Raw genomic sequence first — 122,169 nt, 5'->3', positions numbered from 1 at the left:
ACACAGAGTGACCCTAGGAAACCCCAGGACAGAAGTGGCAGCCCTGTCTCCCTTCTCCTCCCCAAGTGAGACCAGCCAAACCAAGTCCAAAGGCGGTTTGGCAAACTTATCCACACCAGGCCTTTCAAGGCATTTCAATCCAAGGGGCAGGGCAGACACAGCTGTGCAATTTGGGTTGCAGTAGTTTTCAGAGTCTGGTGGCCATCTGGGTGGTGCCCTGGAAGGGCTCTACCAGGAAAGAAAGACCTTGGAAACTCATCCTAGAACTAGTAGGAATGAGGAAGGTGTAGACTTCCAGTCTAATGCTGGGGCCCAATGGCTGCTGGGCCCCAAGAACAAGGGAGCCAGGCAAGCAGATCTCCATGTCATTACTTGCTGTCCCTGCCCTCCATCCTCCCTGATGTGCCCAAGTCCCACATCAATGCCAGCACCTCAGATTCTGTTACTCTCCATCAGTTCTGTATCTCTCAGTTCAGCATCAGCTCTGCTCATACACGGTAAATGCTTGCGGATTAAACATGGAGAATTAAACATTCTCTCTGTGACCATCACTTGTATGATATTTATGCACTACAGAATAAACATTAAACACATAATATGTACATTGTATTGTAGCAGAGTAATTTCAAATATATCATAAAATGATGGGGATGGAAGTGATCTTAAACTCATTGAAATTCAACATCCTCTCTTTACGGAGAAGGAAACTGATACCCAAAGTAGAGGAGTGTCTTACCCAGAGTCGACAGCTAGTGAGTGGCAGAGCTGGGATGCAGAGATGAAAGAAAAGTCAGATGGGGAGTGGAGTTTGGGCCCGGCAAGCAGGGAGAAGGCTCGCTAGTGGTTGAAGTCCCAGGCCTTGCCTTTGCTCCTGACCTGTGTGGCTAAAGCAGAAAGGGAAATTCTGAGTGTGAAATAATAGAAGAAAAAGTGTAGATTGGTCTCTGCTCCCAGTTCCTGGCACAGAGCTCTTAAAACCCTTATAATTTCCTGAGTTACAGGAGCATCTGACACAGAGCTCCTAAATCCCTTGAAATTCCCTAGATGATGGGAGCTCTTTTGTTCTAATGAGGCCACCCTGGGTGGGCTCCTGGATGGGGGCTGATCACTAGAAAGACCAAGTCATGATTAGAAGTGTGGAACTACCAGTCCCCCCCCACCCCCATTCTCTGGAAAGGGGAGGGGGACTGGAAGTTGCGTCAATAATTGATATTCCTAAGTGATGAAGCCTCCATAAAAACCCCAAAAGTACAGGGTTCGCAGGGCTTCAGTGTTCATGGACACATTCGTGTGATGATACCTCAACTCCACGGGGACAGAAACTCCTGTCTTGGAGACCCTTCAAGGCCTCACCCTATGTATCTCTTCATATGGCTGTTCACCTGTATCCTGTATCCTTTGAGATAAATCGGCAATAGTAAGTAAACTATCTTCCTGGGTTCTATGAGCCACTCTAGCAAATTATCAAATCCAAGGAAGGGATCATGGGAAGTTTGTAGCCAACTCGGACAGAGGCTGTGGATAACCTGGGGACCCACTACTTGTGACTGACATCTGAAGCGGGGAAGGGAGGACAGTCTTGCGGGACTGAGCCCTTAACCTGTGGGGTCTGTGCTAACGTGAGGCAGTCAGTGTCAGAACTGCCTGGTATGGAAAACCCACGCATCTGGTGTCAGAAGTATTGTGGGTTTGGGTAGAGGAAGAACAGAAGAGCTTTTCCCTATTCACTGAGCATGCTCAGTACTGAACAGAAAATCTCTGGCCTCCATGATGCGAATCTCAACAGGGAAGGGGGAAGTTGCTCCCTGATAAGCTGGTGGCATTCGTGGGAGGCTTTTCCCCTGAAAATGAAGAAGTCCCCCAGAATCTGGGCACAGATGTTCTACATTTTAAAATATTTCTTGAAGTTCCTATTTCTCTTGAAGTGCACCTGGCCCATCTTCTCGGCTTGTCCCACCTCTGTGGCTCCTGGCTCACCACAGAGTTGATCCTGCCAAGCAATTCCTGCCCTCATTATAGACTCCAGGGACATCAAACTTGGAAGAGAGTTAAGAAACCATCTAATCATATTTTCCAGTGATCACACTCCTGGGCATGAAACCGGAGAAAACTATAATTCGAAAAGATACACGCACCCCAGTGTTCATAGCAGCACTATTTATCATAGCCAAGACATGGAAACAGCCTAAATGTCCATTGACGGATGAATGGATAAAGAAGATGTGGTACATATATATATACAACGGAATATTGCTCAGCCATAAAAAAGAATAAAATAATGCCATTTGCAGCAACATGGATGGACCTAGAGATTATCATACTAAGCAAAGTAAGTCAAACAAAGATCATATGATATCATTTATATGGAGAATCTTAAAAAATGATACAAATTAACTTATTTACAAAACAGAAATAGACTCATAAGGACTTCCCTGGTGGCGCAGTGGTTAAGAATCCACCTGCCAATGCAGGGGACACGGGTTCGAGCCCTGGTCCAGGAAGATCCCACATGCCGTGGAGCAACTAAGCCCGTGCACCACAACTACTGAGCCTGCGCTCTAGAGCCTGTGAGCCACAACTACTGAAGCCCGCATGCCACAACTACTGAAGCCCGTGTGCCCTAGAGCCCACACATCGCAACTACTGAGCCCACACGCTGCAACTACTGAAGCCTGTGCCCTCTAAGGCCCGCGTGCCACAACTACTGAGCCCACATGTTGCAACTACTGAAACCTGTGTGACTAGAGCCCGTGCTCCACAACAAAGAGTAGCCCCTGCTTGCTGCAACTAGAGAAAGCCTGCGAGCAGCAACAAAGACCCAGTGCAGCCAAAAATAAATAAAATTTAAAAAAATAAAGAGAGAAATAGACTTACAGACATAGAAAACAAACTTATGGTTACCAAAGGTGGAAGAGGAAGAGGGATAAATTAGGAGTTTGAGATTAAAGTATATACACTACTATACATATAATTGATAACCAACAAGGACCTACTGTAGAGCACAGGGAACTATACTCAATATCTTGTAATAACCTATAATGGAAAAGAATCTAAAAAAGAATATATGTGTATATGTGTGTGTGTATAACTGAGTCACTTTGCTATACACCTGAAACTAACACGAAATTGTAAATCAACTATATTTCAATAAAAAATTTTTTAAAAAACCATCTAAACATGACCTCTCATGTATACTGACGAAGAAACTGAAGCCCAGAGACAGAAACTGAAGCTACTAAACGGCAGAGTCAGGCCAGAATCCTGGCTCCTGACTTCCCCTTTCCCAGAGCCATGTGACCACCATGAGACTGGGGGTCCATTACAAAGTTTTCCAAACTGCCCATCCTGTTAGTGAGATCAGCCTCCCCCCTCCAGTGTAACGTGCTCATTTGTGTCAGCCCCTCCTAGACCGGAAGTCCCGTGAGTTTGTTCACCGCTGTGTCCCAAGCCCTAGGGGAAATGCCTGGTTCGGAGTAAATGCACCGTCATTATTTGTTGAATCAATAAGGAAGACACAGTGGTTGAGAGTCCGCCTGCCGATGCAGGGGACGCGGGTTCGTGCCCCGGTCCGGGAAGATCCCACATGCCGCAGAGCGGCTGGGCCCGTGAGCCATGGCCGCTGAGCCTGCGCGTCCGGAGCCTGTGCTCCGCAACGGGAGAGGCCACAACGGTGAGAGGCCCGCGTACCGCAAAAAAAAAAAATAAATAAATAAATAAAGGAAGTCAGTGTAGATATGGCCAAACCAAATTACTCAGCCCTCAAAGTGCTCATTTGGGCCTAGAAGTTGGATGAGCTGAACCAGTGTGGTCATAACAATGAACAATGATGTGGTTTTGCGCAACAATGTGCTTTGGACTCAGAAGGATTTGGGTTTGAATCCTAGCTCTGCCCTCTACGGGCTGTACATCACTTAACTTCCTTAACCTCAGTTTCCACACCTGTAATAAAGGAATAACAATGCTTACCTCAAAGAATTGTTGTGAGAGTTAAGTGAATCATGCATTGAAAGTACTTGGCTCAGTGTTTGACACATCCTGAGTCTTTACAGTGGCTTTTTATACTAGAGATGCTACATGAGCAATGATGCTGATCCTACCCATAACTCCTTCTAGGAGCGACCCCTATTCACAGCCTCTGCTGCCCATGTGACCTTGACCTTGCACACGGCTGACTGGACCAGGGTAGGGAATTAGTAGGGGTCAACCTCTTCAGTCCGCCTCTTTGTGGGACCTGGGCTTTCCAGGCAGTTGCCGTCTCGTAATGAATGCTCTCTCCCTTTGGCCACTGGAGGAACCAAGGCAATTTAGCTTTGGGAAGCCATTGGCGGAGGGTGACTCAGCACTGCGAGGAAAGGCTCCTCAGCCCTGGATCAGAGTGAGCAGCTCGGCGCTGCTGCCTCGAGGTCCCCAGTGAGCCAATGCCATCAGCACACGAGGGTGCTGGCCCAGTGCAGACTGGATCAGCACAGCGTGTCCACAGAAGTGACGGAGGTGGCAGTGGCAGCAGGGTCTCGCTCAGCAGTGGGCGTGGAGCTTGGATATGAGGTTGTCACCGAGGTCACCGTTTTCATGAGCAGATGTGAGTCGGTTCTGGGGGTTCTGAGAGGGCCTGGAGGTCCTATAATAGCAGCCTTTTGTGTCCTTATGGAACCCCAAATTTTAACCTAGACCCACATAATCCAGGACCCACATAACCCAAAAACCCTGCTCCAGAGCGGTGGGGATTCGAAGTGCTGAGGCCCTGCTCGGCCTCAATAGCAGACAACTACATCCCACTCTCTCTCTTCCCTGCACCGTTTGCTCCTCCACTCGACTCAGACATCTGTTCCCCACCCACTCCTTCATCACCACGCTCCCATCTCTCATCCTCCTCCCGGGCGATGCTGTCTGTCTGCGGCACCCTCCCTATCCCTGTCACGGAGGCATGGGCCCGCCCGTCCATCCTCCCACACCTGCAGGTTCCTGGCCGGCGTCCACCTTGCACCCCTGCAAGCTGGGCACGCCCTGGCTCCTGAGGCAGCGGATTCCTTTCTCGGTTAGCCCTAAGTTCCAAACCTTGAGCCCAAATCGGCCTTCCTAGAAGAGAAGCTGGTTCCAGTTACGTCCTCTGGAGCTCTGTCAAACGAGTTCACTCTTTATGCCTTTTGCTCAGACGTGTGGCATTGGAGTGATGTCCACTCCGCCTGTGTGTCCCCCACATCCGGCTGCTTTTTTCCTTCAATTCTTCTCCCTCATCTGCCCTTCCTCTCCATCACCACTGGCCCCTCTGCTCCAGAGCCCACCACCTCATGCTGGTCCACCCACATTACTTCCCCTCTTCCAAGCCTTCTTCCTCACTGCCACAAGATGAATTTTTCCAAAACGTCAACGAGCATACGTCTCCCTTGAGATAGTGGCTTGGAACCTATAGGAAGGTCCTCCTTAACCTGGCGTTCGAGGTCTTCTTTCCTCTGCCTCCAAGTTCATGTACAATTGCTTTCTGACACAAAACCCTTAAGTGCAGGCAAACCAGTCAAATTCACTGTCATCAAAATATTCCATGAGCATTCTTGCCTCTGGGACCTGACTATATACGGTCTTCTTTCCCTCCTCTCCTTCCTTTTCTCCTGTATCATCTCTGGAGGCCTCCCTGACTACCTGGGCTCTAAAAGGATGCCCTCCTACATCCCACAGAACACACAGTCCTCACCGCTGTGCTCTGTAGGTCCTCTGAGAACTTTTATTCCCCCACCCCCTTCATTGGTAGGCACTCAACACGTGAGTTTTGAGGACAAAGATGAGATCAACCCAGTTGCCAGGACTTCCTGAGTCTCTCCTCCATTTTCTTCAAGTGTTCCGCCTCCTCTGTTTTTCCAGCAGCCTCTGAAGAAGACACAGGAGTCCCTGTGGGGTCTGACCACCGTCAGTACCATGAAACCACAGTTCCCCAGAGCCAAGGTAAGGGGAGGGATGCAGTGGATTATGATGCAACAATTTGGCCACCAACAATGATTTATCTGGGTTCCCCAAACATTGATCCGCCGTTGAGTTCTTCACATTTAACTATGTATCCTAAAGTTCCTCTTCTTGAGAAAATGTTCCCAGTATTGCTCAGAAGTGACCATTTCCCTTGGCCATTCAGAGGACAAAAAAAAAGGAAGGAAGGAAAGAAGGAGGGAGGGAGGGAAGGAAGGAAGAGAAAATCATTGGATACCTGCCATATCATAGGCACTCTTTCTGGAATTTGTGTTTGTTTTCTCAACTTTGCCTGCTGTTTAAAAGTCATGTAACTGGTATGTTCTCTCATTGCACATTTCTATAATAATTTTCTCAGTCTGCCCTTGTCCTTTTCTGTATATATCAGGGCATGTGTTTTAGACGCAGACCCCATAGTTGGAAACCTCGTGAAGCCTGTAGAGAGTGGCAGCTGAGGGCACAGATTCCACACACACGAACATGGGTTCACTCAAGTCTCTGCTATACCAGCTGTGTGGACTTCAATACTGTAATCTCTGTGAGCTTCCCTTTTCCTCAGCTGTAGGAGGAACGGTACCCATTCCATGTATTGTGAGGGTCAGATCATGTACGCGTGATGCATTTAGCCAGGCATGGCACACACACAACAGATGTTGGCCACTCTTGCCAGTGATCCTCTGGTGAGGGCTTCAGCCCTGCATGCTAGGTTATGAGGTGCCCAAGGAAGGCTTTTGAGGGTGATGATAGAACTGTGAAAAGAGGACACGGAGGCCCTTCTGACTCAAAATTAGAGCTAGAATCACATAGCCCAAAGTTACTAGAAAACTTACCACTACTTTGAGCAGTCAAGGTCTGGGCATCTTCTCTTTACCCACTGTGCCTATTAGGGAAATCAGGTGATAGTTTATTTCGTAATTTCTGAGAGTGCCGAGGGGCTCTGGGGACTCTGGTAAGAGTAGAGAAATGGCCATTACCCTTTAGGGCTTGGGAAGCCCCTGGTCAACCCGTCTCTCCCCTCTGCACCTAGTGAGTATACCCCAAAGGTCACTGGCTGAATGAGGAACAGATGATCTTACACTGGGCTGGCGCCCTACAGCCCCAGATGGAAGCTGAGCTGGGGAGCACGGCTGAGACCAGGCAGCCTCCTTCCTGAGTTAATACCTATAAACCACACAGACACCGCGACCCCTTTCCCCTAGACTCCAGGGCGTCCACTCCACCACACAGCTGCGAGACCGAGGACTGGGAAGGCAGGAGAGGGGTGGACCTGCTTCTAAAGGAGGCACAGAGGGCGCGCAGGGAGGGGCCGGCCTTACGTGCTTAATTAATTTAGTCTTTGCCATACACCTGTAAAGTAGGCGGTATTATTACTCCCGTTTTGCAGGGAAGAAACTGAGGCACAAGTGAAGCGCGTTGCCCCAGGTCACACAGCTGTGAGGGCAGAGCGGGACTGGAAGGCAGGCAGGCTTGTTCCTGGCTTCTTGTCATTTACCTGCCACTTGCTGGGAGCCTCAATCACACCCCCTTAGCCTCGTGACAGGGAAGCTCTGCACTTCCCTCCACTTGTGAGCGCTGACATCCACCAGACAGGTGAGATTGTGCGGGGGGGGGGGGGGGCGGTGTTCTGCTAGCGACCTTTGGGGGCAATGGTTGAAGGAAGGAGCAGTGGAATACTTGCTCATTTTTCTTGCAAGAATGTACCTGTGAGCCCCAGTAATTAAACACAACCAAGAGGTAAAAGAGGTGAACTTGTGACCAGGTCTGTAACCCAGGGATCAGCCTTGGACATCACTAAGATAACTAGGCACGTCAATTACTCTGTCTCCCTGGCCCTTGTCTCCTTCTAAGAGAAATTGACAAGCCACAGCCCTTGCTGAAGGAACATCCCTCAACTGCCATATTTTTTACTGCTTGACCCTAATTCTCCCCCAGTTGACCCAGGGGTGGTCCCAGACCCAAAGGCCCCTGATTCATAGGCTGGTCAGGGACCTATAATGTGGCTAAGAAATGATGATCAGAGACCAATCACAGTCTCAATCTTGGGAATCTGATTCTGGAAATACAGAGATGGTGAAAGCTGTGAGCCATAGGGATTGAAGCTCAAAGAATCTGGAGATGGTTAAGGCTGTGACAGGTTAGGCAGAGAGACACTGACGTTGCAGAAGGGTTGTAAGGTAGAAGAACATATACAGTGGCGGGTGAGAATAAGCTGGTTTGAAGTGAAGCAGATACAGGCGAGCTGTCAGGCCAAGTTGAAGGTGAAGCGTAATAGCAGTTGACGTTCAACCCTGCCTGCACGTAAGGATCATCTGCAGAGAAGTTTTTTTTTTTTTTTTTTTTGCGGTACGCGGTCCTCTCACTGCTGTGGCCTCTCCCGTTGCGGAGCACAGGCTCCGGACGCGCAGGCTCAGTGGCCATGGCTCACGGGCCCAGCCGCTCCGCGGCACGCGGGATCCTCCCGGACCGGGGCACGAACCTGCGTCCCCTGCATCGGCAGGCGGACCCTCAACCACTGCGCCACCAGGGAAGCCCTGGAGAGAATTTAACAAACGCCAGTGCCCGCACTTATCCCCAGAGAGTCTATGTAATTGGTGTGGAGTGGGGGCCGGGCATTAGTAGGTTAAAAATCTCCTCAGGTGACTCTCAGGTAGAGGCAGGTGGAGAACCACTGACCTGCGGGGAGGCTCCCTGGCCTCCTGAGGCTCCTTGTTGCTGCTGCGGCCTGGCTCCAGCTCTGCAGGAGGCCCCGTGGTTCAGATTCTCCTGGATCCTTTAGCAGAGCCTTTTGGATATTGAATCGCTTATAGCTCCTGCCTTATTCCTTGCTGACAGAATCCTAATTTTGTACAAGTATTGGAGCAGCAATATGGTCAAGGAAGATGGGCCCAACCCCAGAGGACGAAGACAATTGGTCCTAGCCAAACAGGACAATCCCATCCCCTTCTCCCATCTTAGAGATGAGTATGTGACCCAGTTCTGACCAATGACATGTTGCGGGGGGAGCCCCTCTGGGAAAGGTTTTCCCCTTTAAAAAGAGAGGGAGAAGCTAGAGAAATGCCCCTTTAGCCTCTCTTGTATTGGGGAGTTATGCTGCCTGATGTGATGCCTGGAGCTCCTGGAGCCATCTTGTGACTATGAGGGGAAACCCAAGACACCTGCAGAGAACCTGACCAGAGCCTGATGTGACTGCTGCTATTAACCACCCAGGAACCACCCACCCCCAGACTTCTTGTTACTTACTCTATGCTCACTGTGTGCCAGGTGCCGTCCTAAGTGCTTTTCATGTCTGAATGCCGGAGTCCCCAACCCCTGGGCCGCAGACCGGCAACAGTCCGTGGCCTGTTGGGAAGCGGGCCACACAGCAGGAGGTGAACGGCGGGCGAGCGAGCGAAGCTTCCTCTGCCGCTGCCCGTGGCTCGCACTGCCGCCTGAGCCACACCCCGCCGACCGCCTGTCCGTGGAAAAACTGTCGTCCGTGAAACCGGTTCCTGGTGCCAAAAAGGTTGGGGGCCGCTGTCTCAGTGGATGAAAGCTGGCTCCATTCCCTCACCTTCCCATACACCACCCACTACCCAATGCAATATGAGCATGTCTCTGTGAGACGGAGTGACCTAACATGTATATAGCCAAAGAGAACGAAAGGCCTCAAAGCTGGCTCATCCGCTGTCCACAGCCCACTTGCCCTGGCTCTCCTTACTGCAAGGTCCACACTGGGCTGGTGTTCAGGATGCTCCCAGCGGACGCCCTCCTAGCCACATTCCACAAAGCTGGCTGATTGGCTCTCCCCCCACCCTTGCCTTTCACCCCCTCACTCACCTCTCTACTCTTACGGCATTGCTTCCCTCATTTCCTTTTCTCCATCCCTCCAGTGACTGGATTTGAGAGGAAGAGAAATGGAGCACCCCTGCCCCACCCCCCGCCCCAAACCAAAACTATGTGGAATGACAGTAGATTTTTAAAATCTGGATTTCTGTGCAGTGGTTGAGTCCTTAAACATTAGCAATTGGTCTCATCAGCCTGGTTGTATCTCCAAAGTGGGCGTTCTTTTCATGCTGTCCTGTCCCCTCACCCAAACATAAATCGAAGTGGTCCCCAAAGAAAGGGCCCTCTAGCCTCTTCCATGACTCTGCCTAGGGACTGCTCAGGGTCTGCACCCAGAGGTGTACAGGCCCCTCTTCAGGCCCGCTCAGCAGACCCCACGCATTCCCCCACCGTCATAACTCTCCTTCCCAAGTTTGGAAGGTGGTCACCTCGCCTCAGCCCCGCGGTTCGAGCTCAAAGAACACCACAGGTGTGAACAGTTACACAGACTTTATTTTTCACCCATTGAGCACAGGAAGGTCTGGGCAGGCAGAGGCGTCACCATCACCTCCCCTGGTTCACAGACACAGGCCGTGAGACTCGGTGGTGAGGGACAGGGGTCCCACCCCTCCCGCAGATCGCTATGGAATTATCACGGCAAGGCGTTTGTTCTCAGTCCTATTTACACCAGGGAGTGTGGAGAGGGTACATTTCTTACACCAAAAATATATACTTTGGAATCTCTAAAACAAAAATATCTCTATCTCTACAGGAGACCTACTAGAAAGAACACAGAAAACGAGGGAAATGTACCAGCACCTCAAGCCGTCCCCTTCCGTGGGAAGGTCGCTCTGCTCTCCACCTGACACCATGTGCTTGGGAGGGCAGCCGTATCTAACCAATCAGACAGACAGACACAGATCAACGAGGGGGAGGCTTATCGTCTTGGAGGAGTGAATATGGGAGAGAGGCATGGGGAGGAGGATTTTGGCCTCTTTTGCAAAAGGAGTTAATTGCATATTCAGTTTGGTACTTCTGTTTCCAACATTATTGCACATGTGAAAAACCTGCATGTTGGAGTCAACTGCAAACCTGCTAAGAGAACCCAAGCTCTGCTGATTTCTGCTGGGCTCGGAAAAGGGCTGTGAGTGGGCTCGCTCTCTCTCAGAAATATTAATGCCATCAGCTAGAAGAAAACTTCTGTATTCTCCAATGCTGAAAGTGGGTTAAAGAAAATGCTATTCTTTTTCCTTCCAGAAGGATCAGAAACCATTCCATTCCCTTTGAGCACAGAATCTTCTAAAAGAATTATGCTTAATGGATGAATCATGCCACTTTCTGAATTTTCCTCTTGAAAAGATTCACGTGACACTCCTTTCCTCTTTCCAAGCTTCAGGCAATCATATAGTTACTTCACACCTCTTTCGGTGGTGAAAATCAGCCTCCTTTCCGATAAAGAAATGTGAGCTGAGTCAACTACCCATTCTCTGTAATTAATGCAAGACCCCAAGGGCACCAAGAATTATAAAGAGTAGATTCGGGCTTCCCTGGTGGCGCAGTGGTTGAGTCCGCCTGCCGATACAGGGGACACGGGTTCGTGCCCCAGTCCGGGAGGATCCCGCACGCTGCGGAGCAGCTGGACCCGTGAGCCATGGCCGCTGAGCCTACGCGTCCGGAGCCTGTGCTCCGCAACGGGAGAGGCCACAACAGTGAGAGGCCCGCGTACCGCAGCAAAAAAAAAAAAAGAGTAGATTTGGCAGAAAAATCCCTTCTATTTGGTTTTGGAATGTCTTTTTCTATTTACACCGAAATATGGATGGCCCTGAGGGCTTGAGAATCCTTAGTCCCTCACCCTAAATAAGGCAAATAACCGTAAGTCTCACCTTTTTGAGAAGCCCCAGAACCGTCCAGCCTCCTCCCCCTCTCACCAGCCCTAACTGGCCGTGGTGGTTAGGACCTCTGACCAAGAACTTCCTCCCTCCAAGGAAAACTTGACAGACTGAGGAAAAGGCAGAAAGGACGGGAAGGAGTATGTGAAAAAGCTGAGTCAGTACAAGGGGGAAGAGCTTAGACGCTGTCTCATTTGGCCAGTCAGGGCCGACAGGAAGGATTTCTACCTTAGGAGTCCTGGCAGCTACAACTAAAAGAAAGTCAAGAAGCCTGAGAACATCCGATGCATGTTGAATGTCCTGCCAGGATATGGCTTGGGAACCTGAGAAGTCTGAGGAAGGTGTAAGAAGGTGGCACTAACTCTCCAGCAAAAGAAGACACTTAGAGAAGCTGATTAAGTAGCAGAGAGAACATACTTAATAGCATGTCTGACGCTGGTTAAAATGAAAGCCACGGGCCCTGGGCTCAAGCCTTCTCCTATGCATCAGGAAAATGTGGAGACTCCAAACGTGGACACTGAAGTTGACAGAGAAGCTGCAGGGAGAATTACTGATTCCTCTATTAAGAGAGAAGACTAGAGCACTGAGTAGGTAGAAAATAAAGTCGAACTGGGAATTGTGTTTTTTTGAATGACCGGAAACCAGATTCCCCAAACCAGAGACCTCTGAAGGTCTGACCTCTTGTCAGCCTGATATGTCAACAAAACCTAAGACTTAGCATATGCCAGATTTTTATCAAACATTTATGACTAATTTAAAAGCCAGACACATCTCAGACAAATAGAAATAGCAACTATTTATAACATCTTTTGAAAATATATGGTTCTCTACCCCAAAGGCAAATTTACACCAACAAGGAGAGGGGGATAGGAGCTGTGTGCAGTAAAGACCAGCTCTCTTGACAATCCCATTATCAGAAGTTTGAAATCATATACAGCTACAAAGAACTAGCCTGCATTTCCTGCAACCAGACGTGTTGAGCAATTTCACAGCATATTTCTGCTGGCCTTCACCTCCTATCTAAACCAACCCCCTCTGTAAGTCATGGGCTAGGACGTAACCCACCCACTTAGTGATGCCAGTTCTTCTGTTTAGAAGCAAGAGTCCACTCACCATCATTTTCTTAAATCTCCGGCCTCCCTCCCTTCCTCCTGTACACTGCTAGCCTATCAGGCATTGCCCTGCCAACACTCAAACGACTCCTGAATTTACCCTTGTCAGAAAAGAGGTGGACTACTTCTCTGGCCCAAGCAAGCCTGGGCATGGGAATTACCTAACTACCTGCTTTCTACCCCTAAATCAGTTTCTCATTAATGTTGAGCTTAAACACCTTTTTCTAAGACTAATCTACCTGTATTTGCCCTCAGGCAATTCTGTCAGAATAGAGAGGGGAAGCGCTAGAAGGGAGAATGACCATATTCTTTTGATGTCCCCACAGCTCAGGTGCACGAGGTTGTTTAGCAGCAGCAATGAAATCTCATGGATACACTCTCACTTGTTGGTAGACACACGTGCATACACACACAGGTACATACACGTGGCTGATGCTCCACCACCAGTCCCAGTCTCCTACCCTAAACACCCCCCCCCCCCACTTGACTCTGCAACCCATAGTCACCAGCCACTGAGCAGGGAAGCAGCCAGGACTGGGGCTGAGGGATGGGTGGGACTCGGGAAAGATAAGAGAGGAAGAGTAGGGAATGGTTCCTACCACTGAGATGTAGCACAAACGAGGCTGGCTGTTGTTTGAAGAAAATCTAATAGCCTAAAAAGACTGGCACAGCCTTCCAAAGTAGCTAACGTTCCGAAGGCGCGGTAAGCTGGGAGGGTCTGGCTCAGGAAGCGTACTACACAGAGTTAACAAAGACCGGCTCCCCACTCTCGGGAAGCCTGCCAGCACAGGGCATCACAAGACGTCAGTGTGAGTAGAGAGGTTTTTCTGAGTGACTCTGCCACGTAGTTCTGTTGCATGATGGACTCTTCCCTGCCGTATTCCTCATCGCCACGCCAAGGCCAGGGGAACAGGTGAAGCGGTCACCACCCTCCCTATAGACAAGTGGCAGGAAAAGATGGGCGGGGCAAGATGGGGGAAGAAAAGCGGCGGGGGGCGGAGTGTGTGTGTGTGGATGTCCTCAGGGAACAGAGAAGATGAAAAAGGAGGCATAAAGCTCACGGAAGCAGAGAGGGACAGGGAAAGTCAGCAAGAAAGCTTTTCCCAATGACAGGTTGCCTTATGATTTTTCTAAATTAGGTAGGTAGATGGGTACAATATTACATTTGTCCTAACGTGACAAAATGTGAAGCTTTGGCTCTCAAAGATTTTAATGCCCATATAGTTCAAAGAAGCATGCCTGTTCCTGTCTGCAGCATATGAAAGGATGCCGAGGCTGCCCCTGAAACAGCCTTGTGAGTAGAAATCAGACAAGCCAGGAACAATACCCACAATTCAAAGGAATGTCATTTTAAGAGTTGAAAGCCCGGTGACGTTCAGCCAATAGGCACTGGCATGGCCATACATACTGCTTGTTTACAGCAGGCATCCGTTCTGAGTGGTTGGTGCCCATTCTGTACCAGTTGTTAAGTATTTTGAAAATCATCTGTGTATTAAAAGGACTGACTCTAAGAGATAGGGAAATAGGAAAAAGGCAGGATTCCTTCAGTATCAAAGGTCCTTAGAGTAAGACTACCTGAATATATTTATGAGTCTACGGAATGCAAAATTCAATAAAGTTACGTAGCCAACTCTTCACCTATGAAAGGAGAGCACACCGACGGACGGTCCCACCGTACAAATATTTTCCAGGAGGGAAACTGAACTGATCAGATCCCCTGGGTACCGACATGCTTGCTAGTCACATTCTGTGCACAAAGGAAGGGAAAGTCTATACACAATGGAGCCCAAACCCTCGATATTCATTGCAAAAGAGAAGAGGAGACAGAAACCATAAATATAGTTTTAAACTAAATACCAAAATTAATTTCACCACTTACAGTTCATTTCCCAATGTGGCTTTTTACATCTGAAAGTCAGAACATCTGTCAACAAAAAAAATCCAGGATGATGAAGGTGGTCTGGTCCATTGAGTTGGTGATGGTTTGCTACTAAGGCAGCTAAGGAGACATTACGTAAGCACTTGGATCTCTCCAGGAATGGAATCAGAGTGTGTCCTCAAGAGACAGCAGCAGGACATGGATGTTTCCACAACATGGCCAATTAAGAACACCTTATCTCCTTTTCTACTCACAAACGACTACAGTCAAACCTTTCCCAGATATCTAGAAAGCAGACACTATGACAAATCTTCAGGCTAGGAAGTCCTTCCTGGTGTCTAAACTAATTCCTTCTGTAGCCACTGAAGCTTGTTCTCTTACCCTATCAGTGGAGTTAGGAGAAGCTGTTCATCCTCACTCGCCATCACTGATTTTCCCCCAGGCCTTTTCCTGTCTGAGCTAAGCAACTTCAATGTCCCCCTTGGCCCTTTCATCATCCAAGGTTCTTGCTGAGTTATGCAGACTGCTGCTAGGGAGCGATGAAGACGCACCAGGCCAGAGGCATCTTCTGGCTGTGGTGGTGAGCACTGCCAAGGCCCAGGGCTGACCCTCCTACGAGCAGACCCTCCTGGTGGCCTCTGGGTCTCGCCAGCATCCCCCAGAGCAGGCAACCAGACCAAGGCCCGGGGCTGCCCAGGAGCCCGCGGCCACTATGGGACTGGAGGGGCTTCCTTTTCCTCTCTGCTCTCCTCCTACATCCTCACCCTGTCCTTGAGCAAGAGGGACCTCACCGAGGAAATCCTCAGTGGCAGAATGGATCCGTACGGCTCAGCAGGCCAGCAGAGGGTTTCGGAGGAGATGTCTGGCAAATGGGAAGCTGGGTCTTCGGCGGTGGCAGTTCTGAAGAGAAAGAGAAGGAAGAGGAGAAGTACCAACGGGAGGTGGTCTTCTGCTTCCACACTCATACCAGGCGGTGCCCTCCGACGCACACCACCAATAACTGAATGCTCGCGTGGCTTCGACAGGACCAAGGACAGGGCCAGACTTGGGCTCGCTTCTTCTCTGAGACACTCGTCATCTTCTCTGTAACCAGAACTTCCCTGTGGCACCTCACGGCCCACATCCTCCATCCCAGCAAAGACTTTTAGTTGAAGAGACTGAATAAAAGTGTTACAATTAGACGAAAAGGGAACACATGATTCATTCCTGATTTTAACACAATACTTTGAAGATGTCAACACAATTTCGATCTGGCTGTATTTTAAGTTCATTTACAAGGAGACTAGTTCTCAACTAAAAATAACCGTGTGCGTTATACATTTCGACAGCTGCCTGGATTTTCCTCTGAAGGAAACAAGATTCTATATTTCACTCACATTCAGTACAGATTTCTTTTAACCCATTTGATGAAATAGCCCATCACTACCACCCACTGGTGGCTGTGGCTTTCCAAAGCACATCAGTTTCTCCTCAGAGCAGCCTTATGAGTGAGACAGTTATTATTACCCCCATTTCACAACTGAATAAACCGAGTACCAGAAACAGTGGTCTGCCAGGTTACACATGGAACTAACAGCTACGCCAAGTCTCCTAACCTACCCTACTGCTTTTTTTTTTTTTTTTTTTTTAACTAGAAAAGTTGCCTTTAATAAGACCTAAGATTTTACTTTCGGTTATCTGATGACTTAGTGTTTGGACCAAATTATTCATGTAATTTGAGTACACAGCCTACTTCAATGTAAGCAAAAATGCCTCAAGTCTTTCCATTTTTTTCATTAACCAGATTAAAAATTGATCTATGCTACTGACAAACAATACTCAGAATTTAGTTTCCAAAATAAGAAAACGGTTACAATTTAATATTTCAAAATCTTTCCTTGACAATTATTCTCATTACGGAATAAGTTAAATAGGTTAAAGTCTGTATCAATACTATCAACACTACCCAAATATTTTAAGGATTTTCCAGTTTGTGTGGCCGCAAGAACCAAAGAGATGCTCTACAGATTTTGAAATGGGAACTAGAAGGAGGATTAAGGGAACAAAACAGATAAAGCAAATTTACATTCCAAAATAATTCCATCCTGACTTTGGGCCTGGGTAAATGGGCAGCTCAAACCAGCATATCTGCTCAAATAGTTAGAAAACATTTTTCCTTTTCTTAGGTTTATAGCTATTCTGTGGGGTTAGCAACAATGTTAGATGTGCTATTCATGGATAAATTCAACTTTACAACTAAAACATATTTTACTTTCAACATGATTGCTAGTTTTAAAAGTCAGAAATAAAAATCGGCAATTATACCTCTTTTCCTTTGTGTTTCCAGAGTTCATACTGAGAGCTTTCCAGACTGTGGTTTTAGGCATTTCATCAGATATATTAATCTCAGAGGGGTCACATCTGAAATCAATGCTTAGGACAGTCAATGTCAGACATACAAATAAGGTCTACATCTCAGTCTATGATACCCACTACCCACCAGAAGGGAAAAGATGAGGCGTGAGGGAGCTTGTCTCACAGCTCTCGGGAGCACTGGGAACCAGATGGTCGGAATGTCGAGAAGCAAGGTGGCCCGTGAGTCAGAGCTGAGGCCTGGGCCGGGGTGCCGGCTAGCGGCCAGCCCTGCCCCCCCAGTTCTGCTCTCCTTTGAAGGGCCCCTCTGGGGATGCTGGTGACAGCGCTATGAGGCCAGAAGTGGCAGCATGAGGAGCTACCACTTAGTGAGCGCTTGCTGTGTGCCAGGCATGGAGCTAAGCACTCTGTTTATTTTCTCATTTACGTGGCCAGATCTTTTCCATTTGTAGTTTACAAAGGACTGTTACAATATATTATCTTAACTCTCACAGTATCAGAGATTATTAACATCCTCATTTTTAATGTGTAGAAACCAAAGCTCATAGGGTTAAGAGACTGTCCAAGGTCAGACGTCAGTAAGTGGAGAATCAAGACCTTGAATCCAGTCCTTGGTCTCCTAGACCCACCCCCCCCACCGCCCCCGCCAGTACTCTAAACTTTTCCACATGCCAGACTCTCCTTCTAAAAGGCCAAGAGGGGAGGCAGCATCTGCTAGAGAAGGAACATGATTCCTGTTTTGCCGTAGAGAATGCAAAGCCTATGGCTCCTTCCCTGACAACTTATAGAAAGTTTCTTAAAGATCAAAGATTCCATTTCTTTGGGGTAAGTTAAAAAAAAATTGAACTCATAGCAACGGAGAGGAGAATGGTGGCTACCAGAGGCTGGGGGGTGGGAGAAAAGGGGAGCTATTGATCAAAGGGTACAAACTTTCAGTTATGAGTAAGTTCTGCAGACAATGTAAGGCATGGTGACTATAGTTAATAATAATGTATTGTACACTTGAAATTTGCTAAGAAAGTAGATCTCAAGTGTTCTCACTACACACAAAAAAGAATGGTAAGTATAGTAAGTGATGGGTATGTTGTTAGTTTAATTGTAGTAATCATTTTACATATATATATATATATATATAATGTTGCACACCTTAAATATATACTATTTTTAGTTGTCATAAATAACTAAATAACCAAAGAAAAGACTTTCCTCATCTCCCCCTCAGTATAAACCACAATCAATTCAGTAACTCAGCAGTAAGTCATCTAGCATCTAGATAACCCAGATCCCCTCTCTCTTCCTCTTCTGTACCCTCTCCACCTCTGAGCTTCTTTCAGCTTCTGTGTTCCTCTTCCAAAGCGGAAACAAAACACCAGGAATGAAACCGCAAATGGACCAGTTTAGCTTCCTGTGATTTGTGGTGAGCAACAGATTTAATACATGAAAGGGCTAAGATCGCTGGCAGAAGTAAGGAATTTGGGGAATCCCAGTTCGGTTCCCCCTTGGCTCCCAGGACTGCAGCCGCCATGAGCCAAGCTGGAAGGGGCTGTCTCTGCCCAGCCCCCAACGGCTTGCCTAAGCATGGGAATTTCATGCCCACCAGGCTGAGAAGCAAAGACTACATCCTGTTCACCTTTGGAAGGTGGCAGAGAGAGACAGAAGGACCACTGGTTTGGGGAACGCATGGGCTCCCGTAGCTCTGTCCTCCTGTGATTCCCAGCACCTGGCATAGTGCCCAATGCATGGCAGGCCCTCAGAAAACCGGGAAAGGAAAGGTGTTTTCACAGGCTGGAACCGGGAGGCTAAATGTTTAGCTGTTTATACCAGCAGCTGCATTTGTGACACAGCCCCCATCACAGAGCCAGAACATTTATGCAACCACCAAAACAGTCAACTCCTTGGGGCTGGGGGAGTTTTACCTGAAACTGTTGTTCTTTCCAGGACTACTTAGTAACTTCCTGCTCTCTAAGGGGAACTTGTCTCCCCCCATTTCTAACATTTTCTCAGCCTCCTGCAAGAAAAGGAGACATTACTTTATCTTGGATCAAATGAAACCAATAGTCTACACCAGCCCATTTTTCAATCACCATAATTTCTACCTGATTTTCTCTCCATTTATTATAAGTAAGTATAATTATGTTCTTTCATAGATCTGACTCACCACAAAAAGAGAGACAACCCAATATCTGTACCTATGGAATAGTATTTTAAAAAAAAAAAGAACCTGAATCTGAGTAAACCTTTAGATACAACCACCAATTTACTGGAAACATAGGAGACAGAGAACATGTTAAATGATACCAAAAGTTATATTTAGTAAAATCTAAATGGCAGGAAATCTTGTATGTCAAAGACAAAAAAGGCAGGAGGGGGGGCTTCCCTGGTGGCGCAGTGGTTGAGAGTCCGCCTGCCGATGCAGAGGACACGGGTTCGTGCCCCGGTCCGGGACGATCCCACACGCCGCAGAGTGGCTGGACCTGTGAGCCATGGCCACTGAGCCTGCGCGTCTGGAGCCTGTGCTCCGCAGCGGGAGAGGCCACAACAGTGAGAGGCCCGCGCACCGCAAAAAAAAAAAAAAAAAGACAGGAGGGGAACCCCAAAAGAAATTTTTTAAATATATCAACCAATTGCAATATATGAACCTTACTGGATCCTGATTCAAACGGATGCTTAAAAATAATAATAAGGCAATTAGGGAACGATGAATACTGACTGTTCTTTCTACCTTTGTGTATATTTAAAATGTTCCACAATAGAATACACATACACACACACACACACACACACACACACACAATGGAATACTATTCAGCCATTAAAAAAGAAGAAAATCCTGCCATTTACAACAACATGAATGAAATCTGAGGGCACTATGCTAAGTGAAATAAGTCAGAGAGAGAAGGACAAATACTGTATAATCTCACTTTCATGTGGAAACTAAAACAACTGAGGTCATAGAAACAGAGAGCAGGAACGCCTGGTGGTTGCCAGGCATAGGGGGCAGGGATGGGTGAAGGTGGTCAACGAGCTGAATAAGTTCTGGGGATATAATATCCAGATTGCTATCTATAGTTAACAATACTCTATTATATATTTGAAAATTGCTGAGATTAGATTTTATAATTTCTCACCACACACACACACACACACACACACAAATACAAGTATGTGAGGTGATACATGTGTTAAGTAACCCTATTGTGGTAATCACTTCACAGTATATACATATATGGAATCATTGCATTGTACACCTTAAACTTACACTATATTATATATCAGTCATATCTCAATAATGCTTGAAAAAAAATACAAGATTTTTAAAATTCAAGATTTTAGGAAAAAAATTCCTTTAAAATGAAGTCCAGGCTTCCCTGGTGGCGCAGTGGTTGAGAGTCCGCCTGCCGATGCAGGGGACACGGGTTCGTGCGCTGGTCTGGGAAGATCCCACATGCCGCGGAGCGGCTGGGCCCGTGAGCCGTGGCTGCTGAGCCTGCGCATCCGGAGCCTGTGCTCCGCAACGGGAGAGGCCGCAACAGTGAGAGGCCCGCGTACCACAAAAGAAAAAAAAAAAAAGAATTTCAAAGGACACTATTTCAGGCACTAACTGTATTTGGAAATACTTTCAGGCTCATTCTTGGCCTGGTATTTTCATTTTGCTACACATCCATTCTTTGCACGTATAGGCCATTGATTGAAGGTCCATTGTGTGGATGGCAGATGCCAAGTGCTGAGGGAAATGAGGAAGGACAGAAAGTCCTATGCAAGTTATCTTTGCGAACCACAACAACATCTGCAGTTAGGTACGTGACAAATACTCTTGGAAAACAGTAGGTTTTTTATACTTGTCAAATTAGACCTTTGGGAGAACATGAACCATTTGATCTGATAATAAGAGCGGATTCCATGTTCATACTCTAAGTGTGAACCTGATGAGTAGACTGTAGACAAACAGAGGGAAAACAACCGGTTATCAAATCTGACGATGAAGGACAGACATCGGCTAAGAATATCTTTGGAGTAATCTTCCCCACTCCTAAATATAACCCTTGGGATTCGAGACATGCTGACTTTTCATGTGGCCCTTCCTATGTTCTGTAATTTGAAGCTGCCCCAAAGTCTGCAGTTGGTGCAAGAACTATGACCTCTTCCTCCTTGGCCTTCTTTTTGGCATCATCCAACTTCTTCTTTTTGCTTTCCGGCATGAGATCATCTAACCAGCTCAGCTCCCGCTTAGAGAAACAGAGATCCATGACTTTCCTGACAAAGACCAGGGCCAAAACCTGAAGAAAAATAAAGAAAGTGAATTAGGGGGGCTTATTTCCTCCCTGGAGTTTAAAAGCAGTCTTATTTTCACAGCAGACTAGAACATGCCAAGCAGAATCAAACTCATAATAATCATAATATTTGCCTTTATTGAGGCTCTCTGAACCAGATACTAAGTTAAGTGTTTTCTATACAATAGTTTATTTAACTCTCATCATAACAACCCTACAACTTACTGATGCCCTAACTGAACTAATTTAATTCCTTTATTGAAAAGAGGAACCCTTCATCAGCAGATGGCCCTAAGAGCTGCCTTCCCCTGGCTTGAGGCCAGCAGGAAGGGCTACCAGGCAGCCTGGGGGTGGCGAACCTCTCCAGGAGATGGCTTCGGTGGGGCCAGCCAAGCTCAAACCAAACATGGGTCACCAGGGGGTGAGAGGGCCTTGAAGGACCGTCTGGACTTCCTCGGATCCTCTGCCTACACATTTACTCACAAAATCCTTGCTTTATGCCTGCGGCATGGATCTCGAGCGATTTTTGTCTCTGCCCTCTGGCCTGGCTTGACACTCATTTTATAAATGAGGAAACTGAGGCCCAAGGAGAGAAAGTGACTCACCTAAAATCTGACAGCTAATTTCCTCCATGGAAACGACCAGGGATCTCAACTGCTGCTCCACTTTCTCCCCATGAGGGCCATTTCAGCCAAAGGAGAACCAATAATAACCCAGAATGACCTGCCTGGACTGACTGGTATTCACCAGCTAAATTTGGTGACTGGACCAGGCATGGGGCAAATCAGGCTAATTAAATTCATTTCTCCCTAATTTCAATGACTATTTTCCCAATAAAGCCAAAATTCATAGTATCCCTTCCAGGAGTTGCCAGGAATTTGCTATTTCTTTAACCAAACACTCAAGCCCTGAACATAACACCCAAATGCAGAACCCTACATGTATTCTGACAAAATTGAGACACCCATCAGGAGGGTATATATCTAGGAGATTAGGGGAAAAGGACCCCGAAGATTCCTCACCCTTGAATATTCTCCCAGTAAGACAGAGTTCAAAAGTAACTAAATGAGTACCAGACATTACCCTCATTGGCTTTTCCCTTCTGAGGCCCACCCTTTGGGTAACTTTCAAAGAGTCCACTGAAATCTCAGCATCCTCATGACACAGAGTGAGCCAGAGACAGGAAGCCCTCAAGAGGACAAGATGGAACAGTGAGGTGGTCAGGTGGCAAGAATTTCATCATCACCCTAGTTTTAGAAAACAGGTTGTCACCTGTTGCTGAACCACACAGTTCAGCTTTCCTGGTCTCCTTTCCAAAGCACTTGCTTCAGTCAGAAAAGAGGCAAGGATGTCCCAGTCACTTATCAGTGCTAGACCAACCTCTTCCTCTTTCCCAGTGGCTTGAAATGGTGCATTTCCACCACTATAGACACTTCTGATTGCAGTAAATTCTAAATAGGAACCATATTGCTTTGAGGTAATATGCAAGTTACTGCAAACATGAAGAGTCCTCTCCATGTCAGATATATGAGAGAAAGAGAGAGAGAGAGAGAGAAAGAAATTCAGACAGACAGACAGGCAGACTAGTAGCCTTAAAAGTAAACATAGTAAACTACTACACACATGCTTCCACACCTCAAGGTCCTCAAAATAATGCTGCTCCTGCAAAGACCAACCAAAAAACAAAAACTCACCATCAGTAAAGGATTAATATCCAGAATATATAGAGAACTCCTAAAACTCAACAACAAAAAAACATACCACTTTATTTTAAAATGGGCAAAGGACTTGAATAGACATTTCTCCAAAGATGATATACAAATAGCCAATAAGCACATGAAAAGATGCTCAACATCACTAATTATTAGGGAAATCAAAACCACAATGAGATACCAACTCACACCCATTAGGATGGCTGTTATCCAAAAAACCCTGCCATGCCACAACATGGATGAACCTTGAAGACGTTATGCTAAGCGAAACAAGACAGTCACAAAAGGAAAAATACTGCAATTCCACTCACATGAGGTAACCAGAGGAGTCAAATTCACAGAGACAGAAACGAGAATGGTGGTTTCCAGGGACTGAGGGGAGGGAGAAATGGGGAGTTATTGTTTCATCGGTACAGAGTGTCAGCTCTGCAAGATGAAAGACCTTCTGGAGGTGGATGGTGGTGATGGCTACACAAACACTGTGAGTGTACTTAATGCCACTGAACTGTACACTTAAATATAGTGAAGATGGGAAGTTTTACGTTATGTATATTTTATCACTATTTTTTAAAATAAAGAATAATACCTTTTAAACTCACCATCATTGGAAAGACAATGGCAGCTGGAGATGCCTTGATGACCCAAAGCAGGATGAGGCAGGTCAGCTGGATGAGGGTGAAGAGGTGCACTTTGCGCAGCGGCACGTGCCGAAGGTAGATGAAGTCTGGCTGGTGCTTTGCAGGCATCCCGAAGAGCTTCAGACGATCAAAGAACTGAAAGGAGGGAACTGGCATTTATTTTCAGGTGGTTTCTCTGGGCCTCGTTAATCCCATTCATCTCTCTTAATATCACCTGCTCCGAAAGGTGGGTAATACCGTTTCTACCTGACAGAAGGGGAAACTGAGTCTCAAAGAGAACAGGTAATTTGACCAAGGTTGGTAAGTGACAGAGTCAAAATTTGAACCTATCTCTTCTAATTCTGGGTTCAGCTTTCTCTCTCCTCTCCCACACTCTAGCTCCTGAGACAGATCTTTCTCAGGGCGTGTTGAAAACAAAATAAGCAGTGGTATCTTTCTGCTTAAAAGACCAAATCTCTTATTTGTTCTTTGAGGAGTTTGGAGCTTTTTACTGATTAGTTAAAGTAAAAAGATAGGGACTTCCCTGGTGGCACAGTGGTTAAGACTCTGCACTCCCAATGCAGGGGACCCAGGTTTGATCCCTGGCCAGGGAACTATATCTCACATGCATGCCGCAACTAAAAAGTTTGTGTGCCACAACTGAGGAGCCCACGTGCCTCAACTAAGGAGCCGGTAAGCTACAACTAAGGAGCCCACCTGCCACAACTAAGACTTGGTGCAACCAAATAAATAAATAAATAAAATGTTCAAAATATATATATTTTTTTTAAAAAGTAAAAAGATGAAATCTCATGGGGCTTCCCTGGTGGCGCAGTGGTTAAGAATCCACTGCCAATGCAGGGGACACAGGGTCAAGTCCTGGTCCAGGAAGATCCCACATGCTGCGGAGCAACTAACCCCATGCGCCATAACTACTAAGCCTGCGCTCTAGAGCCCACAAGCCGCAACTACTGAAGCCCACCCGCCTAGAACCTGTGCTCCGCAACAAGAGAAGCCACCACAATGAGAAGCCTGCACACAGCAACAAAGATACAACTCAGCCAAGAACAAATAAATAAATAAATTTATTTATTTTTTAAAAAATGAAATCTCATAACATTCTGCATATAGAAAAAATGACCATCTTATATTATAAAAAGGAAAACAGAGACCCAGAGAGATTAAATAACCTGCCCAGGAGTTGGAGGAATCAGGCTCCCTGACTTCAGACTATACTACAAAGCTACAATGAACAAAACAGTACTGTACTGGCACAAAAAATAGAAATATAGATCAGACAGAACAGGATAGAAAGTCCAGAGACAAACCCACGCACCTGTGGCCACCTAATCCATGACAAAGGAGGCAAGAGTATATAATAGAGAAAAGACAGTCTCTTCATAAGTGGTGCTGGGAAAACTGGACAGCTACATATAAAAGAATGAAATTAGAAGACTCCCTGACACCACACACAAAAATAAACTCAAAATGGATTAAAGACCTAAATGTAAGGCCACATACTATAAAGCTCTTAGAGGAAATTATAGGCAGAACACTCTTTGACATAAATCACAGCAAGATCTTTTTCAATCCACCACCTAGAGTAACGAAAATAAAAACAAAAATAAATAAATGGGACCTAATTAAAAGCTTTTGCACAGCAAAGGAAACTATAAACAAAACGAAAAGATAACCCTCAAAATGAGAGAAAATATTTGCAAATGAAGCGACTGACAAGGGATTAACCTCCAAAATATACAAATAGTTCATGCAGCTCAATATCAAAAAAACAAACAACACAATCAAAAAATGGGCGGAAGACCTAAATAGAGATTTCACCAAAGAAGACATACAGATGGCCAAGAGGCACATGAAAAAATGCTCAACATCACAAATTATTAGAGAAATGCAAATCAAACCTACAATGAGGTATCACCTCACACCGGTCAGAATGGCCGTCATCAAAAAATCTACAAACAATAGGGCTTCCCTGGTGGCGCAGTGGTTGAGTCCGCCTGCTGATGCAGACGACACGGGTTCGTGCCCTGGTCCAGGAGGATCCCACATGCCGCGGTGCGGCTGGGCCCGGGAGCCATGGCCGCTGGGCCTGCGCGTCCGAAGCCTGTGCTCCGCAACAGGAGAGGCCACAACAGTGAGAGGCCCGCGTACCGCAAAAAAAAAAAAAAAAAAAAAAAAAAATCTACAAACAATAAATGCTGGAGAGGGTGTGGAGAAAAGGGAACCCTGCTGCACTGTTGGTGGGAATGTAAATTGGTACAGCCAGTATGGAGGTTCCTTAAAAAACTAAAAACAGGGCTTCCCTGGTGGCGCCGTGGTTGAGAGTCCGCCTGCCAATGCGGGGGACACGGGTTCGTGCCCCAGTCCGGGAAGATCCCACATGCCACTGAGTGGCTAGGCCCGTGAGCCACAGCCGCTGCACCTGCGTGTCCGGAGCCTGCATGTCCGGAGTCTATGCTCTGCAACGGGAGAGGCCACAACAGTGAGAGGCCCGCATACCACAAAAAAAAAACAACTAAAAATAGAGCTACCATGTGACCGAGCAATCCCACTCCTAGGCATATATCTGGAGAAAACTATAATTCAAAAGGATGCATGCACCCCGATGTTCACTGCAGCACTATTTACAACAGCCAGGACACGGAAGCAACCTAAATGTCCATTGACAGAGGAATGGATAAAGAAGATGTGGTATATATATATACAATGGAATATTACTCAGCCATTAAAAGGAACAAAATAGTGCCATTGGCAGAGATGTGGATGGACCTAGAGACTGTCACACAGAGTGAAGTAAGTCAGAAAGAGAAAAACAAATATCGTATAATATCGCTTATATATGGAATCTACAAAAATGGTATAGATGAACTTATTTCCAAAGCAGAAATAGAATCACAGATGTAGAGAACAAACTTATGGTTACCAGGGGTGGCGGGGTAGGATGAAATGGGAGATTGGGATCGACATATATGCACTACTACGTATAAAATAGATAACTAATGAGAACCTACTGTAGAGCACAGGGAACTCTACTCAGTGATCTGGGATGACCTAAATGGGAAGGAAATCTAAAAAAGAGTGGATATATGCATACATATAGCTGATTCACTTTGCTGTACAGCAGAAACTGACACAACATTGTAAAGCAACTCTACTCCAATAAAAATTAATTTTAAATAAATAAATAACCTGCCCAAAGTCACATTAGAACTCCGTGCATAACAGTGACCACTAGACATTGTAAAATAACAAAGAGGAACGAGCCACCAGTATAAGAAGTGGCTAAATTATCAAATTATCTGGGTACCCAAGTTACCTCCTGATTCTCTCTGTTCAAAGGACTCAGAGGAATGAGTTGATGGATGGGAAAAGGCAGACTGTGACAGGAAGTAATACCTGCTTTCTTGGAGCAGCTCCCACGACTCCCCAATCTCTTCACCAATGTACCCCCAGTTAAACCCGCCCCCCCCCCCGCCTCACACTTTAGCCTGGCACTAAACCTAGTGTTGTCCATGTGTGGAAGCCAGTTTAATTCTTGATCAACCTTTCAGATCTAAGTTTACCAGCATCTGACAAAATGTGTTTAATACATGCCTGATGATTGTCTGCTGAATAACTGACGAACGACTGGAACCATGACATTGAATCAGGCCACCCTGAAAGTCTCTGTGCACTCATGCCAACATGACCCTATTTTGCCCAATGCCCAAAGAAATGTCTAAAATAGCTGAAGCAGCAAGACTAGGAAATGGTTTCTCAAGAACTGGTTTGTGCTCCCCTAGGGAGGCTGTCTTTCCCTGGTCAGGACAGGTGAGCTCACCAAGAGAAGACACTGCCTGGCTGAACCATGCAATACCTGAATTCCCTGTAGTGAAGACACTCCCATGTAGAGGAAAACTCCGTAGAGTACCGGCATCGGGATAAACTGAAGACGAAAGGGCAGAAAGGCCAGAAATTAAATTTGGTGTCATAGCACACTCAAGATTATATAAACTTCCAAATCTCCAAGAAGGAAGCCAAGTCACAAAATCACTGCATAGATGCTGCATTCGTTTCTGCTGCCTTTACGTGACTTAGAAGTAGAAGCAAAAACAGACGCTGACAATGATAAAAAATCATTTTGTTCGGAAATGAAATGATTACACTAAGTGTAATTTGGTCCTGGTTAAATCATAGGTCTCACATCTTCTTCTCCCCATCTGGCTCTTCCTCCTCCAGGGAAATGGGCGCACACACACACACACGCACACGCACACACACACACACACATCTCTTTTACGGAACTGAAACGTTTTAAATCTTTTCTAATCGCAGAATCATCTCCTCAGGGATTTGGTGTATTTTAATATAGACTAATAACATTTGCTTTTTTACTAACCAGAGACTTGAGGGCAGGAGTGGGGAGGTTATCTTAACAGAGAAGGAATAATTTGGGGAGAAATATCAACATTACTCTACTGCATTTGACTATACATACTTACCACATTATATCAATCTAGGTAATTTTCAGAGCAACTCTATGAGGTAGAGTAATGAGGCCTATGGAATCAAGGCAAGGAAAGTCTTTTTGCAAAGACTAAACTCGACTTGCTTTTATTCTGAGGCTAAAGAACATTCCCAAACATAATTCTTCTTTGAACCAGAAAATCCCCATTGGATTTTACGTTGTTCCAGCTCTAGAGCGAGTAGACATCTCAATTTGGTGCTAACCTGGTTGGAAGAACTACTGAATGGTTTCCTAAAAGAATCCCCCTGAGACAGTTACAGGAAGGCCAGGCAGTGCCCACCACCAGGCCTTCATGGTTACATTCCCAGACGAGCAGCGACCTTTGGGCTCCTCCAGATGGCACCTAGACCAGAGGCACCTAGGGCTGGGGACAGAGAGTAGAAGGGGGCAGGGCCATGAGGAGAGGTGGCAAGATTAAGTGGAAGGTAAGGGGACAGGAAGATGGTTGAGAATCCTTTCCCTCCTCTCCCACTTCTCACCCTTAAATAGCATTTGCAGTGCAGGCTGAGGTGGTTGACAATTCATCAAAAAGAGGGAGAAGGAGGCAAAGGAGATAAGTAAGTGCTCCGGAATGGTTGGGGCTTGCAGACAGAGCTTTCCTTTTGATTCTATTTTTCCCAGATGCAGGTCTTACACCCACAAAAAAAATTTTTTTCTCATTTTCAAGGTGGCTCCATCTGTCCCAAAATCCTCTTTTCACCCCACATGTCACACCAGCCACTGCCCATTTTTCTGTTCCACTTCACAGAAAAAAACCTCTTGAAAGAGTTGTCTGCCCACATGCCCTTTACTTCCTCACCACCTGTTTACTCTCCGGCCCCTGTCATTCGGCTTCTGCTCTATTGTTCCAATGAATCTGCTCTTGTCAAGTCCCGTTAGGCCTCCATGTTGCCAAACCCAATGGCCTTGATTTAGTCTTCATCTTTCCAGACAGTCTCTGACCAATCACTCCCCTTGCTTGGCTTCCCTGACATCACAGCCTGCTGGTGTCCCCCCTCCGCCGCCAGCAGCTCCTCTGAGCCTCTGTTGCTATCTCCTCCTCTACCCAACTTCGAAATATCGGCTCTCCTTAGACTCTGCTCTTCTCTCTAGTCCTCCTCTTTTATATCTACCTTTCTCCCTCAATCCACTCTTTTGGCTTTCAATACCACCGACGTGCTGTTGACTCCCACATTTATATTTTTAGCCCAGAAGCCTCCTCTAGCCTCTTCACTCAGATGCCTCCCAGACATCTCACTCAAATCTGACCACGCCCACCCCTTATAAAATCACTTCCTCCTTCATAACAGTCTTCTCCCTCTTAAATGCCATCACTCTCCACACAGATGGTCAAGTCAGAAACCTAGCAGGCATTTTGATGCTTCCATTTTCCTCACCCCATTCCATATCCAGTCGACCAGCAAGACCTTTGGATCTCCTCTGAGATATCTATGCATCCCTACTACCAACTTCCTCATCCAAGCCACCATCCTCTCTCACCTGTAACAGACTCACCAGTCTCTCTGCCTCTATTTTTCCTCAACCCTAAAAACTTACTCTCTAGATATCAGCCAGAGAGATCTTTTTAAAATACTAAATGGATCATGTCCCTCTCCTGTTAAAACCCTTCAAAGGTTACCTTTACCAGTGTCAGCAAGGCCCTGCGTGATCTGCCCCTGCCCACTCTTCAATCTCATCTCAATGCTCTTGCCTTAACTCAACACCCTTGAGCCCTGGTATCTCCTAGAACACATATCATCACTTCCCACCTCAGGGCCTGTCTAGACTGCTTTTCTCCCTTCCCCCACGCCCTCTCCCACCATCCATGGCATGGCTGGCTCCATCTCATCTTAAATACCATCTCCTGAGAGAGGCCTTCTCTGACCATAGTAACTAAAACATCTCCCCTTAATTCTCTATAGTACTACAGAGAGTACCATATATTTCCTTTTATCCCACATCATATTCTGTAATTACCGTGTTTGCTTTCTTAACTAACCTTCTTAACTACATCTTATCTGTCTTATACCACTAGAATAAATTCCTTCAGGGCAGGTATCTGTACGTGTATCTGTTTGCCATAGTGCTGTATTCCCAGCACCTAACAGAATTCCTGGCACAAATCAGGCACTCAGTATTTACCTAATGAATGAATGAACGGTTACCTTTAATATAGCTGTCATGAAGACTGAGCAGCCCATCAGCACAAAGATCATAAGGCCTGTTACTCTCTGTTCTCGGATACCCAAGAATTTGGGCTGTTCTCCAGGGGCAGAGCACTCAGATTCCAGTTTGAGGCTGTTCACATGTGTGATGGACAGGACAGTTGCAGCCACAAACCAGGGCAGGCCCATGACGGAGCAGACACCCAGCATGACGGCCACCATCAGCAGGTCCAGGTGGTAGCCACATCCTTTCTGTGGGGAAACAGAGTCTCCGTCACCATCAGTGGGCTGGCTGTAGTGGGACATAGGACAGTGAGCTAAGAGTCTCAGGCCCAAAGCAGGAAGGAGTGTATGGATAAGAAGGAAGGGGTCCAGAGATTCCAGCAGAGTCTTCCAGCCCCTCCTGGTGTGGAGGGAACAGAGAAGAAAGAGAAACCTTAGCTGGTCTTACACATGCCAATATCCGACTTTTATTCAAGTGCCCCCAGATCTCACCCTGAGTCTCACATATTCAAAGATTCATCCTTTCTTGACAGAATAAGCAGAGACCAAGCCACATCTTGACCATTCTAGAGGGTAGACCCTACAGGAGTCGGAGATAAACAGGTTCCCACAAACCCTCCCCATTCCTTGCCAAATACGGATGCTGCCTACTCTAGGGAAGAAAGGAATAGAGATGAGGTGTGAAGCCTCTCACTAATAAATGTACTGGCACCAACCCTGCCTCCTAGAATCCTTGGGCTCAAGGTTCAGTCTGGAAACCTCGATAATGCACATCAATGAGAGAATACCTGTTTCTAGGAAACAGTGGCCCAAGCCCTGACCTGAACATCAGGAACCTAAGCCCGACCCAGACCATGTGGCTACGTGGGGACCACCAGGAATTCTGCCCACCAACCTCCCTCACAGGTTTGAGAGAAGAGTAATGGACTCCAAGCTTCCTTCACATCATACAATCATGCTCTACCCTAGTTTCATCTCCAAACCAATCTTTGTCATTAATGGAGGGATTGGAAACCCCTGGAAACCCCGTATGAGCTCCTCCCATGACTGATTTTATCCAGGTTCTACAGTTCCTGACCTAAACAGGCTTACCCTAAATTTTTAAAAAATATAATAGGCTGCCGTTATGAGTCCTAGGTCAGAACTTCTTGTTACCTTGAGCTTGTGTTCCTTCCTGTTAATGATGACAGCTGTGATCTGCTGGTCCATGAATATCAAGATAGTGCAGAGAAGAGCTGGGATAATTGCAGCTATCACAGTCCACCAGGGATTGGGGCCAATGGGACTAATAATCCACCCTCGATCATCCCGTGTTGGCTAAAGGGAAAAAACAAGATTTTTGTATTTCAAGTTAACTATAGTCATTAGGGCAAAACAGATCAAACGGAATCACAACAAGCACAATTCTTTTTATTCCTGAATGAGAATCCTTATAAAAATAAAAATAAAAAAAAGCATGAAACACAGGAAATCTATGGCCTTGTTCCAAATCCCCTTTTGAAAGACTCGGTCCCCAACTGTCAACTTCTTATGGAATATTCATTACTACTTCACTTCCTTCCCCTACTCTCCAAACCCCTGTGTACAGAAAAAGTGACTTTATCTCAACATTAGCCCAAGTAAAATATAATTAACAACAAAATCTGTTGTCAAAAAAGAACTTAGTGACTTCCAAAGACAAATATAAATAACTTTGATTATCCTCCTCACTGCTCCCCTCCAGAAGCCGTATAATGTATGTCTACAGAACAAATAAAGGCAACATAGAGCCAGTTACATGGAATTTCAGGGGACTGGTCCAAGGACCTCCTCCCATCAGCAGTGAAACAGGGGTCCAGGCACTAGAGACCTCAGAAAGGAGCCCAAGACTGCTGAACTTGGGGACTTGTGTGATCTAGGACTCTCTCTGATGTCCCTGTAAGACTACTGTTCATAAACCTTATTTGGGTGTTTGTAAAATTCCTAAACTCTCCTAGATCTCAAAAAAATGCTAAGGTACTCTGAGGAAGAAAAGTGCACTTTGTTTGGCGAGTAGTGATGGAGGATAAAAGGCCAGGGGTACAAATTGGCCCAGAATTCACCAAAACTCAATGAACAAAGCAAAGACTATCACATCCAAAGTATTTGGTTCCATATTGGTTATGACTCTAGGATTCAAACACTCTTCAATAATGTCACCAAGTCCCAAATTATGAATAGCTTAGGTTCCGCAAGTTTACAGAATCTGTGTTTCCTTAGTAACAATGTTCTAAGTGGTAGGTAAATTGTTAGGTCAACACAAAAACTTATTAAACCCTGACTGACATTACCCCATCAGTACTAGTACTAGCCTTCAGATTGGGTCTTGGTCACTGGCGGCCATGTGGTGTAATAGGGAAGAGAAGAAGGAAGAAAATTTCTTCTCTGCTTCCTGAAAGTGAGGCCTGCCAATGAGGAACACTTTCTTTGACATTCTCCCATCTCCCCTCTCGTCTCTCCTACCTCGCAGAGGCCTTCTTCCCAGATGTCCCAGAAATTCAGTGTCTTCTGACTGTCTTAAGCCTACCCATCAGGGAACATTTCCAGGGACTTCTTAATGCTCCCAGATTAGTTATTTTTACACAAAATCCATTCCTCCCGCAGGGTCAACCTCAGCCAGGTATTAGAGAAAAAGCTGACTGCACTCATTCACACAAAGGTGAGAATGCCATATTCTAGGACGTATATATTTTCAAAGAGGGTGTTTTTTAATCCATCAATTTCTAACTGGTGGCATTTCAGTGAATTCAACAAAATAAAATTTAAAATTTTCAAGCAATATGGAAAAAGGTATTTTTAACCAGGCCTACTTCAGAGAGAGCGAGAGAGAGAAAGGGAAGACAAGGCCAACTGTGCCGGGTGTTTACAAGATAAAGGCCTACGTTCCAGTTCCCTCCTCCTCCCCAGCCTCCCCCATTCTCTCCTCTCCTGGTTCCTCTCTGGTCCCTGAGGACGCCCAGGTTTTCTCTCCTCTCCACCCTGCGGGGACCTACGGAACTGAGCTCAGCTCTTCCATCTTCTCAGTTTACTCAGTTAGTGCCCCCAAATTGAAATAGATTTGGAGTCCCCATGTTTTGATCATTTGTTTTACTTTTTTGTATTGGTTTTTGGATAAACAGTATAGATTATAGAGAGATATACAAACAATGGATGAGGGTTGAAGAGATGTCACGATTAGTCTGGTGGGGGCCCTAGACTGAGAATGAAGCTCCTGGGCCAGCTCACCTCCTCGTAGGGCAAGATTCCTGAGGGGCGGGACCGAGGCCGGCAAAGAGCCTTTTCATCCTTCCTGATACCCTTATACAGCTGATGCTCAGTGAAGTGCTGTTAACCGGACGTGTTCCAGAGACCCATATTTCCACAGTCTCTGGCATATATTTATGTAAATACACATATTCCATTGTTTTAAATCTTCACATATTAAAAACAATAAGTAGCATTAATGAAAATAAATAATAATTTTCACTCATTAAACAACGTTAGATGTTCTGACTTTTCTGACTTGAACTCGGCCAAGCCTGAGGAGTTTGCTTTTCTGAATGGTGAGGCAGGAGAGCAACGTTCAGGTTTAGAGGACTACACAATTCATGATCAGGATGGGGAAAGGCCTCTGAAATAACTTGGGACCAGATTCTATGAAACTCCGTAAGGGCATCAAGTACCCTGAGATCTGTTTACCTTGAACACACTGGGAACTTGAAGCTTTGGTGATGGGATTCCAATCAAAAAATCAACAATCACCATTGTGAAGATAGTGAGGAAAACAGCAAAGTCACTCACCGTGGAGCGGACCTGGCACAAGAAAGGATTGGAGACGTGTTTCAGTAGGTTAAATATGATAGAAAAGACTCAGGTGTTGTAAAAGGCTTAAACATCCTCAGAAGAATGCTTTAATTTTATGGTTCAATTAATACAAGCATTTTTAAACAACAGGACACTGTTAACATGCCCAAATTCATCCCCGAAGTGTGGATAGGACGGGGGAGAATGAATCCTCTGACAAACTCTACTGGAACCCACTCCAAACTCTGAGGAGTTCTGTTTAGAGCATCTAGGCCAAGCATTTAGAGAATAGTTCTGAGAACTTGGGATTAGATTTCCTGGGACCAGCAAGGTCCAGCTGTGCCAGCTGAGAACCTCACAGCAGCACCACTCCTCTTCTCTCTCAGACCCAACATCGAGTCCATCTGCAAGTCCTGTTGGCTCTGCCTTCAGCTCATGCCCAGAATCTGAGCCCTTCTCACTGCCCCCACGGCTTCCACCCAGATCAAAGGCACCAGCGACTCTTGTCTCTATAGCTGCAGCAGACTCCTAACCCTGCCCCTGTCCTTATTTAAAGCTGCTGGAGGGACTTCCCTGGTGGCGCAGTGGTTAAGAATCTGCCTGCCAATGCAGGGGACACGGGTTCGAGCCCTGGTCCAGGAAGATCCCACATGCCGCGGGGCAAGTAAGCCCGTGCACCACAACTACTGAGCCTGCGCTCTGGAGCCTGTGAGCCACAACTACTGAAGCCTGCACGCCTAGAGCCTGCTCTCCGCAACTCGAGAAAGCCCACGTGCAGCAACGAAGACCCCATGCAGCCAAAAATAAATAAATAAATAAATTTTTTAAAATTAATGAAAAAAAATAAAGCCGCTGGAGTGATCATTCAAAACACAAGTCAGATCACATCACTCCTCTACCCAAACCCTGAAATGGCTCCTCATTTCACTGAATTAAAAAATCCAGAGCCCTTCTTGGCCTGTGAGGCCCGCATGCACTGGCATCTTTACTGCTCTGACCCAGCTCCCCACGCTCCCTGGCTCACTCACTCTGCTCCAGCCACACAGACCTCCTTGCTGTTTCTTACTCACGCCAGACTCACTCCCACCTCAGGGCCTTTATACTTGCTCATCCCTCTGCCTCAACTGCTTTCCCTCCAGGTAACCCTGTGGGTAGCTCCCTCTTTCACGTTCACTCAAATATCACCTTCCCCATCGGATCTTCCCTGATGCTCCTCCTTAAAAGTGGTCACCACCCTCCATCCCAGCACTTCCTGTACTCCTTTCCTACTTTATTTTTCTCCATAGCACTTATCACCATTTTGTCCCTTAGGGGACTGACTCTCCCACTCTACAGTTTAGTGTAGCTTTAATAAAATACAATGCCCCTCAAATGCCCAGTGCCCACCTTAATCCGAACTTCCAATGAGACAGAACCAAATATATCTTAGCCCCATGTAACATCACTGACACCTTCATCTGACTTTGCTTTCCTTTGAAACCTGAGGTTTCCAGCTCCCTTTCCCTGGTTTTGTTAGTTCTCCTCTGAATGTTACATAAATTCTCTGAAAATGTAGCTGCCCCACCGTGAAGCCCATCCTGACCAGCCTGGGGCCCAGGGCCCGTCTCTCCTCTGAACTCCTATGGCCCTTATGGCATCTAACTATTTACTACTGTCTCCTATGGGCATGGTTGCTTCATGGGTTTCCCTTTCCTATCTGATGGCAGGGACCATATATTTTTTAAAATCATATAATAGCTTTATTGAGATACAATTCACATGTTTTACAGTTTGTTTTATTATTTATTATTTTTTTATTGAAGGAGAGTTGATTCACAATGTTTCAGGTGTACAGCAAAGTGATTCAGTTCCATATATATATTCTTTTCCAGATCCTTTTCCGTTATAGATTATTACAAGATACGGAGTAGAGTTCCCTGAGCTCTACAGTAGGTCTTTGTTGTTTAATCTATTTTGTATATAGTAGCGTGTATGTTACAGAGGTCATATTTTAAACTTCTTCTGCATCCCCCGTAGCACTCGACCCGGGCCTGAGCAAGTAGTCAGTACACAGCTGCCACTTGTTCACAGTTCGTCCAGACCGGAAACACGCCCCAGAACTTACTCCATACGTGCCTCCCTTAACCACTGTGCAGGCTGACTGACGTCTGAGACTGTGTTTTCATCGTGAACGTGTGCACAGTAAATGCCTCAGCCACTGAGCCCTCACCCATTCACACATCCTGCTCTGCAAAGGCGCCCAACTGAAGACTCGCACACGCAGAAAAACCGCCACTTCCTCCTGATTGATCTCCTCCTCAAAGCAAAGACCCCTTTAGCCACTCTACGCTTGGCCTCTAATTCCACCCTGCCCAAACGAGTCACGACACAAATAATGCCATCTGCGTCAGGGAGAGACGGCTGAGGCTTCAAACCGTCATGCAGACCAAGTCAGCGATTTCATAAGCTATTGCCAGAGCCATCCCAGGGAGGAGACTCTGGGGTCCCCTACACACACCTCAAGCAATCATCCCAATTTACTATCTTCAGGAGCCAGCTCCAGCTGCTGCTCGCTACCTGCCCCAGCAGGCTGGAAATGAGACTTATCACTCTTAGAGAACACGATGACCACCTTAAACTCACCTGACACTTTTCAATCAAAACCTCTTAAGTATTAACCCCTCATCCCACACCACACATCTATGAAAGAGGCTGCTGGACACAGGAAGAAGAGAAGGCCACGCCCTCCAAAATCAGGTCATTTGGAGCTCGGCGCCTGCCAATCCACTCACAAGCACCACGGAGGCCTAGAACAGGCTCTGTTATATTAGAAGTCTAACACGAAAGAAATGCAAGAGCGTGCTACCTACTCTGGTTGGGAAATAGCGGCTTGTCTTAAATGTCTTCAAGGTGCTGGAGAGGATGAAGGTGGTGAAGAATAGAATGCAGGACCAAAAGAGCACATCCGGAGTATAGGGTCCATGGTGGCCACACACAGAGCCCGTGAACTCCCCATGCATCTCCTGGCACTCCTGAAGGAACAGGCATTCCGGGTGATGAAAGGCAGGCAGGAGGGAGGACACAGCTGCTGAGTCCACCAGCACCGTCATCCCACGGCTGCTGGGAAGCTCAGGCTGCCTGCAGCATCTACTTGCCCTCCATGTAGTTGTGGGGCTCTTGCTTGCAGGTAAGGGTGACTACTTAGAGTCCTAACTAAAACACTTTTGTAAAGGAAACCAAACTGTCTCAAGAAAACACGAGGTTCTAGGAGGGCCCTAGTAATCTGTATTATTTCTATTACAGAGGACTTCCAAACTTGAATGTTCTTCGAGCCCCACAAAACCTGGATGTGGCCCCCTACCCTCTCTGATTTCATCCGCCCACATCCTGAGTGCAGGGTCACTGGGTGGGATCGTGTGGGAGAGAAGAGAGAGGTAGTCCTCCTTTCCCTTTATGCAGAGAGAATTTTGAAGGGGAAAGGAAAGTCAGTAAGAATAGTTTAAAAAAAGCTTTATTTCTGTAAATGCCAGAGCTTGCTGAAGGGCTACCCCACTCCTACCTAGAAGGTCCCCTTAAACCTGGTGGTCACAAGACCGAGCCGCCTGGCAGCACCCAGACTTACACTAACAGTCAGGTTGGCCCAGTGGACTTCTGTTGTCACGATGTTGTGGTCCTTCCAGTACTGTAAGGTGTGATTGTTTGGGTTCTCTGGGAGAGTACACCTGCAGCTGAGGGGAGAAGAAAAAAGATTCCTAAGGGAAGTAGCCAAGTATTCAATTAAATATTTCTAGTCATGACAGGGCTACAGGCACTGCCAAAGCCCACATTATTTCTCCTTTGCCCACTTCAGATCCCTGAGGTTGGTCCTATTCATTGAGACCCAACCATACCCTGATTTTTCAGTCAATCGTTACTAAAACTGGGCTCAAGTTGGCATGCGGGTCTTGGGTTAAATTGTGCTGACAACCAAGTTTGGCATCTGACGTGGTAGTTTCCTTGCTTAGTTTGTATCTCTTAGGCTCTTCCTATGAAATTCACTCTACATGGCAAGGAGGACCGGATACGCCGTTCAGCTCTCAACAGCGTCCCCAAGCCTAAGTATCTTGCTCCTTAAACCTGCATCACATTCTTGCTCTAAAAATCAGAGCCTCTTGGAATTATATAAGACAGAAGCTACATTAGCCCTGGTAATATCCCACTATCTTGACCATTCCCTGGCCTCCCCCGGCCTCGTCTTGCATCCAAACCAGAGCAGACCAGACCTGTCCCACTGGCCACCATGTTGCTTCCTAGTCCCAGCATGCTTCACTCCTGAACTGCCTCCCAGTATGCTCAACTGATACAGCCATTCCCACCAACTTTGTTTCATCTCTGATTTTAATGAGCATGCCTTCTAAGGATATAGCATCACAGAATTAAAATTCAAAAAGATCTCAATAGGTAATAACCATAGGAGGAAATCAACAAAATGAAACTAGGGAAAGCCATAAAGTCCTACATTTAGGTATAAAAAAATCAATTCCAGACTTGGAACCAACAAAGATGTCCTTCAGTAGGTGAATGGATGTACTGTAGTACATCTAGACAATGGACTATTACTCAGTGCAATAAAGAAATGAGCTATCAAGCCATGGAAAGATACAGAAGACCTTTAAGTGCGTATTACGAAGAGAATGAAGCCAATCTGAAAAGCCTACGTACTGTTTCATCACAACTATATGACATTGTGGAAAAGGCAAAACTATGGAGTAAAAAGATCAGTGGTTGCCAGGGGCTGGGGTGATGGGGAGGGATAAATATGAAGAGCACAGAGGATTTTTAGGGCAGGGAAGCTATTCTGTAGGACACTATAGTGGCAGATATGTCATTACACATTTGTCAAAACCCACAGAATGTACAATGCCAAGAGTGAACCCTAATGTACACTCTGGACTTTGGGTAATTATGATGTGTCACTGACTGCAACAAACATGGCACTCTGGTGAGGGATGTTGATAGTGGGGGAGGCTGTGCGTGTGTGCACAGTGGGTGTGTGGGAACTCTCTGTACTTTCGGCTCAATTCTGCTGTGATTCTAAAACTTGCTCTTAAAAGATTAAGTCTATTTAGGGACTTGCCCGGTGGCTCAGTGGTTAAGAATCCGCCTGCCAATGCAGGGGACACGGGTTCGAGCCCTGGTCCGGGAAGATCCCACATGCTGCGGAGCAACTAAACCCGTGCGTCACAACTACTGAGCCTGTGCTCTAGAGCCCACGGGCCACAGCTACTGAAGCCCGTGCACCTAGAGCCCGTGCTCTGCAACAAGAGAAGCCACCCCAATGAGAAACCTGCGCACCGCAAAGAAGAGTGGCCCCTGCTCGCCACAACTAGAGAAAGCCCGCACCCAGCAATTAAGACCCAACGCAGCGAGGAGGAGCTTCAAAATGGCGGAAGAGTAAAACGCGGAGATCACCTTCCTCCCCACAGATACATGAGAAATCCATCTACACGTGGAACTGCTGCTATAGAACACCCACTGAACGCTGGCAGAAGACCTCAGACCTCCCAAAAGGCAAGAAACCCCCCACGTACCTGGGTAGGGCAAAAGAAAAAAGAAAAAACAGAGACAAAAGAGGGAGCTGTGAAGGAGGAAAGGTCTCCACACACTAGAAGCCCCTTCACGGGCGGAGACTGCGGGTGGCGAAGGAGGGAAGCTTCGAAGCCGCGGAGGAGAGCGCAGCCACAGGGGTGCAGAGGGCAAAGTAGAGAGATTCCCTCACAGAGGATCGGTGCGACCAGCACTCACCAGCCCGAGAGGCTTGAATGCTCACCCGCCAGGGCGGGCGGGGGCTGGGAGCTGAGGCTCGGGCTTCGATCGGAGCGCAGGGAGAGGACTGGGGTTGGCTGCGTGAACACAGCCTGAGGGGGGCTAGAGTGCCACGGCTAGCCGGGAGGGAGTCCGGGGAAAAGTCTGGAGCTGCCGAAGAGGCAAGAGACTTTTTCTTCCCTCTTTGTTTCCCGGTGCGCGAGGGGAGGGCATTCAGAGCGCCGCTTAAAGGAGCTCCAGAGACGGCGCAAGCCGCGGCTAAAAGCGCAGACCCCAGAGACGGGCATGAGACGCTAAGGCTGCTGCTGCCGCCACCAAGAAGCCTGTGTGCGAGCACAGGTCACTCTCCACACCTCCCTTCCGGGGAGCCTGTGCAGCCCGCCACTGCCAGGGTCCCGAGATCCAGGAACAACTCCCCCGGGAGAACGCACGGCGCGCCTCACGCTGCTGCAACGTCACGCCGGCCTCTGCCGCCGCAGGCTCAATCCGCATGCGCACCCCTCCCTCCCTCCGGCTTGAGTGAGCCAGAGCCCCCAGTCAGCTGCTCCTTTAACCCCGTCCTGTCTGAGCGAAGAACAGACGCCCTCCTGCGACCTACATGCAGAGGCGGGGCCAAATCCAAAGCTGAGCCCCTGGGAGCTGTGCGAACAAACGAGAGAAAGCGAAATCCCTCCCAGCAGCCTCAGGAGCAGCGGATTAAATCTCCACAGTCAATTTGATGTACCCTGCATCTGTGGAATACCTGAATAGACAAAAAAATCATCCCAAATTGAGGAGGTGGACTTTGGGAGCAACGATATATATATATATTTTTTTCCCTTTTTCTCTTTTTGTGAGTGTGTATGCGTATGCTTCTGTGTGTGATTTTGTCTGTATAGCTTTGCTTTTACCATTTGTCCTAGGGTTCTGTCTGGCCATTTTTTTGTTTTTGTTTTTTGTTTTTAGTATAGTTTTCAATGCTTGTTATCATTGGTGAATTTGGTTTGGTTGTTCTTTTTCTTTCTTTTTTTTTAATTACTTAAAAAAAATTTTTAATAATTATTTTTTGGTTTTTATTTTAGTAACTCTTTATTTTATTTTATCTTTTTCTTTCTTTCTTTTCTCCCTTTTATTCTGAGCCGTGTGTATGAAAGGCTCTTGGTGCTCTGGCCAGGCGTCAGGGCTGTGCCTCTGAGGCGGGAGAGCCAAGTTCAGGACATTGGTCCACCAGAGACCTCCCAGCTCCACGTAATATCAAATGGCACAAATCTCCCAGAGATCTCCATCTCAATGCCAAGACCCAGCTCCACTCAACGGCCAGCAAGCTACAGTGCCAGACACCCTATGCCAAACAACTAGCAAGACAGGAACACAAGCCCACCCATTAGCAGAGAGGCTGCCTAAAATCATAATAAGGTCACAGACACCCCAAAACACACCATCAGACGTGGACCTGCCCAGCAGAAAGACAAGATCCAGCCTCATCGACCAGAACACATGCACTAGTCCCCTCCACCAGGAAGCCTACACAACCCACTGAACTAACCTTAGCCACTGGGGGCAGACACCAAAAACAAGGGGAACTATGAACCTGCAGCCTGCGAAAAGGAGACCCCAAACATAGTAAGTTAAGCAAATTGAGAAGACAGAGAAACACACAGCAGATGAAGGAGCAAGGTAAAAACCCACCAGACGAACAAATGAAGAGGAAATAGGCAGTCTCCCTGAAAAAGAATTCAGAAAAATGATGGTAAAGGTGATCCAAAATCTTGGAAATAGAATGGAGAAAATACAAGAAACGTTTAACAAGGACCTAGAAGAACTAAAGAGCAAACAAACAGTGATGAACAACACAATAAATGAAATTAAAAATTCTCTAGAAGGGATCAATAGCAGAATAACTGAGGCAGAAGAACGGATAAGTGACCTGGAAGATAAAATAGTGGAAATAACTACTGCAGAGCAGAATAAAGAAAAAAGAATGAAAAGAATTGAGGACAGTCTCAGAGGCCGCTGGGACAATATTAAACACACCAACATTCAAATTATAGGGGTCCCAGAAGAAGAAGAGAAAAAGAAAGGAACTGAGAAAATATTTGAAGAGATTATAGTTGAAAACTTCCCTAATATGGGAAAGGAAATAGTTAATCAAGTCCAGGAAGCAGAGAGTCCCATACAGGATAAATCCAAGGAGAAACATGCCAAGACACATATTAATCAAACTATCGAAAATTAAATACAAAGAAAACATATTAAAAGCAGCAAGGGAAAAACAACAAATAACACATAAGGGAATCCCCATAAGGTTAACAGCTGAACTTTCAGCAGAAACTCTGCAAGCCAGAAGGGAGTGGCAGGATATATTTAAAGTGATGAAAGGGAAAAACTTACAACCAAGATTACTCTATCCAGCAAGGATTTCATTCAGATTTGACGGAGAAATTAAAACCTTTACAGACAAGCAAAAGCTAAGAGAATTCAGCACCACCAAACCAGCTTTACAACAAATGCTAAAGGAACTTCTCTAGGCAGGAAACACAACAGAAGGAAAAGACCTACAATAACAAACCCAAAACAATTAAGAAAATGGTAATAGGAACATACTTATCGATAATTACCTTAAATGTAAATGGATTAAATGCTCCAACCAAAAGACACAGACTGGCTGAATGGATACAAAAACAAGACCCGTATATATGCTGTCTACAAGAGACCCACTTCAGACCTAGAGACACATACAGACTGAAAGTGAGGGGATGGAACAAGATATTCCATGCAAACGGAAATCAAAAGAAAGCTGGGGTAGCAATTCTCATATCAGACAAAATAGACTTTAAAACAAAGACTATTACAAGAGACAAAGAAGGACACTACATAATGATCAAGGGAGGATCAATCCAAGAAGACGATATAACAATTGTAAATATTTATGCACCCAACATAGGAGCACCTCAGTACATAAGGCAAATACTAACAGCCATAAAAGGGGAAATTGACAGTAACACAATCATAACAGGGGACTTTAACAACCCACTTTCACCAATGGACAGATCATCCAAAATGAAAATAAATAAGGAAACATAAGCTTTAAATGATACATTAAACAAGATGGACTTAATTGATATTTAAAGGACATTCCATCCAAAAATAACAGAATACACTTTCTTCTCAAGTGCTCATGGAACATTCTCCAGGATAGATCATATCTTGGGTCACAAATCAAGCCTTGGTAAATTTAAGAAAATTGAAATCGTATCAAGTATCTTTTCCGACCACAACGCTATGACCCTAGATATCGATTACAGGAAAAAAATCTGTAAAAAATACAAACATGGAGGCTAAACAATACACTACTTAATAACGAAGACATCACTGAAGAAATCAAAGAGGAAATCAAAAAATACCTAGAAACAAATGACGATGAAAACACGATGACCCAAAACCTATGGGATGCAGCAAAAGCAGTTCTAAGAGGGAAGTTTATAGCAATACAATCCTACCTCAAGAAACAAGAAACATCTCAAATAAAAAACCTAACCTTACACCTAAAGCAATTAGAGAAAGAAAAACAAAAAAACCCCAAAGTTAGCAGAAGGAAAGAAATCATAAAGATCAGATCAGAAATAAATGAAAAAGAAATGAAGGAAATGATAGCAAAGATCAATAAAATTAAAAGCTGGTTCTTTGAGATGATAAACAAAATTGATAAACCATTAGCCAGATTCATCAAGAAAAAAAGGGAGAAGACTCAAATCAATAGAATTAGAAATGAGAAAGGGGAAGTAACAACTAACACTGCAGAAATACAAAGGATCATGAGAGATTACTGCAAGCAACTATATGCCAATAACATGGACAACCTGGAAGAAATGGACAAATTCTTAGAAAAGCACAACCTTCCACGACAGAACCAGGAAGAAATAGAAAATATAAACAGACCAATCACAAGCACTGAAATTGAAACTGTGATTTAAAATCTTCCAACAAACAAAAGCCCAGGACCAGATGGCTTCACAGGAGAATTCTATCAAACATTTAGAGGAAAGCTAATACCTATCCTTCTCAAACTCTTCCAAAACACAGCAGAGGGAGGAACACTCCCAAACTCATTCTACAAGCCCACCATCACCCTGATACCAAAACCAGACAAAGATGTCACAAAAAAAGAAAACTACGGGGCAATGTCACTGATGAACATAGATGCAAAAATCCTCAATAAAATACTATCAAACAGAATCCAACAGCACATTAAAAGGATCATACACCATGATCAAGTGGGGTTTATCCCAGGAATGCAAGGATTCTTCAATATATGCAAATCAATCGATGTGATACACCATATTAACAAATTGAAGGAGAAAAACCATATGATCATCTCAATAGATGCAGAGAAAGCTTTCGACAAAATTCAACACCCATTTACGATAAAAACTCTCCAGAAAGTAGGCATAGAGGGAACTTACCTCAACATAATAAAGGCCATATATGACAGGCCCACAGCCAACATCATCCTCAATGGTGAAAAACTGAAACCATTTCCACTAAGATCAGGAACAAGACAAGGTTGCCCACTCTCACCACCATTATTCAACATAGTTTTGGAATTTTTTGCCACAGCAATCAGAGAAGAAAAAGAAATAAAAGGAATCCAAATCGGAAAAGGAGAAGTAACGCTGTCACTGTTTGCAGATGACATGATACTATACATAGAGAATCCTAAAGATGCTACCAGAAAACTACTAGAGCTAATCAATGAATTTGGTAAAGTAGCAGGATACAAAATTAACACACAGAAATCTCTTGCATTCCTATACACTAATGATGAAAAATCTGAAAGTGAAATTAAGAAAACACTCCCAGGGGCTTCCCTGGTGGCGCAGTGGTTGGGAGTCCGCCTGCCGATGCAGGGGACATGGGTTCATGCCGTGGTCCGGGAGGATCCCATGTGCCGCGGAGCGGCTGGGCCCGTGAGCCATGGCCGCTGGGCCTGCACGCCCGGAGCCTGTGCTCCGCAATCGGAGAGGCCACAGCAGTGAGAGGCCCGTGTACCGCAAAAAAAAAAAAAAAAAAAAGAAAAGAAAACACTCCCATTTACCATTGCAGCAAAAAGAATAAAATACCTAGGAATAAACCTAAGGAGACAAATGACCTGTATGCGGAAAATTATGACACTGATGAAAGAAATTAAAGATGATACAAATAGATGGAGAGCTATACCATGTTCTTGGATTGGAAGAATCAACATTGTGAAAATGACTATAGTACCCAAAGCAATCTACAGATTCAGTGCAATCCCTATCAAACTACCACTGGCATTTTTCACAGAACTAGAACAAAAAATTTCACAATTTCTATGGAAACACAAAAGACCTCGAACAGCCAAAGCAATCTTGAGAAAGAAAAACAGAGCTGGGGGAATCAGGCTCCCAGACTTCAGACTATACTACAAAGCTACAGTAATCAAGACAGTATGGTACTGGCACAAAAACAGAAATATAGATCAATGGAACAGGATAGAAAGCCCAGAGGTAAACGCACGCACATATGGTCACCTTATCTTTGATAAAGGAGGCAAGAATATACAGTGGAGAAAAGACAGCCTCTTCAATAACTGGTGCTTGGAAAACTGGACAGGTACATGTAAAAGTATGAAATTAGAACACTCTCTAACACCCTGCACAAAAATAAACTTAAAATGGATTGAAGAGGGCTTCCCTGGTGGCGCAGTGGTCGAGAGTCTGCCTGCTGATGCAGAGGACACGGGTTCGTGCCCCGGTCCGGGAAGATCCCACATGCCGCGGAGCGGCTGGGCCTGTGAGCCATGGCCGCTGAGCCTGTGCGTCTGGAGCCTGTGCTCCGCAACAGGAGAGGCCACAGCAGTGAGAGGCCCGCGTACCACAAAAAAAAAAAAAAAAAAAAAAAAAAAAAAAGGATTAAAGACCTAAATGTAAGGCCAGACACTATCAAACTCTTAGAGGAAAACAGGCAGAACACTCTATGACATAAATCACAGCAAGATCCTTTTTGACCCACCTCCTAGAGAAATGGAAATAAAAACAAAAATAAACAAATGGGACCTAATGAAACTTAAAAGCTTTAGCACAGCCAAGGAAACCATAAACAAGACGAAAAGACAACCCTCAGAATGGGAGAAAATTTTTGCAAATGAAGCGACAGACAAAGGATTAATCTCCAAAATTTACAAGCAGCTCATGCAGCTCAATATCAAAAAAACAAACAACCCAATCCAAAAATGGGCAGAAGACCTAAATAGACATTTCTCCAAAGAAGATATACAAATTGCCAACAAACACATGAAAGGATGCTCAACATCACTAATCATTAGAGAAATGCAAATCAAAACTACAGTGAGGTATCACCTCACACCGGTCAGGATGGCCATCATCAAAAATCTACAAACAATAAATGCTGGAGAGAGTGTGGAGAGAAGGGAACCCCTCATACACTGTTGGTGGGAATGTAAATTGATACAGCCACTATGGAGAACAGTATGGAGGTTCCTTAAAACCTAAAAATAGAACTACCATACGACCCAGCAATCCCACTACTGGGCATATACCCTGAGAAAACCATAATTCAAGAAGAGTCATGTACCACAATGTTCATTGCAGCTCTACTTACAACAGCCAGGACTGGAAGCAACCTAAGTGTCCATCAGCAGATGACTGGATAAAGAAGATGTGGCACATATATACAATGGAATATTACTCAGCCATAAAAAGAAACGAAATTGAGTTATTTGTAGTGAGGTGGATGGACCTAGAGTCTGTCATACAGAGTGAAGTAAGTCAGAAAGAGAAAAACAAATACCATACGCTAACACATATATATGGAATCTTAAAAAAAAAAATGGTCATGAAGAACCTAGGGGCAAGATGGGAATAAAGACGCAGACCTACTAGAGAATGGACTTGAGGACACCGGGAGAGGGGAGGGTAAGCTGGGACAAAGTGAGAGAGCGGTAGTGTATATATACACTACCAAATGTAAAATAGATAGCTAGTGGGAAGCAGTCGCATAGCACAGGGAGGGCAGCTCAGTGCTTTGTGACCAGCTAGAAGGGTGGGATAGGGAGTGAGACTCAAGAGCAAGGAGATATGGGGATATATGTATATGTATAACTGATTCACTTTGTTATAAAGCAGAAACTAACACACTGCTGTAAAGCAATTATACTCCAATAAAAATGTTAAAAAAAAACCCAATGCAGCCTAAATAAATAAATTTATTATTTTTTTTAAATTAAGTCTATTTAAAAAATCAGTTCCACACATACTAACATAAAATCACTTGAAGAGTTGGGGAGTTCTAGCTTCATATCAGCTCTATATGAATCGACAGTGGAATGCAATGGAAATATAAGAAAAATACCATCTTGAGCTTTATTAACAAAGAACTACAGTATCCAGATTCAAAGTCTACTCAGTCCAGAGCTGGTCACTTTTGTCTGTCTTCTCCCACTAGAATATAGCCTCATGAGGGTAGATCCTTTGTCTGTCATGTTCACCATTATGTTTCCAGAGCCTAAACAGTGCCTGGCACATAGTAGGTGCTCAACAAATATTTGTTAAATGAATGAATAAATGAATGATTAAAAAAGGTCAAAGAATGAACCTTACTCCAATGCCAATGGGCAATCCACTAGCTTCAAAGATTATACTCCCTAATGGTGATTATTCTGTAATAAAATCATTTTTAAATTCTAATGCATGTTTTATGAGTCCTGATTTTTAAAGGGTGAATGAAAGGATAGCTAGAATCTAGAAAAGTGTATCTGTGGCTGGCTGGCAGGCACTTCCATGCAGTGTGCCTTCTGCTCAGGTAGTTTCACATTGACATTGTTCACTTCACAACCAGACCTTCCACATCAGAATGGTACAGCGAGAAGGAGGGAACTTGATGTTCAAAGCTAAAGGATGAGGAGAATTCTATTTAATCATAATTTGGAGAAGACTATTCCAGAGAAGAAATGTTTATAGGACCAGACTCTCCTAGAGGGTTGAAAACACAGCCAAATACTCTGTCCCTTTTCCAAATGCTCCAAACCATACTGAATAACCGAACAAAATACAATCTCTTGAGTTGAAATCTAGGTAAATAAGTAGATTTCTAGATCTTTAGCATACAGAGTAAGAGACCTGTGGATCTGTAAGGAATTATTAATATTCTCTACCTGATAATGCGTAAGAGTAGCCTATATATACTTAGAGAGATCTTGATGTGGTCCAAGGCCTCACAAGTCCTTGCAAAAGAAGTTCTTCCCAACAACTAACTTGAATTCTCCCTGCTACATTTGCAGCCTACTTTTGTCTTAATGCCTGGACCCAAAAGACATGCCCTGGAAAGCATTTCTCAAGTCCCCTCTGAGGTTCACTCTTAATCCATCTTCCCCTTCATCACTTTTGACTGTTCTCCTCTGGCAGGCCCCCAGGTCTCCACGTCATGTCTGAGCTCTGTTTCCCAGAGGGCCAAGACACTTCCTTAACAGAAGGTACAAGTACTGCCTGGCACACTACCTCAGCCATTATACTCAGGTCCTTCACTTTATTTTTTAAAAAAAGAAGAAGCAGAAAGCATACTTACTAATACAGGCTAAGGTGGTCCAGCTGACTGTGCATGTGGATGGGGTAGGTCTCTGCCAGGTGAATCAGCTTTTCTATTGCTTCATAGATGAAAATAATGCAAATCAGGGAGGCAAACGCTTCTTCAGTGAAGCGGGTAATGTAGCAGACAAGGGAACTGGCGTCAGTTGCCACAAGGACAATACACAGGAAGGCAGTCCACAGTCCAATACAAGCTCGCAGGGAGAGGTATGAAAGAGCATAGTCTCTGAAACAAAACCAAAGTTCATCAAAAATCAGGGGTGGATGGCATTACATTCTGACCCATTGCATTGGAGGCAAAGGGTCAGAAACGTGGCTAGTTCATCTCTTATTATCACTTCCAGTACTGCAACCCAGTTTGTCCCTAATTCTGACTGCACTTCACTCCTGAAGGCTGCCCTGGGATGGCGTGACAAAGATTTGCTTTATGGGTGGTATTTGCCACAGCAAGGACAGAGACAGTGGAGGAGGTGGAAGCTGTCCGCCACACACTTCCGCCATCACTGCCCGACGTGATTAAGATCCTATTCTTGCAGTTAAGAAAAAAGAGCTGGCCCTTGTGGACATACTGTATAGCACAGGGAACTCTACCTAATGCACTGTGGTAACCTAAATGGGAGGGAAGTCCAAAAGGGAGCGGGTATCTGTATGCGCATGGCTGATTCATTTTGTTGTGCAGTGAAGGCTAACACAACAGTGTAAAGCAACCCTACTCCAATAAAAAGTAATAAAATAAAAAAAAATGGACTGGAAATGGAAATGGAGGAGTTTGGATTAGCTAGGGAAAGTGTTTTTAAAGATAAAAAGTCAAGACTTCAATAGTGGTTGAAGGACATTAATAAAGCTCTTTAAGGCCAAGAGATCTGCTATTTTAGGCATGGTCCTACCTGGGGGCAGGGCAACAGACCAAACAATGCTCTTTGCCTACTTACACTCACCTAGGACCCTGACATTCAATCCTAACAGCACACTAACACATCCAGATAGAGTTTTCAGAAAACCAAATGTCTTACTTGCAGAATTTGAACAAAATCTTTTCAAACACAAGCACTGGCCCAGTACTTCCAAGGATGGTGAGAGCCTGTCCGGCAAACAAGGAATAGGCAATCCCAGTCATGGAGGCTCCAAACAAGGATTCAATTGCACTCTGAGAGGGGAAGAAAAGATTATCCCTGAGTCCACAGCCCGTCTGCAGTGAGTGATGCAGGCTTATGTGCAGCCCCAACTCAGCTCTCCGGTGTGCCTGACAAGCCATTTGCTTGCATTTCGTCTTAGCAAGAGTGATGTGTACACAGTCTAATCCTCCTGTAAATGGATACCACTTTGATAATTCAGGTGCCCAAATCCATCCACATGTGATTCCTTAACTAAGTCCTGTTCTGCATGACTCAATTCAGTATTTATAAATATACATAGAAAAGCACAATGATACCATTCACACTACGGGCTGTCATACAGAGTCACCTTAAATCTTATTTGCATATGACATTGATATATCATTTTCCATCCTTGGGGCAATGGGCAATGCAACTGGGCAATCAGTTACTGAAATTGATATTCAAGCAGAAGAGGGTCTGTTCTAAAGGGAGAGCTGTGCTGCTGGCTGGCATGAGGTCAGAAGACCACAGTAATTCAGTAGGAAGAATCCAATCTCCTCAGTCCTCGCCCAGGGAACTTTCCCCCCCCAGTGGACTTGGCTGCCATCATAAAATTTTTACTCTTGTTTGGGACCATGAGAAGTGGTTAAAAGTTCTTACTATGCGCCCCTCAGTGGCTTCTCCGAGCAATCCCCCAAAGGTGATGACAGGTGACATGCAGGCACAGTACAGGAACAGAAAGGAGGCCAAACACTGTAAGCTGAGTGCATCCCGGTAGTCGCTCCAGTACCAGGGGGCCTTCCGCTTGATGTCCAGCACCAAGCCCCCAAACAGCCTGCGGAAACATGGCAGACAGGCCTCTAACGCAGTCCCTCTCCCAGGAAAGCGTGTCAACAGCACACATCTGAAAGCACTTCAGATGTGCTCTGAATTAGAGGTAATATTTTGGCTTCGATGTGACCCCAAGTTCAAGAGATCTCTCTGGGGCCAGCACGGATTCTATCTGCAACCAATCGCATGAGTTCGAATGATTATCCCAAGCATAAAAGGAATTAATTTGGGTGTGCATATTACCCATTCAGTAAACAGTTCCCAAAATTCAACAGGAAATTAAGTATTAGCTTCAAACTTCAAGTTCTGAGATGTTAGGAAGAAAGGTACAAAAGCATCAGGGTATTAAAATTGTTAGTTTTATTATACATTTTCTAGATAAAAAGCCCCTATCACATGCACTTTCTTACTCTGAAAAACTACCCACCTTACTCTTGAGAAATTAGCATAATAATTCATTCATGCAGTTGACAAGTAGTAGCAGATACTTCATGCCAGGCACTGTGCCAAGTATTGGAGATGCAGCAGTAGCAAGGCAAACACAGCCCTTCTCTCTAGGACCAACAATCTAGTGCAGGGGACAGGCAGTGTTGTGAGGGAGCAAATGGCAGCAAAGAACAGGGACGGGCATTGCAGTGGGGACTGGAGAATGAACCAGGAGTTAGCCAGATGAGGCAGCGGGGCTGGCATGGATGACACCTAGGGATGAGAGCGCATGGCGGGCTCAAGGTGCTGAGTTATGGCTGGATAAGACAGTGTGAGGGGCAAAAACCAATAGACAAAGCTGGAGATGCTGGAAAAGCTGGGTCACAAAGGCCTTGTAAAAAAGGAATTAGAACTTGATCCCAATTATGTGTCAAGTACTGAAGGACTGTAAACAGGGAAGCAGCGTAAGTAAGCAGGCATTCTGGAAGGATCCCTCTGATGGGGGTGTAATGAGTGGAACGTAGGGCAAGACAGGAGGCTGTGGATTGGAAAGAGGAGAAGTGTGTGTATTCAAGGGCTAATCAGGAGGCAGAATTAACAGGACTTGGTGGCAGGACCTCAGGACCCCTCTCCACTTCCCAAGCATGAGACAGATCGAGAGCAAGGTGTCCTACACCAAGGAGGAGGAGTATTCCCAGACTGGGGCACTTTTGCTAAGAGTGGAATCGCTGCACCAGGGTAAAAGCTGTTAGGTGAGTAACAGAGCCATTCAGCGTTCTACAGGACAAATTACCTAGTTTCTTCTACCCATGAATGACAGGAAGAAAAAGGAGGAGAGCTGTTACAGAATGGGAACATAAAAACCAAATGCAAACCTCCATTGGATCCTATGCCAAACAAATGAACTCTAAAAAGATGTCGCTGAGACAACCACAAAAAGGTGAATATGGACTGAGCAGGAGACAATTTAAAGAATTATTGTTAATTTTGTTAGATTTCATAATGGCATAATAGCCGTTTTTCAAAATGTCCTTATCGGACAGGGATACCTGCTCAAGTAGTTACAGGGGAAATGACAGGCTACTGGTGATGTGGTTTAAAATAATCTAGAAAACAAAAACAAAACAATTAAGTGGGGGAGAAATAGATGAAACAAGATTGGCAAAATGTTGATAACTATTGATGGTCACGTGGGGGGTTCATTACACTGTCCTCTCTTCTTGTTTATGTTTGAAATTTTCTATAATAAAAAACTAAAAAAACAAAAACAAAAAACCGAGCTACTCTCTCATGAAAGGAGGCTTGGCTAGCTCCTTCTTTCTCTTTGCCCTGTGTCACACAAGGCCTGGGACCTGTATGCCCGGGGAGAAGGCCCAGGCAGCTCTCTTTCTCCATTCAAAAGCACATGCTGTTCTGTTAGACCCACTTGCTCTTTTCCTCTGGTTTGAGGGGCACAGTTGGGATTCATCCTTCTTCACCTTACAGCAGTAACATCACAATCTGGGTCTGGGTTTAGGGGAGAAAGGCAAAGCCAGCCTTGTGACCTGCTTTGGTTTTAGCCTGTCTAGCAAACCTGAGGTAAGGAGCCATCCATAGGGTCTAACCTAGAGCATAAGCGTTCCGCCTCAGGGTTTGGGACCAAGGTTACAGTCTGTAATAAAATGTCACTTGGTCCTGCTTTCTCCTCTGAGTGGATAGCCCCTCAAGGACCTTACGGGCAACCATGATTAGTCTGGGGCAAGATTCAAGTGTTTCTAGGTCCTTAGCCAACATAGCATCTTTAGTACCGTGTGAATATCACCTCCCAATCACCAGTGACCTTCCTCTGAAGGGTGTTATTCTGGGAGAATTACCTTCTACAGTAATGAGCCTCACCCTATGATGCTGCCATGATTGGTCCTCCTGGATGTGGGAGGCTCATTATTCAGGGAGGAGTGTCTGTGAGTAACGGGCAAAAGATTTATGTGAAACGGACGGATGAGAAGCCACAGAAAGGAAGGACATCTGTCTGCCTAGTGATTGAAAGGAGAGAGAAAAGATCTGAGGCTCCTATTGATGGTATAAATTAACAGAATGATTTCCGAATACTGTTTATGGCGTCAGCCTCATCCCTCACTCACGCAGACCGTAACAGCACATCTAGCACAGATAGTAATCAGACACGGATGCTTCCCTCCACGTTTGGGACTCCCTTTCCCTTTCAACACTACCCTTGGTGTTCAAGTTGGGGTGGGGGGGGATGGGCAGGAGGCACACAGGGATATGAATTTAAGCTTGATGCAAGAAAGGACTTACCCGTGTAGAGGGTCCCTAGGCTCTGGTGCACTGACTTAGGAAGCCCTCTCAGGAGGGCTTTAGGGACAGGCCAGCCATCCATTTGTCTGCTGTGCTTTGGAAGAAACCTGTTTGAAGTGTGGGGGGCGATCATCGAGATAGCAGCTCCTGATTCTTCTCTTTCATCAACCCTTCCCAGACGTGGCCTCCCCAGTGAGGTACACAAATCTACCTTGGAAAACCCCTTTGCACAGTATCCTCTCTGCCATGAAGCTTCTGGCCTCGGAACACTCTAGTCAGACTTTCCTCTTCGTTCTATGTGGGAATGCCTTGGCATCATGGCCTATGTCAACGTCAGGGAGGCCCAAGACACTGTCTCAGCCCTGGCTTGGCAGGTCAGATCATACACAACTCAGACCGTTCTCAACTTTGCCTCCTTTCCCATCTTCTTAGAGCCTACACTACCGCATCTTAAATACCTCTCCATCCGACAAGGATGGTACCCCCAGGTTGTGCCCCACCTCAGAGAAACACAGCTAAAGGTATGAAGAATTATAAAGCCCAGGCTAACGCATCTTTACTCGGTGAAGTCCAGGAAGGTCCAGAAAATTCTAGGATGCCCACCTGCAGGGGAAGGTTCACGTTCACCCCTACGTAATTTGAGATTGGGAAAAGAGCCAGAGCTGGCATGAACTATGATCCCCAATATGAGCATTAGGTCACCTGGACTAAAAGGCTACAAGGGGAGGAAGGTCATGTGTCTTGAGGACTGAGGAAAACTTCCGGAGCTCAGGAAGAGGCAGCATCTCCCACAGTAAGCCGAGTGAGGCTCTGAGTCCAGATGACCCTTCCTTTCAGCTTTGTCAATTCCAGCAGCTCCTCACTCAACATTATGGGAGAACTTCCTCAAACCCCATTTGAGTTTGTGAGTAAAGGTACCTGGGGTTGCTGATTAAGTGTATGTCAGTCCTGGCTCTACGGGATTTTCTTTTGGGATGACAGGCACCATTTCCAAGATTCTATAACTGTTGAGATCCAATCTAATGAGCTCCCAAACCCCCATGTGGAATTGACTATAAGTGACTGCCCGCCTAGTTTATTCTCCTCTTTCTGACACCGAAAGAAAGATGAGATCTCACCTCTGCATGGATTATGTGTTTGAAGGAAAGCTGTTGGCTTTACAGTCAAAAGGATAAATCATAACTCTGAAATTCTATCAAATCCAAACCCAAGACCCTTCCCTTAAAAAACACCATCTTGGGCTTCCCTGGTGGCGCAGTGGTTGAGTGTCCGCCTGCCGATGCAGGGGACGCGGGTTCAGGCCCCGTTCCGGGAGGATCCCACATGCCGTGGAGCGGCTGGGCCCGTGAGCCATGGCCGCTGAGCCTGCGCGTCCGGGGCCTGTGCTCCGCAGCAGGAGAGGCCACAGCAGTGAGAGGCCTGCGTACCGCAAAAAAAAAAAAAAACCCACCACCTTAGGACTTCCCTGGTGGTGCAGTGGTTAAGAATCCGCCTGCTAATGCAGGGGACACGGGTTCGAGCCCTGGTCCGGGAAGATCCCACATGCCGCGGAGCAACTAAGCCCATGCACCACAACTACTGAGCCTGTGCTCTAGAGTCCGCGAACCACAACTACTGAAGCCCTCGCACCTAGAGCCCGTGCTCCGCAACAAGAGAAGCCACCGCAGTGAGAGGCCTGCGCACTGCAACGAAGAGTAGCCCCCGCTCGCCGCAAGTAGAGAAAGCCCACACGCAGCAATGAAGACCCAACGCAGCCAAAAATAAATAAATAAATAAATTTTAAAAAAACACCACTTCATCTAAGACAGTCTCAATCCTGGAAACTATTCTAAAGACAGATGCTTCCTTCGAACTGCTTCTCAATACCAGGCCTCCCCATCCAATTTGGACCCCTTCCAACTGTAAAGAAAATGTGAAACTTACTCTTGGAGCTTGCTCCCTCTTTTCAGTGACCCCTTCCATCAAAAGGCTCCTCCTTTCCTCCGGTGATCCCTCCCCAGAGCCCAGTTATCCTTCCCCGCCCTCTAATACATTCCTTCCACCAGATGCATACTCCCCATCAGGACACTGCTGGTTAAGTGCCATTCTCTCCTGCTTCTCAGTCTCCTCTCCTTTCTCTCCCTGAATTTCCAAGAATGCAAAACTAACTCGCTCTCCACAATTAAAAAAAAAACAACCTTGAGTTTCCATTAGGCAGGGCACTGAGGATAGGGAAATAAGGAAAGCAACTTCAAGCAAGGAGGAAAAAATAAGGTGAAAGCAATAGAATAGAGGACAGTGAAAGCTCCTTTCCATCATCTGAGTCCTGTCCTGGGAATCTCCGCCCAACAGATCCTTCTTAGACATAAGCACAACTTACAGAGCCAGAGCCATAGACTGAACCTTCTCCCACGATCTGGGGGACACCTCTGGATGCCACTCCAACCCCAAATACCATCCTCTTCTACTGCCTCCCTACCTGGAATATAAAGCCTCCCAGCCTGGGGACCTGCTGTCCTCACCTACCATGGAGAACGTCCTCCTTGGACATCTGTCCTAAAATCTGGGCCCAAAAGAGTAGGTTGCCTATTCTGAGACACACACCTAAAATAGTACCTATTTCCCCACCTCAAGGGGTTTCTTAACTTAACCATTCAATATTTATCCATACCTTGTCCATTCATGCTACAGAACAGACATCATTCTAAAAGCATTCATTTACTCATTCATTCATTCACCAGATATTAATAGAGTGCCTACTCTGTGCAGGGCACTGTGCTGGGTGCTAGGAATATAATGGGGTCCCTGCCCTTATGGAGCAAACATTCTGGCAGGAAAGACATCAAATCAATAAATAGTAATAAAGCATGATCAGGACTATAACAGGTGGCTGGGGGGAGGGTGGCAGGTAGGCAAGGGACAGAGCTCAAAGCTGGGACACCACCTAGCAGGAACACCTAACCTCCTCTAAAGAGGGTCCTGCAAGGCTCTCCAAAGGAAGTGACACCTAAGCTGCGTCAAAGGATAAGAAGCAGTCAGCCAGGAAATGAGGAAGGGGACAAGTGTTCAAATCAGAGGGAACGTGTTCTGTCTTCCCTCCTGGGGCAAGGCCAGGAGGGGAGACAGAACATGTTAGGTGGTTTGAGAAATTTGAATGAATGAATATAATATTTGATATATTTGTAATACTTATAGTCAGTGGTTCCATTTGAAAAGTAATTCCCAGCCAATAAAGATACTACAGAGAAGAAGGCTGAAAGTAAAGAGGATGCCTCATTCCTTTATACAACTTCTGTCCGGTAAGCAGTATCAGCTGTGAAACATTCCAGAACTTACCGCCCAGTGCGTTGAAGTTCTGGCCCGCTGTGGCCCCCATGTGGTTCCGGTTCTATGTGGCAAACATTTCCATTTGGAACTCCAGGCATTTTCCTTTTCTCCTTTTAACAGAAGACCGCAAAATTAACAAACTCAGCCCTGTATTCAGTCTTTCCTGCTGGGGGCGGGGGTGGGGGGTGGGGTGGGGGGTGGGGGTGGGGGTGGGGGTGGGGGTGGGGGTGGGGGTTGGTGATGAGAAAATCCAAAAGCAGCCCCAAAATAGCCAATTCTTTGTTATAGCTTTCAAATGCATTTACTGATTTGGAGGCGTTTACTGACTTTCCTGAAAAAAAAAAAAAATTTCTCCTCCTCTCTGCTGATACCTAACTGTCTCACCCAGAGACGGAAAAGTGGAGGCTTTGGCATCAGATGTGACTTAAGTTCAAGTTTCAAATCTGTGTGTAATCTTTACCTTAAAACCTTGAAGATGGTTTTTTTATTCCTCATTTGTAAAACAAAGAACAACAATACCTATATGGAGATGTTACCAGGAGGTTGAATTAGCATATGTAAAGCACTTGGCCTGGGGACTAGTGTACAGTAGAAGTTCCCTTCCATCTTTAACCTCTCAAAAAAAGTGTGAGGGACTCTATTTGCTCTCTCTATACAACTACCTCTTTTCATTTAATGGCTTCATTCATGATATGCTCCCAAGAAATGTCCTCTCCTCTCCTCTCTGCCATTCTACATCAATCCTTCAAAAGTTGGCTTAAAATTCATCCCAGGGTAATCCTGACTGGCCCCACCACACCTGAGCCAATCTATGTTACTGCACATTCATATTTTATTACTGTTCTGACATGCTAGATGCCCAGAAACAGAACCACATCTCAACTTATTTAGCATACACCCTCACGGTCTCTGCTTTGTCCATGGTGTGCACTCAGTAAGCGACACTAAGCCACCACTGGCTCATGTGCATACATTACCTGGGAAGGGACGTTTTTGGGTGGCTCAATTCTAATGGAGGGGTCCCACTCCCCTGGAGGCAGCACCGTCACCTGGTCTAGGAACTCGTCAATCCCCGCCAGGAGATCGTCCCGCTCTTTCGCCTTATATGCCACGTCATGAAAAATCTACAGAGAAGAAAAATGTCCTCAGGAAAACTAAAAGTCACTTTACTTAAAACAATCACCAGTGGAGATGGTGAAAGATGAATAAAACCTCTTGATTTTTATCTCTGTCATGGGGATCTGAAATGTAGATAACGTTAGCACTTAGAGAAGTGCAAGGATAAAACAATAAAAAAAAGAATCTAAAGATGAGATGAGTCAAAAAGAACTAAATATATGTCTATTAGTATAGAAAGAGATAAGATGACTCGAAAGTTTTATAATTCTGTTATCTCTTCAAAGAATGGAACAAAAGCCAAGATGCATGAGAAAGAATGGAACAAAAGCCAAGATGCATGAGGAATTTTCCTGATCATAATGGGTAGAAAAAACTGCATGGAATTCCTCAGAAAGGTTCCTCATATGCCTCCAATATGCCTCCGAGCCAAAGACAGCTGATAAAACACAGCCCACGCCCCTCTGCCTGCTAAGACAGAGGCCTCTTCAAGGCCTTACTTTGCAACTTACCTGAGCAGCACAGTCCTCAGCAGGGATGCAGTGGGGGTTCAGGACCACGGCAGCCGAAGCGTCTAGTCACCCTGGTACATTCACATGACAGTGCCCGAGAGCATCCCCCTGACCTTTATACTAACTGGTCTCATTTACGTGAAATGGGGGTGAGGTTTCCTTATGTAAATAGCTTGGATGTATTTAATTAACCATCTTCTAGATCTAGAAAGTTAAGTCAGCCTTAATATCTTTCTCTCTAGGTATCCTACTTGGCAAAAATAATTTTCCCAGAGAAAGATTTCTCTGCATCCTTGATTATTCAAAAAGCGAGAGATGACAGAGGAAGAAAAATCCCCCAGAGGGCTTGGTCCTCAGAGACGTGACCTGTACTGCTTTCCAGCAAACATCACGATTATAATTATTTTATCCCCAATGACTAGCACAATGCCTGGCACAGAGTAAATGCTCAATAAACATCTACAAGACGAATGCATGAAAAGCAGAAGGGGTGTGCGTACCTCATCTGTCATGATGGTGGCCATGGATCTGCCAATCTCATGGTACTGCTGACCTTTCCCTACTGGACCCAGTAGGATAAACAAAAATCTGGCAACACACAAAAAGGATTAAATTATGTAAGTAAATATAAAGAAGTGGCATCTTTCCTCTCTAAACAGCAGAACATTTCTCTTTCCTATCAAACAGAAATCATCACAGTACCTTCAATAAAAGGAGACAGACTAATGACGGAGCAATACGAGTAGCCTTGACCTAATAGCTCCACTGTAGGCATTGGAAGCCACCTGTACAAGTCATTCAATAATGTGGTTATAATTCTCAGGGTTTCCGTAGACACAATTCCTTACTATAGGAAGGACATTTTTTCAAAACGTGGCATTGTAGTGCAAATTCAGGGTTATCTGAATCTCATTCATTGCTCTAATAAGAAAATGATGGGGAGAGGAGAGGGATAAAGCAGTTGAAATGATCAAGCCCTGTAGAGGAGTCTAAATTGTGTCCCGGACATCTGAATACTCTGTAATTAATGGGGCCCTGAATCACCTGAATCACCACCTTCAGAGCGCATGAATAGCCTTTTGAACAAATGTGGACATACTTGCAAACCAAACAAATCCTGCCGGAACTGTGGAAAGAGACATCAATACCTTTGGTCAGAGACGTTTCCCTGGGATACAGCTTGGCAGAACAGGGAGAGCAAGACAGGCTTCCCATCCCAGCAAGCAAGTGGCCCTTGAACACTCTTTGGTTCTCCATTTCCAAGGTCATAGAAACTGAACCGTCAGAGCCTTAAAAGTCTTACAATTCTTCCGCACAGAGGTTGATCAAATATACCCCAGTTTTCTGAGATCATTGCTGAATTTTAAACAGCATTCCCCAAATTAATTAATCCTCCATTTTGGCATTAGCTGGTTTCTTCCACCAGAGCACACACAAACCTGCACACCAGACGGAACGCACTGAGCTTTGCGGTCCAGGTCTTTACCTTGTTGGGATGGGCACTTCTGTCAGGCCCGAGAGAAGGACTGCCGGAGACAGCCTCACAAAGGCGACAACGGGGCGGCCCAGAGAGTCCACCTCTCCAACCAGGACATTCGAGGCCTCTGCCCCACTGGGAATTTTCTTCATAAAATGAAGGTCGACCTGAAAATCCAAGAACCCCCTGACAGTGTGGGAGCCATCACCTCACGCATCCATCACCCTCCTCATAACTGACATTCATAAATCATTTTTGATTTAACACGTTTTCTCATACTACTTCACTTGATCCTTACAATAGCTCTGTAAGGTCTAATTAGCCTCACTTTTTATTTTAAAAAATGAATGGAGCCACTGAGACCCAGAGAAGTGAAGTTGACTTGCCCAGGACGACAGAGCTTCTAAGAGAATTTAAATCCAGGGGCTCTGATTTGAATTCCATTACACCATGCCTCCCCAAAGAAGAATGTTTTTGAAGCTCCAGGTCAAATTGTTTCCATTTTAAAATACTGGAATGCTTTGTCGGAGGTTTCAGGGAGCCTTATGAGCTGAGAAGTGACGTGACACTGTCTGCATTTTGGAAGGACAGCGTCGGGGAGAGACCAGAGCAAGGAGAGGCTGGCGGCAGGGAGATCACGGTTTGAGCCGGAAGCTGCAGGGGGCCCTGCTCCTGCGGGAGGCCTCGGACACCAAGCCACAGTCCCCAAGAAGAGTTTCAACCACAAAGTAGTTTTAGGAGACAGTAGCAAAGATACTGCTTCTGCAGAACCCTTGGAGGCTAAGAAGGAGCTACTGGAGAGCAGGTATCAGAAAATAGTTCTGAAACACCAGGAGGTGTGTGGCAGGGAGGATTATTAGTGGCTAGTGGGTTTCAGCATGTTGAATCTGGGGAACAAGCTGATGAGTCAGAGAGGTCTGGGCTGGAGAAGGAAGAAGACATGAGCAGATAGATGGGCCTCCTTTTCTGCAGAAGGGGCTCTGGTCCTGGAGAAAGGGTGTTGAAATGCCAAAGCTTATCCAGCTTCCAGCAATGAGACTCTGGGTTCCACTAGAGATCTGCTTAGGCCTGTAAGCCAACTTCCACGTCTCTGCTCACCTTGCTTAAGTCCACGGGACTGTGTTCACAATTCATTCCATTTTTTACTTCAAGACTTGTAGTTGGAACGGACTGAGGAGACACAGTCTGACCTATTTGGAGAAAATCAAACAGAATTCTCCGAGTCCTGCCCTTTCCCCCTTTGACACGCCCCGTCCATCATCAGCTGGCTATGACTATCTCCTGCAAAGTCCACACAGAGAAGTGGTCCAAATGACTATGAAGCAAGGACCCACACACACCTATCTCCTTACCTACCAGTTAGCAGTAAAGGGAGGAACAGAGGTCTTCCTACTCCTGCACCCTCTTCCTGAACCATCTGTGATCCTCTTTTCTTCCTCTATTAAAGGCAGTAATCCTTAACCAGAAGTGCACACCATAAAGTCCTAGGGAGAACTTTTCAAAAACTTAGACTCCCAGGCACATCCCCTGCACACTGTGATTCAGTAAATGTGGGGACAAGGAGACCAGCATAGATTCGGCCTCAGAAAAGGAAACTAGTCAGCAGCTGAAATTCACTGAATGTTTACAACCCACCAGGCACCTGGCTCCAGGGCTTTACATGGATTAATTTATTGAAGCCTCACTGTAGACTGAGGAAGCAGATCTCACTATTATCCTTATTCTACAGAGGAGAAAGTAAGACTTAAAGAGGTTTCGGAGGTTGCCCAAGGTCACACACTTTGCAAAAGGTGAAGTCAGAATCTCCAGCCGGGACATCTGACTCAAGAGTTGACACTACTGCATTTTGCCTCCCTAATCTAGGACATTGGTTTACTTCTAAAAAGCTCCAGTGGAACTTCTCTGGCCCCGAATTATCCCTAATGTGGCTACCTCCCCAAAGCCACATCAGTTCTGAGGCCATTCTGGGGCACCATCTTCTCCCCCGGGGTCCACTGAGATCTATCTGAGGCATGCATCCCTAGTGCCACAAGAGATGACCGTCACCAGCCCCAGCCACCCATCGTGCCTATCCACCAAAAAGGACTGTGTCTAAGTGAGCATGAAAGCATATTAGAGAAATACAGCCCCTACCCTCTAGTAACTTAGCATCTCCAACTAGTTCCTAAATGTCTTATTAATCAAAAGAGAAAACAGTTACTCCTAATAATCTTACCATGTTTATCCATTGAATGTGGATCAGACTGTTTCTTGCCAACCTCAGCAAAGGAGCGAACAATGGGGATGAGGTTATTTCTCTTCTTTTCATTCTGATGATGATGCTTTTTGAGAAGGGCTTCCCGTACTTTAACCCTCATGCTGTCATTCAGGTCACTGAACAGTTCCTGCTGGTCCAGGATCAGGTCTGGAAAGCAGGTGCTAACATGAACACTCAAACTGATGGTCAGTGAACCCAAAGAGACCAAGGGCAAGTGGGGTGAGGGGCAAGGGACAAGGAGTAGGAGAGGCAGTTCTACCAGGGTCAGTGATGTACAGTCTCCGCTTCAGTGCCTGAAAGAGCTGTTTGATGATAGCAGCTGTGACACATTATATGTTATTCACGTAACAAACCATTATTATTAGAAATGGAAACTATTGAGCATTTAACATGTGCCAGGAACGACACTCTGAACTTTTTACATAATTATCTAATCTAATCCTTATAAAAAACCCTGAGAACTAGGTGGCATTATAACAATTTTTACAGATCAGGAAACTGAGGCCCGAACATTACAAAATTCCCCAAGGTTTCACATCTAGTACGTTGCACAGCTGGGAGTCAAACCCAAGACTGTCTGACTCAAAAATCCACATTATTACCATTTTGTTCTGTCATCTGCCAAAGCTCCTCTACGCTCCCTTTCTCAGAGATTTTAACATTGCTGTGATTGTCAAGAGAAACTATAACTGTAGAACTCCAAATGACTACGTAAAAGTGGAACTTCCAAGAATCATTAAGTTGTTCTTGATTAAGTACCCCACGTGATTACCACCAAGCATCAACCTTTACCTGCCAAGCCTGGCAGAACTGAGGGGGGAAAAATCCCAATACCTGCTACTGAGAGGCAGTCAGCACAGCAGTTAACAGCATGGGTTCTAGCGCTAAAGGTCCACAGTTATCCCACTTCTACCACTTTCTGTGTGATAACCTCTCTGTACCTCAGTTTCCTCACCTGTAATATGGAGCTAATATTATCACCTACCTTAGAAGACTGTTATAAAAAATTAATGAGACGTACAAAGTGCTCATTCACAGTAAACACTTGAGACTGTTTACTCATCCTTATCACTAACACGAATACCTCAGGTACCTGATGGGAAGAACCACAGCAGTTCTACTTCAACCCTACATACCCATTCCCCCACCTCCCCAAAACTCCAACCTATCTTCAACTCCAACTCCATCCATGACTATCCAAGTGCTGGAAGCAATAAATAAAGAAAATCTGTTTTCAAATATTAAGTGGACGATCCAGGTTTCTCTGTCTTTAACCTTTATATTGATTGGTTCCTTGCCCCATATTATAAACATGCCTCAGGATCCTTCATCTTGGAAAAAAAAAAAAAGAAGGAGAATGTCCACCCCAGGTCTCCCATTATCTACTGCCTCCTCTCTCCCTCTCTTTCTCTTTCTCTCTCTCTCTCTCCCCTATCTCTTAAAGTTCTCAAAAGAAAAATTCCTCACCCCCTGCAATTTGGCTGCCTCAATGAAATTGCTTTTAATAAAATCATCAACAACCTTCCAGTTGCTAAATCTGGCAGATGTCTCTGGTCCTTACCTAACCTGACCTCTCTACAGCATCTGACACTGATGAATTGAAACTCTCTCCTCTCTTGGCTTCCGTAGTGGGTAGAACGGCGCCTCCCCCACAAAAGATACGTCTATGTACTAACCCCCCAGAATCTGTGAGCGTGATCTTATTTGTGGAAAGGGTCTTCCCAGATGTAACTAAGGATCTCAAGATAAGAGCATCTTGGATGATACTGACAGATACCCTTATGAGAGAGACACAGATAAGAAGTCCAGGTGAAGACAGAGGCAGATTGGAGTTATGCACTCATGAGCTAAGGGACACCTAGAGCCACTAGAAACTGGAAGAAGCATGGAATAACTTTCCCTTAGGGCCTTCGGAGGTGACACCAGATCCCATCAGTACTGACCCCTCCCTGGGTCCCCATGTGATCCCAGAGAGGCAGAATTACTTGGATACTTGAAATGGAGAAAAGTTTGGAGAAATCTTTATGTAACCTGTCCAGCCAAACAAAGCCAAGCTGAGGAAAATCCTCACATGCACCCAGGTGTTTATCAAACTCCATTCCTAAAACATAGTAACTTACACTCACCTGTACCAGGCAACTCCATCAGACACCTCCCCGTCACGTCTTGCTGAAGAAGTGGGGGTACTCTGGCTCAACTTCATACGTGTCTTCCCTAGCTGCCATCTTTTAAAATCTTTCTTTCACTCTAACCCCCTTTTCTCTGCACAACTCCCAGTTGCCCCTTTCTCTCATTATTACCAAACCAGAGCTCTTTTCTTGCACCCATGGCTATTTTCCCCACTAGAAGGGGAGCTCCTTGAGGACAGAAATTGTATCTTATCTTCACTCCCCTGTGCCTAGCACATTATCAAGCATTAATAGATACAAAATAAACGTCTGCCAAATGAACAGACAAATGGAAGACTTCACACCATGTCATTTGTATCCCATAATAAGCCTATGGAATAGGTAGGGTAGTTTCTTAGTTTGAAACCCATCCCATAGCTGAGGGCGCTGAGGTCGGGAAGGTAAGTGACTTGCCCAAGGACACACAGCCACTTTCTTCTTTCCTCTACACCACTCTTCCTAATTGACACAAACATTCCTCTGTTTTCTCTCACCTAAACTTACCTGAGATTTCTTCTATGCTGTTTGCATGCATATCGAGAAGGACCGTTCCGTTAATAAGGCAGCTCCTTAGCTCAAAGAGACTGTGCAGTGAAAGGGTTGCGACGTAAGGCTTGCTCCAGCGCTCTCCCCCATCCTCAACATCTTCTTCAAACTTCAACCACCTGGAAGCATTACAAACAACCAGATGTTAAAGACAGAAAATGAGGAATTTTCAGGAGAGAGTTTTTAACGTAAGCCACAAAGAAAGATACCCAAATAATCATATTGAACACTGTAATCTAATCTATACGTTCAGGGTACACTTGTAAGTGAACAAAGTAGGTTATAAAACAGTGCAAAACTGATTCCATTTTTCTTTAAAGAAAAATTTTAAAATACAAACACACACATGTATAAGACATCAAATGTTATATTCCTCATTATCCCTGGCTTGGTAGGATTTCACGTAATGTTCGTCTTCTTTTTGCTTATCTTTATTTTCTAATTTTCTCTAGTGGGCATGCATTGCCTATGCAATTAAAAAAATAACAGATCTAATCTATATCATCTGGATACGTTGACAAATCACATTAATAAAATGATATATTTATCTTTTTAAAAAGCCTATCTGGGACTTCCCTGGTGCCGCAGTGGTTAAGAATCCGCCTGTCAATGCAGGGGGCACGGGTTTGAGCCCTGGTCCGGGAAGATCCCACATGCCGCGGAGCAACTAAGCCCATGTGCCTCAACTACTGAACCTGTGCTCTAGAGCCCGCGAGCCGCAACTACTGAAGCCCGCGTGCCTAGAGCCCGTGCTCCACAACAAGAGACGCCACCGCAACGAGAAGTCCTCGCACCACAACGAAGAGTAACCCTCGCTTGCCACAACTAGAGAAGGCCAGCGCGCAGCAGTGAAGACCCAACGCAACCATAAATAAATTAATTAATTAAAAAAAATAAAAAGCCTATCTGTGTGACTTTCAGACGTTGGCAAAGACAGAATGACAAGGCTAATTCCCTCCTTGCTTGGTACCAGGCTGACTGGCCTGTTTAATCCTCTCTACCCAGGAAACACACCCACGGATACAGCAGGTATCCAGGAAGCGCTGTTCCAATGAGAGGTGGAGCCACGGTTCGCTGGTTACCCACCTTATCTCCTTCCCTGAGGCTCAGGCACACCAGCTTTGTATCACCCAGAAGCCTCGCTTGTCAGTCACTGCAGGAGCTCTAGACATGGCCCTGGTCAATCTGAGGGCTCTTCTGGGGTTTGGGCCTTAGACAAGCATAGTCACTCTACAACTAATCCAGGGATGCCTACTGTCAGGCTGGCTATAATCCCAAAGGTGTCTGTGAAGTTGGACTGTCCAATAGGATGTCTCAAAAATTCTGGAATTTCCAGTGAATTAAAACCCAAATGATGCTATGGTTCATGCGCAGGAAAAGGCTGGACCTATGCTATGTCTGCTGGGCGAGGTCTAAACCAAGGCGGCCCCCTCAGGCATCTTATAAGCCAGACCTTTAATATCAAGAGCCCAGGAGCTAGTAAGCGAGGACCCCCTTAACGTTCTGTGTTTCCGTCACCAATCCCGGGCTCAAGGTCAACTGACATAGGTATTACCACAGACGTGACCAAGAGGCCAGCATCAAGGCTTCCCCCAGAGGACCCTAGAACGTCAGTCCCCGTGTCAGTCGTCATGTCTCCCGTGAAGAAATAAAAGGCAGGCGGGCCTGTCACTCACGGAAAGGCACACATTTGTCTGCCCAAGCGAATCTGGACCCAGGCGATCCTAAGGCCTCACCTGGCTGTCTCCTTCCACTCGGCATCTTCTCCCTCTTTCAGGCAGATCTCATCCAGTTCTGTGAACAGCTCGTGAGGCACATGCTCTTCGTCCTCCTCAGTGCCAAGAATGAACTGAACACGCTGAGATGGCGTGTCTGGAAAATCAGCCACGGAGAAAGGTCTGCTCCCAGCCTCAGCTTACAACAGAAATAGCATCCTGCCACACTCAGCGCACCTGGGGGGCCTCACAACTTCAGGAACATACACAAGATAATCCTGAACTCCGGTCAAAAAGATTTCTTTATTCCCAGAAAAAAAGCTATGCTTTGGAAGCAGTTTCATAGGAGGAAAAAAATTATTAATAAGACCATTTGAAGAAATGGTAAGAAACTAGAAATCCCGTGAGAAACTAGAAATCTGATGAATTTGATCAAAAAGAATGGCTAATCCTCTAGCAAATGATTTCACCTTCTATGATATTGATTTGGGGGGCCTGAACTGTGAAGTTTTCAGGAAGATACTTTTGATTCTCAGAGGCATTTCTTCTTCCTGGAAGCAAGCTGGGGAAAGTCTATGGAAGAGAGTCAAGCCCACCCCCTGCTCCACGTCCATCCCACACCCCTTCGGCCTCACCAGACCTCCCCGCGTGGACACCCACCCGCCCTCCCTCCCGAGGTGTTACCATGGGCCAGGGCCTCGGGGCCTTCCTCCCCCTGGCTGGCTCCCTTGCCCCGCCCTCGTCTCCGATGCTTCTGGCCATGGGTTCGGTGGTGCCGATGGCTCTGCCGGCCCAGCGGCATCCGGACCCCCACGTACAGAGTCCTATGACCTGAAAAGAAGCAGAAGGTCTGTGGAGAGAACTCCTTCACAAAAAGGAGGCTAGTATACATGAGAGGGGAGAAGAAAAAGAGTACAGTCCTTTGGCCTGGTCACAACGCTGTAATGACAAAACTTCAAAGACCTCCAGGACTAAAGCTGTAGAGATGGGGGAGTTGAAGGTCTCAGTCCTGTACGTGGCTGCAAACCTCACAGGAATGTTGTTAAGATCAAAGGAAATAATGGGCGTGAACATGATTTGCAAACTGTAGAGTCCAAAACAAACGCTAGTTGTTGCTACTACAACGATTTGAGCAATTGATAAAACGTGATGCAGTCACACCATGACACCTACAGCAGGTCTCGGCAGGGAGGCCACTTCCATTTGAGAAAGTGGTTAAGCGCTCAGGTCAACCTGCCCGGTACGCGGGCCTCTCACTGCTGTGGCCTCTCCCGTCGCGGGCTCAAACGGCCATGGCTCACGGGCTCAGCCGCTCCGCAGCATGTGGGATCTTCCCGGACCAGGGCACGGACCCGTGTCCCCTGCATTGGCAGGTGGACTCTCAACCACTGCGCCACCAGGGAAGCCCTCTGTGACTGTCTTTAAAAAGGAATACTGAAGCTTATTCTTTAAACTCAGAAGATTTTTGTGAGAAGCAAATAAGGAATGTACATAAAATGCTTAACACGATGCCTGGAATCAATTTTAGCAGCCAGTAAATTCCAGGATCAGTTTCCATTATATTTTTTCTGCACCATCTAGAATAACAGTGAGAGACTAGTTACAAATCATAAGGGGCATAAGGCTGGGAGCATGAGGGAGAGATATTAAATATTTTACAAAAAGAGGGGAACACAAGAAAGTAAGTGATCCCATAGTGTTCCTCTCTAGTTCCTCCTTCCTGCTCTCTCATTCCATCCATAAACATTATTTTGTTTTGTGCCTGACTTCCAGGCCTCTCTCACCTCCACCTGGTTTCCCCGGTCTTCCTGGTGAGCCTGGAGCCCAGAAGCAGTAGCTGCAGGGATGCTACACCTGGATACACAGAGCAGTGATCTTCCCCCATTTCTGCCCAGTTACTGCTGCTCGACACTCTGGATCTCAGGCTGCCCCCGCACATCTTCCACCACGGGAGCTGTTACAGTCTTTAGTCACTGTCTTCAAATCGACAACCGCACCCACACTTCCTCTGAGCAGGTGACCTTGCTTCATATTGTACTGAAAAGACAGGCCCTGTCCTGGGAACTCCCTCCATTCTCAGTCAGGCTCACTTTCCTCCTCCAGCTTTTCCTCTTTTCCAGGCTAATGAGCACCGCCTCCCACCCCACTGGGTCCCACTTCATCAGTTATCCTCAGTCTCTCCTTTCCATCCATCCCTTCCACGGGTTTCTCAAGTCCCTCTTACCTAAAAAGGAAATATTCCTACCATATGATATGACCCAGCAATTCCACTCCTGGGTATAGATCTGAAAAACACAAAAATACTAATTCGAAAAGATACATGTACCCCAATGTTCACAGCAGCATTATTTGCAATAGCCAAAATATGGAAGCAAACTGAGTGTCCATTAACTGATGAATGGATGAAGAAGATGTGGTACATATATACCATGGGATACTACTCAGCCATAAAAAGAATGAAATAATGCCATCTGCAGCAACATGGAAGGACTTGGAGGGCATTATGCTAAGTGAAATAAATCAGACAAAGAAAGACAAATACTCTATAATATCGCTTATTGGTGGAATCTAAAAAATGCAACGAACTAGTGAATAAAACAAAAAAGAAGCAGGCTCACAGATATAGAGAACAAACCAGCGGTTACCAGTGGTGGGGGGCGGGGAGGAGGGATAGGCAATATAGGAGTAGGGAGAAAAAAGGGTTATTATGGGATTATATAAAATCGTGTGTGTGAAACTTTTGCACACTATAACAATTTAAAGAATCCTTCATTCAATAAATAAATATTTTAAAATAAAAATAAAAAAGAAATGTTCCCAGTGCAGTGCTATTCTCCCAAGTCTCTGCCTGTCCCCTTCCCTTGTCCATTAAGTCATGTTCAAGAACAGTGTGCCGACCTAGCTCCCTTTCCTCACCATCCCCTTGTTCCACAGCCTCTGCACGTGGCCGCTCTCCACTGAAACGGCCCTCATCAGGGACGCCAAAGCCACTAAATCACCAAACCTCTATCATCTTACGTCTCTCTCAGTTCAATTCAAAAGACTCTCTGGAGAGCCCACCATGCTCCAGGCGGCAGCCCCATCCCTTGACTACTTCCTCCCCTTGGTGGTCTGGGCTTCTCCCATACCTGTACCACGGCCTTCCCTGGCTCACTTGCACTCCTCTGACTGCTTCTCCAGCCTTACCACAATCCACCAAAGGAGGGTTCCCCGGGTTTCTGTCCTTGGTCCCTTTCTTCTCTCTTTTTAGTGATATTTGCTCTCCTGATTTCAAAGTTTACTTCTGCAAATGATCCCCAAATCTTTATCTCCAGTGACTCAATATGTTCCAAAGCAAACTCACCATCCTCCACCTGAAATCAGACTCATACTCGCTTCTTCCATGTTTCTGTTCATGGCATTCTCTCAACTTTCCACGCTTGAAACCTCAGCATTACCTTGGATTTCCACCTTGCCCCTCAGCACTCCATACCATAGATTAGAGATGTCAAGTCTTTCTCTCCTCCCACTTTGACAACAGCAGGGGCCTCCTTCCTGCCTCCCCCACCAATTCGATCCTACAAACAAATCCTCCGGAAGCACTGCTCTGATCACAGCTCACTCTTATAGTCGGGACCCTTCATGCTCCAGCATGCTCGGGCCCCAGCCTCCTTTCTAGTTTTTTCTTTCTCTAGAACAAATTATACATTCAACAGGGAAACAAAGGGAAAGCTCTCTAAAAGAACTGAGTGATCATCTCAAGAGAGATCAAAGTGGAAATCCCACACATGCTCACACCAAATAAATGTTCTGGGGGGAAAAAATCTAGAGATGTACACCTTCTGCATCTATACCAACAACAAGAGAACAGCCTGGTGTTTTTTTTTTAATAAATTATTTTATTTTATTTATTTATTTTGGGCTGCACTGGGTCTTCACTGCTGCTCGCGGGCTTTCTCTAGTTGCGGCAAGCAGGAGCTACTCTTAGTTGCGGTGCGCGGGCTTCTCATTGCGGTGGCCTCTCCTGCTGCGGAGCACGGGCTCTAGGCACGTGGGCTTCCGTAGCTGTGGCACACGGGCTCAGTAGTTGTCGCTCACGTGCTCTAGAGCACAGGCTCAGTAGTTGTGGCGCATGGGCCCAGCTGCTCCGCAGCATGTGGGATCTTCCCAGACCAGGGCTCGAACCCACGTCCCCTGCATCAGCAGGCGGGCTCTCAAACCACTGCGCCACCAGGGAAGCCCCACAGCCTGGTTTTGACTCCGTCTCCTCCTCATGGCCTCAGCTGACGCTCCCACCCTCACCTCACACTCCCCTCCACCTAAACCAAACTGCTCTTCCACAGATGCACCAATGCTTTCGGACACCGACTTGTCTCACTCCTTCAAGATCCATTGCAAATGCACCTTCCTTCTTGGTATTCTTGCTGATGCCCCTGATCAGAGGTGCTGCCTCTTTCCTGTCAACCCTGAGTCCTTGGCTAGCATTCTCTTATGAACTTATCTTATGCCTTGCATTAAAGTTAGGCATCTATCAGTCTTTCTCCCGCTATTCATCTGCAAGCTTCTCCAAGTCCCAGGTCAGACCTTCTTCCTCCTGGAATCCCTCACATAACAAAGCACGGTATCTTCCACGTGGTCATTGCTCCACAAATATTCAGAAAATGGAATACCTCCTAGATGCCTCCAGCAGGAACATAACCCCTTAGGATCCCCTCAGCAGTACACAACCTGAACTAAGAAGGCCTCTGATCTGAAAGGGGTCACAACAGGAACATGTAACCAAAGTGAATGTGTTTCGAGTGGATGAAATACTCACCAGGGCATGGGATGATTGAGAAGGTCCTAGCCAGCCTGAGGATGGAGAGCGTATTCCAGGAAGAGTTCCTGGATAAGAGGACTTTTGGAAAGAGTTAGCAAGGAAGACTTTTCCTTCTCTAAGAAATTTTTTTGGTCCAATCAGTTCCCACAAACATTAGCCAACCACAGCACCTGCCTTTTGAAAACACCAGAGAGACAGGCAAAAATGAAAACAAGCCCCAGCAGGACACAGAGCTAAGAATGACCGAGTGGTTATCAGAAAACTAGGCATCAGTTTCTAGGCTGGAGACTTGGAAGCAGGGACTTGGATATTCTGAGTGAAATCAAAAAAGAAGACAAACAAATAGACACTGGGAAATGAATACAGCACCAATAAAATCCAGTCCATCTAACGGGATTCTGCAGCCCAACGACTTTACTAAACCAATCCTGTGGTCTCTTTGCTGGCCTTTCAACTGCTCTCCTGCCCACACAGTCTTCATCCCCCTCATCTACCTACCTACTCACCTAAATTCTGCCTTCTTTCCAGTCTTTTTTCCAGTTATTGTCAAACCTCCTCTCTGGGGACTGTGTGCAAATACAAGTATTCATTTAGTAAAAACTTATTAGAAGATGTAATTTTAGAATTTATTTTTTAAATAAGTATGCACACACGTACAGAGAGCAATCATTAGTGAACTGGGATGGAACCTTGCAGAGCAGGACAGAAATCACAGGGGGAGCCCACCCTGCAGATGGAACCTGGACCTTCCGAGGCGGAGTACATTCCGAGCACACTGTTTATTAAGCATGCACAGAGCTCGCTAGCTCACACGGACAGACGGGTGTCCCAACCCCTGGACTTCAAGTTGACACAAAGTCAGGAACCGCAGGGGGAGTCTAACATGTGGAGCACATGCAAGCCTTTTTTTTTCAACTTATAACTAAGGCCAAATGGCTCTTACCTCTGTTGAAAACTTATTAGAAGGTACCAAACTTACTCTAGGATTCATTAGTCTAGTAGTTAATCAGGAATAATGACCTGCCAGAAAAGACGGAAAAAGCCATTCCTCTAATTAAAGCCACTGCTCGGTGTTCTTCCGGGACTGGGAGAGTCCACTGAAGCAATCATGGACTATTGCTCTTTGCGAGTTTCTCTTCAGAAATCTGTCCTACTGTTTGCTTTTGATTCTTCCCATGTATGTAAAAAAAGCGATGTTATGGTTTAATGCACCTTCTCCTGCTGATGGAATTAATTTTTGCAAAAAAAACCACGTTTACAAGTCTCTAACAATGTCCAGAGACTACCTCTCAGAAGTAGTTCTCAAAGTGGTTTATGTCACGCGGTGTAGAGGGTATAGAACAAAGGGGAAGCAAGACCCAGAGCTTTATCTGCTGCCGCAGAACCTTGTATCATGGCACACATGGCAAATTAGAACACAGTTAGAACAATTTACTTGTCTTCCATCAGAGTGGGACTGATTTTATTCCACGCCTTCAAGAGACAGCACTTCCCTGAGTGCAGCCTCACTGAGCCCTAGGGCTGCCCTCGGGATGAGTTAGGGCGGGGCCCACAGCATAGCCGATCCTCCAGCAAATCCCAACTTCCTCTTCTCCTCTCCAGAGCTGCTTGAGAACTACATCAGGCCTGAGGCGTGGGCACTCCAAGTCCTCTGTTGCCTGTAGTGCTTTTTTTTTTTTAAGTGCTATAACATAAATAAGATTCTAGTTTTCCAAAAGGTCTATGTACAAAGGACTGTTTTCCCCTAGCAATGCCATCATCACAGACGGCCTTCTTTTACAGGAAAATGGATACTACGTAAGGAATAGATGATGTCATATTGAGAAGATGCTCCTACTGCCAATTACTCAGCTGACCTCTGTGATGGAACCCAGTCCTCGGGATCCAAGAGTGTTTGCCCAGTCTTATTATTCTACTCCCAAGTAGATAAGAGTGTTCATAAATGGTTACCTCTTTGCTGAGGGCAAAGGTCTAGTGGGCCCAGACAACTAAACTAAAAGTAAAAGTACCCCCACGGTACAGTGAGACGGTAGGGAGGCAATAGGATTATCAGGGCAGAAGGAGGGGTGGGGCAACACATAAAAATGTTCATATGATGGAGCAAGAAGCTGAGGTTAGGTGGTTAATGCTGGGTACCGTCCTCCCTTGCAGGCAGTGTGGTAGAGTGGAAAGAGCAGAATTCCATCCCAGCCTCACCTGCTGTTAGGCTAGATGACCCTGAGCAGTTTCCCCATCACGTAAGATAGGGATGATGCCTACCTACCTGGGTTGCTGTGAAGATTAAAAAGACGACTTGTGCAAAGTGCCTAATCGAATGCCTGTCACACAAGGGTCATTCAACAAATGTTAGCCTCCCACCTCCACACCCCTCCTTCTTCCCCTTTCTCCCAACTGCTGAAACCCACACTGGCTCTTCTTCCATCTGGTCAAAATAACTTCGAAAGCTCGACCTTGATATGTCTGAACTCCACTGACCTCCACAGAGCCACCCACATAAGTTCTCATGGTAACAGACCCAGAGGATGAGTCAGCCTCTACAGCTTTGGCTCTCCCATCCAAAGGACGAGTTTTCTCTGGGGACTGTACAACTTTGATGGAAAAAAAAAAACCAGCACAGGAACAAGCAGTACAGAGAGACACTTCACGTGCTGTCTCAGTCATTAGAAAGTTACTGCAGCATAGCCTTCAACGTTGCAGGAGATGCTGCAGAGATTGCACAAAGGCTTTTGAGCCAAATGTGGGTTCTCGTTCAAGCTATAGAGGACGCGAGCCTTTCTTTAATAAAACTGAGCATTGCCATCATTATCAGGAAACTAGGCTCCGTGGGAAAAAGGAAAGCAGAAGGACAGCACAAAAGGGTCATGGGGGGAGTGGGGGTGGGAGAGGAGAGAAAGGAAGAAGAGCCTTGATAAGGTAAACTAGATAGAGCAGGTCAATTAAAAGGCCTCTTCCTTCCCTTCCACTTCAGTGGGTTTTTATACAACTCTATGCTGTGAACTCTCACCAAATATGTTATAGGTGCGTGTGTGTTTTCCCTTTTCTTGTTTAGATGAAAACACCAGGCAGAAATGGGTATTGTTAGAATGGGAAGAGCATACATTGGAAATGGGGTAAAAACAGGGTCTTATGGCCAAACTGAGTTTTTAAAACTATTTGTATTTTATTTTCTTTTGTATAAATTTGTATCTATATTTCCAAGCAGTTGTCAAGAATCAATAAACTGATCTGAGTGTTTCACATTCTCAAGGAATAGGTCATTTATTAATATTTATATTGGACTTTACTGTGCTGAAAGTACTGTCTCACAAGCTGTCTGTCTACTAGAGCCTAACAGTGAGACAGGTATTATTATCCCTACTTTTATTTAACATATGAGGAAAATGAGGCTAAGTGAAATTAAGTGATTTTTTCCCAAGGTCTCACAGCTAGTGAAGAAGAGTTAGGACTCCAACCCACGTCTCCTGATGGCAAAGCTGCTCCTCCCACGCCAGGCTGCCTCTTGCTGATTTCCCTCGGTACACAGAACAGCAGTGCTTACCTTCCAACTCTTCTTTCTCATAGTGGATGTTGAGAATTGTACTGGTCCCACCCTGATCCACCACAGCTTCTTCATCTGGTCTCTGTTGAAACATAAATTAGTAGCCACAGTAATACCCCTACATTCATTCAAACACTCATTCAAGTGAATTCCCTGGCGATCCAGTGGTTAGGGTTCCACGCTTCCACTGCAGGGTGCATGGGTTCGACCCCTGGTTGGGGGACTAAGATCCCGCATGCTGCGCGGCCCCCCCAAAAAAACAAACAAGCACTCACTCAAGTACCGTGTGTATGCCACACCCTTTATGCAACACTGAGGGGGAAAACCCAATGGTTTACAGATATTTTTACTTTTTTTTTTTTTTTTTTTTGCGGTACGCGGGCCTCTCACTGTTGTGGCCTCTCCTGTTGCGGAGCACAGGCTCCAGACGCGCAGGCTCAGCGGTCATGGCTCACGGGCCCAGCCGCTCCGCGGCATGTGGGATCTTCCCGGACCGGGGCACGAAACCGTGTCCCCTGCATCGGCAGGCGGACTCTCAACCACTGCGCCACCAGGGAAGCCCAAGTTTACAGATATTTTTAATTTCAATCTCACAATATCTCTGAGATGCAAACGTGGCAGCCATTCTTTCTCATTTCATAAATAAGCAGCCGGATACTCAGAAAACTTTAAGTAATTACTGCCCAAGGTCAGAAATATGGTAAAAGGCAGAGCGAGGACTGAGTCCAGGTCTTGTGACTGCAGATCCCGTGCCTTTCCCACCCCTCCCCACTCCACCCATATGTCTGTATAACATGTTGGCATTTTGCAAGTGGTGTCAACCAGATTGTCTCATTTGGTACAAGCTGGTGTCCTTGACCTCTGTTTACCACTCTGTCCTTGAAATTCTCCACCCTTCTCCTCTGTCCCACCCTAAGTCTCATCTCCTTCTTCTAAACATAATTCCCAAGGAAAAGCACTCTATCTTTTGTTTCCCACACTTGAGCCTTACAATTTCAACAGTAGCCTGAAGCTGTGAGGATTGGTATTTGACAAACGGCCAGAATGTCACGCCTCAAGATCCATGTGTCTAAAACCCAACTAATCTGCCTTCCAAACTAGTACCCTGTGCCCATTTATTTACTCCTACCCATGACTCCATCACTTCGTAGTCCACATTTGAAATCTCAAGCTTATTTATTCATCCATTCCACGTATTGAGTGCCTATCATATGCCTTCCAGGAAACAGTTCCTTTTTCTTATCAAGTCCTCGTTTGCAATTTCTCTCGAATTCACTCTCATCTCTGATCCTCTCTATCCTCCACTGTCCAGCCCTTTCAAACACAGAGGACATTTTTTCAGTTATGGAACCACACTCATTTTCTTCCCTGAGGGCTGCCCCTCGGCCTAGAACTATCACCCTCTCCCTGCTACTCCCACGTCCATCACCAGCAGCTAACACTTATTCATCATCCCATAGATCTCAGCCTAAACGCACTTCCTTAGAAGGCTTCCCTGACTACCTCCCATTAGTATGCCCCCACAGCACACTGTATTTCTCCTTAGTAATGAAATGTCTCTGCTCCTTAAGGGAGAGACCATATCTTTCTTCCCCGTTTCCCCAGCACCCTGCAGACTTTTCACAAAGTAGGTGCTCAATAAATCTTTGTTAAAAGAACAAAGATAATGGCATCTACCTTATCAAGACCCTCACCAGATCCTGAATTATTTCAAATAATTATTTCCCTGACAATCAATTTCCTTTACCAAACCTGCAGCTCTAGCCAGGCTCTCTGATCCCGTAGGCACCATACACATTCCACACTGTCTGGTCATCTAGCAGGTCCTTCCCCAACTCTCCAGCACACCCAAATCCTCACCATCCTTGTAGATCCTGCTCAAATTTCCAACTTCCGGTTCCAATTGTACTGTTTTATAGTTGCCCACCTATGCTCCCAAATAAGGCAACCCTGAACATAAAGCAATCCATTTTCCCAATGAAAAGATTCAAGAACAGTTTTCGAGGCCAAACTTTTAGGGAAGTAGCTAAAATAGTCAAATGTCAATTTACAGTATTTTATTTATCAATTTAGTTTTATAGGCATATTTTAAATTATATATTATTACTACCATGGAATAATCTCCAAGATATAATATTAAGTTTGAAAAGCAAGGTGGAACGGCCGCCCCCTGGGGAGTTCGGGGAGCGCAGGGTCGCCGCTGCCGCCGCCGCCGGCGGCGGCGGCGGCGGCGGCGGCGGCGGCGTGTGAGCGGACGGTCGCACGCGCCGCCGCCTCCATAACTGTTTACCCCGCTGCATTGTGGGAGTTCGACTTCCGTCGCCCGCCAACCGCCGCCAACCGCCGCCTCAGCTTTCGCCGCCGCCGCCGCCCACGCCATGGGGTCCGTGACTGACGACGAAATCATACGGAAGCGTCTCCTAATTGATGGAGATGGCGCTGGAGATGATCGGAGAATTAATCTGCTAGTGAAAAGTTTCATTAAATGGTGCTACTCTGGATCCCAGGAAGAGGACTACAGCCAGTACCAACGTATGCTGCTCACGCTGTCCCAATGTGAATTTTCAATGCGCAAAACTTTGCGGGTATATGATATGAATCTCAGAGAAATGGAAAATTATGAAAAAATTTACAAAGAAATAGAATGTAGCATTGCTGAAGCACATGAAAAAATTGCTGAGTGCAAAAGGCAAATTCTTCAAGCAAAACGAATACGAAAAAATCACCAAGAATATGATGCATTGGTAAAAGTGATCCACCATTATCCAGACAGGTGTGAGACATTAAAGGAACTAGAGGCTCTGCGTAAAGAATTAGAGCATCTTTCACATATTAAAGAAGGTGTTGAAGATACGCTGGAATTGAGAAGGAAACAGTTTTACGTTCTTCTTACTGTCCTCCATGAACTTAATCAAACAACGGAAAATTATGAAAAGCCCGCAAAGGTAGAAGCAGCTCAAGAAACAAGCATGGAAACTGATCCTAAACCACAGACCAACTGACCACTCACCATTCCCAAGAATATTGAAGTAGCAACATGATCTTAGTGTGTTCAGAATTTGTTGTGCTCTTGAGACATTTAAAGTGAGACATTTAAAGTTTTGGCAGTGAACTACTTTGCCTTTAAATATTAATGCACAGTTCATTCATATTTCTTCACACAAAGGAACATGACTTCATTATATATTTGTTTTTATTGAAATGCCTTTTTTGTACTTAAAAGATAGGAAGCAACATCCAAAAATGTTTAATGTTTTCAAGCCAGATATGTTAGTGCTCGTTGGTATTCTAGGTAGTTTTTGGTCACAAAATAAGTGGAAGATAGTGAGAAGGTGGCATTTCTAGGATGTATATGAGAAAATGAGTCAATTTCTGGAAATCGTTACCACTTTTGAAAATGAAGTCCATGAATAGGCTCTCAGGAGGGCTGTGACCTTGTGAAATTAAGTACAAAATGTTTGTGATGTACGCTTATTGTGGGAGAGTTTCCATGATAGTAAGAAGCACTGATAGCAGAGGTAATTACAAGATGCAAAGTAAATCAATATGTATTACTTTCTAGATCTCTGTCCTTAATACTTGAGCAATGTGGTTGTTAAATGTTTTGTTGAAATGTTTTCTCTCTATCGTTTTGTTCTGTAGGAGTCATTTTCAAGAGTCTTGCAAAAAGGATTTCATGATCTTTTTGAAAAATTAAACTAAATCTGAATCACTTGTAATTGTCTTAAGTATTGAATTACTGTCTAATACTTCTTTAGGTTCCATTCTTATCCATTTATTTTAGTTCAGAAACATGGCACTTTGCATGAATCATACCTTAATAATGTTACATTTTTGTAATTTTAATACAAACTCGTATCTTTAAAAAACTTAAAAGATGGGGCTTCCCTGGGGGCACAGTGGTTGGGAGTCTGCCTGCCGATGCAGGGGACGCGGGTTCGTGCCCCGGTCCGGGAAGATCCCACATGCCGTGGAGCGGCTGGGGCCGTGAGCCATGGCCCTGGGCCTGCGCGTCCGAAGCCTGTGCTCTGCAACGGGAGAGGCCGCGGCAGTGCACAGGCCCGTGTACCGCAAAACAGTAAATAAATAAATAAATTTAAAAGCTAAATAAAAAGCAAGGTGGAGGAAACTGTTTAATTTGCTAACTTTTATCTAACAAAGGGTGTTGGAATAAAAACATCTGCTTACACTTAAAAACATACATAGGAAGAATGAGCGAGCCGTAAAAGATGTTTTTAAATAGTTACCTACAGAGGAGGGAGGGAATGGGGTAAAGAAGATAAGGATAGAAACTAAATTTCTTTGAAGATAACTTATTTTGCACATTTTTTACATAATTTTAAAACAAAATTAATTAATTTTAAAAAACCCAAAATTTTACATTTTAAAAAGCAATTCCCACGAATCAAAAACAAAATGAAAACAAGTGCCAAACTGATGGCATAACTATTCCAAGTAACTTTATACCATAAAGTTATAACTCACTGAACGTTCTTAGTGACATATATCCTAAGAACGTTCTCAGTGACATATATCCTAAGGACAAAAAGCATTTGAAAAGATCTTAAACTGCTTTTTAGTTGTCATGTTGTTGGTTGTAGTGTTGGTGTTATTTTTCTGAGACTGTTGTGTACTGTGAGATAAAATAAATGAGTGATTATGTGAACTTTCTGGCACTCTCAGTGTGATTGAGACCTGGGGTTCTCAGAAGGTGTGAAAGCAGATACGGTTGCAGGACACATAGTCCTGAATTTGAATTGGAAGCACTGGAAGTATCAACAATGATATATCTTTAAATGCTTTAAAATTTGTAAATTTATATTTCCTAGCTCCGTCCAGACTAAAGGCCTAGAAAAAATGATCAGCCAATGGTAATAAGTATCATTAGCACCTAGATTGTGGTCTCTTAAAATGCCATTTTCTCTTAAAAGACATTCAAAGACAACGAGGGTTGTGTCAAAAGGGCTCAGGATCCAACTTAGAGAGGTCCCTTGCCAAAAACAGGACAATGTGAACATCAGTAAGGGTAATAACTGTAACAGATTGAATATATCAAATATGTTTAAATCCATGAGTTCACCATGTCACTTTAAAAATTAGCTAATTGGTCAACATTGGAGGATAATACTAGCAAACCAACTCATTATTTTGCAAAATGGTAAAAATTTATCCCGACTTTCCTATTTAAATTGTACCATAGAGTGGTACCATAGAGTAGATGAGAGAAGTTTCTTATTATAGAAAAGAATAAATGAAGAAGGAATGTTAGAATTAGAACATCGCCATTTTGCAATCCCTAATGGACTGCATTGATTTTCAAGGCCACTAATATCACAAAAAGAGAGACAACCAGACACTGTGTGCCTCCTAATGGGAGACCTTATCACCACGCATGAAGTAATCTCACCAAATAAATTGTCCCTGAATCTGATCTAGACTCTAAATCCAAATACCAATTTACCGAAAATACAAAGAAACAGAGTTCAGTGGGAAAAAAATACCACAGGAGTATAATCAGCAAAATCCAGACTGTGGAAAACTATAGCTATAGAACAAATCCTCTCCCCACCACCTTTTTTAAAATAAATAATTGCAAGAAGAGAAAGAGAGAGAGGAAGGCAAAACCAATAGGTTAAAAGAGACAACAAACCAATCTCAGTATGTGGACTTAATTTGAATACTGATTTAAACTAACTAAAATAATTTTTAGTTATTTATAAAGTAATTTTTAAAGTTATGACATTTGAGACAATCAGAAATGTTTATCTTTTATGATATTAAAGAAATTATTTTCTCTTTAGGTGGTACTATGCTTATTTTTTTAAAGAATCCTTATCTTTTAGTATTCATACTGAAATATTTACAAACGATTACAGATACATAAAACAATATGTTAACTTAGAAATACTACTTTTCTCACATTTTATAAAGTAATGTTATTCAAAATCGTCAGATACATCTTTAACATCAATGTTTTCCTCATTACCATAGATGCTTTGAGTCAATCTCCCAGAGCATGTCAGTTTTACTTCCAGCTAAGTTGTAAAGACTCTCATACAATAAGTCAAGTCCTTTCTAAAGAATAAGTTTTAGGTGGAAAAAACTTACCTTTATTTTAGACTTATTTGTTATCTGTGAATTTCCTGACAGCAGGAGTCACATATTTTCATCTTTTTGTTCTCCTAGAGCCTAATACAGTAGCTTACCACTGTAAGTAGCCTGTGCTCCTGTAAGTTACAGGAGGGTAGGTACTGTGTCTTATGTTCACCACTATGTACCTAGCACCTAGTACAATGTCCAGTATGTGGTGGGTATCCAATACATTTTGATGAGTAAATATTTATTAGTTTTTTTAACTCTTTCTCATATGATCATATATTTCCTCATAAAACTTCACATATATGTATACCTATGTACGTATATACGAGTAATTTTTCATGTTGGCTTCCCCACAGGTTTGTAATATCTGGAGGGCAGGGACCAATTAATTACAATGCTTAGTACTGTCCACAGACACCTCACACAGCATAGAACACAGCAGGAATCTGGAGCGGGGCTGTGGTGCAGAGGGAGGGATGACTGATTTCTTGACTCTAAGACTATAAAAGCAAAATATAAAGAGTAAGGTCGATCATCTAAAATATTCAGGTTGAAAATCAACTTGTTGTTTGTTTCCCTAGTTTAGACTGGTTAATCACAGTCTAAAGTCACTGAATAAATGTTCATCCACTTTCTTTGTCCTGCCAAAGAAAACAGAGCCATTGTCAAACACCATCAGCCACAGCATTTGAAAGGTCAGGCTTGAATGTGAATGTGTGGCCCTTGATTGGATCCTGGTTCAAAAAACTATTTTAAAAAACTATAAGGTGCTAACAGAAATTTAATCAACTGGATGGGTGTATGATTATATTAAAGAATTACTGTCAGTTTTTAAGTAAAATAATAATACAGGAGTACATCATTTTATTGCGCTTCACTTTACTACACTTCACAGATATTGTATTTTTTACAAATTGAAGGTCTGTGGCAACCCTGCATGAAGCAAGACTATTGGCACCATTTTCCAACATCATTTGCTCCCTTCATGTCTCTGTGTCACATTTTGGTAATTTGCAATACTTCAGACTTTTTCATTATTATTATATTGTTATGGTGATCTGTGATCAGTGATCTTTGATACTACTATTGTAATTGTTCTGGGGCACCACATACCATGCCCATTTAAGACAGCAAACTTAATCGATAAATGTTGTCTGTGTTCTGACGAGCAGTTCCCCATCTCTCTCCCTCTCTTCAGGCCTCCGTATTTCCTGAGACACAACGATACTGAAATTAGGCCAGTTAATAACCCTACAATGGCCTCTAGGTGTTCAAGTGAAAGGAAGAGTTATACGTCTCTCACTTTAAGTCAAAAGCCAGAAATGGTTAAGCTTAGTGAGGACGGCATGTTGAAAGCCGAGATATGCCAAAAGCTAGGCCTCTTACACCAAAGAGTTAGCCAAATTGTGAATGCCAAGGAAAAGTTCTTGAAGGAAATTAAAAGTGCTACTCCAGTGAACACACAAATGATAAGAAAGCAAAACAGCCTTACTGTGATGTGGAGAAACTTTCAGTGTTCTGGATAGGAGATCAAAATAGTCACGACATTCCCTTAAGCCAAAATGTAATCCAGAGCAATGTCCTAACTCTCTTCAATTCTATGAAAGCTGAGAGAGGTGAGGAAGCTGCAGAAGAAAAGTTTGAAGCTAGCAGGGCTTGGTTCATGAGGTTTAAGGAAAGAAGCCGTCTCTATAACATAAATGTGCAAGGTGAAGCAGCAACTGCTGCTACAGAAGCTGCAGCAAGTTATCCAGAAGATCTAGCTATCTCAGATAATCGATGAAGGTGGCTACACTAAAGAACAGATTTTCAGTGTAGACAAAACAGCCTTCTATTGGAAGAAGATGCCATCTAGGACTCTCATAGCTAGAGAGGAGAAGTCAGTGCCTGGCTTCAAAGCTGCAAAGGACAGGCTGACTCTTGTGAAGGGCTAATGAAGCTGGTGCCTTTAAGTTGAAGCCAATGCTCATTTGCCATTCCCAAAATCCTAGGGCCCTTCAGAATTATGCTAAGTCTATTCTGCCTGTGTTCTATCAATGAAACAACAAAGCCTGGATGACGGCACATACGCTGACAACATGGTTTACTGCATATTTTAAGCCCACTGTTGAGATCTACTGCTCAGAAAAAAAGATTCCTTTCAAAATATTACTGCTCATTGACAATGCCCCTGGTCACCCGAGAGCTCTAATGGAGATGTACAATGAGATTCATGTTGTTTTCATGCCTGCTAACACAACATCCATTCTGCAGCCCATGGATCAAGGAGTCATTTTGAATTTCAAGTCTCATTATTTAAGAAATACATTTCATAAGACTGTAGCTGCCATAGATAGTGAATCCTCTGATGGGTAGGGGCAAAGTAAATAGAAAACCTTCTGGAAAGGATTCACCATTCTAGATGCCATTAAGAAAATTCTTGATTCTTGGGTAGAGGTCAAAATATCAACATTAACAGGAGTTGGGAGGAAGATGATTCCAACCCTCATGGATGATTTTGAGGGGTTCAAGACTTCAGAGAAGTAAGTAACCACAGATGTGGTGGAAATAGCAAGAGAACTAGAATTAGAAGTGGATCCTGAAGATGGGACTGAATTGCTGCAATCTCACCATGAAACTTGAACAGATGAAGAGTTGCTTCTTACGGATGAGCAAAGAAATTGGTTTCTTGAGATGGAATCTACTCCTGGTGAAGATGCTATGAAGATTGCTGAAATGACAACAAAGGATTTAGAATATTACATGAACTTAGTTGATAAAGCAGTGGCAGGGCTTGAGAGGACTGACTCCATTTTTTTTTTTTTTTTTTTGGGGTACACGGGCCTCTCACTGTTGTGGTCTCTCCCGTCGCGGAGCACAGGCTCTGGACGCGCAGGCCCAGCGGCCATGGCTCATGGGCCCAGCCACTCCGTGGCACGTGGGATCCTCCCAGACCAGGGCACGAACCCTCATCCCTTGCATCGGCAGGCGGACTCTCAATCATTGCGCCACCAGGGAAGCCCCTGACTCCAATTTTGAATGAAGTTCTACTGTGTGTAAAATGCTATCAAACAGCATTGAAGGCTACAGAAAAATCATTCTTGGAAAGAAGAGTAAATGGATGTGGCAAACCTCATTGTTGTCTTATTTTAAGAAATTGCAGTAGCCAGCCCAGCCTTCAGCAGCCACCATCCTGGCCCATCAGTAGGCATCAGCAGCAAGGCGAGCTCCTCCACCAGCAAAAAGATTATGACTTGCTAAAGGCTCAGATGATGGTTAGCATTTTTTAGCAATAAAGTATTTTTTAATTAAGGTATGTACATTTTTAGATATAATGCTATTGCACAATTAATACATTACAGTATAGTATAAACATAGCTTTTATATGTGCTGAAAAACCAGCAAATTTGTACAACTTGCTTTATTGCAATATTCACTTTATTGTGGTGGTCTGGAATTGAACCTGCAATATCTCCAAGGTATGCCTGTATTGTAATATGGTGATTATGTCATTTTTTTAAAAAAAGGGCCCTTAATCTCAAGTGATACATACTTACTTATATGATGTCTGGGATCTGGAGAATGGGTAGACCCATAAACGAAACAAGATAGGTTGTTTGTTCATTGTTGCAGCCAGGTCATGGTGTACTTCAAGTCTCTCTACTTTGGTATATGCTTAAAATGTTCCATAAATTTCAAATATATTAAAGTTTGCTTAAAATCATAAAAAATGAAAAGAAAGGAACATCAAGGCTCATTGGTCTGTGCTTGCTGCAGATTCCTCACCAGTTGATTATTACTTCCTCTGATACCGTCATTATTTATGGCTGAGAGGATTTCTTAACCATGGATTTCCAGGGTTCCTATGAATGGGCTTCAGAAGATTATGTGTGAGGGTGCATTTTTCTTGGGAGAGGGTCCATAACTTTCATCAGATTCTCAGGGGAGCTTGTGGCTCAGAAAATATTAGAATCATAAGAACCACACTGTATAAGTTTAGGAGAAAAAGGAAAGGAGGGAGGGAGGGAAAGAGAAAGGGAAAGAAGGATGAACTAGAGAAAAGACCCTGTTTCTGTATGTCTCACTGGCTCATGAGAATGACCCACTATGTAAATGTGTATTGACTTGGGTGCCTACCGGAAGGACTAAGTAAGATAAAAAGAACTCAGAGGGTTAAATACACATTAAAACATTGAAATTGCAAGGCACATCATGAGAAAGAAAGCACTGTTATAAGCCTTGACAAATGAATGAATTATAGCTGAGTAGCAGACCAGATTCTCACTTACAGTTAATGGACAAGTTAAAAGGCACCGGTGGGGCTGAGTCTTACATAATGGCCCCAGATCCTTGAAGCAGACACAGAGGCTGCAGGAGAGGGAGAAGCAGCAGGCAGTGGAGCCCACCTTGAGCCCTCTCCCTGACCCCCCGCTGCGGCTCCACTCTGAACCTGCAGGGTGGTAGTACTGCCAGGCTCAGCTCAGCCTCCCTTCCTGCAAGCAGTCTCGACTCTTTCACCTCCAAAGCCCCTTTCATCTTTTCTCTTTAATTAATTAATTAATTTTTTTTTGGCTGCGTTGGGTCTTTGTTACTGCGCGCAGGCTTTGTCTAGTTGCGGTGAGCGGGGGGCTACTCTCCATTGAGGTGCACGGGCTTCTCATTGCAGTGGCTTCTCTTGTTGCGGAGCACGGGCTCTAGGTGTGCGGGCTTCAGTAGTTGTGGCTCACGTGCTCTAGAGCACAGGCTCAGTAGTTTTGGCACATGGGCTTAGTTGCTCTGCGGCATGTGGGATCTTCCCGGACCAGGGCTCGAACCCGTGTCCCCTGCACTGGCAGGCGGGTTCTTAACCACTGCGCCACGAGGGAAGTCCCACCCTTTCATCTTTTATCCAATGGTTTCAGGTAACACCCTCCTACCCCACCCACCCAACAACAACAAGTACTTATTGAGTTCTGATACACAATCATTTTAAATCAACAAATACAGAAGTGACTTCCAGGGTTTCTAATCAACAAACTAAGTCACCACAATTAGTACTGGGAACAAATATTTACTGAGCACTTACTGTATACCTAGCATTGTGCTTTACACATCTTACCTCACTTAATCCGCACAACAGTCCTAAATCAAGGCTAAGTAAGATCTCACAAGAGTTAAGTGAGATAGGAGGAACGTCAACTCAAGTCTCTCTGTATTAACATTATATACTACAATGCATTAACATCATACACTAACGTTGCCAAAAGCAAAGAACCTGGTCATTTTAGAGAGCTCTGGTCACCTACTCATGGATTAATGTCCACAGTGAAAACAGCTCAAGATCGTCATATTATTACCTTCTTAAATCCTTGTACTTCACACTGCCTTTACTGCCCAGAATTCCAATACTTCTCCATCTCCTTATTCACTTCCAACTCCCTCTTCATCCAGAAAGCCCATGAGTTCTGACCCCCTGTAGAGCCCATCACTGAATCTGACCCAAAGATCCCCAACTCTCTAATACCCTCAATTTGACTTCCTCAATGAACGCTGCCAACCTATAGCAAGAAAAAGGGGTTCCATGAGGATGTATGCAGCTGTTCTAGACCCCCTCTCAGTGGCCGTGAGCTCCTGAACATCCATGAGCTTCCTATTCTGACACTTCAGCAGTCTGCTAGGGGCCTAAAATTCCAAAGTGGCTCTGGTTTCTCAGTGACTTTTTTATTGAACCCTACTTGGAGTCACTCCTGTTCCATACAACTTACTAGCTAGCACATCGTGGTTGGCAGAATAATGGCCCCCAAAGGACTTGAACATCGTAATCCCTGGAACCTATGAATACGTTACCTTACACGGCAATGGGGAATTAAGGTTGCAGACGGAAACAGGGTTGCTAATCAGTGGACCTTAAAATAAGGACATTATCTGGATTATCCAGTGGGATCAATGTAGTCACGAGGATCCCTGAAAGTGGAAGAGGGAGGCAGAAGAGTGCAGCTGGAGAACGAGGTTTGATGACAAAAGCAGGGTCTGAGAGATGCTGTGTTGCTGGTTTTGACTGTGGAGGAAGGGAACTGCAAGCCAAGGAATGCAGGCAGCCTCACGAAACTGAAGAAATTAAGGAAACAGATTGTCCCCTAGAAGCTCCAGAAAGAAACAGCCCCGTTCAACACGTTGATTTTAGCGCAGTGAGACTTGTGCTGAACGTCTGAACTACAGAACTGTAAGCTAATCAATTTGTGTTGCTTTAAGCCAGTAAATCTGCGGTCATTTGTTAGGGCAGCAATAGACACTAATACATACATTAATGGCTTTCTAACTAGCAAAACCAGAGTAAACTTGTTACTACCTTACAGGACACAACCAACCTCTCCATTATCTCAGATTTGCTGCTGTTACCTAGCAGCAGATTTAGAACACATTGCTCCTCTGTGTCCTGATGACCACTGTGGCAGGCTTAACTGAGAGCCCTGTCTACCCTGCCAAGGCAAACCATGAGCTAAGACAATTATCTACAAGTTCAGAAGGAAGTAAATTTGCAAACTGAATTGTCCCCCCAGCCTGCCTCAATTCTCTGCTTGGCAGGAAAGTCCACACCTCTCCTACTGAAGCTCCCCAGTAGAACTGGTGATGCCAGATAAAGAGAATGCTCACATGTTCCCCAATTCCCACACAGGAAAGGAACACCTAGTGCGTGGGGAGGGGCTGGAGGCGGACGGATTGTACATTGCAAGGCAGTAACAGGAGAAGCTGCTCTGATTGATACTTTTGTTCAGTAACATTCAGCAAATACATACTGACTGCTTCCCATGAACTGACCATGACCCTCAGAAAAGTTATCCGCTCTCTACAGAGCCATTCGTTCGCTCAGCAAATATTTATTGAGCACAAACACGTGCCAGGGCCGCTGAGCACTAGCCTCTGAGAGTTTTTCAGGTCTACTTTAAAACATAAAGTGTGACTCTCTTCCCATCTGCCAAGCTTCCCAGTTATCAGCCATTCACCAGGATTTGTTATTCTGAAAATTTCTTCAAAATTTCCCGTTCTAAGCCGGCCTGATTCACATAAAAGCCTTGGTAATTGCCCAAATTCACTTGCTCCCCTCTCCACCACTTGCACCCTCTCTGAACCTCCCTGCGCTTCCCAGCACCACTTGGCTCAAGTGCTTCTGGTTTCAACCTCTCCAGCCTTCTCTTCCAAAAATTCTTTCTGCTCAGTTCTGAAAGTGCTGATCGGGAGAATTTTGAAGCTACAAGTTGTCCCTAGTTCCAGTCCAAACTAGGAGCTCTCCCTCAAGCTTTCTGATCTCCTTCCACTCTTACTATCCCTTTTAAGAGCTCACCGACTCCTAAAATTGCAATAACCACCTCCGGAGATCTCATCAAAATTCAATAACGCAGGGCTTCCCTGGTGGCGCAGTGGTTGAGAGTCCGCCTGCCGATGCAGGGGACACGGGTTCGTGCCCCGGTCCGGGAAGATCCCACATGCCGCGGAGCGGCTGGGCCCGTGAGCCATGGCCGCTGAGCCTGCACGTCCGGAGCCTGTGCTCCGCAACGGGAGAGGCCACAACAGTGAGAGGCCCGCGTACCGTAAAAAAAAAAAAAAAAAAAAAAAAAAAAATTCAATAATGCAGGCCTTCATTAACTCATCCTAAACTCCACCAATAGCCACCTAGCTGGCCTCCTTCATTACAGCTCTTCCCACTCTAATACATCCTTTGTACACCTTGCCACACGTATCTTCCCAAACACGTTTAAGTGCTCATTTTTAATCAGTCACCGGTCCAGGTGTCAGAGACACAAGCCACGGTAATGTAGAGTGATGAAGGACACTTCTTTAGAGACGGCCAGCTCTGCCACTTCTTAGAAGTTACTTAACCACTCTACATCTTGGTTTCCTCATTTGGAAAATAAGCATAATAAGGGCATGTAAGTTTCAGGGTTATTGAGAGAATTCAAGGAGACAATGCATGGAAAGCACTTGGCAGCGTACCTGGCACGTGGCAAGCACTCAAAACAAGTTACACAACCAACAACATGAAAGGGAGCTGGCAGGTTAGCAGCAGAGATGAACATGTAGATTCCACAAGTAAGGGATGGAAGAAGTTATAGCACGTGGTGGTGGTTGTGAGCAAAAAAGAGTGAGTGATAAATTCTGATGATGACGTGGAGCCAGACGTTAAAGATTCCAATGGGGGCTTCCCTGGTGGCGCAGTGGTTGGGGGTCCGCCTGCCGATGCAGGGGACGTGGGTTCGTGCCCCGGTCCGGGAGGATCCCACCTGCCGCAGAGCGGCTGGGCCCCGTGAGCCATGGCCGCTGGGCCTGCGCGTCCGGAGCCTGTGCTCCGCAACGGGAGAGGCCACAGCAGTGAGAGGCCCGCATACCACAAAAAAAAAAAAAAAAAAAAGATTCCAATGGAATATTCTAGGTGGAGAAGCGGGGAAAAGTTTTCCAGCTAGAATACCTGAGTGAAGGCACAGCAGCAGGGAAAGGAGAGCTTCCGTGTAATAGAGCAATGGCCGTCTGAGGCTCTGGGCTGATACTGACAAGACCAGGAGCGCCTTAAAGAGAAGTACATTGACTTTGGATACAAGAGAGTCGTTCATTCACTCAGCAACTGAGCACAGATTTTATACCAGGCACTGTGCAGATGACAAGATTTTCAACCCAGTCCCTGCCCTCATGAAGCTCCTATTTGAAAAGATAGTAATCAAGAAATCAAAACAAGAACACTCCAGATAAGTTATATATACTATTAAGAAAAGAAAGCAGAATCATATGAACGAGATTAACTGTAAGTCGAGGCCAAGGAAAGCCACCCTGAGGAGGGGGCATCTGAGTTGAGTCACGAGAAGGCCCAGGTAGATGAATGTCCACAGGACTGACAAGAACAACGCTGTTGAGGCCTGAAGGAGCTGGTCATATTAAAGGAACGGTAAGATAGCCAGTGCAGGGGTGCGTGGTGAGAGAGTGGAGGAGAGGTCGTCAGGGAGGGTAGGCAAGGCCCTGGTCACAATGAAGCTTGGTAGGCCACAATAGGGAGTTTGGATTTTATTCTAAAGTGCACTGGGAAGCCACTGAAGCGTTTCCAGATAGGATATGACATCTGATTTGTGTTTTTAAAAGCTCTCTCTGGGGGACTTCCCTGGTGGCGCAGTGGTTAAGAATCTACCTGGCAGTGCAGAGGACATGGGTCCGACCCCTGGTCCGGGAAGATCCCACATGCTGCAGAGCAACTAAGCCCATGTGTCACAACCACTGAGCCTGTGCTCTAGAGCCCGCGAACCACAACTACTGAGCCCACGCACCTAGAGCCCGTGCTCCACAACAAGAGAAGCCACCCCAGCGAGAAGCCCGCACACTGCAAGGAAGAGCAGTCCCTGCTCACCGCAACTAGAGAAAGCCCGCAGGCAGCAATGACGACCCAACGCAACCAAAAATTAATTAATTAATTAGTTAATTTTTTTTTTTAAAAAAGCCCTCTCTGGGACTTCCCTGGTGGCGCAATGGTTAAGAATTCGCCTGCCAATGCAGGGGACACGGGTTCAACCCCTGGTCTGAGAAGATCCCACATGCCGTAAAGCAACTAAGCCCTTGTGCCACAACTAATGAGCCTGAGCTCTAGAGCCCGTGAGCCACAACTACTGAAGCCTGCGTGCTCTATAGCTTGCATGCCACAACTACTGAGCCCACGTGCTGCAACTACGGAAGCCCGTGCACCTAGAGCCCATGCTCCACAACAAGAGAAGCCACCTCAATGAGAAGCCCACGCACTGCAACAAAGAGTAGCCCCCGCTCGCCGCAAGTAGAGAAAGCCTGCACGCAGCAACGAAGACCCGACGCAGCCAAAAAAAAAAAAACTCTCCCTGGCTGCCATGGGGCAAGTGGACTGTAGAAGGAAGAGCAGAAGGAAACTGTTAGGAGCCAGCACAGTAGTCCAAACCAGAGAAAACAGCCTAGACTTAGGTTATTTAGATGTGATACCTGGAATCTCAGTTTACACCAAGTTACACAGTCTGCTCACTTTGCAATGCCCACTCCCTTCCACACAGCTCAGTTGGCACACAGGAGGCTTAGTTGGTAATTTTCAATCGATTGACTGTGTCTCCCCCAAGTCACCCCCATTTCCTTTCCTCCTTCTACTCTTGTTTCTTTTCCACCCTATATCTCAAGTACCCATTTGCCCATCACCTGACTCAGCCTTTACGAGGTCCTGCTGTTTCCACTCTATTCTTTGCTCTCTCATCACCCCACTGCCCACAAAAGTTTCATGAACTAGATATAAAAGAGATAATTATTTTCTGTCCTATCCCAGAAGCACTCAGGAATTACCATTTTCACAGAGCACTAACAGAAGCCTGGGGGTTATTATGATCTTGACAATACAACTGGAACACATTCTGCATGTTAAGGACACTGTCTCCTCACATTCGTTCCAGCCTGTTCTCCCTGCTGCAGCCAGAGAAATCTTTCAGGAGGAGAATGTAATCATGATCTCATTAGCTCTCATTCTCTCTCTGGCTCCTCTCTCTTTCTCTCTCTCTATGTTATGACCCCAGAGTACATCTCACACCATTCCCCTCATTGCTCCCTATGGCTCCATCCACAATGGCCTTCTTTCAGGTCTTCTAACCAGATGTGCCTCCTCTGCTGTTCTTTGTCTCCAAAGCCCTTTGATCTCCCTCTTCCCTCAGTTGACACTTATTCTTTAGATCTTTGCCCAAATTTTCTTCCTTAGCAAAATCTGTGATCTGAGACCAAAGCTGGAACCATTGTGATATACACTCACAGCACTGCATATCTTCCTTTCTAAGCACGCATCACAGTTTATAAATAATACATTTATTTGTGTGACTGATTAAAATGGTTATTCACACACACACAAACACACACAGACACACTCAATGGGATCATCTAGTAGTAAACTATTACCAGGAAGAAGAGGAGTGAGTCAGTGATACCCATTTTGCTACAAACTCAAGTTTTCTCTGCCTCTTTACAGAAACCATCCTGACGTCAACATGACCCTTGTTTCAAGACCTGTCATCCTTCTGAGAAGGTCCATCATTCTCTTCACAGCCCTCCACTTCAGACTTGACCTCCCTTCAACACCTCTTTCCAGAGCAGTAACCACATCGTCACGTGATGGGCACAGGAAAGGGGGGAGTGAGAATTCAATGAGCTCCCACTCCTATACTGGTTGCCACACAATAAACATCATTTTACAGAGCTCTTTCACAAACAGCACCTCATTTCGTCCACAAAATCACCCTGTGAGGTAAGCAAAGCCGATAATATCATTCCCATTTTGCTAGATGCGGAAACTGTGGTTCAAAGAGGCAAGTGACTTACTCAAGGTCACAAAGCCTGTGAGAGGCAGATGTAGGATTTGAACCTACAGTCTCTGACCCCTAGTCCAATGCCTTACATTAGCCACCCCAACAGTTGGGTTATCAGCTACTTACACCTAGTTTCCTCATTCCTTTAAATAAACACCTGTTCCTGACCCCTTAATACTTCCCCAGCCCGTTTCCACTTCCCTATCCAGAACTTGACAGCTGGCTGTGCAACGGGATGGAGGGAGTCATAAAGTTGACCACACTGACAAGGGTTAGGGTTTGGTCTCAGCCTCAAGTCTTTTCCAGCTCTTCCTCTGAGCCAGTGAGGAACCAGAAAGCCCCTGAAAGAAAAACACAAAGAGGAGACATGCCTCACCAGAGCAAGGTCCCTGGCTACCCTTTCTCCCACGTTCCAGCAGGACATGGCAAGGCCAGAAGCCAGCCTCTTTCCCAGCAAGGAGGATCCGAGGAGAACAGAGGTCACCGGCCGCGGGCCGTCAGGGCTCCTCAGCCGGCCACGCAAAGGATGCGGCTCCCCCTTTTGGCCCAAGGTCACCCATTCGCAGCCCGGGCCCGATCCCCGACCGCCCCGAGCGCCCCCTGGTGTCCCGAGCTGGCCTCCCCTCGCCCTCAGGGAGTGGCCTGCGGAGCCCCGACTCGGGGGCAGAGAAAGGAGGGTGGGCAGAGGATGAGGAGGCTGAGCCCCGGGGAGGGGCGGGAGGCGGGGCCCTACCTGATAGCTGAGGACGCCGTCCGGCTCGTTACTCCCGGCCCGCATGGCGGAGCCCAACTAGGTCTCGCCCGCGGGCTCCAGGCCGAACGTCAGCAGTCCAAGCACTCTGGTCAGGTTTGAGGAGATCGCCCGAGCGGCGACCCCTACCCTGGAGCCAGCAGTCAACCATCAACCGCGGCCGCCTCCTCCATAGCCGCCGGCCCGCGAGGCCTCGCCGCAGCCAATCAACGCGCGGCCTGTGCGGCCAATCAGGGCGCGGAGCACCGGAGGCCGCTGTCCGGCGGTACCCTGGACTACCAGGAGGAGGAGGAGGGAGCCGGGAGAGCCAACCGCTCCGGGGCCCGGTTGCCATGGAAACCGCCTCCCTCCCTTCAGGGGCCTCTGGGTTTGAAGGTCCTTCCGACTGCTTGCTAGAGATTGAAAATTTCGTGGTTCTATTTGTAGATGCACCTGACCCTTGAAAACTGAGAAAGTGTCGGTTTTGTCTATCGTGATTTTGTTCTTTGGGTGTTGATTTTTAAATTCTGGGGAACCATCCCTTGGGGTTGCAGAAGGAAGGAACTGAGGGTGAGGGGGAAGGGCCTTCTAAAATTACTTGTTAATCCTCGAGCTAGCGGTCAGCTTAAAGAGTATTAACGAGAAGCAGGCAGGCAGTGATCCGATCCCCTCCATGGACTCACTGCAGTTTAGGTCTTCTCCCTGGGTCTCAGGTTGGCAGTACAAGCACAGAGTTGAGCTAAGGATGATTGTTGAAATAATGCCACAGAAATGCTTCCAGCTTTTCCGAGAAATGATCTAAGGCAAATTATTTAACAACAGAAGAACTACTGATCTAAGGCAAGGTTAGAAACCCATGAGTAACACATTCAGTTTGATTTGGGTTTAAAAGAAAAGAGAGGCTGGCCATGATCCAGCCAATTCTCTGTCCCCAAGAGGAGGAAAAAGGGGTTTTTGCTTTATGTCCACTATCAGACTGTAGGTGAGTCCACATTATTAAAGGAAAAAGAACAGTTGCAAATCAGCCTCCAAAGAAGCTACATCTGGGGAAAATAGTATGGTTGGTGCATGTTAAAGTTTCAACCCCTGCATACCACTCCTTGTGTTGGCCCGAAAATCTGAAACAAGTTTGTGCTTCAGTGTCCCTGAGGCAGAACCATGTTCCTGGTCTCTGGTTTAAGGCCTTGGTCCTGTTTCTTAGTGTTCATTGCCACAGTCTCTTCCCTAATTCATCACTTCACTAATCCTGTCCCTTGAATCTGGAATTCACCCCCATTTTTGCCCATCTAAATCTTAATCATCCTTCAAAGTTAGTCTCAAAGGCTACCTCTTCCAAGAAACCTCAACTCTCCCCAACACCCCTAAGAGATGTTATCACTCCCTCCTCTGAATCTTCATAGCACCCCATAACTTTCTTATAGCAGTTACCATGCTGTGGTTAAGTACTTTCATTAAATGTTGACTTTAGCTTACTATAATATTGTAAGTTTTTGAAGGCAAAATTATTTTTCCTATGCCCTTCTGTATACTTCACAGAGCCTCAAAAGAATGCTGGGCACATAGAACATAGCTATAAATATGTAAGTTATACAAGTTGTATAAATATATATACATAATTTCTAAATACATAAGTGAATATATGTGCTTTTAATTCAGTCTAACCAAAAACAAATTGAACACCTACTAAGGACAAGCCCAAATGGCACTGAAGATGCAGAGAAATCTAAAATAAAATACAGGGAGTTCCCTGGTGACACAGTGGTTGGTAGTCTGCCTGCCAATGCAGGGGACACGGGTTTGAGCCCTGATCTGGGAGGATCCCACATGCCGCAGAGCAACTAGGCCCGTGAGCCACAACTACTGAGCCTGTGCTCTGGAGCCCACGAGCCACAATTACTGAGCCCAAGTGCCACAACTATTGAAGCCCACACGCCTAGAGCCCGTGCTCCGAAGCAAGAGAGGCCACCACAATGAGAGGCCTGCACGCCACAGCAAAGAGTGGCCCCTGCTCGTCGCAGCTAGAGAAAGCCCACGCGCATCAGCGAAGACCCAACGGAGCCAAAAATAAATAAATAAAAATTAATTAAAAAATAAAATAAAATGCATATCTCCAAAGGGCTTACAGTCTAATCATGGAAATAGTATATATGTTAATATGATGACAAGATAATAGAACATAAAACAAGAGCCATATGAGTAATATAAACAACAAAGTTTATAAAAATTCAGAAGAGAAAATGATCTTTATGACTTGGGACACTTTAGGAACATGACACAGAGGACATGGGTTTGGGCTAAATCTGAAAACAGTCGAGCCAAGGTAAGGAGAGCAAGCATCTCAATTCTTGGGCAAAGATTTAACAATAGGAATGCACATGACCCATTCAGGATAGCCACAACTTGGACCAAAGCAGAAAGTTATAGAGAAGAGCAGTAGGAAGTAAAAATTGTGGTAAAGAAAAACTATGACCAAATTATAGAGAGCCAGCTAATTAGTTCAGACTTTTTTTTCTCTCATGTGATAGAAAGTAGGACACTGCTGAAAATTTTAAAGAACACTTCCATGCACCAGGCCCAGGGTTTAAATGCACTGTGTCATTTAATATTCCTAACTCTCCATTATTTCTCCATTTCACTGGTAAGAAAACTGAGGCTGAGAAGTTTAGCAGCTTTCTCAAGGTTAAGCAGTCATGAAGCTGGGATTTGATCATTTATTAATTCAGAACATATTTACTGAGAATCTGTGTATTCAGCATTGAGTGTTAGGGAAACAGCAATAAAACAAACAGGGTCTTGACCTCCTGAGCCTTACAGTCTAGTGGGGAGACAGCAAACAAGTAAAAAGACAAGACAATTACAGGTTATAAGAGCTGCTGTGAAGTAAATTGCAAAGTTATGTGATAGAGTAATGGGCATGGGGGTGGGGAGAGCTACGTTAGATGGGGTGGTCAGGGGGGCTTCTCTGAGGAGGTGAGGAGAGTCTCATCTGATGAGATGAGTCAAGGATGAATCTGTCTGATTCTAGAGATCTTGGCCACAATGCAACGCTGTCCTATATAAATGGTACCATTGCTGAAATCTGCCACTGGGGGCAAGATGGGTTAGAGGGGGAAACGTGAGGCAGGGGGTCATTTATACGGACTCTGGTAACGTGGTAATTCAGGAGGGGCCAAGGATGGCAACCAAAGGGAAGATGTGTCCTCCATTCCCCACTCCCTAGAAAGCCAGCTCCCGTGGTACTCTCATGAGAGTGGGCATGAGTGGTCAGGGCAGGGAGAATGAGGAGGTAGAGGATTCCTGGGAGCTCTAGTGGATCTGATTTTCCTCCAGTTCAAATGTAGAAAAAGTCTGAGCCTCTGGCCCTTGACTCAGGGTCAAGAGCCCCATCTTCTGGTCTATTGCGCAAATTACAAAAGGAACTAGGCTGCCCTGAGGCAGCTGCTCTCTGGAGCGCTGCAGATAGGCTCTCCCCTCCCAGGGCTGTTTTGGTCTCTCCTTCCCAAAGAAGTCTAGCTCGCTTGGCTCCAGGGTCCAGGTTCTAGGCTTCCAGCCACTACTGCTCCCTACACTGCTTGGAAAAGTGCAGATACGCTGCTCTCAGCCTGGCCAGCAAAGAGGCGTGGGAGGAGCTAGAAGGAGGATTTTCAGCCAAGGACACCACCTCACACTGATTATTCTTCTAAAGAAAGCAGAAAAAACAGCATTCTTGGCCTAGAAGGAGTCATAAAATGGACAGGAAAATGCAAAATATGGGTAAAGACAGAGACCACACACACACACACACACACACACATACACACACACACACACACACACCACAGGGAAGCAAGGAGGCTTGCAGCAACTCTATGAGGTAGGTTCTATCATCCCATTTTACAGATGAGAACACTGAAGACTGAGGCTTAGAGATGTAAGTTGCCCCAGTTCACGCAGCAAGCACAGTTAATAAATGGAGACGCTGAGCTCTCAGCTCAGATGTATCTGATTGCAGAGTGCACACGCTTAACCACCTACTGCCTCCCACGGGGCTGCCTGGGCTTTTGTCCTTCCCTAACTTTTGTAGCCTCCCACCCTCTCTTCGTGGCTTCCAAATGTGGCTATCCTTCCAACTTTGTCTCTACATCCTTCCTTCTCTAATACCAGTGTTCTTAGACTTTGGTGGGGAGAGGTTAGGTCTTGAACCCCCAGGGACATGGTAAAGTTTGTGGGACTCTCTTTTCAGGTAAGTAAAAAAGCCCCAAATTTTCCACTAGGCACCTTACCTATATGATTATTATTTTTTTTAATTTATGAGGAACAAGAGCCCCGTTTTTTTATTGGATCATTTCTTGCATTTGAAGTACTCCTCGATGACATCCTTGGCCTGAGACTCTGCCGTAGTCCTTAACCACCACACAACTGCAACCGACCACTTTACAGGGTTTTCCCTCTCTGTCAGTTTTACAGAGGCCAACCCATTCTCCTAGTTTCTTGCTGTCATCAACCTTAACCAGGTTGATCTGGTGCTCAGCACAAAGGGCCTCCACGAACTTGACATACACAGGCTCATCACAGTCGGATGCAAGTACATAAAGATGGGCTGGGCGCTTGTCTAAGGCTTTAGCAGCCTGGCGAATTCCACGGGCTAGGCCACCGTGGATGAGGGCGGTCTTCAGCACCTCTCGCAAAGCAGCGTTAACATCCATTACACCTCCAGCAGCAATGCCTTCTTCGGCCACGGCGGTGGGTTACAGGTGGAGCCGAATCTTGAACGCACCCGAGCTTCCCCCTCCGCGCGAAGCAGGGAAAGAGCGCCTACATGTTTTTAAACATTGGCTGGGAAACATTGAAATTCTCTTATTCAGAGACAAAAAAGGCGCAAACACAAGAAACTCAGAAGGTCTGAGAAAAGTGTTCTCACATCATTGCAACCAACTTTTCCATCTAAAGCATCTTAATTTCTCCATCAACTTACCATATTTCTTGCCCTGTTTAAACTGTCAAAAGAGCCGCCAGAGCTTCTCTGGTGGCGCGGTGGTGGAGAGTCCGCCTGCCGATGCAGGACACACGGGTTCGTGCCCTGGTTCGGGAAGATGCCGCGGAGCGGCTGGGCCCGTGAGCCGTGGCCGCTGAGCCTGCGCGTCCGGAACCTGTGCTCTGCAACGGGAGACGCCACGGCAGTGAGAGATCCGCGTACCGCAAAAAAAAAAAAAAAGAGCCGCCAGGGCAGAGGTTCTAGTCTTTTCTTACCGTTAGGGAGCTCCCAATTCCCAACTGCATCTTATACCTGATTTGCTTTCTCCTGCTTCCTCTTACTTATACATCTACACCCAAGGAAATGTTGGAGGAAAAGACGTCAGGATCCGAGGAAAGACTTAATTAGGGCTTGCTGTGCGTTTGTCTGGGAGCATTTCCTGTGAAGGGAGTGGGGCGGGGGAGAGAGACACTATTCTTTGTCAAGCTGAAAAGGTATGCAGGTGCATGATATGCCTTCAGCTCTTACCAAGTCACAGCATATCTAAAGAGACTACGGAGTACGATTTTCTTTGTTCACAGCACGCTGCCATCCTGGGACACCACACATCATAGGGAAGAACAATGAAGCGCCACAAAAACTGACTCTTGACTGGGAAAATCACTCTCCCTCCATTTGTCATCATCATCCTAGAAACTGCCTATACTGGGGACTTCCCTGGCGGTCCAGTGTGGGGTGCTTTCATAGCCATGGGTCCAGGTTCAATCCCTGGTCGGGTAACTAAGATCCTGAAAGTCACACAGCCCAAAAAAAAAGAAAAAAAGAAGAAAGAATAAAAGAAATTTCCTATACTGTACTCATTTACACCTTGTTCCAGACTAAAGTAAGGTTCTGGTAGACGGAACCCACGTAAACTGGCAGAAACCTACGTTCTGCTTTCTCTGGAATCACAATTGAGATATTTGGACAGAGGCAGAAGGAAAGGACTTATAGAGGGATCAGAACAAAACAGAAAAGCAGGCCCTGAAGAAAAAAACTTTGGGATTTCCAGATCCACATAGGAAGGAAGTCATTCAGGAATTTAGGAGAAACAGGTGTTAACCAAGGACCACTTGCCAAGTCCTTGATATCAGATTTGAACACATTTGTATTCATTAAATACATTTATCTTATCCATTTCTAACCAAACCTCGCCCTGCTTAGAAATCAAGCCTGTTTACAGTGGTTTCATTCCATATCTTATCTTCTTGGGGATAAGACCTCTTGAGCTTGTTATGCTAAGCAGGGAAGTTCTTATTTCACTTGTAGCCAGTAGGCCTAGTATATCCTTAAGGTGGCTGCAAATTCAATACCGCACATCTGTATAATTCTATATGCTCAGTGTTTTTATCACCTTATCTCATTTCTCTCCAACGGGTCTGTAATTGTACACAGAACACTCCACAGACTAGAAAGCTGAAATGTGCCTAAAATAGGGACTTGCCCAAGCCAGTTAGTAGCAGAGCTGGGTCAAGAACTACTCAGGCTTTCCACTTCGTTGTGCGGATTCCTAGAAATATAATTCCATTCAGCCGTTTCCTGCATAAAGTTGAATTGCCTTCAGTTGAACAGTGAATTGTGAATCTCCTTTAGAATTGACATGAACTCCCCAGAGCAGAAACCAAGGGCTTCCCCTCTGTTACCCTTTCCCATCAGATTACAGCTTCATATAATTTCCACTTTGGAAAGCTTGTCAGTGATACCCATTCATTAGTTTACTGAACAAACTCTCATGAAGTTCTGAAAATAACTATTACTGCCTCTTATCTCTAGAAACATATTATCTGACATAGATATAAATTCAACCCGAGCTACTTCTACTCGCATTGAAACACCCCTTGAGGCCTTTTATTTTGCAGTTAATAAAAAAGAAAAGAGACCTATTCAGCATTTGGGCTGGGGCAAAAGGGGCTAGACATAGAATTTGAATGTATCTCATGGTTTTACCTTTTTCTACCTCTAATCTTTTGCCAAATTGAAAAGGCCAGCCTCCTTTTTAAAGAAGGTAGAGTTTCTCTGGTCCTTTCTTATACAATATAAGAAAGAAAGAGTATTTGCTAGATTTACCGCAAACAACGAGGACTATGAGATGGTCAGTCAATGAATAGCAGAGAAAAAAAATCCAGCCTTGAAGCAGATATAGAAACGCTCAGCTTTGTTTGGGGTAGGCAAAATGAACAAGGGCCATTACAATTTGTTTTTTGTTTTGTTTTCTTTTTAATATTTATTTATTTATTTTATTTTTGGCTGCATCGGGTCTTAGTTGTGGCATGTGGAATCTTTGTTGTGGCATGCAGGATCTTTTCGTTGCGGCATGCGGGCTTTTCGTTGCAGCGTGCAGGCTTCTCTCTAGTTGTGGCAAGCAGGCTCAGTAGTTGCGGTGCTCAGGCTCCAGAGCACATGGGTTCTGTAGTTGTGGCACATGGGCTCTGTAGTTGTGGCACACGGGCTCTGTAGTTGTGGCTCGAGTGCTCAGGAGTTGCGTCGCACGGGCTGTCACCCCACAGCATGTGGGATCTTAGTGTCCTGACCAGGGATCAAACCTGCGTCCCCTGCATTGGAAGGTGGATTCTTAACCACTGGACTGCCAGGAAAGTCCCAACAATTTGATTATAATCTAGATATCTGTTGGCATCTCTCCAGAACTTCTTGTCCCTGTTCTCTGAGAATTGTTGGAAGGGACATAGAAGTCCTATATTCCAACACCATATACAAAAATAAACTCAAAATGGATGAAAGACCGAAATGTGAGACTGGAAACTATAAAACTCCTAGAGGAAAACATAGGCAGAACACTCTTTGACATAAACCGCAGCTATATTTTTTTGATCCACCTCCTAGAGTAATGGAAATAAAAGCAAAAATAAACAAATGGGACCTAATTAAACTTAAAAGCTTTTGCACAACAATGGAAACCATAAACAAAACGAAAAGACAACCTACGGAATGGGAGAAAATACTTGCAAAAAATGCGACCAACAAGGAATTAATTTCCAAAATATACAAACAGCTCATATATCTCAATATCAAAAAAAACCAAACAACCCAACCAAAAATTGGGCAGAAGACTTAAATAGACATTTCTCCAAAGGAGACAGGCCAACAGGCATGTAAAAATGCTCAATATCTCTAATTACTGGAGAAATGCAAATCAAAACTACAATAAGGTATCACCTCACAGGGGTCAGAATGGCCATCATCTAAAAGTCTACAAATAATAAATGCTGGCAAGGGTGTGGAGAAAAGGGAAACTTCCTACACTGTTGGTGCGAATGTACAATAAATTGGTGCAGCCACTATGGAAAACAGTGTGGAGTTTCCTTAAAATAAAAATAAAGTTACCATATGACCCAGTAATCCCACACTCCTGGACATATATCCAGAAAAGATGAAAACTCTAATTCGAAAAGATACATGCACCCAGTGTTCATAGCGCACTATTTACAACAGCCAAGACATGGAAGCAATCTAAATGTCCATCAACAGATGAATGCATAAAGAAAATGTGGAATATAAATACAGTGGAATATTACTCAGCAATAAAAAAGAATGAAATAATGCCATTTGCAGCAACACGGATGGACCTAGAGATTATCATACTAAGTGAAGTAAGTCAGACAGAGAAAAACAAATATCATATATCACTTATCTGTGGAATCTAAAAAATGATACAAGTGAACTTATTTACAAAACAGAAATAGACTCACAGACATAGAAAACAAATTTATGGTTACCAAAGGGGAAAAAGGGGGAAGGGATAAACTGGGAGTTTGGGATTGACAGATATACACTACTGTATATAAAAAAATAAACAAGGACCTACTGTATAGCACAAGGAACTGTATTCAATATCATATAATAACTTATCATGAAAAAGAATCTGAAAAAAATATATATATACATATATATAAAAATGTATATATATAGTACTGAATCACTTTGCTGTACCCCTGAAACATTATAAATCAACTATACTTCAGTTAAAAAAAAAAAGTGATGTGTACACACAGAAGAATATTACGTAGTCATAAAAAAGAAGGAAACTTCCAGTCATAAGATGAATAAGTTCTGGGGATCTAATGTACAGCTGATGACTATAGTTAAAAATATTGCACTATATACTTGAAAGCTGTGTGATGTAATGGATTACCTTATTGTGGTAATCATTTCACAATATACATATATATCAAATCATCATGTTGTATACCTTAAACTTACACAATGTTATACGTCAATATAATAATATATCTCAATAAATCTGGGAAAATGTATATTCAAAACTAATTCTTCAGAGAAAAAAAAAAAGATAAACTATCAGTTAACCAAATCATAGTGTGAGGAGGGGCAGGTAAGTGAAAAAGCATAAGTGTGAAAAATAAGAGATGATATAAATAACCTCACTGATGCAAAGAATATGTACTCAATTCTGTGTAAGTAACGGAAAAACTCAATTAAATGGCAAATGCTCTATAAAAAGAAAGATTGTTAGAAGACATAGAAAATCCAAACCATGGATGGGGGAAGGAAAGACAAGAAAGTTTCAAAGAAATACCCTCCATTAAAAAAGATGAATAGGACTTCCCTGGTGGCACAGTGGTTAAGAATCCGCCTGCCGATGCAGGGGACATGGGTTCAAGCCCCGGTCCGGGAAGATCCCACATGCCACGGAGCAACTATGCCCGTGTGCCACAACTACTGAGCCTGTGCTCTAGAGCCCACGAGCCACAACTACTGAAGCCCGCGCACCTAGAGCCCATGCTCCGCAACAAAGAGAAGCCACTGCAATGAGAAGCCTGTGCACCGCAACGAAGAGTAGCCCCCACTCACCACAGCTAGAGAAAAGCCTGCGCAGCAACGAAGACCCAACACAGCCAAACTTAAATAAATAAATAAATAAATTTATTTTAAAAAAGAAAAAAAAGATTAATAAATCCAAGCGCAGATGCATTTGTGGGTGACTCTGACTGGAACAATCAAAGCCAGCACCATTCTTAACAGGGAAACAATAGAAGTATTCCCAGTAAAGTCAGAAACTAGTTAAAGATGACCACAGTCACCAGTATTAATGGATAGGGCGGGAATTAGCCAACAGACCTCGACGACAGAAAAAAATAAAATAGATAAATGATCAGGAAGGAATAGACTAAATTATATCATTGTAAACCTGGAAAACCTAAGGGAATCAACTGAAAACTATTGCAAACAAGAGGCATCAGAAAAGTGGCTGGGTGCAAGATTATTATGCAAAACTTAATAGCTTCCCTATAACACAGAGCACAACTGATGAGGTAATAGCATGAGAGAAAAGATTCCCATTACAGTCATAGCGAAGAGATGAAGAGATCAAGCAGAAAAGTAACATGCAAGAATATGAAAACTATTACTGAGTGGCACAAAAGAAGTCTTGAGTAAATTGAAAGGCACACGCTGCATCTGGTAGGAAAAACTCGATTTTATTAAAGCTGTTAATCCTCTTCTTATTCATCTATAAATTACAGGACATCACAATAAAATTACCAACAAGGTTTAGTTTTTTAATGGGCAAACAAAAATATCTAGGAAAACTCTGGGAAAAAAACAAACAAACCTGGGTCTCCAGTTAGATCCCTTTTCACGCCTTACCTGTTCTGGAAGGAAAACGCTCTGGAGTGAGTATTACACTGGGGGCCTCTTTCCCTGAAGAATGGCTGTGAAAAAGCCCCCAAATGGCTCCCTTGACAGGGACTCAACTCTACAACCTCCTCCAGACCCAGCATCATTGCGGTGTGGCAGAGCCCCAGCTCCCTGGAGCCCACACCCTCCTGTAGCCACAACTGCAGGCAGCCTTGGTTCTGCAAGCAAAAAAACGTAAACACTGTGTTCCCGGGCTGTCACCCCTGAGCTGCACTTCAGAGCCCTGGGAGCTGCCAGACTTTCCTTACCACCTGCAAGCTCTGCCGTGTGTCTGAGAGACGCTGCTATGGGTTAAATTATGCCTCCACCCAACCAACAGCAACAAAAAGATGTGTTGAAGTCCTAACTCCCAGGACCTCAGAATGGGACTTTATTTGGAAATAGGTGATCACTGCAGGTTGAATTAATTAAGATGAGGTTACACTGGAGTAGCAGAGGTCCCGAATCCAATATGACTGGTGTCCTTATAAAGTGACAGCCACGTGAAGACACGGAGAGACACAGGGAGAACACCACGTGAAGATGGAGGATTGGAGCAATGTGTCTCCAGTCCAGGGAATGACAAAGATGGATGGCAAACCACCAGAAGCTAGGAAGAGTCAAGGAAGGGTCCCCCTACAGGTTTTAGAGGGAGCATGACCCTGCAGATTTCTCCAGAATCGTAAGACAATAAATTTCTGTTTTAAGCCACCCAGTTTGTGGTACTTTGTCATAGCAGTCATAAGAAACAGATACAGACGTCTACAATTAGAATCTGTGCACTCCACACCCCTAGGGCAGGAGGCTGCTTACCCGCTGGAAGTGGCCTAGTGGAAAAGCCAAAAGAGTTTTAAACAGGGAATTCTGACCAGTCCAGCCAGGAGTGCAATGACCTCTCAGGGCAAGACATAGCTGCAGCACCCTCGTCCTTTCACATGCCTCCAACTTTGCCCTGAGGACCAGCTGGCTGGGGCTGGCTCCTCCTCGTTAACTTTGGCCCCCTTCTGCAACAAGCCCGCCTACCCCGCACCCCTCTAGCTCTGCCGCTACTCAACACTAGTGACCACAGGGATGCTGGGGAGAGAATGGAGCCTCAGAGGGCCCCAGGCTAAGCTTCTGGATCTGCTCTGGCAGGCCAAGGGACCTAGAGCACTAAATTCTGGGGACAAGCTGGGGCATGTTATTTGCACTCCAAATTCTGGGGGCCACCCAGGTCACACGTATGCCCCTCCCTCTATTTGTGTCTCCCCCACTTGCCCACCTGGCAAACTTCTACTCGTTCTTCGCAAACCAGGTCACCTCGCCTCTTCCTCCAGCAGGGAAGTTAATCATTCCCTCCTTTGTGCCATTCTGGACCTCCTGCATAACGTCCCTCTATTACAGTATGGGTCTTATCTCATTCTAGAAGGTTTGTGCAGTAGACTGATATCTCCTCACAGATAGGGACTGAGTTTTCATCTCTGATCCCCTAGTGCCTACCACTGCACCCCACGCCAGCGATGCTTTACGGCTTCCACGGAGCTTCCACGTGCATTAACCATTCCAACTGTGGATAGAATGTTAGGACGCTCTTGCTTACGCCAGGACAGACTTTCCCTCCTGGGATAATTTGATTTGTAGCTGGTGATCTCTCTCATTCAACAAAGAGCTCCCTGAGAGAGAAATGCTAGTTCTTTGCCCTCCTCCGGTCCTAACCCTGTTTACACAAAAGTCACCTTCAGTAAATGCAACTTCAGTTGTTACTGTCCCGACACTTCCTATATTCAAGGAAGCACCCTGATAACCCCATTAGGTCTTTCTGGTGCTTTCTGACCCATGTATCTTCAGGGAACCAGGCAGTCCAATTTGTTTAATGCTATGTGATCTGCTGCACCCACACCACATTTTATGGTCTTAATTTCATTTATTATAGACATTGTGATATGGCTCTGTTTTTCTGAAAAACAGGTCACCTCTTACTCTAGTTATTTAGCCATCAGCCCTCTCCTAGCCAACAAGGGTGGGGACTTTTTACATCTCTTTTCTCGTAATGGATAATAGTGCCTCCTGGAATAAGAATCAAAAACCTTAATAATGTTCATAGCCTTTGACCCAGCAAGTTCCACTTCTAGCAGGTAACCCTAGGAAAATGGCCAAAGATTTGCACAAAGGAAGGTTACAGAGGCACTCTTTATATGCAACAGGGAAGACCTCACTAGGGAACTCGGTACAATCTCTCCAAAGCAAACATGGGGGACATGGTTGGCCACAGAACGTCAACAGGCCTGAACCGAATGTAGTAGTGAAGTGGAGAAATGGTGAACTCTCTGCTCACCCAGCACTAACAGGGTCTGAGGCACACCAGGTCCTGAGGGGCTTAGGGATAGGCCAGACCCTGCAACAGCCTCTTGCCTCTCTAGACTTGGGGACGTCTCCCAAGCAGAAGCCCTCCAGTTCCCTGGTCTCCCAGCTATCTCCCAAGTCCTACCTGGGAAATTGTCTGGTTCGAGTATATCTCACAGGTTAAAGCCTAAAAGGATGGGTGGTCCATCCCTCCCAATCTGTAAGTGTCCCCCATACCCTGCCACACTATGAGTTACCACTCAACTCTCTCTGCTCCTTGGAGAGCCAGAAGTGTCCTTTCCTAAGTTTTTATTAGGAGTTTCCCTCTGCTGTCTCTCTGCCAGGCCTGGTTTTAAATGAACATAGAGAGCCTTTTACCTCTCTCCCAGAGCAGTAAGTTAATTCAGTGCATCACATTGTTTCCTGGTCAGATTCTTTGGGTTGCAAGTAACAAAAACACACTCAAACAAATTTCAACCAAAACGAGAAAGAAGAAAGGAAGGAAGAGAGGGGGAACAGGAACAGAGGGAGGGAGGGAGGGAGGGAGGGCGAGACAGTAAAGGAAAGGAAAAAATGGAAAAGAAAAGGAGAAAAAGAGAAAGCGGAAGAAGGGAGAAATCTAGGAATAAACGCCTTCAGGTAGAGCAGGATCCAGGAGTACAAAATATAACGTTAGGGTCCTCTCGTGCTTTACCTTTATTCTTTGCTTTCTTAGAGTTGTCTTCATGCTCAGGCTGACTCTCCTTCCTCATGTAATAGCAAAGATGGCCATTAGCTGCTCTGAACTTACGTCACCTTCCCAGCTAAGTATTCCATCAGTGGTCACGTGGGGTAGGGGATCAGAGGTGTGGGGCTGGGGGGAGGGGGTCATGTTTTTTGCTAGTTCCAGGAAATATCTCAGGAAAGGCTCTGAGTAGCCTGGCTTGGGTAATGTGCTAAACCCTAAAGTAATCACGGTGGCCAGAGGATCTTTGCACATACATATGATATACATAAATATACGTATTTATATGAATTTCTGAGCCTGCTTGGACAGCAAGGTGCAAAGGGGTCAACTTGGCAGCATCCCGGACTCCGGAATTCACGTTAGCCTAGACACTGATCGGGAACAGCACACTTTCTGAACTGCCACGTGAAGAAACTTCCGGCCCTCGCTATCCACCTGCTCAGCAGCCCCGGACTCTCGTTTCAGGATGGGCTCGGCCACCTTGCTGTTCTTGTAGGTCGTGGTACAGGCAAAGGGGGTCAGGCCCTGCCTGTGTCGGACATGCAGGCGGATGCCAGGGTGGGAAATCAGCAGCTGAATGGCGACGCCACGTTGGTTGCTCATGGCCACGTGGACAGGCGCTCTTCCTTCCGCATCCTGTGCATTTACAGTGGTACCAAACTCCAGAAGACACTGTATCGTCTCTCCCAGCCCCCAGGAGGCTGCCAAATGCAAGGGGGTCCGCCCACCTCTGGCCTCTTCCTCTCCTTCTCCATCAGCACCACGCTGTCTGGGACTATTCACATCGCAGCCACTGCGAATAAGAAAGCAGACGATGGACTCGTTTGTTTTCATCAACGGCTCTGTGCAGCAGTGTCCGAAGGCACCCACTAGGTCCTGGGCCCCAGCACGTGGCATCACAACCACGCCTGACCAGAGTGGATGCGATGTCCTCCAGATTATGAGCCAGTGCGAGCCACGGTGGGGCGTTCCCCTTCTCATCTGGCCCAGACGTGCCAGCTCCTCGCGTGCGTGTGGCAGCCACGACAAGGGGAAGCTGATTTCTGACGTCCAGCTGAAGAGCCGTCTCCCCAGCCTGAGTCCTGACGTTTATGTCCGCCTGGTGCTCCAGGAGAAAGAGCACGCTCTTGCCGTCCTGCCGCTGCATGGCCGTGTGCAGCAAGGTCTGCCCGTCTGACATGGTGTCGTGGATGCAAGCCCCGGAGCCCAGCAGCTGGGCTGCGGTTGTGTGCGTGCCAGTCCCTAATGCCAGGCCCAGCACAGTGTGGTCTCGGGAATCCTTGAGGCTGAAGGCTGGAATAATTTGCAGGTTGTTGGTGGCATGAAGAGCATTAGCTTTTTGCTCCAGGATGACAGACACCACATCCGGATGATTACAGGCAATCGTCACGTGCAGTGGTGTCCACAGGTAGACGCTGCTGTCCGCTGAGCGGGGCGAGGTCAAGGCAGGGCCCTCCTCCGTCTGTAGGTCCACCCTTGGTACTGGGGAGTGAGGTGGGCCTCATCTGAACTCCATGGACTAAGAATCAAAGGTGGTTCCCTGAAAACATGCTAGACAAAGAAGAAAGAAGGTCCTTTGCCCTTGACCGGTCCTGTCCCAGTCTCCGTCTGTCCCCGTACATAGTCAAGCTCCCCAGGCTCTCCTGCATTTGGTCAGGAGTCAGACTCACAGACTGACAAGTTCATGCTCAGTAGGCAGTTCGGGTCCTAAGTAGTCATCAGTCTCCTCCACGCAGCTCCTGACATCAGATCTGCGTCTACTCTTACAGCAAACCAACAGTGGCGAAGCAGGCAGATTCCTAGAGTTTGCCCCCGAGTCTGGTTTCACCCTGAGTGAAGCCCCTTCCCTTGCCTCTGAGGCAGAGATCACTGAGGCAGGCTGTGGACAGAGATGGGAACTCCGAGACCGCTCCGGGTGGCTGTGTAGCTTGCACCCGGCTCACGCTTCGCTTGCCAAGCCACGCCCTGACACAGGTCTGCGCCTGCCCAGAGGAAGGGGCGCCTGCTCACCACTCATAAGGCTCTTTACGGACTAACAGCTGTCTACCTGCAGCACAGGGACAGATAAGGGGAGACAGACTGCCCCAAGGCTGATCCAGGAAGCATTTCAAGGCTTGCAGTTTAGACCCGGGTCACCTGGCTTGAGTAACAGAATGATTGCCTTACGAGGTATTTTTGTTGTTTCTGGGTGTGCCGTGCCCGGGGTCCAAAGGCAGCCAACCTGCAGTTCTGCACTCCTCCATTCTGGCAGACGTCTTCCTGCCCGCTGGCTGCCAACGTCACCAAACTCTGAGGGATGCTTCTCTGGGCACTGACACAAGAGGCCATGGGGAGCCACCTGGATGTACCCTGGTCTCATTTCTATCCCTTGGACTGCTTTCAGCTCCTTGGGGAATAAACCAACACGAAAGAACTCTGAACTGGATCCAAGTGGTCATTTCTGCCCAGCCTCAAACCCAGACCAAACTCCACAGTCAGCCAAGCTCATCAAAAAGCTGTGTGGCTCCTGCCCAAACGCTGAAAACAAGCACGTGAGGCTTTCTGGAGGAGTTATGGGCACATACCAGGAAAGCCATTCATTATATTCTGAGCACATTACAAGTGATTTACATACATTATCTCATCAAATTCGACAACAGAACCACCTCAATATCTTCTTTTTAAAAAGAGAAAACTGAGGTTGAACAATTTGCCCACGGTTACAGAACTGCCAGCTAACTGAGGGACCCCATGCCGTCACTCTCCAAGTCTTTCCTTTGCTTGGGGGGAGTTCTATCAGGGCTTCCCACCCCATATACTGAGATGTGCCTCCCCCATAGCATCTGACTGTGGGGTAACCCTGTGAAGAATGGGCGAGGTGACCTGGCACCTCCAGAACGTTCCCTGGGCTCCTACTCTCTGGTCCCGAAGGCAAGAGGTGCATGAGTCCCAACTCCAGTGCTTCCCTCCTCTGAGAGGGCTCAGAGGAGCTGCTCACGTGGGCAGCAGGCTAAGGCTCCCATTCAGACGTGGCTTCCTCGCCAGGGAGTTAAAAGATGAGGGTCATATCAGCTCTGAGGTTCTCTGACTCCCCAGGTAGGATTGTTTCCACTGTTGTGCTCCAGGTTCTATAGAAAATTCTAGTTTTTGTACACTCAAAGCAAAATCTGAATGTCCTTAGAGGAGGTCTGGGTCGCTTTGGACTGGTGCCCCCTATCCTTCCCTTGGCTCCAGAACAGCCCACTGAGTTATCTCACATAACAGATACCAGGATAGGATGGTCCCCGTGAGCAGTATAAGCTCCAGCTCAGTGGTGTCAGTGGTGGGGACTTCCCTGGTGGTCCAGTGGCTAAGACTGCGCTCCAGTGCAGAGGGCCAGGTTCGATCCCTAGTCAGGGAACTAGATCCCACATGCCGCAACTAAGAGTTCGCATGCCACAACTAAAGGTCCACATATCGCAACTAAAGATCCTACATGTAGCAATGAAGATCCTGCACGTGGCAATGAAGATCTCACACGCGGCAACAAACATCCCACGTGCCGCAACTAAGACCCAGCGCAGCCAAATAAATAAACATTAAAAAAAAAAAAAAAAACCAGTGTCAGTGGTGGCCCAGGTTCTGTCATCCCTTTGCTCCACCTTGTCACTGTGTGGGCTTTGTTCTCAGATAGGCTTTTAAGAGGCTGTCTTATTCTTGTATCTGTTTCATTCAAAAGAATGGAAAGCTTTCCCGCAGGCCCCCAGTAGACACACTTCTTTGCCCATCACTGGCAAGGAGATCACCATATTGAGCTAATGGCCAAGGGACCAAAAATGCCAGGAGGTCAAATACCCTGACCACTACTGCCTTCAAATTCAGCACCTGGGGCTTCCCTGGTGGTACAGTGGTTAAGAATCCGCCTGTCAACGCAGGGGAAGCGGGTTCAAGCCCTGGTCCTGGAAGATCCCACATGCCACGGAGCAACTAAGCCCGTGCGCCACAACTACTGAGCCTGCGCTTTAGAGCCCACGAGCCACAACTACTGAGGCCCGCGCCCCTAGAGCCCGTGCTCCGCGACGAGACAAGCCCCGGCAACGAGAAGCCCGCGCGTCGCAACAAAGAGTCAATGCAGCCAAAAATAAATAAATAAAATTAATTAATTAAAAAAAAAATTCAGCACCTGTGGGCTCCTCAGGGTACTGAACGCCAGGACAGGATAACACGTTACAGAGCCCATCAGGGTCCTAAGTCTGTCTCCAGCTCCCCACAGTGGGGCTCCTCCTTCTATTCGCGAGGCATCCTTGTTTTGTACCTGGTAAGTCACTTGGTAGTTTGGCAAGCCTGGTATAGTTTTCCGTAAACCTCGCGTAACTGCTGAACCCCATGATATCTTAAGTCTTGATAATTAGTAAGTGGGGCCAATTACCTTTTCAAAGTTTAAGCTCATCCCTCGTTATGACAATGTAATGCTGTCCCATCTTACTGCAGCCTGGAGGACTGTACTTATATCAAGGCACCACCTCAGGTCTGTCTTTTCCTGGTAGTGTAAGATATAAAGGAGTTCATTCATGCTCCTCTGAGGTCCTGTTGAAAAAAATTATGTGATATAAATAAACTAGATAATCCACATCTCCAGTCATCTTTTCCATGGAGTGGATAAAGGGATCAGAGATGTCCTGGGGCATCCCTTCAAATTGATAAAATTCCATGAGTAAGTAAGAATGTGGGTTTTTTCCTCACCAACTATAGGTGTTTCTTAGTACCACTCCTCACCCAATACCACCAACTCCCTGTCTGGCAGTGGGTCCCATCTGTGAGAAGACCTGTACCCATTCCCATGTGCTGGACTGTTTTTTCCCACTACTACATGGGGGGTGGGCTGAGGTTGTAGGTCTTGCTGATAATTAGCAGCTCTTTAGAGAGCCATAAATCCATGATTTCAAACAATAGAATCTATCTTAATCTGCTCTCAGCAAACACAACTCACATTCCATTCGTGGAGAAAGAAAAGGTAGCTTAGGGCTTTCACCTTCAGTCTCTCCTCCTGGTCACTGGCTGTTTAGAAATCCCCAAGATCAAAGCCCTCTGGATCTATGCAGATCCAGGTCAAACAAACCCAGGAGAGGGCAGAGGAGCAGTCCTTGGTTCTGTGTGGCCTCTGCCCACTCTACCCACCACACCTGTGGGGAAGGACCACTCTGTACTTACATGCTGCCTTTGGAGGGTGCCAACTTATTTTTTGTTTTTTTTTGAGAGTGCCAACATTTTTTAAAGGCTGGATTTAAAATCAGACAGAGATTCAACCCAGGTCTCACTCCAAAACCGTTTTCACTTTGCCAAAATCCTATGCTGTTCATAGGTCCGTCTGCCTAGAAAACCCAAGAGAGTCCACTGGAAATCTATCAGAGGCACAAAGAGCGCTCAGTAAGTTAATTGCTTTTAAAATAACTTTAACCACTTCAGACAATATAATGAAAAAAGTTGGACTTCCCTGGTTAAGACTCCAGGCTTCCACTGCAGGCGGCACGGGTTCGATCCCTGGTCAGGGAAGTTCCACATGCCACATGGTGTGGCAAAAAAAAAAAAAAGAAAGAAAAGAAAAGAAAAAAGCTACTATTTAAGGTACTTGCTAAAATCAGGGTGACTCCTTCTCTGGGCTATGTTTCTAGAAAGAATCAAAAGAAATTGCTAACAGTGGCTGCTTCTGGGGAGGAAAACTAGGTGACCAGGGATAGGAGTAGTTCACTATACTTAGGAACTTTTGATCATTGTGCCATACGCACGTTACCTATTGAAAATAAATAAGTAAGATTCCATGGGAATTAAGAAGCAGTGAGGCAAAAACTTCAGGACACTAAGGGGACATTAAAAATCAGGACATTAGACCTGCCATTGAGTTATTCCATCACCTCTCCTTTACTGTCAATCTGAAACAATATTAAACAACACTCCAGTGCCATCATATATATTTCAACCTTCTGTAAGGAAATGTATCGTCTGTTCAAATACCTAAGAAGATAGGAACCTCCTCTCTTATTTTTTAGATAGATAACAGAGGTTTTGCAGTTAGCTGGGGGAGAGTTTGCTCTGGTGGAGAGTTTATTCTTATATTTTTGTCAGGTTGAGATACGATTACCTTTGTTTCAGAAGGTTCAATGTGCATATCTCTTTCTTTTTTAAAAAAAGTTATTAAACAATAATATATCATCGGGCTTCCCTGGTGGCGCAGTGGTTGAGTCCACTTGCCGATGCAGGGGACACGGGTTCGTGCCCCGGTCCGGGAAGGTCCCACATGCCGCGGAGCGGCTGGGCCCGTGAGCCATGGCCGCTGAGCCTGCACGTCCGGAGCCTGTGCTCCGCAACGGGAGAGGCCGCAACAGTGAGAGGCCCGCATACCATCAAAAATTAAATAAATAATATATCATCATTTTCAGCAGAAAGAGTTCTCATAGCAAAATCTTGCAAGCATGTAGATGTTCTTCACAATTATTAAATTTCTCTTTTTTAAAAAGTACACACAGATCCTGGGTATCTTGAGTGCTTTTAAGAAGAAAATCGTGTGTAATTTAAGTAGAAGTGTCCTTAGTCATAATGCACCTTTCCCACGTTTCCCAAGAGAGTAAACAATTATTCATTGTATGATATAAGGAGGCTTCAGTTATATAAAAGAAAAATGGGGGAATTACCTGGTGGTCCAGTGGTTAGCACTCTGTTCTTTCACTGATGAGGGCCTGGGTTCGATCCCTGGTTGGGGAACTAAGATCCCGCAAACTGTGCAGCGAGGCCAAAAAAAATTAATAGGAAAAAAGCATGGACATGGGGTCCACATCTTTTCTTTTACCTCAAGCTCCAATATGGCTCAGCAGAGCACTACTCTTTGTTTTAAATTGTTCATATTTTGTTCATCATCGATATCTTTTGCACTAATTTTGATGTTTTTAAATATTACATTATATACTACTTGATTACTGAGTTTCTGGTGCCCCCTTCAATTTTAAACCCAAAGCACTTGCCTCGCTTTAGAGTCCTGGCTCTGCCCTGTCCTAATCCTTTTTACGTCTATCAACCTCCCTTCCTAGGTTAAGGGTGTCCTGAGGAGAAGGAAGTAGATTGTTTACTTTCGTGTCTCTGGTCCTACTCAATACCTAGCACAGAGCTAAAGCATGGTGGGCTAACATGGTATTGTTGAAGGTAGCAAGGGAAGAAGGACAACAGCTAGTGATAACGACTGACATCCTAACATTTATTGTGTGCTTATTGTATACCAGGCACTGGGTTAAACGTTTTACTTATTTAATGTAACAACTCAACAGTAAAAATAATATTATACCTTTTTACGGATGAGGAAGTTGAGGCCCGCAGAGCAGAGTGAACTGTGATGCATGAGTGATTACGGCAGAACTTGGAACAGCTCTGCTTGGGCTCCTAAAACATTTCTCGCTTTGATGGTTTCTCTTCAGAGCACGGGAATGAGATGAGAAAGAGGAAGGGGGAAATAGGGGGAGAAAAGAGATAAACGGATGTAACAGAGGACCTGAACTATGCCATTTTCGCATCAGTTCTCAGCTCCACCTGCACAACCACCCCTAAGGCATCATTAGTCCTTACAGATGAGAAACTGAGACTAAAGATGTTCAAGAGACGTGTTAGGTTCCTTCCGCTGGTCAGGCACCTGCAGAGGGTGGGGGAGGGGTACAGTCTGGGGCAGGGTGGGTGGGCCTGCCTTCCCTCCTGACCTCCCTGGGGTGCTCGTGGCAGCTTCTCGGTCAAACTTTCCCTCCCAAGTGAAGCCAGCACCTCCTCCTGGTGGTCAGGTCTCCTTCATTCTGCCCCAGCCGGAGGTGGGCATCCCGTCGCCAGGACCAAGGCTGATGTCAATAGCCTCCCAGAGCTGTTCTTGTCTCGCTTGCTTCCACCGATCTGCTCCCCACCACACTTCCTGCCTTTCTGGGGGAAAACCCCTGAAGTACACTGCTGTGAAAAGCGAAACTTCAGAACACCCAAAAACAGACACTAAAATGGCAAGAAATAAGAATAAGATTCTGAGAAAAGAAAAAGGAAGAAAGAAAGAAAGAAATTCACAGGACTTCTTGAGGAGTGGGGAATCCAAGCCTGCCCTGCAGAAGAGTTTAATGATGGAAAGTTTCGGTCATGAGTAGGCACAGATGATTTCCAGAGAGGAGTGAATGAAATGTATCTTTCACTGTATACCTTTTGCTAGTGCTTGAATTTTTTTTAACCAGGTGCCTTTATAATGTTTTCAATTAAAGAAAACTATTTTTTAAGTGGCCTGCCATGCAGTCATTCTGTGTGGCTCGCCTCCAGTCCTTCCTGTGAGGACAGAACAGCTCAGTCATGGGACTTCCCTGGTGGCGCAGTGGTTAAGAATCTGCCTGCCAAAGCAGGGGACACGGGTTCGAGCTCTGGTCCAGGAAGATCCCACAGGCTGCGGAACAACTAAGGCCGTGCGCCACAACTACTGAGCCCACGTGTTACAACTACTGAAGCCCGCGCACCTAAAGCCCATGCTCCACAACAAAGACAAGCCACCTCAATGAGAAGCCCGTGCACCACAATCAAGAGTGGCCCCTGCTCACCACAACTAGAGAAAGCCTGTGTGCAACAACAAGGACCCAACGCAGCCAAAAATTAATTAATTAATTGTTTTAAAAAAGAACAGCTCAGTCAGTGTGGTCACACATCCTGTGGACTACATGCACCTCCAAATCAGGCAGCTCATTGTTCTGAGGACTCAAAGTCATGTTTAAAATCAGAGTCAGGTAAAGTAAAACTGAATGAGTAATTTGCTTCCAGAATGTGGAACACGCAACACAGACCAATGCTGCTTCCTTGGGCATCAGCCTCTCAGGGACTCCGGGATGGGGTTAGCAGTCATGACTCTGTCCTGGGGAAGAACTGAGGCTGTGAGTCCAGACGAGCCCATCACCCTCAGGTCAGGCTGGGTCCTGACTAAGGCTCAAGGGTCAGATCAGGATCAAGAGGAAGGGTGGTGCAAAGACTATAGGGTCAGACGCGCACAGGAGTGTCGAGTCCTCGGAAAGAGAGAAATGAAGGGCAGCATCCCACAGTCTTCAACAGGAAATGCCCTTATTCTGAGAAAAATAGCTGTGGAATCAGGCAAGTGACAAGGGTGGCAGCTGGAGCAGTGGGAACGAGAATGAACCCTGAGGGTCTGTAAAGGAACCAAAACGGATGATCAAGGCAAACTCTGTAGAAAGTCTCTGTTTAGGGATTAAACCCCAGACAGAGTCTCTAATGTGAAAGGAAGGGAGTTGGGGGGGGGGGGGAGGTGGGATTACTCAGATGCTTGGTGTTAGGGGAGGAGATAGGTGACCAGGCTGAGAGTGAGTGGATGCCTCCATTTTCTACCCCTTTGGGAATGTCCATCCTTCACCTGCTTCCTGATCTAGTGTGGCTAGGCAAGATCTTCTTCTCCATGCCCCACTGGCCTCCTCTCTCCAGAATCCATCACTGGAATAACTCTGGCCTCCTTCTGAATAGCTCAATTCTACCCTGGGGTCCCAGATTAGAAAACAAGGTTACTTCTCTCCATCCAACTGTTAATCCCCAGTAGCTTCCCCTGCCCTTCCCAGTTCATGTCACAACTGCCTTCTTGCTCAGATCTACCCACCCACGCCCCTGCTCCCAGGTCTTACAGACTTAGAAAAACAAACGCGTTTAAATATCAAAACAGAAGAAAACCAGAATTGGTGGTCGAACTTTCTACGCCAGAAAATTTCCAAATTATCGGCTATTTGGAGTGGTCCTTCTCTATTACTGAGACAAGGACCCAAAAGGTTACATCACAGAACCTTAGAGCTGGATTGAACCGGTGAGCAGCCCGAGGCGGATGATTCAGAGCGTGGCTGTAGGAACTGAACTTACTTATTTGGATTCTGTCTCTACTCGTTCAGTGGTTCTCAAAGTCGAGTATGCACCAGAATCACCCGGAGGGCTTTTAAAGATAAAATTGCTGGGCCCCATCCCCAGAGTTTCGGATTATTTAGGTCTGGGGTAGGGCCCAAGAATCTTCATTTCTCACAAATTATCCGATGACGCTGACGCTGCTGGTCAAGGAACCACACTTCTGAGGAGCACTTGCTAGCTGTGTTATCAGCCGCCTCCCATGTATATTCCACAATAATCGTAGGTATTTGCTAGGGCTGGGATTTACCTGAGACCTGGCACATGAAGGCTTTTTTTAGCATTGTTCGGGGCACACAGCAAATTCCCTGCTCTCACTGTTGGATGGAGGGGAGGAGTCATTTGCTAGGGACCACCCCGGCGATGAGAAGCAAACCTGGGACGGAGCCCAGGGGCGCCTCTCTGCCCGGCTCTGAGCGCTCCGGCAGCGCAGCCCCTCAGGCAGCGCAGCCCCTCAGGCAGCGCAGCCCCTCAGCCCGCGCGCCACACGCTGCGGTTCCATAAACAAGCTGCTTCCGCCGCCGGCGGCTCGGCTAATGCCTGTCGTCTCTGGGGTGGCTAGGACACTCCAATCTTTACCGGCGCTGAGAACCTGGCCACGGAGGCTGCCCCCCGGGGTCTGCTGAGATCCGGAGAAGCTGGAGCAGCCGGGCTCCCAGCAGCGGCGGCGGCGGCGGCGGCGGGCTGGGTGCAGAAGGCCGGGGGCGACCTCGGGGCAGCCGGGCGTTCCGCGGCGCGCTGCAGCGCTCGGGGGCGCGGCGGATGGCCGCCTGCACCTGGCCCGGGAGAGGCGGGGAGGACGCGCCCCAGCGGCAGTGCAGGGCCCGCCCCGGCCCCGCCCTCCAGGACTTCCCGTCGGGAAACCCGCGACCTGCACGGCCGCGCGGCTGTGGCTCTTCCTGGGCGCGACAGGTAAGCGGCAGAAGCAGCCCGCGACCCTCCCCTGGACTTGGAACCCAGAGCTCTCCTGCTTCTCGCGACTTCCCGCCAGTCGAGCTCGCTTCTGCCAAGTCCTTGCTCACCACCTTCCCCCTCCGCCCACCTTCTACTCCTCCTGTTCTTCTTCGCCACCCCCCGACAGTAAAATGAAGGGGCAGGACCGGGCTGGTCCATCTGTCGTGGTGGCCTCTAGCTCCTGCCTCGGTAGGACCCCCTCTACCTTTGCGCCTTCCTGAAAGGACGAAAGAAAAGCTCAGGTCTCTGGGACCTGGAGGGGTAGGATGAAGAGGGACTAGACAGCGCACTCTCTCGGGACCCTCTGGCCTCTGCCCTTCACCCACCCATCCCCCCGCACCCCTTCTGTGCCCCATCTCCCCACGTTGGGCCACCCCCTGTTCTCCGCTACAGAAAATCTTTCAGAGAGGTTTCCTCCTGCCGGTGCCACGCTGCCCCTGAGCAGAAGGGGCTAGCGGTGAGAAGCCTCCCGGTGGCGTAGGGCCTCAGATGTTCTTCCTCTGGAGGCTTGGGCCTTTGCGGGGCGGGAGCTGTGTACACGGTATTGTGGGGAGGGAGTCTGATGGGTGTTCATGATTGTGACTGTCACCAACTTCCTGATTCCCTGTCACTTGTTCCAAACCCCAGGCTAACCGAAAGGAGAAATAGTTTGTTACTTGTCCCCAGAGCCAGTCATCCCAGACCGTGTCATCCCAGACCCCGACCTTGGCAGCGGGTAGGACAGGGCTCTCCTGTGTGTATGGGGGTGGAGGGAGGGTGTCAATTTGCCAGCAAAGCGCAGAACAGACCCCGCTATTAGCCAACCACCCATTGCAACATTCACAGGGAGGATTTTAATGCTGCCCTCTCAGTGCACTGCCAGACCCACAAATGCAGTTTACAGACACTGCATGAAGTTAACAACTCTGGACACACCAAGGAACCTGGGGCTCATTTTGCCAGAGATGTGTGTGCACTACCCCCGCCTCATTCTCCTCTCCTACGATGAGCTGTGTCTCTGCCCATCACAGGAAGGGTGAAAAGATTAGACAGGCAAATGCGTGTGATAATACAAGCTAATGTGAGGGGTTTGAAATATACTTTAGTTCAAATTATCCAGCAGAAGCCAGTATCATTGCAGGTGCTTCCCTAGCTCCTGTTTCTCAACAATGACATTCACTTTAGGCACCCAGAGGTAACAAGAGAAAACTACTTTCAGGGGCACCAGGGCAGTAAGCAGGGCAGGTCTGTCAAAGGAACCATGAAGGATACTGGGCTGCCTGAGATGGCCTCATCCTTGGTAATCACTAACCACAGTTAGCAGAACAGCTGATTCCTACCCACAGCAGAACGGAAGAACTCACACCTGAAAAGGGGAAGTCCTGAGGAATGTCAAATGCCCTCTGAGATCAAAAACATCTTAGTCCAAATTCAGTTGGGAGAAAACTGAACAGGAGATGTGACCATGGGCTTAGCCCATGTAGCCATTGTCTAGAACAGAAATTAGGAATCAGAGGGGCAGCTCACCCTAGGGCAGAGGCAGTGGGTATAATGGAGGCAGAGAGCTGGCTCAGCTCTGTCACCAGTTTAGCTGTCTAGCCTTGGCCAGATCACATGAACACTCCCTGGGTGGGAGCAAATGACAAGGAGTATATGAAAATGCTTTGGCAACGCTCCAAGTGCAACGCAGCACTTGGTGTCATGGTTAAGACAGTGGGCTTTGGAAAGACATGTGCTTGGGAGCAAATTCTGCCTCTGCCACTTCCTAGCTCTGTGACCTTGGTGAGGTTACTAAACCTCCCTGTGCTTCAGTTTCCTTATGTGTAAAATGGAAAAGACAACTGTTTGTTGATATGGTAAGTAGTAATATTAAAAATGGCGGTGGTATTGTCCTGAACCTCCTCTGGCTCCATGGATGTGTTCTGACATCTCCAGCCCTAGAAGTGAAGCTGAAGGCCAAAGTGGCTTTCTGTGTACCAGAGGGACCCAGTGACTGTGCCAAAGATTTGGGCGAACCTGGCTCCTCCTACACCCCTCTGCCCCTCTCTGGGAAGGCCCAAAATGTCCTTTCTTTTGATGGGAATGAGAGTGAGGGTTTGAATAAATGGGAGGTCAAGTGCAGGGCACTGCCTGTCACTGTGTTGAGCTCAAAGCTGTAATTGTGCTGTGTAAAAGGCTTGCCCAGTGAACAAGGATGGGCTCAGTCTGGGGAGAAAAAGGACTGTTATAAGACTCTTTTGTGGCACCTGAGAGCCCTGGGAGGTCAGGTTATTCTCCTGTGCCCTGTGCAACCTGGTCCTGAGCCCTAGGTAGAGATTTGAAGAAAGGAGGAAACCCAATCCTCACCCTCAGCTCTGCATACGATAGAAAACAAAGAACAGACAGATCAGGGCAGTGGAATTAACAACCAAATACCTCAGGACAGAGGGATGCTGCAGGGATTAGAAAGCTGGGTGAACTGATAGGGAAAAGCGTACAAGAGGCAAAAGATTGGGGGCGAGGAGTTAAGGATTGGGAAGAAGAAAGAAAACAGAATCTATGTGGCGCAACGTCTAGACTCGTTGGTTCTCCCTCCCCACTAAAAATCTAGTGAGGAAGTCCCACGTGGGGAAACATGGGCAGTGAAACTTGGAAACAAATACACCCAGATACTGAGGGCAGTAAGATGCACCTTAGTCTAAGAAGGCTCCTCGGAGGAGGGGAGTTTCAGGTAAGAATTGAGAGAAAGGGAACATGGCTAGCTTAGCAAGAATATAAGGGAAACACTTCGAAGAGGAAAAGATAGACGGTGAGGGTGAGTAGCAAACAGGAAGCAGACTGCCCAGGCCATGTTTCTGCTACAATCAAATGGCACTAAAGCAATATGAATATGGCTCTTCTGATTGTGAAAGAGAGAGAGGCCTGAGGCAGAGGACGCTGGCAGGCAGCGTCTGCTGATTCTCCAGATATTGGGCGATAAGAGCACAGTCTCAGATGACGGTTTTTAAAAGTGGAGAGGAAGAGAAGGATCTGGGAGGCAGAGAATGAATCAGCAGGACTTGGGCATGGGCATGGAGTGAACCTGATGTTGAAAACTGTTTAGAAACTCCGTGCCTGGGAGTAGAGCAGGGCCAAGAGTTGTTTCCAGGATCTCGACACTACTGGCAGCAGTGGGGAAACTGGGAAGGCTGGCTAGCTTAGGGGGCAGGGCACAGACACTGAGTTCAGGGTGTGGCACGTTGAGTATCCAGTGGCCCTAGGCAGAAGTCCTACTGCCAGGAGCACCCTGTGCGGTGAGGACAGAAGGGAAAACTTCGGTTCTGTCCTCACCATCACCTGCCCCCCAATCTGGAGACCAGCGCAAGCCTGCAGGAATACCCCTCCTGTTAAACTCCCCCACCCGTTCCCCTTCCTCTGACAATCAAAGGATGATAAGACTCAATCCAAGTTCTTTTTTTTGCCTTCTCTCAAACCCAGCCTGATTGTCACCAGGGTTCCTAGATAATTAGGGAATCCCAGCTCATACCCACCTGGGGTCCTCCTTTATCCCTGGATTCCAAGGAGTCTCAAGGCTCAGTTTGAGATAGTTGCACATCCCTGCCTCACCTGGCAGGGCCTGGAGGTCCTCCATCCAGTAACAAAAACCTGTGAGCTGTTGAACTTCCTGCTTGGTCACATATTATTTTGATTTTCAGTGACTTTTACACACTTGGAATAAATCAAGAAATATTTACTGAGCACCTACTATATGCCAAGCATATTCTAGGTGTACAGTGTGAGTAAAGTTGGGTTGGGTTTTTCAATGGAAAAATCTGTTTGGGTAACTAAAGCTTAAAATGCTATGCAAACAAAACATAAACCTGCATCTACCAGGGAGAAAACCTGACAGACTAGCTACTGAAACAACTTTCAGTGCATCTTTCTGGGAAAATAACCACGTACTGCAGCTTTAGTCTTGGGGGAAAGCTGAAGTGTCTTCAAAGTGTAATTATGGAGAAAAGTGAAAACCTCCCAGCATTCTGTAATTCAAAGGGTCAGAGGTGGGAGGAGGAGTTTGGACCAGATAGTTTGCTACTTTGTTCACAGCATGAGAACAGAGGAAGTGAAATGTAGGCAGGGTTTGATGTCCAGAAAGTGCTGGCAGGGAAGAAACGGAGAATCGTTTGTCCAAAACAGCCTCTTGGCTCCCTCCCCCCAACCAGTAGCTTGAAATTGACCTGTCGTCCCCCCACCCCCAGCGTGGTGTTAGCTCCTCCACACACATGCTCCCAGTGAGAGCGCAACAGTCATCACTTTTCAAAGAATAAACCTGTAATTGAACGGTAGTCTGACCAACCTAAGCAAACATCCCTGTTGGTGGTGTTGCCACTGCTAACTTCCTGGTCCCCACGTCTCCAGGAGGTCAGCAGCTCCACTGATAAACAGAAAGAAACTTTGTTACAAGAGGCCACCTGGCCAGCAAGAGCACGTTCTTGGTAACTAACACCCCCCCACCCCCACCCCCACCCCGGCTTTCACAAAAGGCGAAACTTTACCTGGGACTTTGATTTGCCTTTGATTTGCGGCATCTTTAAAGCATTTGTAGTCCTAGGTGGGAGTTGGAGGAGGGCAAGCCCTGGCGGGTGGTGGGAGGAGTGGGGAGGGGGGAGGTTGTCTATGAGTGGAATTGGGAGGTTCTGGAAAATTGCCCTGCCCCAGGCGCAGGAGAGCCAAACCTGGTCCCCAAACTCCCCAGGTGACCTCCAAGGGGGAGGTAGGAGGGTGGGAACAGAGCAGTGGCCTGGGAGTTGGGAGAGCTGTGAGCTGTGTGACACAAGAGAAGTCACCTAACCACTCTGGCCTCACTGTCAAATGAGAGTAGTGGACTCAGACCTAGTCTAAGTGCCACGCTGGTGTGTAACAGCAGATCATATAACTCACATGCTTGTTGGTGTAAGTGCATTCAAAACATCATTTAGGGCTTCCCTGGTGGTGCAGTGGTTGAGAGTCCGCCTGCCGATG

General features: G+C 45.9%; 2 protein-coding genes and 1 pseudogene across 3 annotated transcripts; 1 reads left to right on the top strand and 2 right to left on the bottom strand.

The window, feature by feature from the left end:
• Nucleotides 1-7,969: 7,969 nt before the first annotated feature.
• On the bottom strand, nucleotides 7,970-92,719 carry SLC4A8 (solute carrier family 4 member 8; the record flags this gene model as incomplete). The annotated part of the gene is made up of 26 exons (XM_082666158.1): nucleotides 92,660-92,719; nucleotides 74,531-74,612; nucleotides 66,879-67,025; nucleotides 66,216-66,351; nucleotides 64,438-64,598; nucleotides 61,724-61,912; nucleotides 60,607-60,698; nucleotides 59,518-59,675; nucleotides 58,532-58,619; nucleotides 57,381-57,527; nucleotides 56,413-56,513; nucleotides 50,206-50,380; nucleotides 49,462-49,595; nucleotides 48,429-48,674; nucleotides 37,663-37,768; nucleotides 36,911-37,072; nucleotides 33,957-34,070; nucleotides 31,416-31,577; nucleotides 30,258-30,509; nucleotides 27,463-27,531; nucleotides 23,571-23,744; nucleotides 21,128-21,265; nucleotides 18,905-18,996; nucleotides 16,941-17,036; nucleotides 15,401-15,536; nucleotides 7,970-8,008 (listed from the first exon to the last, which is right to left on the bottom strand). Exons 1-26 carry the CDS (start codon nucleotides 92,702-92,704, stop codon nucleotides 7,970-7,972), a joined length of 3,441 nt encoding a protein of 1,146 aa, XP_082522284.1. The 5' UTR covers nucleotides 92,705-92,719.
• On the top strand, nucleotides 76,909-77,532 carry LOC309830053 (THO complex subunit 7 homolog; the record flags this gene model as incomplete). The annotated part of the gene is made up of 1 exon (XM_082666349.1): nucleotides 76,909-77,532. The coding sequence occupies one exon, from the start codon at nucleotides 76,909-76,911 to the stop codon at nucleotides 77,530-77,532; it is 624 nt and encodes a 207-aa protein (XP_082522475.1).
• A 4,258-nt stretch (nucleotides 92,720-96,977) lies between the features above and the next one.
• LOC309829836 (small ribosomal subunit protein eS12-like) lies at nucleotides 96,978-97,365 on the bottom strand (annotated as a pseudogene). The gene has a single exon. The product of its transcript is annotated as a small ribosomal subunit protein eS12-like (transcript).
• Nucleotides 97,366-122,169: the final 24,804 nt, after the last annotated feature.

This window comes from Grampus griseus, assembly GCF_964374135.1.
Source record: "Grampus griseus genome assembly, chromosome: 11".
NCBI classification, from domain to species: Eukaryota; Metazoa; Chordata; class Mammalia; order Artiodactyla; family Delphinidae; genus Grampus; species Grampus griseus.
The sequence above is the reverse complement of the archived record's forward strand: the minus strand, read 5'-3'. Positions and strand labels throughout refer to the sequence as shown.